The sequence below is a fragment of the Pongo pygmaeus genome, chromosome 5 (assembly GCF_028885625.2).
Source record: "Pongo pygmaeus isolate AG05252 chromosome 5, NHGRI_mPonPyg2-v2.0_pri, whole genome shotgun sequence".
Classification (NCBI taxonomy): domain Eukaryota; kingdom Metazoa; phylum Chordata; class Mammalia; order Primates; family Hominidae; genus Pongo; species Pongo pygmaeus.
In genome coordinates this window covers 31,644,558-31,786,139 of record NC_072378.2, presented here as the reverse complement: position 1 = coordinate 31,786,139, position 141,582 = coordinate 31,644,558, and the positions used below count along the sequence as shown (strand labels likewise).

Genomic DNA, 141,582 nt, shown 5'->3' with positions numbered 1-141,582 from the left:
TGCTCATGCATTTGCAGCTGCACTGCATGCTGGGCCTTCTACCACATGGATGGTTGTTGTGGGTTAACCTTCCGGCTCCCAGCCAGAGCCAGTCCCTCTACTGGTGTCCCAAACATCATCCCTTCTCATCTACTTAAAGGTATCAGTTCATCAGTTCATACCTTTTTTTCTCTTTTATCATTACCCTTTGTCCTTTCTCCCCACTGGATCGTTGTGGCAGTCTTGAGAATGCATATCCCAGCCCCTCAGCTAGAGGAAGCACAACTGATGATGCTCCAGCTGCTGCCGCCTGAAATCTATTGCTACGTTTGCTCTCAGACCATACTTGCCATTGGCTTCTTCGATTCAATAATTGAGAGAAGAGGAGAAACAAAGACAGGATTTTCCCTCCTTTAAAGGCCCACTGAGGCTCCAGGGCTCACCCTTACTGAACTTCTCTTAACCTGCACTGGGTCTAGGATACTTCCAGCCAAACTTCATTCCCTCTTTCCTTCACTGGGGTTTAAACTTGCATTGCAGTCTGATTGGGCACAGTGGCTCACGCCTGTAATCCCAGCACTTTGGGAGGCCGAGGTGGGCAGATCACGTGAGGTCAGGAGTTTGAGACCTGCCTAGCTAACATGGTGAAAACTCGCCTCTACTACAAAGACAAAAATTTTCCAGGTTTGGTTGTGCATGCGTGTAATCCCAGCTACTTGGGAGGCTGAGGCATGAGAATCACTTGCACCTGGGAGGTGGAGGTTGCAGTGAGCTGAGATTGCTCAAAAAATAAAAATAAAAAAGCCACTTGCATCACAGTCTTATGGCTTTCCCAGTCTTTTCTGTCTTGCTCCCCAATTTCTTTCATGGCTATTTCCCCTAATAAATCCTGGCACATTTAATTCTGTATTGCAGTCTGCTCCTCAGGGGATGCTAAGCAAAACAAGTGGCTTCAGGTGTGGTCCACAGACATAGACAAAAACGAGGATTGGGGCTGAGCTTGCCCACTGCCTGGCAGGCCGAGGATGCCATCCGCGTTGGTTGGGGACACAGAAAGTCCATGGCACAAGGTGCAGCTGAGCTGCTGTGGATCTCCCCAGCACTGACCTGAGAAGATGCCCTGGTTACCGGGTGCTATGGCAGGTGGGGTGATAGAAGCCTCTACACAATAATGACAGGGTGGGAGGGAAAACCTACAACAGGGAAGCTGGCTGGTTACTGCTCGGGTGTGTTGATGACCTATAAAAGATGAATGAGAATCTGAGGGATTCTAACAGCTGTCACTGGCTACATGTGTGGGCCTCTGCAGTGTCTCATGGAGAGGCCCTTATTTCCTGTAGAGAAAGGGTAGATAGTGTGGAATGGTAGCTGAAGACATCATTGTGAGGGTTACAGACCTCCAGAGATGTTTGACATTCAGCCAAGGCAGGCCTGTTGTGGAAAGTCAGGGCCCTGGTGGGGAAACGTGAGATTCTGCAAACTAGGACAGCATTATCAGATGGGTGCCCTGCAGTACCCTCTGGGCATGCAGAGAAGGCTCGCCTTTTCCAGTAATGGTTCCCACTTCCTATGCTGGAAGATGCTGCAGAAGCCTCACCCTTATAATGCAGCGGGAATTCCACTCAGGAGCTTTGCAGGAACTAGCTGGCATGTCCACATAGGATCTTGGGGAATGCTTCTGGGATTGGAATTTGAGGGCATTTGATCAAAGGGACAGAATTTCAAGTTAGATAAATAAAAATCCTTTGACTTGGGAACACTTTCTCAAGGCATGATGTATTAGTCCATTTTCATGTTGCTGATAAAGACGTACCCCAGAATGGGCAATTTACCAAAAGAGGTTTAATGGACTCACAGTTCCATGTGGCTAGGGAGGCCTCAGAATCATGGCAGAAGGTGAAAGCCATGTCTCACGTGACAGCAGATAAGAGAAGAATGAGAACCAAGCGAAAGGGATTTCTCCTTATAAAACCATCAGATCTCGTGAGATTTATTCACTATCATGAGAACAGCATGGGAAAGACCTGCCCCCATGATTTAATTGCCTCCCTCTGGGTCCCTCCCACAACACGTGGAGATTCAAGATGAGATTTGGGTGGGGACACAGCCAACCATATCATATGGGTTTTTCAAAGACCCCAGGGCATGGGGCAAACCCACTGCTGGGGTGATCCATGTAGACTGGGAAAAAATGACGCCGGACTCTCACAAGCTGGACGTGACTTGGTTGCCCCAGAACATGCAGAGGATGGAATAACGAGGCTGAGGGAATTTGGCATGTGGGATGGAGACATTATGTGAGGTCAGAAAGCCCACCGGAACCGTGCTTTATAAGAGGACCCAGACGGCCCACCTTCCACCAGAGCCTCAGGAATGTGCTGGCAACAGGGACCTACATCACTAAGAAGTTTCGTTGTGTTGTTCTCTGAAGGCTGGGGGTGATGGTAGGAAAAGTTGTCCCAGAGTTGGGCTCATTAATATCCACAGACAGGGTGTGGCCCTGAAGAGATAGAGAACAAGTGGTAGCAGTGACCTGCAAAAGCCAGAGGACACGGTTACCATGGCAATCCCAGAGGAGCAGCCGAGGGGGCTTGACCTGCCTGCAGTTGTGGGTAAGGTTAATAGAGCGTGGTGTTCCAGGGTCAGAACAGAAAGGCAGCCAGCAAGGGCGCTGCTTGATACCTATGATAAGAAAGCAAGAATTGAGGAGCAGGAGGCTGAGGGTGTTTGACCCAATACAAAATCATGATCCATTCTCAATGCCTAGATCTCAGCCAAGCTTCAGATTCAGAACCCAGTGACGGAGGAGGTGTCCGTATTCCTAGGAGGGAGGACCCTGCAACCCCGTGGCAAGTGTATGCTGGGTCAATTCCCTGAGCCATTGTGCAAAGGGACCTACAGCCACTTACTTTAGAGACTGTACCCTGGGAAAGGGAATAGGGAGAACTTGGGGGAGTACTGACTTTGGGTGTGAGATGACATTGATGCCCAGAGGCCCACAGCATCATCATGACCCCATCACATTGGGGATTACAGAGACCACGAAATAAACCTGGACACAACACGGCTCATCATGGGATCACTGAGTCCACAGACCCAGCCCTGGTTATCTCCCCATTCTCCTAGTGCATAATTGACACTGATGCCCTGGCAACTGGAGTCACCCCCACACTGCATCCCTAGTCTGTGGAGTAAGGGCTGTCATTGTGCTGAAGGCCAAAGGGAAACCTCTGAAACTGCCTCCATTCTGGCCAAATCAAAAATGATCGTATGTTCCAGGGTGAATCTTGTGGAAGGCACTGAAAGTGCTGTGTGGGTAGCACCACCATTAGAGAGCTGGAGGATGTGGGGTGGTGTTGGGGTTGCCTATTATCTCTGTGTAATCTAGCAAATAAGCCTGATGGGGCCTAAGGAATGAATGGGATTACTAAGGAATGAATGGGATTACTCCAGACGTGACCAAGTAGGAGTCGTGATTGCAGCTAGCGTGCTGGCTGGATATATCTGGTAGAGCAGATTAATAAGGCCTCAGGCACACAGTGCAGCTGTGGATGTGGTGAGTGCATTCCTTTCCATTCCAATCAGTAGTGGATATAGCCCGGGTGTGGTGGCTCATGCCTGTAATCCCAGCACTTTGGGAGGCAGAGGAGGGCGGATTACCTGAGGCTAGGAGTTCGAGACCAGCCTGACCAACATGTAGAAAACCCGTCTCTACTAAAAATACAAAATTAGCCGGGTGTGGTGGCGCATGCCTGTAATCTCAGCTACTCGGGAGACTGAGGCAGGAGAATCACTTGAACCTGGGAGGCGGACATTGCAGTGAGCTGAGATCATGCCATCGCACTCCAGCCTGGACAAAAAGAGCGAAACTCTGTCCAAAAACAAAACAAAACAAAACAAAACAAAAACCAAAAACAAAACATTAGCCGGGCATGGTGGTGTGCGCCTGTAATCCAGCCTGGGTGACAGAGTAAGACTCTGCCTCAAAAAAAAAAAAAAAAAAAGCGGGGGGGATATAAAGTGATTCATGTGGGATTCACAACACTTTAATTTATAGTTTGCCTCAGGGCTATTATAATTCCCCAGCCCTCTATAGTACAGTCTTAAGAGATCTGGAGAACCTGGATATCCTATAGAATATTAAATTCCTTTATTTCATTGACAACATCATGTTGACTGGGATGGATGAGCAAGAGGAGGAAAGTACACTGGAGGCTTTGGTAAAACATCTTCTCTAGAGAGGATGAAGATAAACCTTACAGAGATTCAGAAGTGGCCACTGCAGTGAAGTTTTACAGGTCCAGTGGTTAGGGGCATCCAGGGGTGTCCCTTCCAATGTGAAAGATAAACTGTTGCATCTTGCATTCTCATGCAAGGAAGGAAGCACACTGCCTGGTGAACCTGTTTGAGTTCTGACATCACACTCTACATGTAGGTATATTGCTTTGGCCCACACTCAAGGTGACATAGGAGGATGCCAGCTTTGAGTGGAGCCTCCACAGGAAAGGACACTGCAGCAGATCCAGGCCATGGCGCAGTCACCATCCTTCAGACCCCCTGGTGCTGAAAGTACCAGTGGTGGGGTAAGATTTGGGATGGAGCTGAACCAAGCACCAGTAGGAGAGTCACAATGGAGGGCCTGGGATTCTGGAGTAAGGCCATGTCATCCACAGCAGAGAAATATGCCCCATCCAAAGCAGAGAAATATGTTGGAAGCAACTTTTGGCATGTTACTGGCCCTGATAAGATAGAATGCTTGACCATGGGACACAAAACAACCATGTGATTCCAAGTGCCCCTACGAATTAGCATCTGTGTAACTCATGAAGTCATACATTGCACATGCCCAACAGCATCCATCAAGAGATGGAAATGTTTCATGTGAGTTGAGACTGAATCCCATGTTAACATCCCCAGAAAACACCCAAACCTGAAATGGCCCTGAAAAACGAAGCAGAAGCATTGAAATTAGCCAGCCTTCCCCATGGGTCAGCCCAGGTCAGGTAGGATGGGTACATAAATGGAGCAAACACAGTGTCAGGGATGAGGCTACTTATGGGTCCAACAGTACTGACTCCCTGCTACCAAGGTAGATCCAGATGCTGCCACCTCTAAATGTCCTACTCATCAGCATTTGAACCCAATGATGTTACCCGGTAGGGCTCTATTTCTTTAGGTGACCAACCAGACCCTAAGTGAGGAGTTGACTGCATTGCACTCCTTCCATCCTGGAAAGGCCAGAGGTTCATCTTCACAGGGATAGGCACCTATTCCATAGGTGGGTTTTCCGTCCTGCTCTCAGACCCTCAGCCAGCACCACTCTCTGGGGGCTGTTGATATTCCTGATCCACAGGCTTGGCAGTGCTCTCCATGTAGTATCTTCATGGGGGACCCACTTGACAGGGAAGGAGGTGCAGTGTGGCAATGGCTGTGGGACCCACTGGTCCTATCACCATCTGCACCAACCAAGGGCTGCTGGCCATAAAGAATGCTGAAAAGAGCTTCTATAGGCACAGCTCAACGCCAGCTTGCAGGAAGCACTCTGCGGGTGGGAGGGTGCCATCTTTCAGGACATGGTGCATTTTAAAAATCAAAGACATCTCTACAGTTCTGTAATCTCAGTAGGAAGAACACGCGGGTCCAGATACCAAGGGGTGGAAGTGGATGTGGCTCCATATCCCATTCCTTCAACTCACCTGTCGTGGGATTTTGCACTTCTTCTCTCCCAAAACCACGCTCTGCAGGGTAGAAGGTCCTGGATTCTAAAGGATGGTACCCTTAAAAGGGGACAAATGAGTGCCCACTGAACTACACGTTATAGCTGTCACAGGGGAACTTTGGACAGTATGTGCCCAGAGACCAGCAGGTGAGAAGAGGAGTCCCCTCCTCTCCAGGTACAGGTAATAGATCCTGATCCCCAGGAGGAGGCATGGCTGCTGTCAAACAATGAGGGTAAGAGGAGTTCGTGTGGAGCCCAGGGATCCCCTTGGGGGCCTCCTGATTCCCCTTATCCCATTGTAAGTGTGAGGAGAATCGTCCAGCAACCCAACCTGAGAGGTTTTGATTTCCAAGAGCCCAGACCCCTCAGGAAGGATGATTGCAGTCGCATTTCCAGTTAATTTCCCGAGGCCTCGTTCCTGTGCTCCGACATCCTCAGCAGCATTGGTGCAGAGGCCCTACTTCCCCCAGGCTGTTCCCAACGGGTGATGGGTCACACCAGGGACACCAAAGCAGGACCATTCCTGGGACACAGAGGACTCCTTTGATGGCCAATGGTGGCTGGAGGACTCTTCCACGGCCTTGATCAACTCTCCTTAGATTACCTGTGTTCTAGAATGCATCCAAAACACCTTCCCTCCTTCTGCCCATCACTTGGGGTCACACCTGCATCTCAGTCTACTGCCTTTTCCAGAGTTTTCTGGCTCCCTTCCCACATTGTCTAACAGGTGCCTCTCCTAATGAAATGCTGCAGCTTTCTTCCCATGGTGGCATCTGCTTCTTGGAGGACTTGGACCAACAAAATGCTTTCCATCTGCACACTGGTGACCTCTTACTTATTCCAAATTGTAAAATCCTTTTGTTTATATAACTTCTACCTGCAGTGGCTCCAGTTTTAAGTTGTTTTACATTTAAGTTGTTTTAAGTCACTAAACTTGGGGGAAGTCTGTTACATAGCAACAGATAACTAATATAGCTCTCTTATGTCTCGGTGATTCTAGAGTGACTATCTACGTGTTTTATTTCCTTCTATTTTGATAATACTAGCATACATGGTGTTTCCAGTTCCTCTACATCTATCCTTTTCTTGATTTGTTTGTCTTTTCCTCTTTGTTGCTTCTTTTCCTTCCCTTTCTTTTTTCTTCTGTCCTTCTCCCTCTCTCTTTCTTCTCTATTTTCATCCTCCCTCCCTCCTTCCTTCCCTTCCTTCCTTCCATCCTCCCTCACTCCCTCCATCTTTCCTTTTTATTATGAAACGTTCCTAAGATATAAAATAACCCTATGTGGTAATGCTATAAGGAAGCATTTTCTGAATCTATGTTACAAGTATAATGCCACTGTATAGGGGTGTATATGGGATACCAGTAAAGAGCAGGATGTTATTAACAGAGTCTGAATAAAAAATACCTGTTGTAATTCTGCAGTCAAGGCAGTGGCTTTTAACTCTTAATTCCTCACCTTTAACCCAGTGTTTTCAGAAGACATCATCAACATCAGCTCTTCCACTGATGTAAAAGTTTCATTGTAAAAGTTTAAGTTGGTACAATCACTTTAAAAATCAAATTTTTATTTTCTAGTATGGGTAAAGCCCATGCAACATATCATCCAACCATCCCACTCCTGATCATATATTCTGGGGACCTTCCTGCCTTTGTGCCCAGGAGACATGCACACTAATGTTTATGACAAAAACTGGAGTCAACCACATATACATGAATAGAAAAGCAGCAAAACTGTAGTATAACAATAAAATGTAAAGCTTCAGCAGTCTAAAAATGAATGGATGACAGCCTCCCACACCAAAGATGACGCCTGCACAGAACGTGCAACATGGAAACAAATGCAGTACCAGTTTACTGTACAGGAAGCTCAAAAACTGGCAAAACTCACTCATATTTGGTTTGGGGATATATATACTTATTGTAGAAATCTCTATAAAAATACAAAGAAATAATAATCACAAGACTTAGGACGGGGGCTCTTTCTGGGGGATGAAATTGGGCAGCAGCCCAGGGTGGTCTCGCAGGTTCTGTGTCTTATGCCAGTGCTGGGTGCCTAGTTAGTTACTTGATTATGACTTCTTAATTGGAACAAAGCCATAGCCAATAGTAAGGAGGCATGTGCCAGAGAGGACCAGGATTTCATGAAAATGGCCTTGGCTAGAAATAAGTCATTTGATTCTTGGCTCACTGGCATCTCTCTAGATTTTCTGGTATACAATGTTCAATCTGATGTGCAAGGCAATTTCATCTTGCAAAGGATTTGATGTGTTACATATTACCACATATACACCCAAATTAAACTTTTACAGAATTGGAAATGCACATGGTTGGTCAAAAAAATTAAAACAGAAAAAGGTTATATAGGAATAACCAGTGATGGAACAGCAAATATGACTGGAAAACACAATAGGGCTGCTTAAAAAAAAAATTAGAAGCACGTATTGAGGGAGTTGCACAAAAACTAGTAAATGTTAGAGATTCTCTCCCCAGAAATATTTCCAAACACAAGAAAATATAAATATTAATAGAAAACATCAGTGTGCACCCAGATCCTCTGAGATCTTATAAACCTGGGTGTTTTAATCCCAGTAAGAGACAATGCCAAGGGAAGATGTGTGAATAATCATTTCACCATCACACAATGCCACTCCAATAATCTAGAGTATGAACAGGGAGAGATAAAAGCTTCACGTAACATCATACTCTCAAGGGAATGGGTAGAAAGATGTTATTTATTAGTCCCTGGTACATTCAGCCACTCTGACTGTCTACCAGGTACCAGATAAAGTTCTCATCTTGGATCACTGCTCCAAGAACTAAAATTTGTCATTCTTTTCCCACCCCTCACACTCCAGCACTTGAACCCTCTTACTACATCAGACTTCCACACTGCTGATAAAAAGAGTCAAACTCGGTAACATATTTGAAGAGATTTATTCTGAGCCAAATATGAGTGACCACAGCCCATGACACAGCCCTCAGGAGACCCTGAGAACATGTGCCCAAGGTGGTTGGGGTGGAGGTTGGTTTTATACATTTTAGGAAAATATGAGACATCAATCAAATACATTTAAGGTATACATTGGCTTGGTTCAGAAAAACAGCACAACTTGAATCAGGGTTGGGGGTGGGGAGTGTCTAGGTTTTAGGCAGATTTTAAAATGTTCTGATTGGCAATTGGCTGTTATCAATAGAAAGGAATGTCTGGGTTATGATAAGAGGTTGTGGAGACCAAAGTTTATCATGCCGATGATGCCTCCAGGTGGCAAGCTTCAGAGAGAATTATTCTGAAAGGGAAGAGACCATAATGAGGAATATTCAATGCCCCCTTGCCATCACGGCCTGAATCTGTCTTTCTGGTTAAATTTTGAGTGCCCGGGTCAGGATGGTGTCCATTAAGATGTTTGGGGTTGGGTTGGGGCTCTTTGAAGTTTACTTTTGTTTTACGACACTTAGAGTCTTGAGAGGAGACAGAAACCACCTCCCTCCCTGGAACAGGACAATGCTCCAGTCACTCCGGCAGTTGGTCATGGACGTGGGTCTTAGGCTCCACCAGTCAGACGACCACCTGCGGGACCCTGACCCAGGATGAGGCCGTGACTGTGCAGAATGCATTTTGGTAAAGATGGCTGAGTGGCAGTGGTGATGTCCAGTTGCCAGGTGCAGCAATGACATCTGTCCTAGCCTCAGGGTCCAGTGTCCAGCACCAGGGTTTCAGAGGTGTGAGCAGCGGTATCTGTGCTTAGCAGCAGGGGCGGTTGTTTCTAAGAGGGACCTAGGGTGGACTGTGGATTCTGTCTCTGGGGCAAATAAAAAATGTAAAATTTTACAGGTAAAACTTTTAATTTTTATAATTTTTGGTGATGCAGTTAAATTTTAATACATTCATATTTCATTGATTCAATCAACAAAAATTAAATTAGTGCCTATGATGAACCAAGTGCGCCCTCATATGCTCATGTGCGTGACATTCTGGAAGCTTCACAAGACTGAGATGGAGCCACTGGACTGTTTTACATGAAGAAGTAACACACTCTGTGACAGAGCAGGAGCATCACCATCTCTGATAAGCCCCTCATTCCAAAGTTCACCTTAATAAAAAACCGCCTAAATCCAAAGGGCATCAGCCTAATAGCTAAGGTCAGCACGACCAAAAGCCACAAATAACATCTCCAAACAGAAACACTCCAAACTCCTCCCTGACCAGAGACATGCTAGCTTCATCGAGAAGCTGGCCCCTCCAGCCAGCCTGGAAGATGTCTGTCCCAAGATAAACTCACCTCCCCACAGAAACATTCTAACCCTGCCATAAAACTTATGGGGATCACCTGCCCCACAACACTTGCTACCTTCTAGCACTTTCCTTCCTTAATCTGCTTATAGTGTATCTATCGTCTGCCTCTTCCCACTGGAACACGTGCTCCACAAGGCCAAAGATTTTTCTGATTTTACTTCATTTATGTTCCCCAGATGCAGAACCACTCTGTCGTATGTCTGTCAGACAACAAAGGTCAGTTGAATGAATGGTCAGTGTAGAGTCCCTCCCTATTCTAAAGGCAATAGCTTTATTAACATAGCCTCAGGCCAAATGCTGTTTTGTGCCAACTACAGCACAAGGTCCCCTCTCTGCCTTGATCTCTTGTATCTCCATCTCTTGATGGAGAATCATTTGTGTAAAAATGAGATCATTTCTGCCTTGATTGTAATTGTAATCTGTAATTAAATATATGTGCAGATTTACCCCTCCGGGCAGGCCCCTCGCTCCTTCCCGCAGAGGCCGTTTCCCTCCAGACCCCGCACTCACCTGCCCAGGTCTGGATCAGGACCACGGCTCCCGAGAGCAGCAGGAGGAGGGTTCGGGACGCCATGACCCGCATCCTTGGCGTCTGGGGAGAATCTGAGTCCCGGTGGGCCGGCGAGGACTTTAGAACCAGGAACCGCGGCGACGCTGATTGGCTGATCTAGGAACCCGACACCCAGTGGAAGTGAGAACTGCGGCCGCATCATGAGTATCCAGGTAAAAGGACCTGACACAGGTTGGGAAAGGTGGAAGAAAGAGAGCGGAGCTCGGGAAACCCTAAAGCTGAGCCGCCCCGCCCCAGACGCCGCCCTCGGGGCCTGAAGCCCAGAGAGCCATGCCCCGGGCCCTGGGACTTGGCTCTTACCCCGCTTCTTTTATATCAAACGCTCTGTCTCAATGTCTCCCCGAATCTTGGCCCCGGAGCTGTCTGAGAAACCAGGGAAAAACCCTCGGCATGGGCTCAGTCCCTCTCCCTTCACTTTTCATCCCAGAATCCCCCTCCCTGAACTGGACTTCCTGCCTCCCACTCCTTGCCTGTCCCCCTGGACTCTTCTAGAAGAGAGCTCACCCAGGCAGCTTGATGCCACAGAGTGAGCTTGTCCTGGGTATGGAGGTGCAAAGACAGGGGTTGTTTTTTCTTTAAATCTGAAAAAGTTGTGCACCTGGGGATTTATGTGATCTTTTGTCTTTGCAGGTATTTGTTTAGAAACAAAAGAAAGGCAGTTTTTCCATGACTCAGATTAATCTGGAGCAAATCCCTGGAATACTGATCAGCAGTCCCCTTTGACCCCTGCAGCAGTCTTGGGCACTGTGACTTTTTCTCTCAGGCCTTGTTCTCTGACTCACACTCAGTGTGTGTGGGGGTCTGATTCCAGCTCTTCTGAGTCCCTCCGTCTCCACTCAGGTCAGGACCAGAAGTCACTGTTCCTCCCTCAGAGACTAGAACTTTTCAAGGAATAGGAGATTATCCCAGGTGCCTGTGTCCAGGCTGGTGTCTGGGTTCTGTGCTCCCTTCCCCACCTCAGGTGTCCTGTCCATTCTCAGGATGGTCACATGAGTGCTGCTGGAGTGTCCCATGAGGAGTGCAAAGTGCCTGAATTTTCTGATTCTACATTTTTATTTGCCCCAGAGAAAGAATCCACAGTCCACCCTAGGTCCCTCCTAGAAACAAGGGTTTCTGCCTTATAGAAAGAGATAAGCACAGAAGCCTCTGTCTTTATGGAGATGGGGTGCACCGTCCTCCCAGCACATGGACATGCGGAGGTGCTCACCAATTGGGAAGCTCTCCAAAACCCACTGTCTAGAGGTGTCTATGGAAGTTTCATTGTGTAGGCAAGATTGATTAAATCATTGGCCATTGATGACTGAGCTCAACTTCCAGCCCCCTTTTCTTCCCCAGAGGATGGGGATGGCAGTGAAAGTTCCAATCCTCTAATCACAGCTGGTGTTTCTGGGAAGCAGCCTCCATCGTGAAACTATCTAGGAGCCCCTCACCCCATAGTCATCTCATTGCCATATTAAAGTCATGCTTATCACTGAGAGACTGCAAGCGTTTTAGGACCTGCCTGTCAGGGACTAGGGGCAAAGACCAAATATATTTATTGGACCACAGATCACTTCCTGATCTTTAACCACATTATTTCTTCTTATAATTTCTATTTATTTATTTATTATTTTATTTTAGAGACAATGTCTTGCTCTGTTGCCCAGGGTAGAATGCAGTGGCACAATCATAACTCACTGTAACCTCAAATTCTTGGACTCAAGTGATTCTTCCGCCTCAGTCTCCTGAGTAGCTGGCACTACAGGTGCACACCACCATGCCTGACTAATTTTTAAATATTTTGTAGAAATGCAGTCTCATTATGTGCCCCAGACTGTTCTGCAACTCTTGGCCTCAAAAGCAATCTTCCTACCATAGCCTCTTTAAGTGGTGAAATTATAAATGTGAGCCCCTTTGCTTGGCCAACCACAGATCTCCTATAGCAGAAGAATCATAACAGTAAAAAGATACTGGCGCATTACCAGAGTCCTGTTTAGTCATTATTAATTCACCCATTGCAGTCCAAAAATAGCAATGGTCTCAGCAACATATGGCTGCAACCTTTCAGACAGCTGGTAAAAATGAGATAAAAGACAATATCATCATTCGTTTATACCTCTTTTGAGGAGTTCATGTTATATTGGATTTTCCTCATTACATACCCCATTTATTCATTCATTTCACCTCAGCTACTATTCTTCTTCTTCTGCATTTATGCCAAATATTTCTCATTTTGGAAGGGACATTAGGTTTTCCTGCTGTGCTGGCCTAGCCTGCGGGGAGCTATACCATGCTAGTAACAGCGAGTGTCTCCCATCAGTCCATTCCAGTTCATAGCGGTTAGGGTTACGCAGGCAGAGAACTGGTTGGCTATCTGGCTTCCAGGCAATACAGCTGCATTCAATGTTAGCTCCAACTTTGCCAGATGCAGTGAAGGCACATCTACTCCAGGCCCTTAGGAAGTCGTGCATAATGGTTTTTAAATATGTTAACGGTTTCTTGCTTAGGAATAATTCCTGTGTCTGGACTTTTATTTGCATCCCTAGTCCTGAGACCACTGCATCAGGTTTGAGAAAAGCAAGTTGAGGTAAAGTATAGTGTCTTCTAGTGTCTTCTGGCCTTGGGAAGGATTGTTTTTATTTATTTATTTATTTATTTATTTATTTATTTTTTATTTTTTGGTGAAGGATTGTATGCAGAATCACACCAGCACCTTTTCCTGATCCAGCAGGGAAAAAGAGGACACTCTCTAGTGGGGACACTCCTTTGTCCACACTCATGTCAAGTGCGAGCACACTCATGAAGGTGTATAAGCCCGCCGTTCATGTTTATGTCTCCCCATTCCTGATTTATACACTCAATGTTTCAAATGACTATTTTAATTCTCTCTGAAACTCTTCTTCTGAGGAAGAAATTTCTCTGGCCATTGTTGGACATTGTGGGCAAGTGTGTTTCTTGGTGTAACGTGGCTCAGTGGTCCACATGGTGACAATACCTCCCATTCACTTTTTTTTTTTTTTTTTTGGTCTCTGTTTGTCTCTGTCTCTTTTCTTGTTAAAGAGAATGCTTCTTTTTTTTTTTTCTTCTTTTGAGACAGAGTCTTGCTCTGTCACCCAGGGTGCAGTATAGTGGCGCCATCTCGGCTCACTGGAGCCTCTGCCTCCCAGGTTCAAGCCATTGTCCTGCCTCAGTTTCCTGAGTACCTGGGATTACAGGCGTGCACCACCATGCCTGGCTAATTGATGTAGTTTTAGTTGAGACAGGGTTTCACCGTGTTGGCCAGGCTGGTCTGAAACTCCTGACCTCAAGTGATCTACCCACCTTGGCCTCCCAAAGTGCTGGGATTACAGGCGTGAGCCACTGCACCCAGTCTTGTTAAAAAGAACAGTTCTAATGAGTATTTTATGCCCTTGAGGTGGGGGATGCAAGAGGAATATGTCTTGATTCAACCCATCTCTGCATTGCTACAGCCCCAGTGTCTACTTATTTCGTAGACCCCGGTGATATTCACAAGCAAATGTAAATTTTTTTGAGATGTGGTCTTGATATGTTTCCCAGGCTAGACTCAAATATTTCTCAGGCTAAACCCAAATGCCTGTACTCAAGATATCCTTCTGCCTCAGACACTCTCATAGCTGGAATTACAGGTGCACCTGGCAAGCACTTAGAGATAAATGCTTGTTGATTTCAATCACTTGCCAAACCTGGAAGGGAGTTATTCTGATGGGTATTGAACAGCACTGAGGGGATGGTACTAAACCATTCATGAGAAACCACCCCATGATCGAGTCACCTCCCACCAGACCCCAACTCCAATACTGGGAATTACATCTTAACATGAAATTTGGGTGGGGACAACATCCAATCTATATCAGGCATCAACGTGTCTTATGTTAATGCACCCCTCAAATTACCATAGTGATTTCCGTAGGACTATGTCTCATATGGGCATTCTTTTCACAGGCCAAATTTCCATTGCTTTCTTAATTAATTATATGGCCAGGCCATCAGTCACTGCCCATAAGTCAGTAAAAACTAAAACATAGGAGCTTTTATCATTGTTCATTTCTTCCGTCACTGCTAAGAAAACACCCTGCAATTCAGCCCATAAGAGCTGTTCTGTTTTTATCTTCTTTGATCAAAGGGTTAGACTTCCAAACAGGGTGTTGTCCATTCATCTTGCAAACGCTGTACACAAACCAACCAGCTCTTTATGGGTCAGGTGACTGATACTGCAGTTCAAATCCCAGGACAGAATTCCATCTTGCTTGGGGAAGGTCAGTGTTTTCTTCAGTTTACACCTTCAATGAATTGAATGAAGCCTGTCCACATTATAGAGGTCAATCTACTTTACTCAAAGTATAGCAATTTATATGTTAATCATATCCAAGAAACATCCTAAAAAAATCATCCAGAATAATGCTTGACCACCTATCTGGGCACCAGGTCCAGGTGACAAATAAAATTATTTATGACATTCTTCAATACAATAATATTCTAAGGAAATTAGCCTTTGTAAAACAAGAATAAACAACTGTTTCTGAAAATTTATAACCAACCATCAACAAACTCTCCCTATAGATTGTTTCCTAGGTTCACTTTATAGTTGTGAGTGAGAGTAACATGTATTTGTTCAAAACCAGAGAAGGACAGAAAATTGAAAAAGCAGAAAGCAAAAACAAAAAACGCAAAACACAACACATAAGAAGAATAATAAAAATGACAGCAGTTATTTTATTGGAAACAATGCACATGAGGAGACAGATGATAAACATCTCTAAAGTTCTGACAGGAAACTGCTGTCAAAGTAGATTCTATTTCCAGAAAAAAAACCTTTTAAAAACATATATATGTATAATTTTAATTGACATATAATAATATATTCATGAGGTACTGTGTGATGTACTGATATATGTATACCACATGTAATGATTACATCAAGCTACTTGACAGACTCTAAAGATATCTATCAAAAAAAAAAAAAGGGATTTCAGACTTATAGGGAGTGAAAAAATAAATAACCAACAGACATGAATTGTAATGTGTTTCAGTCCTTCAGGCAAAAAGAAAATGATACCAAATGCAAATATGTAATGAAGAGCACCAGAAATGGTAAGCATGTGGGTGGCTACATAAGATTTTTTCATAGTTTTTAAATCTTATTAAAAGACAATTGTAATGCCTTCACCAAAAATGGTAGAGAACTCCAACAACACACTCCCCAACTAAAGCAACTATTAACCTGGAACAAACTATCAAAATTAAGTTTTTCTGTACTCTGGAGTCTATGAATTTTTTTTTTTTACAACAACCAAAGTAGTGCTTAATGAAAAAGGAGTTCTAGATTTTGGTAAGAGAGCATGTGCCACTATTCCTTAGCCACCTACTGACTCCCACCCCCACACCCTCAGCTGTGAGGCAGCCATGCAGACGGTGGCCCACATTCCTGGTGTAGTTTCCTGATGCCAGAAAAGGCAAAATGAACTTTCTTTTCAAAGAATTGTGTTTGTGTCCTTTGACATGTATGATAGCCCCCCAAAAGATCAGCTTAGAGGCTGGTCTTTGCTTCACTCCTCTTGGAACTTTATTAAGATTAGAGTGGTCTCCATAGCAATGTTTGTCAAAAGCATTTAAAGGCAAATACTGGTCACAGATGCCTGGGGCATGGAATGACGGATGGGTTAACAGCAGACAGACTGAAAAGCCTAGGAAGGTAGAGGCTGGAGATGGAGATACATAAGGCAATATGGCTTTCAAAATATCCCATATATACTGAGGAAATCAGAATGCCACATGCATGGCCAGGGCTAAACACACTCTTTAAAAGACCTGAGATGACCTTAGGCTTTTACCTCTGGGTGATCTTTAGCCTCCAAGTAAGCAGCCAGTGAAGGTTAAGGTGGACGTCTAAACTGCCTGATTAAGTGTTGAAGAAGTGTCCCAATTCAGAGTCCATCTGCAAAGCCTGGGAGGGCATTATTTATTTATTTTTTGGCTCCAGCTGTTTAAGGAAACCTCTGTCAAATCACTAGCTGACCATGAAGCTAACAGAATAGATTTTAGCGACCACACATGACAAAGAACAAGCTTAAAAAATAGTTTAGAAAAGTTACTAAGAAACAACTCCATCCACAAGTGGCAACAAGAAACTCTGGGGAGTGGAAAGAATATGGTATCCAGAGTTACTAGATTGTTGTATTCAAAGTGTTCAGTTTTCAACAAAAATTCTTGAGGTATTTAGAAGTTTAAGAAAGTGGCCCATTCACAGAAAAAAATACATCAGCAGAACCTGTCCCTAAGGAAGCCAAGTCATTGCACTTACTAGACAAAGATTTTAAACCAATAGCTTAAATATGCTCAAATAGATAAAAAAGACCATGGACTATATATATATTTATGTATACACGCGCGTGTATATATATTTATGTATACACGCGCGTGTATATATATTTATGTATACACACGCGTGTATATATTTATGTATACACGCGCGTGTATATATATTTATATATACATATGTGTGTATATTTATATATACATATGTATATATATTTATATATACATATGTATATATATTTATATATACATATGTATATATATTTTTATATATATACACATATATAGGTGTGTGTGTGTGTATGTGTGTGTGTGTGTGTGTATATATATATATATATATATGTAAAGGAACCAGAAAAACAATATCTCACCAAATAAAGACTCATTAAAAATATAATAAGGAAACAGCAATTCTAGAAGGGAAAAGTATAATTACTGAAAAAAATTCATTAGAGATGTCCAATAGCAGACTTGAACACGTAGAAGAAAGAATCAGCAAACTCGAAGCCAAGTCATCTTAAATTGTAGACTGTGAGGAATACAAATGAAAAAAAGGAACGAAAAATAGTGAACAGAGCCTAAGGGACTTGTGGTACACCATCATGCTGACTAATATATGCAGAGTTTAGCAGGCAGAAGAACCAGCAAATTGAAGATAGGCCAATTAAGGTTATGCAATCTGAAGAGCAGGAAGAAAAAAAAATAAAGGGAAATGATCAGAGGCTATGACACCTCTGTACAGCGTCAAGTGGACTGACAGATGCATAATGGGAGTCCCCAAAGTAGAGGAGAGATAGAAAGAGACCATAAAAATATAGGGTAACATAACAGGTGAAACCTTGCCAAAGTTGATAAAAATCTGTGAATCTACACATTCAAAAACTTCAATGAACTCCAAGCAGAATAAACTCAAAGACATCCAAACCAAGAAACATTATAACCAAACTGTTGAAATAGAAGCAGAGAGAACTCGGACAGCAGCAAGTAACAAATAATGCATCATGTACAAGGGATCCTCATTGAGATTAACAGCCAATTTCATACCAGAAAACACTGAGGAAAGTCAGAGCGGTATGACATGTTTAAAGTGCTACAAAAATAAAGCTGTCAACCAAAAGTTCTATATCCAGAAAATTTATTCTTCAAAAATGAAAATATGCAGTTTTGCAAGATGAAAGGAGTTCTGGAGATTGGTTTGCAAAACGGTGTGAATGTTCTTAGCACTACTGAACACTACCACTACAAATGGTTAAGATGGTAAATTTTATGTTATGTGCATTTTATCACAACTAATAAGTTAAAATAAATGAAGGAGAAATTGAGATGTTTCCATTAATTAACAACTAACTGAGAGATTCCATTGCCAGTAGATTTTTCCTATAAGAAATACTAATGTGAGTCATTCAGATTAAAATGAAAGGGCACTAGACAACAGCTCAGAGACACATAAAGAGATATATGCAAAGAACCTCAGTAAAGGTGTTAAGACAACTCAATGTGTTAAGGTATACGCTCTTCATCTAATGGAGCTGGGACACCTGGATGTCCACATTCTAGAGGATGAAGTTGAGGGGCTGGAAGTGGTGACTCCACCTGCAGTCTCAGCATTTTGAGAGACTGAGACAGGAGAATTGCTTGGACCCAGGAATTCAAGGTTACCATGAGCTCTGATTGCACCACTGCACTCTCGCCTGGGTGACACAGACACTGTTTCTGCAAAAGAAAAAAAAGAAAGAAGTTGAAACTCTACCTCACAGCATATGTATAAATCAACACAAAATGGATTAGAGACCTACATGTAAGGGCTAAATTATAAAACTCCTAGAAGAAAATAGAGAGGGCTCTATTTTAATAATTTTTTTCTGTTTGTCTATCCCTGAACAAATACTTCACTCTTTTAATCACTGTGGCTTTCAAATACCTGTTGATATCTGATAGTTTAAGTCCTCCAATTGTGTTCTCTTCCAATATTGTTCTGGTTATTTTAAGCTCCTCACATTTTTGTATACATTTTAGAAGGAGCATGTCAATTCCTACACAAAAAAAAACTGTTGGGATTTTTATTACAATTGCATTGACTCCATGGATCACTTTGTGGATAAACGGTATCTTAGCAATATTGTCTTCCTCATATATATGAAATAACTGTCCACTTAATTTGTCTCAGCAATGTTTTGTAATTTTGAGTGATGAGATTTTGTATAACTTTTATATTTATTTCTACAATTTCTGTTTCTTCGTGGTATTGTACATAGTGCTATTTAAAGAATGTCAGTTCTTCTCACTGTTTATTGCTCACGTATAGAAAAGATAGTTTTTGCTTTATACTGGCCTTGCCAAATTCACTTATTTTTAATAGTCTGTTCATAGAGCTTCTTAAATTTTCTTCATACACAATAATGTTTTCCTTGAAGAAGACAGTCATATTTCTTATCTAATCTAATTTATTTTTGCTGTTGGACACAGTACAATGTTAAATAAAAGTGATGAAGTGGACATCCTTCTCTTGTCCCCAACTCAGAGGAGTGTCTAATATTTCTTCGTTAATTATGACTTTAGATATAGGTATTTCTTTGTTGTAAATAACTTTATTCTGTTAGGGAAGTTCTCTTTTATGTCTAGTTTGTTTAGTTTTTATTATGAATGCCTATTGAACTTTATCAAATGGTTTTCCTGCATCTATTGACATAACCACATGTTGTCCTACTTTTCTCTATTCTTGGGGTAGATTATTCTGACATTTTGAAGTCAAATCTACCATGTATTTTTCCTATAAATCCAATTTGGTCATTATGTGTTATCCATTTCATATATTGCTTGGTTTTATTTACTAATATTTTAACTGGAATTTTGGTGGCTATGTTCATCAGATCATTTCGATGGTGAGTTTATTTTTCTTGTAATATAATTGTCATGTTTAGGTCCTTGTCTGAGTTATGTTGCCTCATAAAATTAGTTGGAAGGTGTTTACTCTTTCTTTATTATCTAAAAAATATAAGGCAGTGTATTAATCCGTTCTCATACTGCTAATAAAGACATACTCAAGACTGGGTAATTTAAAAGGAAAGAGGTTTAATTGACTCAGAGTTCAGCATGACTGGGGAGGCCTCAGGAAACTTATAATCATGGCAGAAGGGGAAGCAAACACATCCTTCCCCACATGGCAGCAACAAGGAGAAGTGCCAAACAGAAGCAGAAAAAGCCCCTTATAAAACCATGAGATCTTGTGAGAACACACTCACTATCACGAGAACAGCATGAGGGGAACCACCCCATGATTAAATTATCTCCCATCGAGTCCCTCCAGCAACGCATGGGGATTATGATAACTACAATTCAAGATGAGATTTGGGTGGGCAAACAGCCAAACTATAGCACACAGTCTGCCTTTCATGTCTGTGAGTTCCACATCTGTGAATTCAACAACCTGAGGATTGAAAATGTTATGCTGCTGTTGATGTATACTCTGTAGTTAGGAGTACCTACAGTGGTTACGTCTATACTGGAGATGTACAGACATTTTTCTTGTCATTATTTCCTAAGCAATACAGTATAACAACTACTTACAAATCATTTACATTGTATTAGGAATTATAAGTAATCTAGAAATGATTTAAAGTATATGGGAGGATGTGCATAGGTAATAGGCAAATACTAGGCTATTTTATATATGGGACCTGAACATCCATGGATTTTGGTATCCATAGAGGCCCTAGAACCCATCCCAAAAGGTACCAGGGGAAGACTGTATAAGGCTGACATGCCTTTTAAAAAGTTTTTGAAAGAATTCACAGGTGAAGAAATCTGGGCACGGGGTTTTTCTGGTGGGAAGGAATGTATTTAGAATTCAATTTCTTAATGGATATAGGACTATTTATATTTTCTACTTAGTTTTCTGTTGGCTTTGTTCAACCATCTTTTTCAAGAACTCATATCATTATACCTAAATTTTAAAAGGTCTTTCCATGAAGTTATGTCTAATTTTCTCTTTTTGTTTTAATAAAATCTACAGTTTTATAATGTCCCTTCTCATAGTGTTCATTTGTGTTTTCTCTCTTCTTATAATTAATCTTTCTGAGAATTTTGAAATAGTTTGCCCATCTTTTCCTCTATTTTCCTTAACATATTAATCATAAATATTTTGAAAAATGTCCTTGATTGCTGACTTCAATATTCAGATCATCTTTGAGTTGGCTTTGGTTATTTCTTCTCTAGTTGCTGCATTCTCTCTGCTGCTTGGCATGGCACATATTCTACATGATGGATTTTAGAGGCTCTGGGTTTTGTTATCTTCCTCCAAAGACTGGTAATAATTTGACCATTAGGTAATTATCAAAGAATCACCTTTAGTAAAAATCAGACCCACTTTGATTCTGCTTACTCTTGATTTTAGCCTTTGCTAGGGTGAGTCTATTTCAGTGTGGTCCTTACTCCAAGGTCAGGGTCCTCACTTACACGGCTTCCCCATCCTGATGTCTCAACACAGGTTTTGCAGGGCTAAAATTCCAACATCTCCTCACACTATGGAGCCTGTGACATTTCTACTTAGCATTGAATCTCCAAGCAGCTGTTCTCTGGTGGGCTTCTTAGAGTGTCATCTGGAGCATATGCACCTTAGGAGTGCAGATTTTGGGGGTTTCTTGTCCATAACTCCCTCCCTCAGCACCCTACCCCTATATCCCAGTCAATGTGCCAAGCCTGAACTCTGATCTCTGTTTCCTTTGCCAGTGAGACTGATTTCCTCTGCTTGGGTTCCATTTCTCTTCATCGCATTTTTGCAAATGCTTCTGGAAAGAAAGCTGATGAGGATGTGGATCTCCCTTTCAGGAACTTTCATTCTCCGAAGGGTGATAGTCCTGTGCTGGTTGCTGTTTTGTGGCTGCACGACTGCATTGTATGTTTTTTCTGACTTTTATACTTGTTTACCGTGGGAGGATGAGTTTAAAATGAGCTATTCTCTGACGATTTGAACCAGAAGACCTCTAAGCCTCCAATGGTCATTTGCATTTCAAATTCTGCATAGGGTAATTTGATACCTCACAGGAAAAGTTAATATGTTTTTATCTTGGTGCCTAGTTGAAACCTCAATTTCAGTGTTAATCTTACACACAAAATACAAACACACACACACACACACCCCACTGTGTTATACAGTCACGCATTGTATAATGATGTTTGGGCCAATGATGAGACTGTCGTCCCATGAGAGTTTAATGGACCTGAAAAATTCCTATCACCTAGTGACATTGAAGCCATCATAACCTCCTAGTACGATGCATTAATCATGTGTTTGTGGTGATGCTGGTGTAAACAAACCTCCTGCACTGCCAGTCCTATAAAAGTCTAGCACATACAGCTATGTACAGTACGTAATACTTGATAATGATAATAAATGACTATGCTATGTTTTATGTATTTACTATACTTTTTATTGTTATTTTAGAGTGTGCTCCTCCTATATATATAAAAAAATTAAAACAGCCTCAGCCAGGTCCTTTAGGACGTATTCCAGAAGAAGGGATTGTTATCATAGGAGATGGCAGCTCCATGCGTGTTATTACACCTGAAAATCTTCCAGTGGGACAAGATGTGAAGGCTGAAGATGGTTGATATTGTTGGTCTTGACCCTGTGTCAGCCTAGGCTAATGTATGTCTTTATTTTTACCAAAAAAGATTAAAAGGTAAAGATAATTAAATAGGAATAAGCTTCTAGAATGGGAATATAAAGAAAAATATTTTTGTAGAGCTGTATAATGTGTTGATGTTTTAAGCTAAGTGCTATTACAAAAGAATAGAAAAGTTTAAAAAGTTTATAAAGTTCAAAAGGTTACAGAAAGCTATGGTAACTAATTATTAATTAGTTATTAATTGTTAATAAATAATAAAATTATTAGTTAATTATTAATTAATAAGTTAATTTATTATTAAAGAAAGAAAATGTTAAAATCAATTTAGTGTAGCCTAAGTTTATAAAGTCTAAGTAGTGTACAGTAATGCCCTAGCCTTCACATTCACTCACCACTCACTCACTCACCCAGGGCAACTTCTAGTCCTGCAAGCTCCATTCATGATAAGTGTCCTAGACAGATACGCCATTTTAAAGATCTTTTTATTAACCACATTTTTACTGTACCTTTTCTCTGTTTACACATGCTTAGATCCACAAACACTTACCATTGTGTTAGAATTGGCTGCAATGTTCCATACGGTAACATGCTATATAATTTGCAGCCTAGAAGCAATGGGCTTATCATGTAGCCTAGGTGTGAAGTAGGTTATACCATCTAGGTTCATGTAAGGACACTCTATGATGTCCACACATGACAAAATCACCTAAGGACTCATTTCTCAGAAGCTATCTCACCATTAAGCAAATAATGACTGTATATGTATATAAGTCCTTTGAAGTTTAAACATTTTCAATTTGATACATTTGTGTCTCATTTAAGAAACATTTTCCATTCCAGCAGATGTTAAAAAAAAAAAAAAGAGGCTGGCACAGTGGCTCATGCCTGTTATCCCAGCACTTTGGGAGGCTGAGGTGGGTGGATCGTTTGAGCCTAGAAGTTTGAGACCAGCCTGGGTAACATGGCAAAACCCCATCTCTACTAAAAATACAAAAATGAGCCGGTCGTTGTCGCACACGCCTGTTGTCTCAGCTACTCAGGGGGCTGAGGCAAGAGGATCACCCGAATCTTGGGAGGTCAAGGCTGCAGTGAGCCCTGATCAGCCCACTGTAATTTAGCCTGAGTGACAGAATGAGACCCTGACTGGAAAAGAAAAAACAAAATAATAAAGAAAGATTTTCCTACCCAAATAATTTAGGTTATCCTCCTAATAACTTTGGCAGTAATTTTACTTTTTCATATTTGTCTTTACTGCTCATATAATTTTTTGTTTATATCAAGGTATAGAGATATAATTTAATCATGGCATGTTTTGTAGACTATCGATGCTGGGAAAGGGCTTAGGAGATGATGATGAATCAAAACACGGGATAGAGGCTGGGTACGTGGCTCAGGCCTGTAATCCCAGCATTTTGGGGAGCCAAGGTGGGTGAATTGTTTGAACCCAGGAGTTTGAGACCAGCCTCGGCAACATAGTGATACCTCATCTCTACAAAAAAATTTTTTAAAAAATTAGTTGGGCATGGTGGCACATTCCTGTAGTTTCAGCTACTCAGGAGGCTGAGGCTGGAGGATTGCTTCAGACAGGGAGGTCGAGGCTGCAGTGAGCAATGATTGTGCCACTGCACTGCAGCCTGTAAGGTTTGTTTGTTTGTTTGAGACAGGGTCTCATTGTGTCTGAAAAAACCAAACAAACAAAAATTAAATAAAAAACCCACAGGATAGAAATCTCTATGGATAATAATACATGAATGAAAAGAAAGAATGACAGAGATCAAATTAATGAAGTCATTTCTGTGTGGAAGACTTCCTGATGATTTTGATGCTTTTTCCGCAAGGAATTTTTCTTTTTTTTTTCCAGGATATATGTATGATATGAATTATGATAAATGGCCCTTTCCTTTGACTTTTGACTCTCTGGTTTTCCTTCATCTCCGCTGACATCAGGACATTCCTGAGCATCATAAAGGTCCTGCAATCATAGCCATTTATAACTTTGAAAAACGCAGTCACTCTCTTCCAAACCAGTATTTGTTAAAGCTGCAGAGAGAGTATTTTTTGGTTCTTGGGAGACAGAGAGGATGAAGGGGGTACTCATGCACAGAACATCTATTCCAACACTCCTGTCCTCATCAGCCTTTAGTTCCTTCCTATACATTATACCAAAAAATTTCTCACATCTAATCCTGTTTAGTCAGGCCACCACTAAGTCAAATTTAAAAGCAACTCAACATTTAGATCCACTCTGAGTGTGGAAAATCTCACATTGTTTTCCACTGCTCTCACACCACAACAACTATCAACACAGAAGACTTCTCTGACCAAATGTAGGGAATTTCTCCAACAAACAAGCAATCAGTTCTGTGATGGACACCAGCTGGGTGTCCTCTAACTGAATTCTGGCATTCTTTCCCTGGAGATAGCATCGCATCCCATGGGTTGAGAGCTCAGTCCCCATGACTGTCCCCCTCCCACTCCTGATGCCAGTCTCAAGCCTCAGGTTATTTTGCCTGTGTTTCTAACTAACTTGCTTTAAATCAGGGTTCCCGTAACCCGTTTCTCAGGTTTGATTAATTTGCTAGAATGGCTCACAGAACTCAGGAAAACACTTACATACATTTACCAGTTTATTTAAAAAGATATTCTAAAAAATATAAATAAAGAGCCCCATGAACAGACACATAGGGGAAGGTCAGAAGGGTTTCCAGTTCAGGAGCTTCTGTCCCATGGGGTTGGGATGCGCCACCCTCTCTGGCACATGGCCGAGTTCTTGTTCACCTTCCTGTTAGCTTTCCTGTGTTCAGCTATCCAGAAGCTCTCCAAACCCTGCCCTTTTGGGTTTTGATGGAAGCCATATTTCTTAGGCATGATTCATTAAATCACTGGCCATCAGCTTAACCTTCAGCCTCTCTCTCCTCCCTGCCAATGAAATGATCCTATTTCTAGAAAAATCTGAAGACTCCATCATAGAACTATTAGATATGATAAGTAAATTCAGTAGAGTTGTGGGATGCAAAATCAACATACAAAAATCAGTATAATGTCTATACATTATTAATGAAGTAGCTGAGAAAGAAATCAAAAAAGCAATTCCATTTACAATAACTAGAAAAAAATGCCTAGGAATAAGTTTATGCAAGGAGGTCAAGGATCTCTTAAAAAGAAATCTACACAACACTGATGAAAGAGAGGACACAAACAAACGGAAAGATATTCCATGCTCATGAATCAGAAGAATTAATATTAGTAAAATGACCATAGTTCCCAAAGCAATCTAAAGATTCAAGGGAATTCCAATAAAAATACCAAGGTTATTTTTCCACAGAATTAGAAAAAATAATTCTAATATTTCTATGGACCCAAAACATTTTTAAAAAGTCCAAATAGCCAAAGCAATCCTGAGCAAAAAGAACAAAGCTAGGGCCATCACACTACTTGACTTTAAAATACATTACAAGGCTATAGTATCCAAAACAGAATGGTATTGATATAAAAACAGACATGCCAATCAATGGAACATAATAGAGAATGCAGAAATAAATCCATATATTTATAGCCAACTGACTTTTAACAAAGGTGCCAAGAACATACATTTGGGAAAAGGACACCCTCTTCAGTAAAAGGGCTGGGAAAATGGATATCCCACATGCAGAAGAATGAAATTAGATTCTTATCTCTCACCCTATTAAAAATCAACTCAAGTTGACTTAAATACTTAAATGAAAGACCTGAAACTATAAAACAACTGGAAGAAAACAGGGGAAACATTCTAGGCCAGTGGTCCGGGCAAAGGTTTTATGGCTAAGACTTCAAAAATATAGAAAACACAAACAAAACCAGACAAATAGGACTATAATAACTAAAAACCTTCTGCACAACAAAGAAAACAATCAACAGAGTGAAGAGACAATCTGCTGAACAGAAGAAAACATTTTCAAACAATTTATCTGACAAGGGACTAATATCCAGAATACTATAAGAAACTCAAACAACTCAAGAATTAAAAAGCCAAACAATCTTTAAAAAGTGGGCAAAGGGCATGAATAGATATTTTTCAGAAGAAGAATATAAATGGCCAATAGGTACATAAAAGAAGTTCAACATCACTAACCATTAGGGAAATGCAAATCAAAACTACAATGAGATGTCATCCTACCCCAGATAGAATAGCCACAACTGAAAAGACTAAAATAAAATAAAATAAAATAAAATAAAATAAAATAAAATAAAATAAAAACAGATGCTGGTGATGTGGAGAAAAGGGAACTCTTATACCCTGTTGATAGGAATTTAAATTAGTACAGACACTGTAGAAGACAGTATGGAGAGTTTAAAAAAATCTAAAAATAGAACCACTATATTATCCAGCAGTTTGGGGGTGGGTTTGGAAAGTGCTGGAGTTCAGGGATCAGGGTTGGCAGAGAGCAGGGCCTGGGAGTGCTTGGGTAGCTGGAGGAGAACGAAGGAGGCAGATGCCTCGGTCCCCGGGTATCAAAGTGAGGGAAGTGCGGGGCTGTCCCAAGAGGGCAGGAGACTAACAGAAGAATTCTTGAGACCTGTTGGGAATAGGGAAGGGTCAAACCCTCAGGATCCAGGGCAAGGGGTCAGAAGCTTGGGCCAGGCTCATCGCTGAGCTCTTTGTAACCCACCACCATCTTCAGACTCCCAGCTAAGTTGTGCAAGTGTCCTCCAAGAACATCTCCTTGGCTGCCAGCAGAGGGACCTGCTCTCTGCCTGTGACCCTGTGGCCACTGGGTCTGGCAAGGTAGCTCCTGCTGTCAAAGACAATGAAGAGGCAGCCATCCAGCAAGCCGAGTGCTGTGACCCCAGGCTTCCCGGGGCTGGACTCTGCTAGGACAGTAAGGCCCGAGCACAGAAAGTGGGGCCCTCAATCTACCAGGGCTGGGCCCCTTAGCCCCTGTCCTTCACTCTCTTTTCTTCAGGACCCTAGGAACTCCTTCCTGCTTTACACACACCTACACACACACACACACACCCCTTCTAAAGAAACACTTCCCACTTTTCTCTCCTCCCTGACTCCTTTCACCCTCCTCCTTTTTCCTCCTCTTTCTCCTCCTCCTCCCCCCTCCTCCTCCTCTTATAAAGAAAAAGGTTTAATTGACCTACAGTTCCAGTGTTGGGTATGATTCCTTCTTCTCTTATGATCCATTTCACCTCCCTTCTGCTCTCTGGAGCCTCCCTCCTTCCTGGACCGAGGCCCCAAGGTTGGAGCTCACAGACTGATTCCTGGGATGAGCAGCCCCCACCTGCAGAAGCAGTGGCAGGAACGAGGGAGGGGACAGGAGGCCAAGGTCCCATCCTGGAGGCTGGGGGACTGGGTCGTGCATAAGCAAGGGTTTGGGGTTGAGTCAGCTCCAGACCTGATCCTGCTGTTTTAGTCTGGAGGCCTCTCTCTGCCCTGAGACAAAAGTCCAGTCAATTAGTTGTGGGAGAAAACGTTCATATCAACATGGATTTTGGGAAGCTGGATGAACTCAGAGCCTGACACGAGACCGGGAGACTCCCTTGCGTGCAGAGCGCCGTCCAGGTGCTGGGAACAGGGGGACAGCCTGGGAGGTCCTGGCTGGGGAGAAAGGGGAGCGGGGTCCTCTGTCTTCAGCCCTGTGGCCACACGGGGGCGCCGCCACGCTGCTCTCGATCTGACAGAGCGCTCTCGGGGACCAGGCTGCGGGCTGAGTGGGGCAGACGGGGCTGATCCTGAGGTCATCCACGCCGGGATGGAGGCTTCTCCTGAGCAGCCCTGGAATCCACAGGACTCAGGCTAGATTTGCTTTTCCTGCAACGTGAGGCAATTGTGAAGTAACAAGGTCTGGCTCTAGAATTCTTATGGCGAATACAACTGTCATAAAATCCAACCAGAATGAGAGTCCAGCGCCTGGGTTGACTGTCCTGGGCACACCCGGCTTTGATGGGGTTGCCAAAAACTTAACTTTGGCACTTACAGAAATTTCAATGATAGTCGAAAACTCCGAATAAGTGTGTACGATTTCATTTCTGATGTCTCTGGCTGTGCTTTTGAAAGGCCAGAAAGAGCCATGGAAAGAGGCTGAAAAGCTCCTCTGGGAATTCTCAAATCCCTTTTCATAGCAGTAACTTGGACCTAGAGAGCCAAGACTGAGGGACATAGAGAGAAGGATCTGGAGACGGAGCCGTCTTTTCTGATCAGTAGGGGCGTGGCTGTCAGGGCGCTTTTCCCCTCTGTGTTCAGCAGGATAGACTCTGCAGTGAGGCGCAGCCCCTGTCTCCCGGGAGCTCAGGTCCACACATCCTCCCAGTGCCCCACGTCAGAAGCATCTTTTTCCTTATCTTGTTTTTCACAGACTCCTTTCCTTTTTCTGTCCTGTGGCTACTAATACAACAGACAGACAAAATCTTATAAGACCAGGTAAAAGATGTCACTGAGGATAGCTAAGACATGATTATGAAGGAACAGTGGAAGGTACAGACAGAGCAAGAGAAAGAGACAAAACACAGAGAAAGAACAGAAATAGAAAAACACAGAAACAGAATATCCATCTATCCATCCATGCTTCTGTCTACCTATCTACCTCCTTGCAAGGTAGGTACATCAACACTTTTATTTTTTGAGATGGAGTCTCACTCTGTCACCCAGGCTGGAGTGCAGTGGCACGATCTCGGCTCACTGCAATCTCCGCCTCCTGGGTTCAAGCAATTCTCTGCCTCAGCCTCCCGAGTATCTGGGATCACAGGCGTCCGCCATCACTCCCAGCTAATTTTTGTGTTTTTAGTAGAGACGGGGTTTCACCATGTTGATCAGGCTGGTCTCGCACTCCTGACCTCGTGATCCACCCACCTAGGCCTCCCAAAGTGCTGGGATTACAGGCGTGAGCCACCGCGCCCAGCCACATCAACACTTTTAAATTCATGCTCCAATAAAATCACAAGTTTTTTTTGCTGGTTCACATCTGCCCTCCTTCATCCAGCTGACTGATGCATTTGCTGAAGTCTTGCCATGTTCTGCACCGGGTACTGAGCATTGGCATCTAAATAGGAACAGATCCCTGTGATGCACTCACATGGGGCCCTTTACTGTCCCGTCCCTGGCTGTGAGACACCCTCATCTCCCTGAGGCTCTTCTTTCTGGTTATTGGGAGAAGTTCCCAGCCCGCCTCCCTACTGACACCTGACAGACTCCAACATCCTGGAAAATGACTATCTTTGAATCGAGCACTGATTTTCAGCATTTATCCTGTGTCCACCACTTGAGTACTAAATACCCTTTTGATGATTTTCTCATTTAGAAGCTGCTAGAGAAAGATGTGGTTGTAACTTCAGGCATGTTGTTTAAGAGAAATCTAAAAATTAGGAAAATTCATGGAAAGGGCCTTTTCTGCTTTCTTTGAGAACACTTCCTGTTCACCTTCTCATTGAGTTTAATTGCTGGAAAAGTGGCTTCCATATCCCCTGACTTATTGCAAGTAGTGGAAACACTTGCTCAGTGAACAAGTACATTGGAAAATGCCCTCAGAACTTCACATATCAGAAAGACATGTGTATCTCCCTGCTCAATCCTGGAGTTGCCAATATGCCACATGTTAATTCCTCACCGACCTTACTCAAGCCCTCTGGAAGAGAATGGTGCTCCTAAAAATGTCCCAGTGGCATGGGACAGCAAATTCCTCTGTGCTCACTGCAGGCAAGCACACAATTCAACTTTTCAATCCCATTGAGTATCTGAAAATGAACTGTGTTTTCAGTGTATTCCCCTACAGAGAGTACATTGCAGAGGAAACCTGTTCAAATCCACAAAATGATTTTGAGTCAAGAAGCCAAACGTGAGGTCCTTCAAGAAAAGTTAAAAGATTCCCTGACCTTAAATTTCATGTTACACTTGTAAGATGGAGCTGTTAGCATCTGTCCCCACCTCTGGGTACCAAGCAGAATGTGCTGTCTTCTGGGACTCAGGGACATAGTCACCCACACCAGGAGCACCAAATAAATCCCTAGGAGGGACTCCATGGTCCACCCGGGAGCCTCCTCAAGCAACTTCTTCCCCAAAAAAACCTTGAAGTCCTAGAAATCAACTAAGAAAAAAGATATTCATGTCTCTGATTAAAAAAAAAAATGAAATGCCAACAGTCCAGCACCCAATAGGGAAGCTATGAGACTACATTTTCTGCATGTGGAGAAGATACATCTAATGGAGAAATGGGAAATTGCTTCAAAAGTGTTGGGCCACAGTGAGAGAATGTGGTTGTCACCACCACCACCCACTGCCCACTCACTCAGTAAACCCTCTCCATTTTAACAAAGGCACCAATGATGAGAAATACTTTGCACCTTCCTCTACTGTAATAAGCCTATTATAATGTCATCTCCTGTGGTTGATTTTTTCACTTAAGGGTGGCCTCTGGGCTTGTGATGGGAGAAGTTGCTGTTAAGGTCTCTGACATTCCCTGGAGACATTTTCCCCATTGTCTTGGTGATTGACATTGAGCTCCCCCTTACTGATGCAAATTTCCACAGTGGGCTTGAAGTTCTCTCCAGAAAATGGGTTTTTATTTTCTATTGTATCATCAGGATGCAAATTTCTCAAACTTTTATTTTCTGCTTCCTCTTGAATACTTTGCTGCCTAGAAATTTCTTCTGGCAGATACACTAAATCATCTCTCTCAAGTTCAAACTTCCACATATCTCTAGGGCAGGGGCAAAATGCTGCCAGTCTCATTGCTAAAGCATAGCAAGAATCACCTTTAATCCAGCTCCCAACAAGTTTCTCATCTCCATCTGAGGCCACCTCAACCTGGACTTCATTGTCCATATTACTATCAGCATTTTGGTCAAAACCATTTAACAAGTCTCTAGGAAGTTTCAAGCTTTCCCATATCTTCCTGTCTTTGGAGCCCTCTGAGTCTCTAGGAAGTTCCAAACTTTCCCACATTTTCATGTCTTCTTCTGAGCCCTCTAATCTGTCCCAACCTCTGCTTGTTACCCAGTTCCAAAGTCACTTCCACATTGCTGGGTATCTTTATAGTAGCACCCCACTCCTGGTACTAATTTACTGTATTAGTCCATTCTCACACTGCTATGAAGAAATACCTGAGGCTGGGTAATTTATGAACAACAGAGGTTTAATTGACTTACAATTCCACATTGCTGGGGAGGCCTTAGGAAACTTATAATCATGGCAGAAGGCACCTTGTCACATGGCAGCAGAAGAGAGAATTAGTGTAATCAGGGGAAATGGCAGATGCTTATAAAAGCATCAGATCTCATGAGAGTCACTCTATCATGGGAACAGCATGGGAGATCTGCCCCCATGATTCAATTAACTCCCACTACATTTCTCCCATGACACATGGGAATTATGGAAACTACAATTCAAGATGATATTTGGGTGGGAACACAGCCAAACCATATCATTAATGCATTATGAAAGTCAAATTTATACATTCTAGATGCTTTGTGAGGCTGTCTAGAAAGCAGTTTGGAGACAATTCCTACAGGAAAAAATCAAATCATCTCTCCAAGATGATATTGCATTTAGAATTTCATGTTTGTCATTATTAAAATGGGTCCACCCAACTCAGTTATCTAGAAAACTAAGTGTAGGTGAATTATGCTGGATACATTTAGCCATCAGCCTTCAACAACACTAAGAAATGGAAAAAACAAGGTATTAAGGCAACAACCTGCATGATGAATAAAATAGTACCTCACATCTCAAAGCTAATATTGAATGGCAATAACCTAAATGCTCCACTTAAAAGATACAGATTGGCAGAATGGGTAAAAATCCACCAATCAAGTATCTGCTGTCTTCAAGAGAATGCCTAACACATAAGGACTCAGATAAACTGAAGGTAAAGGGGTGGAAATATTCCATGCAAATGGAAGCCAAAAGTGAGCAGGAGTATCTATTGTTACATCAGACGAAACAGCCTTTAAAGCAACAATAGTTTAAAAAAAAAAGACAAAGAGGAACACTATATAATGATAAAAGGATTAGTCTAACAGGAAAGTATCACAATCTTTAATATATATGCACCTAACACTAGGGGTTCCAAATTTATAAAACAATTATTACTAGATCTAATAAATGAGATAGGTGGCAACACAATAATAGTGGGGGACTTCAATACTTCACTGACAGCATTAGACAGGTCATCAAGAAAGTCAACAAAGACACAATGGACTTAAACTATACCCTAGAACAAATGGACTTAACAGATATTTACAGAACATTCTACCCAACAACTGCAGAATATACATTTTTGTCATTATCACATGGAACATTCTCCAAGGTAGACCATATGATAGGTCACAAAGTAAGTCTCAATACATTTAAGAAAATCAAAATTATATCAAGTACTCTCTCAGACCACAGTGGACTGAAACTGGAAATTAACTCCAAAGGAACCCTCAAAACTGTGTGAATACACGGAAATTAAATAATCTGCTCTTCAATGATCTTTCAGTCAACATTAAAATCAAGATAGAAATTTACAAATTCTTTGAACTGAATAATAATAGTGACACAACCTATTAAAACCCTGGAATACAGCAAAAGCAGTACTAAGATGAAAGTTCATAGCATTAAATGCCTACATGAAAATGTCTGAAAGAGCACAAAAAGACTATCTAAGGTCAAACCTCAAGGAACTAGAGAAACAAGAACAAACCAAACTCAAACCCAGCATAAGAAATGAAATAACAAAGATCTGAGCAGAACTAAATAAAATTGAAACACAAAAAATGATAAATGAAACAAAAAGCTGGTTCTTTGAAAAGATAAGCAATTGATAGACCATTAGTGAAATTAACCAAGAGAAGAAAAGACCCGAATAAGCTGAAGTAGAAATGAAACAGGATATATTACAACTGATACCACAGAAATTCAAGGCTACCATGAATACCTTTACACACACAAACTAGAAAATCTAGAATAGATTGATACTGATAAATTCCTGGAAGTATACAACCCTCCAGATTAAATCAGGAAAAAATAGAAACTGAACAGACCAATAACAAGTAGCAAGATTGAAAGAGCAATAAAAAAAATTGCCAACCAAAAAAAGTCCAGGACCAGATGAATTCACAGCTGAATTCTATCAGACATTCAAAGAAGAATTGGTCTCAATCTTACTGAAACTATTTCAAAAGATAAAGAGGGCATCCTCCCTAAATCATTCTATGAAGCCAAAAGCAGGAAAAGACATAACCAAAAAAGTAAACTACACACCAATATCCCTAATAAACATAGGTGCAAAAATTCTCAACAAAATACTGGTTAATTCATCCAACAGCATGTCAAAAAGATAATCCACCATGATCAAGTGGGTTTCATACCAGGGATGCAGGGATGGTTTAACATACGCAAGTCAATAAATGTGATACATCACACAAACAGAATGAAAAACAAAAATAATATTGTTATCTCAATGGATACATATATTAGTCAGGGTTCTCTAGAGGAACAGAACTAATAGCACATATACGTGTATGTGTGTGTATATATATATATAAGAGTTTATTAAGTATTAACTTACACAATCATAAGGTCACACAATAGGCTGTCTGCAAGCTGAGGAGAAAGGAGAGCCAGTTCGAGTCTCAAAACTGAAGAACTTGGAATCTGATATTCGAGGGCAGGAAGCATCCAGCATGGGAGAAAGATGTAGGCTGGGAGGCTAGGCCAGTGTCTCTCCTTTTCTTGTTTTTCTGTTTGCTTTATATTCACTGGCAGCTGATTAGACTGTGCCCACCAGATTAAGGGTGGATCTGCCTTCCCCAGCCCACTGTCTCAAATGTTAATCTCTTTTGGCAACACCCTCGCAGACACACCCAGGATCAATAGTTTTTTATCCTTCAATCCAAATCAAGTTGACACTTAGTATTAACCATGCACAAAAAACATTTGACAAACATTTGACAAAATCCAGCATTGCTTTATGATTAAAAACTTCAACAAAGTTGGCATACAAGGAACACACCTGAAGGTAGTAAAAGCCATTTATGACAAACCTACAGCCAACATTATATTGAATGAGGGAAATTAGAAATCATTCCCCTTGATAACTGAAACAAGATAAGGATGCCCACTTTCACCACTTCTCTTCAACATTGCACTGGAAGTTCTAGCCAGAGCAATCAGACAAGAGAAAGAAATAAAGGGCATCCGAATTGGCAAAGAGAAAGTCAAACTGTTGCTGTTTGCTGATGATATGATTGTATAGCTAGAAAACCCTAAAGACTTGCGTAGACCAATGAAACAGAATAGAGAACCCAGAAATAAAACCAAATACTTACAGTCAACTGATCTCTGACAAAGGAAATGAAAACACAAAGTGGGGAAATGACACCCTATTCAACAAATGTTGCTGGGATAATTGGCAACTCACATGTACAAGAATGAAACTGTATCCTATGTCTCACCGTGTACAAAAATTAACTCTAGATGGATCAAAGACTTAAATCTAAGACCTGAAACCATAAAAATTCTAGAAGATAACACTGAACAAAACCCTTCTAGACATTGGCTTAGGCAATGACTTCATGAGCAAGAACCCAAAAGCAAATGCAACAAAAACAAAAATAAATTCATGGGACCTAATTCAGTGAAAAAGCCTCTGCATAGCAAAAGAAATAATCAGCAGAGTTAACAGACGACCCACAGAGATGGAGAACATATTCACAAACTATGCATTTGACAAAGGACTGATGTCCAGAATCTACAAGGAACTCAAACAAACCAGCAAGAGGAAAATGAATAATCCCATCAAAAAGAAGGCTAAGTACAGGAATAGAAAATTCTCAAAAGAGGATATACAAATGGCCAGCAAACATATGAAAAAAATGCTCAGTATCCCTAATTATCAGGGAAATGCCAGTGAAAACCACAATGCAATGCCACCTTACTTCTGCAATAGTGGCCATAATTGAAAAACAAAAAAATAATAGGTGTTGGTGTGGATGTGGTAAAAAGGGAACACTTTTACATGGCTGGCGGGAATGTAAACTAGTACAATCACTATAGAAAACAGTACGGAGATTCCTTAGGGAACTAAAAGTAGATTTATAATTTTATCCAGCAATCCTACTACTGGGTATGTACCAGAGGAAAAGAAGTCATTATATGAAAAAGATACTTGCACACACATGTTTATAGCAGCACAATTCACAGTTGCAAAAATATGGAACCAGCCCAAATGTCCATCAATCAATGAGTGGAAAATGAAAATGTGGTGTATATCGTGGAATACTATGCAGCCATAAAAACGATGAGTTTATGTCCTTTGTAGGGACGTGAATGAAGCTGGAAACCATAATTCTGAGCAAACTATCACAAGGACAGAAAACTGAACACCGCATATTCTCACTCATAGGTGGGAATTGAACGATGAGAACACCTGGACACGGGGTGGAGAACATCACACACTGGGGCCTGTCGTGGGGTTGGGGGAGGGAAGAAGGGGGAGGGAAAGCATTAGGAGAAATACCTAATGTAAATGACGAGTTAATGGGTGCAGAACACCAACACGGCACATGTATACATATGTAACAAACCTGCACGTTGTGCACATGTACCCTAGAACCTAAAGTATAATAAAAAAAAAACAAAAAAAACAAAACGAAAAGCCAACAATCTATTGATAGATACATCCAAGAATGTAAATGAATCCTTGAATCTTTAGGGAGTCATGCTGAGTGAAAAAAAAAAAAAGCCAATATCAAAAGAACACATACTGCATGATTCCATTCATATCACTTTCTTGAAATGACAAGTTTAATAGAAGTAGAGAACATATTAGTGGTTGCCAGGGGTTAGGCATGGAAGTGGGGAAAGGTCAGTGTGATTACAAAAGGGTAACATGAGGGCTCCTTGTGGTGGTAGAACTGTTCTGTGTCTTGACAATATCAATGTCAGTGTCCCTTGTGATATTATGCTGTAGTTTGTAACATGTCATTGAAGAATACTGGGTAAAGAATGTGTGACATTTCTCTTTATTATTATTATTTTATTGGTAAGACACAGGGTCTTGCTGTGTTGCCTAGGTTGGTCTTGAGCTCCTGGTCTCAAGTGATCCTGCTGTCTTCACCTCCCAAAGTGCTGGGATTATAGGCGTGAGCCACCACGCTTGCTCTCTTTACTATTTCTTACAGTTACATGTGGATCTATGATTACCTCAAAATAAAAAGTGTAATTAAGAAAAAGTGGTGTCTATATATACGCCATAGAATGCTACTCAGCCACAAAAAGAAGTGAAATAATGGCAATTGCAGCAGCCTGAATGACGTTGGAGGCCATTATTCTAAGCGAAGTAATTCAGGAATTGAAATCTAAATGTCATGTGTTCTCACTTATATGGGGATGCAAAGGCAAAAGAATGATATAATGAACGTTGGGGACTCAGAGGGTAGGGTCACAGGATGGTGTGGGAGAAAAGACTACACATTGGGTACATGTACACTCCTCAGATGATGGATGCACCAAAATCTCAGAAACCACCACCAAAGAACTTACCCATGTAACTAAAAACCACCCCCTCCCCGCAAATCAAGTTTATCTTTAAACTAGCAAGGTACATTCCTTGCTTGTCATGACCCATGGTCCTAGGATGTTGATAGCTAAGGAAGCAGTTTGGTAATACCTGCAAAGATAAACTCCTATGACAACAAAATGTCCAGATATCCCAATATCACAGAACAGTATGTGCTTTAAAACTGATTATGTAACTGATAGAGGAGTTAAGAAATTATTTAGGCAGATAGTGAGAGTAAAGAAGTCCTTGGTAAGGTTTTCCTTTTAATGAAAAGCAGCCCCCAGATCATTTTGTTTTCTAACAAAGAGCAGCCTGTAAAATCTAGCTGCAGATATAAACAAGCAAGCTGGAAGCTAGCATGAGTGAATGCCAGCAGTTGTGCCAATAGGAAAAGGCTACCTGGGACTAGGCGGTTTCAAACGGCGGCTCCATCTTCACTTTTCCTTTCCAGCCACGTGTGCAGTAGGGAGCAGATAACATGGTGTCAGCCAAGTGGAAAGCCTATTTGCATAAGAAGATTAGGGTGGGGTGGCCAGCTTCCCCACGCACTATGTAAACATCACACCTGGTCCAACCAATCTGTGGGCCCTGTGTAAATCAGACACCTCTTTCAGCCTGTTTGTAAAATCCAGTGCACTCTGCCATGGGCTGGAATTCCCACTTGGGTGCCCCTTCTCTCACAGGAGAGAGAGCTATTCTCCTTTCTCTTTCTTTTCTTTTGCCTATTAAACCTCTACTCCTAAACTCACTCCTTGTGTGTGTCTGTGTCCTTAATGTTCTTGGCATGAGGCAATGCACCTCAGGTATCACCAGACAAATGTGCTGTTTTATTTTTGGTGCTCATTTGGGATCCCAAGGTACATTCATCAGAATGGTGAGTACAGGAGCGACCTCCACTCTGTTTTTTTGTTTTGAGGCTCTTGGCGTCCATTTTAGAATCAAATCAAACCAAATATTGGGTCCCCTTCCGACATTTAGAAATGATTAGTGTGACTCCCAGCATTACAAGACTTGGGAGACAGGCTTCCTGGGGAGAACATGGAGAATCCCCCATTACCCATGGGTTGCTGGGCATATTGGCCATGTTTGAACCAGTTTCCTTTCATGGAGGATCTAGCCATCACGTGGGGCTGGAAGAAGTCAGGGAGCAACTGAGGATTTCTGGTTGGAGCTACCATGTGGTGTTACCAAAGGCTTCTGGACTGACCCCAGCCTCCGAATGCCTGATTGTTGGTGTTGGCAACAGGATCTCTAACTTTCCTATCACGATTTCCTCCTTTCTTGTCCATGATTGCCATGTCTCCTATTTTCTCTCTGTATACAATGCTGCAGGAATTTTACAGTTCAGGGAAGTAATCCTGTTAGGCAAGATCAGGAAATGCTGTAGTAACCAGGGATATAGCTCAGGGGAATGTCATTGTGATTTTCTAGGAACACATCCCCCCTACCCGCCACAGTGAGCATCTCTCTCTGCCCTTGTTCTGGAGTGCACATGGCATTTCAAGGTCAACAGCACCAGTGAGTGGAATAGAAGTCCTATCCATGAGGCACATTGTCGGTCCTTTGCCAAAAAACTCTAACTTCCCAATTCTCCTCCCTTTTTGCATCCCTCTACTAGAAACTAGGTTTCATGCTGCTTCAGCTGTATGTGTTTGTATAGTGTGCATATGTGTGTGTGTGTGTGTGTATATGAAGAGAGACAGAATGAAGAGACTAAGATTTTTGACTGAACCATTCTAAAGTTGCTAGACCCATGATATTTCACCACTAAACACCTCACTGTGCATCTCCTAAGAGTAAAAACCTACATTATCACACCAAAGAAAATAAACAATAATTCCATATTATCTAAAGTCCTTTCATATTCAAGTATCTTCACTTCTTCAATCTATTCTTTGTACATTTTTTATAACTTGGTTTCATAAAATATCCACTCATTGCCTTTGATTACGTGTCCTTTAGTTACCTGTAATCTACAACAATCCACGAATCTTTTTTTCTTTTAGAACGGCATTGCTTATTGCAGGCCAAATAACTTTAGCATGCTCTCCACACCGAATTTATCATATTATTTCCCCTGATGCCTTTTACTTTGCTCTTCTCTCTGCTGTGTTTCCTAAAGACCGAGGCAGATCTGGGTTAAACATTTGGCAACAATGTTTCCAGGAGGGGCTGTCACCTGCACTTTCATTACATTGAGAGGCACACAAGGCTCTTCAGGGCTCTTTCTGACACCATAATAACCAAATTCATTCTGATTTCCCAGAGATGCATACACCTGGGCTGGGAATGCAGTGGGTACAAGTGCGATTTTCTGGCAATAGGAGATCCTGCCACTCTCCCCATTCCTCACGTGCCTCATCAGGCCAGGTCCCTCCAGGCCTGAACTCCCTTTGCCTGTTTCCCAGCCCCACTCTGTTTTGTGTCTGTTTACTCATCCCTTCCCCTGTCCAAGCCCAGCTCCTGAGTGTCTCCACCTCTCAAACCAGTGTTCTCATCCAGGGGAGATTTTCCCACCGGAGGACAGGAGCTATGTCTGGAGAAATTTTTTGTTGCCATAACTGGCGTGAGGAGGAGGTGCTACTAGTATCTTGTGGGGAATGGCCAGGGATGCTGCTGAACGTCCCTCAGTGTATAAGGGAGCCCAATCACCCATGCAACAGAAAATTATCCAGCCCAAATACCAAGAATGCCAAGGGTAAGGAGGCCTGCGAGGACCTTCTCTTCCTTGAGTACAAACTTCCTTGAACTCCAGCAAAGGACATAGACAAAGACCACTGAGAGATGCCCTGAAAGACACATGTGGCTCCACGCCAGTCATCCCTCCCTTTCCCGGAGCTCTATCTCTATAGCTGTAGTGCTTAGGCCCTTAGCTGGGATCCAGAAACCAATTCTCCTATGACACCGCATGGAAAAGTGATGTTACGTGCACATGTGGCTTCATTACCAGAGGTCAGACTTTGATATTTATCATATCAGCCAGGGGTCTCAGACACAACTGTTCCCCCAACAGTCCATGATCCTCTGCACTAGGGAGAGGGTAGAGAATGAGGGAGGCCCTCACTCCAAATCTTCTATCACTGCTAATGAAGTACTAAAAAGAGGTACAAAGCACTGTATCCCCTCTGGGGACCTGGCAGAAAAGCAGGGTCTCCACAATGCCAAATTCTATAGAAAAACATACCATTTTGGCAAAATACCCAAGTCACATTTCTAAGCCCCAGGCTGCAGCTCAAATAGAAACAATATCAAAACCCCAAAATCTTAGTTAAGCCAAAATCATTGAAGCTGGCTGCAAGGGTTTTTGAGACCTGTAGTTAGAGAGAAGGACAACTCAATTTAGAACTGCAGCAGAAGAACGGCATCATGTGGTACCCTGAATGAACCCTCTCCTTTCAGCAGGAAATTGTGAGGATACTTTTTTTGGGGAAAAAGTAGAATCTCGTTAAATTTCTGAGGTTTACACTTACTACTTATTTGTTGACTTTGTAGATGTCAACTTCACTTTGAACATCCTGCAATTCACTTTGAAAATCCTGCAATTCACTTTTTTTGCTGTAAGTGGAGAGAATCTGAACTTGTTTCTGAAGCAGGAAACCAGGGACTGGTTATGTGAGCTATCACCCCACCCTGTGGCTGGCTCCCTTATGCAGTAAGCATAACAGATTGTGGGCCAACAAAATTTGTAGCAAGGAAAACCGTAAACCCTCCATTTCAGTCTATGTTTCAGCTTGTCTAGTAATGATCTAGTCTTGCCTCACTCTTAAAATTTTAAAGTTTATAATTCTACTTGATATTGATTTTATAAGAATTCGTGTATTTTCATTTCTGTTGTGTTTGTCACTGGAAGCCTCCTCAAAACAACTGTGGGGAAAAGAAAAGTAAATAAATGCATGGCGTACTAGTGCTCAATGCATCTTGCAAATGTGTCAGCCCCACTTCCACAGATGGTGCTTCAACAAGTGGTGCTGAGAAACTGGATATCTGCATGCAAAAGAATGATGTCAGACACAATTCATAGCCTTCCCTACACCATACTCAACAATTAACTCAGAATGTATCAAACAACGAAGCTTAAGAGTCAAACCTGTAACACCCTTAGAAGAAAACATTGAGGAAAGTCTTGTGAACATTGGATTTGGTAGTAGTTTCTTGGCTGGATGACCCAAAGCATGAGCAATTAAAGAAAAATGACAAATTAGACTTCACCAGATTTAAAAACTTTTTTGCAACAAATGACATTATTAAAAGAGTGGAAAGAAAATGCATAGAATGGGAGGAGTTATTTGCCAATCACATATCTGATGAAGAATTAATATTCAAAATACATAAAAAAACTACAACTCATCAATTAAAAAACCAACACCATTCAAAAATGGGTAATGGACATGAAGAGACATTCATGCCGCTGTCCATCACCCACACAACAGGTAGAGTGAGCCTTTCAAACGGGAATTAGAGCACATCATCACCACCACATCCCAAAGTCACTCCAGCTTCTTCCCTTCTTAGCGCAATGAAACCCCAATGTCTCACCATTTCCTACAAGCCCCTCAACACAGGGCCCCTCTGTCAACTCTGGGCTCATCCCACCCCTCTCAGCCCAGCTCATTTGTCTCCACTCACACCAGCCTCTTGTCACTGCTCTGCCCTGTCTCTGCCACCTACCCATGCTGACTCCCACATGTACCTGCTCCCCAGGGATTCACATGACTCACTCCTCACACGATTCAGGTCTCTTCTCAGATAACCAGTGGTCAAGTTCTCAGAAACGTCTTGCTCAATGACCTTGTCTAAACTATGTCCCCTGCTATTCCCACCATCACCTATCTTCTGGCCTAGGCATATTTTTCTCAATGGCAATTAGTGGTAATACTAGGTTTTATTTGCTTACTGTCCATTGGTATATTAGGGTTCTCCAGAGAAACTCGACCAACTGGATAGATAGATAGATAGACCAGAGAGAGAAGGAAAGCACCACAGTCACTGAAGTAAGGGCCCTCATGGAAGAGGTGTGACAGGAAAGACCTGCTGTCCCAGGGCCACCATATATAGAAGTGACTCCCATTCTGGGCAGGACCTTTCTTTCTTTTGTATTCGCAGTAGTTCTGAAATTGCAGGATGCTGAAACCCAGCACTGGCCAGTTATACTGTTTCTTTCTTTACCATTAAATGCTGTGCCAAAGAGCACCTTAATACATTTCTTTCCTCTTCCTGGAGAGAGGCAAAATGACAGTAGATATGTTGAAACACACAAATGTACTTTAAGCACATGCTTTCAGAAAAAGCTACTAGAGGATTAATTGCACCAAAATGAGGGGGGATAAAAAAGTAAAAAGAAAGATTGCATATCCATGTTCATAGTGGTGTTATTCACAACAGGCAAGATATGGAAGCAACCTATATGTTTACCAACAGATGAATAGATCAAGAAAATATGATTATATACAGACAATGGAATATTATTCAACATTTAAAAGAAGAAAATCTTGCTATATGCTACAACGTATATGAACCTTGAAGTCACTGCTAAGTGAAATATGCCAATCAAAAAAAAAAAAACTCCAAAATACTGCATAATTCCATTTATATGAGGTGTCTAAAACAGTCAAACTTGATGAACGTGAAAGTAGAATGGTGGCTGCCAGGTAAAACTTCCAGGTAATGAGGCATTTTTGTGCAATGGGCACAGAGCTTCAGCTTTCAAGGTGAAATATTCTAAAGATCGCCTGCACTACACTGTGCTTACAATTAACACTATTATAGTACTGTATATTTTAATTTAATTTTTTTTTTTTTTTTTTGGCTGGAGACAGGGTCTCACTACTTTCCCCAAGCTGGACTTGAACTGTAGGCCTCCAGTGATCCTCCTGCCTTAGCCTCCCAAATTGCTGGGATTATAGGCATGAGCCACCACACCTGGCCAATGGTACTGTATTCTTAAAAATAGTTATGATAGTAAATTTTATGTGTATTTTTTGCCACAATGAAAAAATGCTCAGCCCTCTTACTAACTTAGAAAGAAACTGCATCAGCTAATTAAAAACATATTAGGATGTGGCCTGTGGTCCTGACTACCCAGGAGGATGAGGTGGGAGAGTCACTTGAGCCTATGAGGTCGAGCCTGCAGTAAGCCATGATGGCACCACTGCACTCCAGCCTGGCTGACAGAGCAAAATTCCCTCTTTTTTTTTCTCTCTCTCGCCCTCTTTCTCTCCACACATACACGCACGCACACACACACACATACACACATGAACCAGGAGAATCAGCATCTCATGAAACTAGACAGAAAGACTCATATGCCCCAGCCTTGACATCTTTAATCAGTCTGCATTTTGGCTGGACTCCAGGTGGCTCTACTGCATGTAAAGCACCACCCCAGATGGCGGTGGAGGGAGATCCTAGGACGGTGACTCTGCTCCACAGGGAGAAGCCTCCAGTCCAGATGGGAGCAGCCAGAAGGGCCCAGGAGGGACATTTCCAAGAAGGTAAAGTGGATTATCCAAAGTCTGTAACTTCTTAAAAGAGTAATATGGCTGGGCGCGGTGGCTCACCCTTGTAATCCCAACACTTTGGGAGGCCGAGGCGGGTGAATCGCCTGAGGTTGGGAGCTCGAGATCAGCCTGACCAATACGGAGAAACTCTCTACTAAAAATACAAAATTAGCCGGGTGCATGCCTGTAACCCCAGCTACTTGGGAGGCTGAGGCAGGAGAATCCCTTGAACCTGGGAGGTGGAGGTTGTGGTGAGCCAAGATTGCGCCATTGCATTCCAGCCTGGGCAATAAGAGCGACACTCCATCTCAAAAAAAAAAAAAAAAAAAAAAAAAGCCAGGCGCGATGTCTCACGCCTGTAATCCCAGCACTTTCAGAGGCCGAGGCGGGTGGATCACGAGATCAAGAGATCCACATAATTGTGGCCAACATGGTGAAACGCCGTCTCTACTAAAAATACAAAAATTAGCTGGGCATGGTGGTGCATGCCTGTAATCCCAGCTACTCGGGAAGCTGAGGCGGGAGAATCGCTTGAACTTGGGAGGCGGAGGTTGTGGTGAGCCAAGATCACACCACTGCACTCCAGCCTGGACATCCCAAAAAACTTCAATGAATATGAAAATTTATACCTAATGAGAACAGAATTCAACAAGTGACACTTGCTAACTAAAATAAACAAGACTATTAAATATACAACATAAATGCATGAATGTGTAAATGATATAAACCTGAATAAAAACATAAAAGAAAATGTCGATGAACACATCTCTGGATCAATAAGCAGCACATGAGTGAATTCCCTACTCCAGCTCCCTTACTGGTTGCTTTGTGAACCCAGGCAGTGGGAGGAAACAGGGCCCAGCTAGGGTCCCTCGTCCTTCTCTTGCTTCCAGGCAGGTCCTGCATCCACTCCTGCTGCAAGGAGGGCTTCCATCCCTGCCTTGAGTCTGTTTCACAGGTGTCACCCTTACGCTCTCTGCCATGACCGCCTTACCTGGGTGGGGCTGAGGTTGCCTTGACCAAGAAGTGCATCACCCTTCTGTGTGCCCCAACACCAGCAGTCAGGAGGCATCAAGAAACAGGGTGAGGAATAACCCACCTCTTACATGTCCACTTTCCTGGTTCATTTATTCTTCATTCATTCAGTCCACACCTCCCCAGCAGTCACTTTACGCCAGAACCTGACTGACTGGGATTCTTCAAAATCAGAAAACCTCGAAGCACTCTCTATCCCCTCCCGAATATCACACTTCAGCTCTGTGTCATCACATGAAGGCTCCAACTCTTCAGGGCAGATGTTCCCCCAGAGTCAGCCCCTGAAGGTCGGTGCCAGATGTCCCACCTCCATCCCTTCCCAGTCCTTTCTGTTCTGCTGTGAATCTGTCAGTCATCATGAGCTAGCAGGGAAAGGGGACAAGGAGGGGAGATTGTCTTCACGCTGCGCCAAGGCATTGAGACAGACCTCTCTTTCTCCCTGAACCTCACACTTTATCCGCTCCCAGACGCACGAAATAAAACAGACTAGAAATGTCTGTTTAAAGAGTAAACATCTATGGTATAAAATTACGCACCCGTAACAGTAGACACAGAGTAATGCGTAAGAGTGTGATGGGGCGAGGGGACCTCAAGGTGACAAGAAAGCTGGTCCTGGGCTGGTCAGGAGGAGTCATCACCAAGACACTCACTCACAAAGCTCGCCTATGATAATCCAATTACTACACATGTAATATATTAAAATATCTTAAAATATAATAAAATAGGCCAGACATAGTGGATGATATAATAAAATAAAATATATTAAAATGTAATAAAATAGGCTGGGCATGGTGGCTCATGCTTGTAATCCCAGCACTTTGGGAGGCTGAGGCAGGCAGATCACCTGAGGTCAGGAGTTTGAGACCAGCCTGGCCAACATGGCAAAATCCTGACTCTATGAAAAATGCAGAAATTAGCCGGGTGTGGTGGCGCACGTCTGTAACCCCAGCTACTCGGGAGGCTGAGGCACGAGAAGTGCTTGAACCCGGGAGGCGGAGGCTGCAATGAGCCGAGATCATGTCACTGAACTGCAGCCTGGGTGACAGAGTGAGACATTGTCTTTTTTTTTTTTTTTTTTTTGAGACAGAGTCTCGCTCTGTCGCCAGGCTGGAGTGCAGTGGTGCGATCTCAGCTCACTGCAACCTCCACCTCCCAGGTTCAAGCGATTTTCCTGCCTCAGCTCCTGAGTAGCTGGGACTACAGGCACGCGCCACCAGGCCCAGCTAATTTTTTGTATTTTCAGTAGAGACAGGGTTTCACCATGTTGGTCAGAATGGTCTCGATCTCTTGACCTTGTGATCCGCCCTCCTCGGCCTCCCAAAATGCTGGGATTACAGGCGTGAGCCACCGTGCCTGGCCTGAGACTCTGTCTTAAAAAAAAAAAATAATAATACAAAAACAACAGAAACAATGACACCAATTAATATGCTACAGCTGCAAACGCCTCATATCTACTAACATTTTGCAGCCTCCAACAACAATAAATAAGTGCTTTTATTTTCTCTGTTTCATAGGTCACGAAACTGAGGCACCAAGAGGGAAAGTGCTGGTGAGATCCAGGCAGGGAGTTGAATCCTGGCCGCCTGGCTGTAGAGTCTAGGCGCCTTCAGTGGAGCCAGTGGACCCAAGAACTGACATCAGAGGCTGAAATCCGAGCTGTGCGTCATCCCTGTGGTCACCCGTCCCAACTGGGTGTTGATCCAGGGCCTGCAGGCTCACGAGCTCTGGAGAAAAGAGGGAAACGGGTAAATGCTCCACTGGGTGCAGTGTTATGTTTATTCCCTGAGGACTTTTCTCTCTTCAGTTGCTCCAAAACCAGATTCGCCCTTTCTCTGAGGGAAGATGAGGCCCCCACTTTTTTCTTCCTCCCTCCTTGCTTTTCCCAGCCCCTGCCAGTTCCCTCCCATCACTCCATCAACATCAGCCCCTGCCCTGTGCCCACCACTCATCGTGCAGGGAGGGAAAGGGCCCCAAGACTAAAGGACAAGACCCAAGAGGGAACCCAGTGCCCTCCCCTCCTCTCAGGCCTGACCAGTCCTGTTACAGTGAGAGGCCTCCCCAAAGAGAGGCCCTGACCCTTGCTCTCAGTCCCCAGGCCCTCCTCTCCTGCAGAGGCACCTGCACACCAGGGCAGGCCCTGCCCACTGTGGGCTCTGCCCTCTATCTACAGCTCAGCGCTCCTCCCCTCCCAGCCCTGAGCAGGCAGCTCCTAACTGGGGACCCCATCAGGAAGCCTGGGGGGCCCAGCAGGCCCAGCATGGAAAGATGTGGCTGCCACAGGATCTGCACCTGACCTGACCCTGGGACCCCCACCTTGCTCGAGGAGGCCTGGCCTCTCCTGACCCTCAGCACCAACCCAAGCCTGTGGCCTGCTCTTGAGTAACCACTGCTCCTGCCTGGTCCACTTAACCCTGGAAACGCAGCTCCACCCCAGGGCTGCTGCTTGGTGAGGCTGCGAGGCCTTCCTGCTCTGTCCCTAGCAGGGATTCCACCCAGGCCACTGCCCTTGCAACCTACAAGGGATTTTCTCCATGTGGAGTAGGGGAGACCCCTTAGCCTGAGGCTGCCTCTGCCCACCCTCTGCACCTGGGAACTGCCACTGCCACAGCCGCCACCTCCACACAGACCCTCCTGGAGAGGGGGCTCCAAATGTGAGTTCCTGTTTCATTTAATATGCTTTACAGTATTAGGAAATCCTATTAAGATTGCAGAGCTGAAATTATGAACATCTTTACTGGACATCACAGGAATTTTGAGAAATTTGTGTTCCTGTTTCATATAATATGCTTTACAATATTAGAGGAAATCCTATTAAGATTATAGAGCTGAAATTATGAATATCTTTACTGGACATCAACATTGAAAGCAGGAATTTTGAGAAACTGGCACATGAACTTCATACTCTTTTCCTGGCCAAAACCCCAGTGACCTACGAGGAAAGCATTCCTGCCCACAGGGAAGAAGAACTGACAATCCCTCTACGGGAGACGCCACAGGTGAGAGCAGGAGCGACCACAGACCTGCACTGCCCCTACTGTGGGTGCCTCCTGGACAGGGCCCTCTTGCTGCAGGGCAGGGGACAAACCTTCCCATCTGCTCAGGCCTGAGGGGCCGACTGACAGTGCAATTAGGTTCAAGGATGAGAAACCAGCGCCCCTACCGCCAGACACACCCTCCTGGACACCCCAGCCTCTTACTGTCACCTGAACTGCTTCTGTCTTCGCAGAAACACAAAACTTCCTGCTGTCTCTTTTCATCCCCTGTGAAACAACCTGACTGTGGGGAAATGATTCTGACCGTCCCTTACTCCAAACTTAACAGGCAGTGACCAGCTTGAGAAAGGGAAATTGGCTCAGGGAGGGCAAGGTGAGGCCACAGAGCACAGATTAAAGCCCCAAAAACATGGGCCCTGAGGACTGTGTCCCTCAGGGACTGGAGAAGAAAACACTCGGAGGTAGGATGAAAACAGGGACCACAGCTGCCCTGATGAGGGGCTGGGTCCCGCTCCTCAAACGGCCCAGGAACATCTGCTTATCTACTCATCCATGTCATCTGCAAAGAAACTCAGGGAGGTCAGGCCGTGGGAACCTGGAAAGAGCAGGGACTCGAATGGTGCAGAGGACACGACAACCCCAAGAAAGCTCCTGGAGGAGGTGCATGGGGAGCTGCAAAGTGGACAGAGATGGCCATGTGTGCTCAGGACCCTCCCTGTTACAAGGGGTCTCCAAAGGGCTACACAGGCAGGGCCCCCAGGCTGGGCCTCATAGGTCTTTTTCTTGGTGTCCACCCCGATGGCTGGAGAAACAGGGGAGAGGGATGCAGAGAGGAAGGGAATAGGGGCACCGCCTCTCCTCAGATTCCTCTCCAGTTTCTGGCCCTCCCCAGATCACAGCCACCTTTACTATTTGCTCCCTCTGAGGCCATGATCATCCAGGCCTTCAGCAATCAGCACGTGATTCCCAGCTCACCCCACCTGGATGCGCCCTAGTGAGCCCGAGAGACACAGAGACCGGGATGGGGACAGAGCAGGGGCCGCAGCCCTCCCTGCTGCCCACTCCTCACCTGCAGCAGGAGGAGGCCACAGCTGGGCGTTTGACCCTCGCTTGGGCAGCACTTATGGGTGTAGATGGAGATGTTGCCCCCATTCCCTTCCCAAATTCCCCAATTTCCATCCCGCGTTACAGAAGCCTTGTCACCAACATGCCTATCTTTGCAGGAGCAATGAGGGGACCCTACTGCCCAGACAGGGGCCTTACCATCTCCAGGAACTGCCCCCTTTTCTCACCTGGACCCTCTGCCGCTGATGTTTTCTTCTTACACAAAAGGGCATAGAAAATAATAATAACAAAAATAGCAGCAGCAGCAGCAGCAGCAGCAGCAGCAGCAGCATCAACAGCAGAAACATGGAATGTCTGCCAATGACTCTGAAGCACCAGCACTTTCCCTGAAAAAAAGGGACTTGTTATACACTGGGCAGAGAGCCACAGCCATCCCTGCTGTCCCTACCCTGGCCTGACCCTCTCCAGGGTCACCCTAGGCTCACCAGAGGGCACAGGGTGAGTGCTCTGATTCCCGCTGTGTTCCATGTAGCAGGTGAACCTCTGCTCCTCTCCTTGGCGAATCCTGGTGGCCACCCAGGTCTGGTAGGTTCCATTCCTATCAGGCAGGACACCCTCCCACTGCTGGGTGTCGTGGCTCAAAGATACCCCATCCTGACGCCAGGTCAGTGTGATATTCCAGGGATAGAAGCCAGAAGCCCAGCACGTCACGGTGATGTTGCCCTCTGAGGCTTTGCCATGGGTGACATTCACCATGGGGGGCACTGGAGAAGAAAGGGCAGAGCCAGTGAAGCCCTGCTCCCCTCTAAGGAGGGGAGAGGAACAGGGCTGTTTCTCTCCACTGTTCTCACTCTGGCTGAAGCCCTCCGGGACCCCTGACCTGCAAGTCTGTCCTCACCCTGGGGCCCAGTTCCTCCAGGCTGGCAGGAGGATGGGCCTCGGGACTGTGGCCTCAGGCTCTGGGATCCCCACATTGATGCTGAGGAGGGGGATGTCAGCGGTGGACTCCTGGGTGGGGCCAGGAGGGAATTCTCCGGGATGGGCAGGCTGGGAGGCAGAGGGGGCAGCCCTGGCCCTGAAGGCTTCCTCTCCTGCCTGACACCCATCACAGGCTCAGGATTCTGTCGGAGGGTCCTCTACTTGCCCTGATTACAACACTGGACGGTTCAGTCCCTGACCCACTGTCTTTATCCAGTGGCTCTAACAATAGAGGAAAATCAGGACACAATATGCCAACAGGAAATGCCTTCATCCATAGCACAGGGAGGGTTTCCCTGGACACAGCTGGGAGGTGAGGCAACTCTAGCAGAATTGGAGGGAGAGGAGAGCCCCTCGCCAGGGTCGGTACCTGTTCTCCTCAGGACTACGCCGGATTCTAGATATTGCTGTAGTTTCTGCCGGCAGTTTGCCTGCAAAGCGCGATAGTGTGTCTTGGTCTTCATGGCAGCTTCCTTCCAGAAATTCGTGACGTTCATAGCCAAGGTGTGAGCTCTGGAGGACTGGGGCACTGTCAATTCCTGAGTCTCCAGGTTTTGGGAGAGGAAGAGCTCCCCATCGTAGTAGAAATGCCGGGAGCTCCTGGTGCTGCTGTCTTCATGGATCTCACAGACCTTAATCTCCTGGAGGGAATGCAAGCCTGCCCCCACCCAGCAGTGACTTCTCCATTCCCAAACCCGACACCTTTCCACCCAAGTGAGGAACTCAGCCCAGGGGGTACGCCTCCCTGGCCCTCCTCCATGCCTCCCTGTGTGGGCTGAGTGCCGGCTCACCACCCTGCTGAGTTCCACTGACCCCCATTCCTCACCCCCAGCCTGAGCCAGATCCAGTGGGAAGAGACAGGTCCCTGCTCACTGCCCCTAACTTTTCTGGAAAAGGCCTCTCCAGTCACTCTTGCCCCTGCTGACTCTCACCTCCTTTCTGGTCCTTGATATGAGCCAGGGTCATCCTGAGGTCCTTTCCGTTCTCTGTCAAGTGCCCGGTCTCTCTGTCCCAGGTCTTATTTCCCAGGACATCTTCTGCCCACTGTCCCTGGGGCTTTGCTCTGCATTTCTGCCTGTCCCAGCGCAGGAAGGGCTGACCATCCAGATGTACCTCAGCGAGAAACCCTGACTGCACAGATCCATCCTGGGACAGCACCGTGAGGTTATAACGAAGACTGTGGGGCTCTGGGGAAGAGGAAATCACAGGTGAAACTTCTTCCTGGAAGTAACTTCACATTGATGTTTAACACACAGGTCTGCTGTCCCAACCTTCCTGAGGAGACAGGAAATGCACATGGGCAAAGGGACAAGAACGAGGATTTCATATACAAGGAAAACTGTGAGGGTGGGAGGATAGAGGAGGGGGCTGATCAACAGAAGAAGGGGGAATGAAGATGGCAAACTTGTAGGCCAGGTGCCAGGACTGGATGGCCACAAGCCCCCTAAGGGAATAGGGGCCAAGGGGAGAGGCTGCCCTGCAGGGGCAAGGGAGGAGCATGAAGGCAGTGGTGGAAGGAAGGTCTTGCCAGAGGGGACAGTGGGAATGGGAAGGGTCTCAGGCTCAGAGGGACCCATGTCCAGTGTGGCTGTGGTGCACAGGTGAGGGTGAGATGGAGGCAAGGGCAGCTGCCTCAAGAAGAGACTCATCATGGGCGTGGTGGGGGCAAGGGAGGGGGTGGTCATGAGGCACAAGGGGTAGGAAGGTTGTAGCCCCAGTGAAGTTTATAGTGGAGTCAGTATCCCAGAGGGGAGCAATGATGTGGGCTTGGGGTCAAAGTGGAAGAGTGGCATGACAAGGCCCCAGGACAGCAAGTGGTTGGAACAGCTAGTGTCCACTGGGGTGAGCAGGTGACAAAGAGTCAGTTGATCTTTTCAGCAAATAGTTCTGGGGGCACGGGGTGTTCAAATAAAATAAAATTGGACCCTTAATTTGCACTATATACAAAAATTAACTCAAAATGAATCAAAGACCTAAACTCTACACTCAATAACTAAAACCTAAAAATTTCTTAGAAGCAAACATTGGGGATAATGTTCATGACATAGGATTTGACAGTGCTTTCATGGATATGACACCAAAGCACAGATAGAATAGAAGGAACTGACAAAGTAGACTGATGAAAATTCAAAACATCTATGCATCAAAGGGCACAATCAGAGTGAAAAAGCAATCAACCCCAAAATGAAATAAATATTGCAAGTCATATATCTGATAAGAGATTAGTTTCCAGAATATATAAAAAAGTCTGACAAAAACAACAAAACAGTCAATCCACTAAAAACTGGGCAAAGTAGCCATGAGAAGCTATGTGGGGGAAAAAATGGGCAAAAGACTTAAATGGCCAATTCTTCAAAGAAAATTACAAATGATCAACAAACACATGAAAAGATGCTTAATATTAGCACTCATTAGGAAAATGCAAATCCAAACCACAATGAGATGCCACCTGAAACCAATCAGGATGGCTGTTATCACACACCTACACACACACACACACACACACACACCCCCCACAAGTTTGGCAAACAGGCAGAGAAAATGAAGCCCCTGTGTACTGCTTCTATTTCTGGATATATACCCAAAAGAAATACCCAAAGGAAATAAATATATACCCAAAGGAAATGAAATATTTGCCAATATCAAAAAGGTAGAAGTAACCCAAGTGTCCGTTGTCTGAGGGATGGATAACCAAGATGTGGTACATACATATAATGAGTATTATCCATCCTTAAAAGGAATGAAATTCTGACCCATACTACAACTTGGATGAACCTCGAAAATATTATTATTATTATTGTTTTATTTTTTATTTTTTTGGAGATGGAATTTCACTCTTGTTGCCCAGGCTGGAGTGCAGTGGCCTGATCTCAGCTCACTGCAACCTCCACTTCCCGGATTCAAGCGATTCTCCTGCCTCAGCCTCCCCAGTAGCTGGGATTACAGGCACCCGCCATCATGCCCGGCTAACTTTTAGTATTTTTAGTAGAGATGGGGTTTCACCATGTTGCCCAGGCTGACCAGGCTGGTTTCGAACTCCGAAACTCAGGTGATCTACCTGCTTCAGCCTCCCAAAGTGCTGGAAATTCAGGCGTGAGCCAGTGTGCCCACCAAACCTCAAAAATATTATAAGTGAAATAAGCCAGAAACAAAAAGACAAACATTACATGATTCTACTTAAATGAGGTACCTAGAGTGGTCAAATTCATAGAAACAAAAAGTAGAATGGTGGTTACCAGGGGCCAGAGGTAGGGAGGAATGGGGAGTTACCGATTAATGGGTACAGAGTTTTGGGTTGCACAAAAATGTAAATGTATCTAATGCCACCGAGTATACACTTAAAAGTGGTTAAAACAGTAAAATTTATGTAATGTATACTTTACCACAATTAAACATTTAAAGAACAAGAAATATCAGTCCTATTCAAACTGTTCTGAAAAACAGAGGAGGAGGGAATACTTCCAAACTCATTTTACAAAGCCAGGAATATCCTGATACCAAAACCAGGCAAAGACACATCAAAAAAAGAAAACTACAGGCCTATATCCCTGATGAACACTGATGCAAAAATCGTCAAGGAAATACTAGCAAACCAAATTCAACAATACATTAAAAAAGATCATTCTTTATGACCAAGTGGAATGTATTCCAGGTATGCAAGGATGATTTAACATACACAAATCAATCAATGTAATACGTCATATCAACAGAATAAAGGACAAAAGCCAATATCATTCCATTGATACTGAAAAAGCATTTGATAAATTCAACATCCCTTCATGATAAAAACTCTCAAAAAGCTAAGTATACAAGGAACAGACCTCAATATAATAAAAGCCATATATGACAAACTCACAGCTAGTAACATACTGAATGGGGGAAAACTGAAAGCCTTTTCTCTAAGATCTGGAATAAGACAAGGATGACTAATTTTACCACAGTTATGCAACACAGTACTGCAGATCCTAACTAGAGCAATCAGACAGGAGAAAGAAAGAAGGCGCATTAAAACTGGAAAAGAAGAAGTCAAATTATCCTTGTTTGCACATCATGTGGTCTGATATTTGAAAAACCTAAAGACTCCACCAAAAAACTATTAGAACTGAAGAACAAATTCAGTAAATTTGCAGGATACAAAATCAACATGCAAAAATCAGCAGCATTTCTATGTGCTAACAGCAAATAATCTGAAAAAGAAATCAAGAAACGAATCCCATTTACAATAGCTACAAATAAAATAAAATACTGAGGAAAAAACTTAACTGAAGAAGTGAAAGATCTCTCCAATAAAAACTATAAAACAGTGATGTGGCTGGGCGTGGTGGCTCATGCCTGTAATCCCAGCACTTTGGGAGGCTGAGGCAAGTGGATCACCTGAGGTCGGGAGTTCAAGACCAGCCTGGCCAACATAGAGAAACCCCGTCTCTACTAAAAATACAAAATTAGCCAGACACAGTGGCACATGCCTGTAATCCCAGCTACTTGGGAGGCTGAGGCAGAAGAATCGCTTGAACCTGGGAGGCGGAGGTTGTGGTGAGCCAAGATCACGCCATTGCATTCTAGCCTGGGCAACAAGAGCGAAACTCCATCTCAAAAACCAAAAACAAAAACCACTGATGCAAAAAATTGAAGGACACAAAAAATGGAAAAGATAGTCCACGTTCATGGATTGGAAGAATCAATTTTGTTGAAATATCCATACTACCCAAAGCAATCTACAGGTTCAATGCAATCCCTATCAAAACACTAATGACATTCTTCACAGAAATAATAAAAATAATCCTAAAATGCATATGGAACCACAAAAAAACCCAGAATAGATAAAGCTATCCTGAGCAAAATGAACAAAACTAGAGGAATCACATTATCTGACTTCAAATTATACTACAGAGCTACAGTAACCAAAACAGCATGATACTGGCATAAAAACAGACACACAGACCAATGAAACAGAATAGAGAACCCAGAAACAAATCCATACATCTACAGTAAACTCATTTCTAACAAAGGTACCAAGAACACACATTGGCAAAGGAGAGTCTCTTCAATAAATGATGCTGGGGAAACTAGATATCCTTATGCAGAAGAATGAAACTAGACCCTATCTTTCACCATATACAAAAATCAAATCAAAATGGATTAAAGATGTAAATCTATGACCTCAAACTATGAAACTATACAAGAAAACAATGGGGAAACTCTCTAGGATGTTGGACTGGGCAAAGATTTTTAAAGTAATACCCCACAAGCACAGGCAACCAAAGTAAAAATGCATAAATGGGATCATATCAAGTTAAAAAGCTTCTGCACAGCAAAGGAAACAATAAACAAAATGAAGAGACCATCCAAGAATGGGAGAAAATATTTTCAAACTATTCATCTGACAAAGGATCGGTAACTGAAACATATAAGGAGCTCAAACAACTCTATAGGAAAAAAAAATCTAATAATCCAATTTAAAAATGAGAAAAGATCTGAATAATCATTTCTCAAAGGAAGACATACAAATGGCAGACAGGTACATGAAAAGGTGCTCAACATCATTCGTCAACAGATGAAGGCAAATCGAAACTCCTACAAGATAACATCCCACCCCAGATAAACTGGCTTTTATCTAGAAGACAGGCAATAAGGAATGCTGGCGAGGATGTAGCAAAAGGGAACCCTTGTACACTGTTGGTGGGAATGTAAACTAGTACAACCATTATGGGAAACAATGTGGAGGTTCTTCCAAAAACTAAAAATATAAGAGAGCTGTCATATGCTGCAGCACTCCCACTGTTAGGCATATACTCAAAAGAAAGGAAATCGGTATATTAAAGAGCTATCTACTTTTCCATGTTTATTGCAGCACTATTCAAAATAGCCAAGATCTGCAAGCGACCTAAGTGTCCATCAACAGATGCATGGATAAAGAAAATGTGGTGCACATGTGTGTGTGGAGTACTATTCAGCCATCGTGTCATTTGCAAAGAACTGGAGGTCATCCTGTGAAGTGAAATAAGCCCCAGGCCCAGACAGACAAACTTTGCATGTTCTCACTTATTTGTGGCAGCCCAAAATTAAAACAATTGATCTCATAGGGAGAGACAATAGAATGATAATTACCAGAGGCTGAGAAGGGTAGTGGGGAGTGGGGGAGCGGGGATGGTTAATGGGTACAAAAATATAATTAGAATGAATAAGATCTAGTAGATAGCACAGCAGGGTGAGTACAGTCAACAATAATTTATTGTACATTTAAAAATAACTGAAAGAACATAATGGGATTGTTTGCAGCACAAAGAAAGGATAAATGCTTGTTGTGATATAACCCATTTACCCTGATGTGATTATTACATATTGTAGGCCTGTGTCAAAATATCCCATGTACTCAATAAATATATACATATATATCTACTACATACCCAAACAAAAGTTAAAAATTAAAAACAAAGCAAGGGGTGGGGGTGCTGGCCAGAGAGAGAAAACCAAGGTAGAGGGGGAGATTCTCAGCCTGAGGAAGGACCTGCCAAAAGGAGTACTGCTGGAGGGGGAGCAGTGGCACCCCAAGAGCAGGCAAAACAGATTTTAGATATGCGGTGTGGGGAGTGAGAGCCCACTGGGGTCGAGGAACCAAAAGAAAAGAACGAAGGTCAAGGAACAGTTGGCCCAACAGCCTGTTTTCGGTCTGGGTTGGGGAGGGGAGATGGGCAGAGCAAGAACTGGAGGGCGGCATGAGCATGGGGCAGGAGTGACTGTGGGAGAACTTGGGGTAGGGTGAGGACAGGAAGGGAGGGTGCTCTGGGGGAGGGTGGGGCTTGGGAAAGATGCTCAGCATTGTCATATGCTCCAGCACTCCCACTTTCCCACTGGAAGATGAGAACTTGCTGAGGGCCCCAGGCAGCTGGGCAAGAGATAGGAGCAGCACAAGGTCCCAAGGTGGAGAGAGGTGGAGGGACCAGGGAGGGATGGTCCAGCACCTGTGGGCTGGAGGGTGGGGTCCTCAAGAGGGTGAGGCTGAGGATGAAGGAGTGGGGAAGGGGCCACAATGAGGCAGGGCCCAGAGCAGGCACCTGCACTGGAGGGGAGGGGGCATCTGCGCTGCCCTGCGCCCTGCCTAAGGCCCAACTGCCATTAGCATCAGGGCTCCCCTTGGGGGTCTGGAGGGGAGTGGGATGGAGGGAAGACCCCCCAGACAAAAGGCAGCACCAGAAAGATAGAGTCAGGGACATTTGGGAAGGGGGAGGCATAGGGGCAGCACTGGGTGGAGGCTGCTTGTAGGAAAGACCCATAAGGGGTGCAGGAGCGACCTTCGGTGGCGGGGGCAGGGGATGAGGGCAGAGGACACCCTAGAAATGGATCAGAGAACAGCACACAGGAAGGGGTAGCAGGGAGCTGGGAGGGCAAAAGGACTCAGAGGGTCCTGAGATGGGTAGAGAGAAGGTGAGAGGGAATCTGGTGTCCTTAGATCATTGGTCATCAGTAGGCGCGGGATGCGAGAGAGGAGAGGACCCCCGGAAGCCGGAGGAGAGGGAGAATGAGCTGGGGATGAGAGAAGTCGCAGGAAGAATCCTCTGCCCGGAGCCTGAAGACTCCAACCCCTCAGCTTGAGAGTCAGGAACCCCCACAGTCCCCACAGCAGCAGGAAGCACCAGCTCCGGGTCCCGAGAAAGGAGGGCCCCTACTCCAGGAGCTGCGGCCCAGGAGCTGAGAACACGTCGGCTCCGGGAGAGGACAGGACTTCAGGGACCTGAGAGCCGCCCCGAGCACCGGGGGTTGTGGCTGCCTCAGTGGCCGCGCTGGAAGGGCACTCGAATGCCATTCACAGGAGCAGCCCCGGAGGCAGCCCGGGAACCCATGGGCCTCAGAAGGACTGGTTTGTCCGAAAAGTGAGAGGAAGCGGAGGAGAGGCGAGGAGAGCAAGTGCAGGAGGAGACCAGAAAATGCAGGTGATGCGCGATCCCGAGGAGGACTGAAAAGTGACGGGGAAGCAGGGCTGAAGTGTGGCGGTAACGGGCCGCGTCCAGCTCCCTGCGCCACCGACAGCGCACAGGAGCCCCGCCCTGACCGCACAGCGCTCGCCGCGACCCACCCGACCCCCGGAAACTTCCCGCTGCTCCCGCTCCGCCGAGGACCGCCAGGAACGCCACTCACCAGCAGCGGCTCCCGGAGGTGCAAAAGGGAAGATGCCAGCCAGAAACAGCAAGACCGGGCCCAGCCCCATGGCCCCAACGTCACCACCCTCTCAGCGGCTCAATTAGTGGCTAACTGAGCGAAGCCGGGTGGAAGGCGCAGCAGAAACTTAGTCACCTGGCCGGGTCCGACCGCTCATCCAATGAAACTGGGGCCTGGAACTTAGGGCCAATCACGAGCGGAGAGGGCGGGGCCACTCTTGGAAGAGAAAATTCCAGTGGGCTGGAGACCTGGGGAGATTTAGAAGGCGGGACCTGACGCCCAGAAAATGGGGAGCACGCGGGAGCGCAGCCTAAGCAGGGACCAGCTTCGAGTAGCTGAGAATACAGCTCCAACTTCATGAGCACGACCAGGGCCCTGCCTGCCCTCCCCGCATCGCGACCACCCATCCCCGCACCCCCACCCCGAGGAGCGCGGGCCTTACCATGCCCCTTTCGCCCGCCGCCCTATCAGGCCTGCTCTCACTGACTTGTTCCTTCCAGGACAGACAACGCGTGGCTATTCTCCCAACACACTCCCTCAACCGCGCACAGCGTTACTGGCAATGAGACCAGTGACCAGATTTGCAGACCTGTTTCCAGATCTCAGCCACCTCTGCCTCTCAGAAGCACCTGCCGCAGTAGAACCGCTCAGACCACAAACTCTCTTAGACGTTTCAGCTTTATAATCTCCTTCTCCTCCCTTTGACTCAAAGCCAGGCCCCCCTTTCACCCCCTTATATCCTCGAAGTGTCTGAGGTCTCCCAGGGCCCCCTCTCTATTCAGTCCCTGGGTGATCACAGGGCCAAGGAGGCGGCTCCCCATGGTTCCCTACAACACCAAGCTCTCTCCAGACTCCCTTTTCCAGCCTGCCTTAGGACATCTGTACCTCGGACCATAGTCCCCTCCAATGTGACAGATCTACAAAGACTCTCTACACGTCTCCCACCATATCATCCTCTCTTCCTCCTCAGTTTCTCTTAAGAACATCACCATCCTTGGTCCCTTCTGATTTCCTCTTTCCCCCTCATCTCCGGGAGTCAAAGTCAGCTCCTCCAACCCTATTTCAATCCCACAGCCACAATCTTAGTCTAGGCTTTCCCCTCCTTTCAGCCTAGATTACTGCACAGGCTTCCTAAACACTGTGCCTGCCTCAGTTACAACCAGAGTGCTCCAAGCCACCCACAGCGCCCCATCTGCTGAATGTCACACATGATGGGTGCTTCTACTCTACCATGGAAACCATAGCTCCCACAATCTGCTGTCTGGCACCACCCCCATTTCTCTGGTGACATTTCCCCAGGGTTGCAGTAAACGTGGGCTCTGGGATCTCCTCACCCTATCCCACCAGGATGCCACTGCCTAAGCAGTCTCCCTCTTCCAGGTTACTGTCACCTCTGCCTTGGAACCCATCAGACCACACCATATCCTTAAAATCTTCCCAATTAGGCTGGTCTGAGTGCAGTGTTTACAACTATCACAACCAGTTATAGGTGTCTTCATTTCTTCTTCACTCCCACTGTTTCACTTGACTAGCCTTTAAAATAAAAAGAAAAGAAAAAAGAAAAAAAGGAAAAAAAATCTTCCAGGGTAGATAGTGGTGACGGTGGCACAACCTTGTGATTATGCTAGAAGCCACTGAGCTGTACACTTTAAAAGGATAAATTGTGTGGCATATGAATTCTCAATTCTCAATAATAAGAATGCTGTCCGGAAAGCCTCTTTCTACTAAGAGAATTGCCTTGTCCCCAACGCACATCTCTTAGTCGTTGGGACATCCAGGCAGAGGTCATCAAACCTAGCCACTGCGTAGAACCACCTGGAGAGTTTTTAATATCCATGTTCCCAGGCCACAGCCACAACCTAGGTTGTTAAATCAGTAAACCTAGGTTGGACCTAAATCTTAGTATCTTTTAAAGTTCCCTAGGTGATTCTGATGTGTAGTCAAGTTTTAGAACTACTGATTTAGCCCGTGGTTTGAACCTTCCTGATAGTACTCACTGTGCCCTGCCATGAATTTTTTTTTTTTTTTTTTTTTTTAAGAGAGGAGTCTTGCTGTGTCACTCAGTTGGAATGCAGTGGCATGATTATAGCTCACTGCAGTCTCTTGAGTAGCTGGGACTACAGGCGAGTGCCAGCACACCCAGCTGTCATCTACCATCTTCTACCCTATGAACCCTCCAAGATCAGGAAATGTGTCCATTTCTTCTTTGTCAGCCTCACAAACTTTTTTTTAAGTTAAACTATACCTGTCATTACTAACTATTCCCCCATGATCCCTAGCCTACACTTTTCTGTGGATGAAAATGTAACGTATTTGAGAATTTTAACAATTTCTTAGTTTTCCCATTCACATTCACTGATAATTTATTTTGATCCTCATAATTTATTGAGCACAGCAGGGACTGGGGTCCTGTCCCCACCTTAGAGAGATTATTTTCACTGCTAAAGATCATGAGCCTAGTGAGGGGCAGAAAGGGAGATGGACCCAGCTCTCCTGACACAGGTCCCAAGCCCTTCCCTCCACGGTGTCTACCCTCCCTCCAGGACTTGCTCCGTGTGCCAGCTCCAGCAAAGGGTCTCATTCAGCTCGCCCCCAGAAAAGACTTTTAATAGTTCAATAATAATAATGAATATGCAAGGTTTGTTCTAAGGCATTTAGAAATGGTTTCAGGGAGACATGAAGCCAGTCCTCTCCTGGGCTAGGGGAGGCCGAGATGGTCTTGAGCTCCAGGGGAGTTGCTTCTCAGTGCCCAGGCCTGGGCGCCCCTCCCCCACCAAGCGTCCCAGGTCTTCTGTCCAAAGCCCTCCCCCTCCACCTCACCTCCAACCCCGTCTGCCCTGCCCCATCAGCTACGTTTTCTCCCTCAGCACTTGCCTTATACCACGTGCACTCACGAGCACAGAGGCGATTTCCTTCTCGCAGACTTTAGGCGCCACTGCAGGGTCCGGAAAAGAAAGAGAAACGGCCCAGCGCGGTCGCTTACATAACCCAGGGCGGGGCTCTGCTCCGCCCCCGAAAGTTTTTGCGACGGAGTTTTCCCTCTTGTTGCCCAGGCTGAAGTGCAATGGCGCGATCTCGGCTCACCGCAACCTCCGCCTCCTAGGTTTAAGCGATTTTTCTGCCTCAGCCTCGCGACTAGCTGGGATTACAGGCATTCACCACCAAGCCCGTCTAATTTTGTATTTTTAGTAGAAACGGGGTTTCCCCATGTTGGTCAGGTTGGTCTCGAGCTCCCGACCTCAGGTGATCGCCCGCCTCGACCTCCCAAAGTGCTGGGATTACAGGCGTGAGCCACCGTGCCCGGCCTTGCCCGCATGTGTTTTGAATTTTGCTGCCCGGAATTCACTGCGAGGACTGGGATCACCCGTCACCCCGCCCTGGTCTACGGAAACTGAAATGTGTTCACTGATATAGAAAAGGAATAACGGCGCTGTGGGCTGGGGAGGGCGGAGCTGCCTTCAGGCTTCTGGTCTCCAGTAGCGAGGCACTCACACCTGCCCGCTATGAAAATGCAGACCCGCGGGGCAGGAATTCCGAGTCCGGGCTGGAGCGCGATCTGGAATCCGGCTCTCTTGAAACAGCACCGCGGTGGATTCGGAGCCGGGTAAGTAGGAAACTGCGCCTCAGCCCCTCCCACGGGCCGCCCACGGATTCCAGGATCCGAAAACGCTTCCTGCTGCTCGGTCACCCCAGGAAGGCAGCGTCCGCCTCTGGGCGGTTCTGATGGAAACCGGCTCCGCCGCCCGCAGGAAAACCCACAACTAAGGGGCCAGGAAAAAGCCTCTTAGGGTCCCGCCACTTCAGTGAGGATCCTAACTTACACCCTTAGTGTGGCCTCCATCAAAGACTGGAGTGACCTTCACTGAAATGATACAAGGGGCCCAGGGCGCTGTGGCGCTCAGAATGCGGTGACAGCGCCGCCTCGCGTCCCTTCCCTGACCTGCCCCCGGCGGACGCGGACAAATTTGTTGGCCTGGAGGCTGGAATATACCGGGGATCAAATGCAGAGAATGGAGAAAAGAGGGAAGGATGGCGGTACGTGTTGAAGAAATGAGGGAAGAGATAGGAAGAAAAGGGGAGAGAAAAAGTAAAGGACAGATTTTTTTTTTTTTTTTTTTTTTGAGACGGAGTCTTGCTCTGTCGCCCAGGCTGGAGTGCAGTGGCGCGATCTTGGCTCACTGCAAGCTCCGCCTCCCGGGTTCAGGGCATTCTGCTGCCTCAGCCTCTCGAGTAGCTGGGACTACAGGCTCCCGCCACCACGCCCGACTAATTTTTTGTATTTTTAGTAGAGACGGGGTTTCACTGTGTTAGCCAGGATGGTCTCGATCTCCTGACCTCGTGATCTGCCTGCCTCGGCCTCTCAAAGTGCTGGGATTACAGGCGTGAGCCACCGCACCCGGCCGGAGACATAAAATTTAAAAGACTTAGTTTCATTATTTCTTTTATTTTTGCCCTTTATCTAGTTTTACTTATGAACATTTTTACCACAGTTTTCTCTCTCTCTGAATCTGTAAATATACTGCTATTATTGTTATTTCAGAGCCTGTGAAGGTAAGTTGCAGACAGCATGACCCTCTACCTCCAGATGTGTCAGAGTGTGTCTCCTGGGCACAAGAACAAGGTTTTTGTTTTGTTTTGTTTCATATAAGCAAAGTACAAGTCTCAAAGAGGATAAATATTTTTAAATCATCTTATTGGGACATACTTTGCATACAATAAACTTCATCTATTTAAAATGTTCAACTTGTTGAATTTTAGCTGTTGTACACACCCACATCTCCACTACCACAGTGAAGATAAAGAAGATTTCAATCGTCTCCCAAAGAACAGCTACATGATAAAATTCTATGCTGTCATTAAAAAGAGTAAGAGCAATTTTAAGTATTGCTATGAAAAGATGTGCCCAGCATACTTTTAACCTTTTTTAAAAGGTTAGGGAGGCTGGGCACAGTGGCTCATGCCTGTAATCCCAGCACTTTGGGAGGCTATGGCGGGCAGATAACCTGAGGTTGGAAGTTCAAGATCAGCCTGGCCAACATGGTGAAACCCTGTCTCTACTGAAAATACAAAAATTAGCTGGGCGTGGTGGTGGGTGCCTGTAGTTCCAGCTGTTTGGGAGGCTGAGGCAGGAGAATCACTTGAATCTGGGAGGTAGAGGTTAGAGTGAGCTGAGATCATGCCACTGCATTCCAGCCTGGGTGAAAATGCCACTAATATTAATATATATTTTAAGTAGGGGAAAACCTGGAATATTCCTCACCAAAGTTTTGACAGTGACTCCAGAGACTGGGATAACTTTGTGACTTTCATTTCCTCTTAAATGTTGTGCTGGGGTCTGACCGGCAGACCCAGGCTGCACGATGGATGAATAACGTACTCAGACACCAATATTCAGTGAAAGAGCGTGCCAGAGGGCTGGGCCACTCACAGAAAGGGTTGTGGCAGCTGCGTGCCCTGACTAGCTGGCCCTGTGGGGCTTTATTCAGCACAAATTTAGTGACAAAAGCTTTGAGTCAACACACCTGTGGGTAATTAATCTGGTCGCAGTCCCCTGGAGAGAGCAGTCCTACAAATGATCAAAGGTAAACATGCTCTTTAGATAAACTCTCTTACATGTCTTTGTACTTACTCGAAGCTATTAACTCAAGGTAAGAGGATTAGGCTGCTTTCAGCCATAACCCTATCCTGAGGCTTTTGCAAAACTTTCCACCTTCCAAGGTTTGTGTCTATTTCCTATAACTTTATCTTTATAATTATTCCCACCACCTGACCAATCCCCTACAATGTTGGAATTTTATCTTTTAGTATAAACTTGGATTTCGGTGGATTGCAGTGGTTCATGACTATAATCCCAGCCCTTTGGGAATTGAAGGCAGGAGGATTGCTTAAGCCCAGGAGTTCCAGGCTGCAGTGAGCTATGATTGTGCCATTGCACTCCAGCCTGGGTGACAGGAACCCTGTCCCCAAAACAGAAAAATAAATACAATTGTAAAATAATAAAAATTATAAACTTGGGTTTATGTGGAGGTTAAGGAAGAGAATATTTCAGTTTGAAAATGTGAAGCTAAACCCCACAATGAAATAGTTACAGAGTTTTAAAAACCAAAATGTTCATTAAAACCCACCACCAGAAACTCTCTTTCAAGAGGATCCTTCATATTTTCATGGCATTGAATCTTTCCTAAAGTGCCTTTGAAAGAGATGTTTTCAGTGGAATAGAGAGATGTGTAACAATATTTACAAAAGGGGTTGGCTGTAATAAAAAGGAAAACGCAAATGAGTGGGGACACAGGGGACCCTGTTCCATTTATTCTCAAAGCACATTTGAAAACTGCATTGCCATAGCGTCCTTGGGTGGAGGCAAAGTCGAGGCAGATCTTGTTCCTGGAGTATTGATTTGATTTTGGAAACGGTCCAAGGCTTTCAGAAATCAGGCTGACTTTCAGATCTAAAGTCTCAAGAATATTCGTTCTAGCAGTGAGTCTGTGAGAATCTAGCCCACCTGGGCGATGCACGCTCTGCTTCCACCTAGTGGCAGTGATTGGAAGGACAGGGCACAGTGATACTGCATGGGTGGGTCTGAAGCCAAGGTGAAACCGCCTTTGCAAAATTATAACTAAGGAAATGATGACAGCGAAAGATATCAAACCTAACTGACCCCATCTTGCTTCCAACCGCTAAACTGCCCTTCTTCATTTCTAGGCGTAGGCTGAACTAGCCTTGGGAAGGAATTTAGTTTATAGTTTAAAGGGAAACTGTTCTTGTAAAACGAAGAAAGGCCACCGGCCATTAAGTTAGGATGAGAGGGGCTGGAATTCTGAATATTACCAGCCATTATTCCGGAGGTGATAAGATTTGCAACTTCTCCAGTTACTCTTGAAGGTAACATCACTATTGTGATCCTCAGAATGGCCTTTTGAGATGTCTTTTCAGGTTTTTGTATTTTTAACAACTGGAGGGCCCCATCTGGACCTGCCAACCAGTCCTGTGGCCCCCACTCAGGAACTGACTCAGCCTAAGAGAACAGCCTCCACTCACTATGATTTCATACTGGAGCCAACCAGTCAGCACTCCCGATTCACTGGCCCCCCTGTCCACCAAATTATCCTTAAAAACTGATCAGAGTTTTCAGGGAGACTGATTTGAGTAATAAAACTCTGGTCTCCCACACAGCTGGCTCTGCATGAATTACTCTTTCTCTATTGCAATTCTCCTGTCTTGATAAATTGGCTTTGTCTAGGTAGCCGGCAAGATGAACCCACTTGGTGGTTACAAAGGGAGTCCAGGCCAGTGTGCATTACTGTAGTGGGGTCCAGATAGTGGAGGAAAGGCGAGGACACTCAGGGAATAAATGGCAGAGGAAGAAGGAGCACAAAGGAGGACCCAAACCCTCCAGACCTCTCCTTCCTTCTCTCCCTGTTAGGGTTGGAGGGAACAAGCGTGGTCCCAGGAGGGGTGGCCGGTGGGGTGCAGAAAACGCCCTGGTTGCAAAGGGGCCTCATGTGCCTGACACAAGGGTCCTGGCTGTTAGCTGCTACTGATGAGTTCAAACTAGGAGGATACTCAGATGTGTCCTTTGCAAAGTAGACTCCTTATCTCCCATGCCGGCTCGTTCCCCAAATCCATCCTGATATAGCAGAAAAACCAAGAGCCAAATTCTGCGTGTGACCTTTCTGACAGCTGGAAGGTCCTCCCCCTCCCCATTCCTTGCGTGCTCTCCCCTTGTCCCGCCCCCTCTTCTTTGTCTCCACTTCCTCATCCTTTTCCCTCTCTGGACCCTGCTCCTGAGTATCTCCCGCCTTCTTCAGAGGACTTCTCCTCATGAAGTACAGACTCCTCCACCTCCAGGAAAAAGAGACAAAGATCACTGAGAAGGACCTGAGAAACACCTGTGACCCCGCCCCTGAGGCCAGCCTCTCCCGCAGCGCTGGCTCTGGCTGTGTGTGTGTATGTATTTTTGTTTTGTTTGTTTGTTTTTGAGACAGGGTCTCACTCTGACAGTCTGTAGTGTCCCGATCACAGCTTACTGCAGGCTCCAACTCCTGGATTCAGGCAATCCTCCCACCTCAGCTTCTCGAGTAGCTGGGACTACAGACTGGAGCCACCACACCCAGTATGTGTGTGTGTGTGTGTGTGTGTGTGTGTGTGTGTCTGTATTTTTTTTTTTTTTTGTAGAGACTGGGTCTTGCTTTGTTACCCATGCTGGTCTTGGACTTCTGGCTTCAAGTAGTTTTCATGCCTCAGTCTCCCAAAGTGCTGAGATTACAGGCATAAACCACAATGCCTGGCCCCTGTGTGTGTACATACAAAGTCAAAGTGCTAAACCTGGCGCCTAGGAAACATCCTCACCTAGGCATTGCTTGCAACAGTCGGTATTTTGTGCACCTGTGCTTTTATTTCAGGAGCTGGGACAATTATATTCATCAGAACAGCATGATGTCAAGGCCCTCATCCCCAGAAAGCTTAAGAGACACTGTTTTATGGAGGAGAGTGAGATTGGAGGAGCCCCTGACTCCAAGTCTCCTGATCCTTCCTACACAAAGCGATGCTGAAAAAAAGTGCAGGACACTCCATTTCCTCCTGGGACAAGACAGGGAAGCCAGAGCCACCATGGATGTCAAATTCCAGCAAGGAAACACCAGTATAGCAAAATCTCCACATCACATTTTAAAGCTCACACAATGGCTCAAAGAGAACCAACATCAAAAAACTGAATTCCTAGCTCAGGTGAGATCACAAAAGTTGCCTGTGAGGCTTCGTGGAAATTGCAGGTAGAAAGGACATCTTTATTTAGAGCTGCAGTCCAGTTGCTCCTGCATCTTGGAGCCCCTTGAAAGGACCCTCTCCCTTCAACAGTACATAGGGAGGCCATTTCTGGGGAGAAATGTAGACTGTCCTTGGACCCCTGAGGTTTTTACACTTAGACTTGCTGACTCTGTGGACTTTAACTTCATCATTAAACATCTTGATGTAATTTGCTTTGACTGTAAGTGCAGAACAGGATGCTGTTCCTGAATTAGGAAACAAGGGACTGGTGACCTGCACTGTCACCCCCTCTGTGGTGCTCAGATGCAATGAAATTGTGAGGCAACAAATCTATGGCTAGGTAAAGAGTCAACTCCATTTCAGCAAATGTTTCAGATGTTCCTTCTTGCCTAGTAATGTTCTAGCTTTACCCCAGCCTTAATCTTTTAAAATGTATATTTTTCTTGGTGTTGATTTTAAAATAATTCATATGTATTTATTACACTGGGTTTGTTGCAGTAAGCCACCTCGAATGTTGCTGTAGAATTAAAGTAAGCAAATAAATTTGTGGTTCTCCATGGAGTTATTGCTAACACCATCTTAAAAATGTATTAACCCCAAATCCAATCACTTCTCACTCCTCTACTGCCTCCTCCCCAGAGCCATCCTCTCCAAGATAGTAAACCAGAAGGCTTTCCAGCTGGGCTGCCTGCTGACTCTCATGCCCGCTGTCCATCACCCACACAATAGGCAGAGTGAACCTTTCAAATGGGAATTAGAGCTCATCCTCACCACCACGTCCCACAGACATGCCAGCCTCTTCCCTTCTTAGCACAGTGAAACCCCAGTCTCTCACTATTTTTTACAGCCCCCCATCACAGGATCCCTCTGGCCACTCTGGCCTCATCCCACCCCTCTCGGCCCAGCTCACTCATCTCCACTAACACTGCTCAATTCTGTCTCAGGCACCTCCCACTGGAACTCCCCAAGTGCACCTGCTCCCTAGGGATCCAAAGGGATTCAAAGGCCCCTCACACCATTCAGGTCTCTGCTCAGATGTCCAGTGTTCAAATTCCCAGGAACATCTTGATCAACAGACTATATCTCCTACCATCCTCACCACCATCAACCTTCTAGCTCAAGCATATTTTCTCCATAACAATTATCACCGGTATTAGAATTGTTTTCATTTGTTTCATTGGTTGTCATGTTCTTTGAGGCAGGGACCTTGTCTAGTCACCACTTGGATTTCCAGCATCTAGAAATCCAAGTACAGAGAAGGAGTTCAATAAATATGGGTTGAGTAAATGGGTGAATATAATTGGTACACTGCCTTTTTTTTTTTTTCTTTTGAGACAGAGTCTCGCTCTGTCACCCAGGCTGGAGTGCAGTGGCGCAATCTCGGCTCACTGCAAGCTCCACCTTCTGGGTTCACGCCATTCTCCTGCCTCAGCCTGCCAAGTAGCTGGGATTACAGGCGCCTGCCACCACACCTGGCTAATTTTTTGTATTTTTAGTAGAGACGGGGTTTCACCGTGTTAGCCAGAATGGTCTGGATCTCCTGACCTCGTGATCTGCCCGCCTGGGCCTCCCAAAGTGCTGGGATTACAGGTGTGAGCCTCTGTACCCGGCCGGTACACTGCTTTTGAGAAGTAATTTGATAATATGTATGAGAAGGCTTAAAAATGTTCATGCGGCTGGGCATGGTGGCTAACGCCTGTAATCCCAGCACTTTGGGAGGCTGAGGTGGGTGGATCATGAGGTCAGGAGTTCGAGACCAGCCTGGCCAATATGGTGAAACTCCGTCTCTAATAAAAATACAAAAAGTAGCCGGGTGTGGTGACGTGTGCCAGTAATCCCAGCTACTTAGGAGGTTGAGGCAGGAGAATCTCTTGAACCCAGGAGGTGGAGGTTGCAGTGAGCTGAGATCTCGCCACTGCACTCCAGCCTGTGTGACAGAGCGAGACTCTGTCTCAAAAAAAAAAAAAAAAAAGTTCATGCCTTTTGACCTAATAACTTTTATTGAGAAATCTGTGATTTTAAAACAAAATCCAATATACAGAAAGATCTTTAGGTATAAGGATACTAATTACAATAATGAAAAAAACATGCAAAAGAAGAGTGGCTAGGTCCTCTGTTTGGAAATAGCCTACAGCCGGTGAAAGCTGTGTGTAAGAAGATTTTGTAATATGATAGAAAGTTGCGTATTGATAATAAAGTTTTGAAAAGCAAGATTCAAAATAACTCATAAGCATGACGACACTAAGTCATCCTGCACAGTCACCCGTATGCACAGAAACCAGGAGTGGAAACTCAGGGGCAGCTGCAAAGCACAGCTCCAGGCCCCTTCCCTCTGAAGTCTGAGGCTCTGCCAGGCAAAGGTTCATCCCGATCCTCCCAGTGGAGACACTGGCAGTTTCCATCCTTCTGCTTCTTTATACCTTTTTATATTTTCTGTACTTGAGATTTTACTTCCTAAGAAGATAAAATACCTACTAGAAAGTTTTAAAAAATTGAAATAAAATTTTAAAGAAGTCCAAATGTCTGGCCAGGCGCGTTGGCTCATGCCTGTAATCCCTGCACTTTGGGAGGCCGAGGCGGGCAGATCACGAGGTCAGGAGTTCGAGACCAGCCTGGCCAACATAGCGAAACCCTGTCTCTACTAAAAATACAAAAAATTAGCTGGGCGTGGTGGCGGGTGCCTGTAATTCCAGCTACTCGGGAGACTGAGGCAGGAGAATCACTGGAACTCGAGACGCGGAGCTTGCAATGAGCCAAAATCGTGCCACTACACTCCAGCCTGGGTGATAAGAGCAAAACTCCATCTCAAAAAAAAAAAAGTCCAAATGTCCATTCCCAACTCAGCTTCAAGGAAAGTCTCCTCTAGACTCCACAGGGTAGAAATTCCTGTTGATGGCACCTTCAGAAGGTAAGAAAGGAACTCTTCCTCCACCATGCCTGACCCATCTTTGGGTTTTAGTCATTGCCCGACTGATAAAGGCAACACTGAGAGTACGATCAATGTATAGACGACCGATTGTCATATAATACGCATCTCACCACACCTGAGAGAGTGGGATAGATTCTTTCATTTTCATAGTTTGGGCATCTGAGTCCCTGAGAGCCTGAATGCCCGACATGGATTCTCCAAGAATGTTGGCCTTGAGACTCTAAATGGCCCCGGGTCTCCTGTGAAGCCCCCTGTGCATGCACCACACCCACAGAGGCTCCACAACAGCGGGAAGAGCACCCAGGGTCAGAGCCCAGGAGAGTTCACACTCAGGGACCATCCACATCCAGGGCGTGCAGAGGAGGGGCCGAGGTGAGAGCCCAACCCCTGCCTAGGCTGTGGTGACAGGTGGGCTTCACGGGGGTCCCAGTGCTCCTGGAGCTATCATTCTTTATCTCCTGAAGACCCCGGACCTGTACATACCAAAACTCTGCATTTCTGGTGGAGCGGTCTTCTCTTTTGAGATGTAAATGCTACTTCTCGAATCTGAAAGCCAGCCATTGCCACTCCTAAGGGATAAGCCTCTAACTCCACTGAAATTAGCCTCAGAATTTCAGCTGAGCATCTGAGCCACAGGCAGGAAGTCTGTGGGGTTCGTACCTGGCTGATCTGAAAGGTGGTCCTGAAAGGTAGTGTGTGACTAGGTGGGCTTTGAGGGGCATGGATATCCCTGATGAGAGGAGAACAAGACAGATGGGAAGGTTCCAAAAGTGAACTTTAGTGGGCCCTGTGCCCAGCACTAGGATTTGGAAAATCTCTTCCCAGCCACTTTTGGCCTGCGGGTTTTCATTCTGCTTTCCTGTCTGCCAAGCCATTGCAGGCAATCCCTTCATTTGGTAAACATTTATCAAATACCTACTGTGTGCGGGACATTGTTTTAAGAGGAGCTGGGACTGAGGTAAGAGGAAATAAACCCTCCTTGCCCTCAAGGCGTGCCCAGTCTTGCTCAGGCAGAGATCAGTAAGGAAATTATAACACAAATTGAGAGAGGAAAAAGGAAGAAACTGGTCAGGTGGGCAGTTATGGTGGGTCCTCAGTTGAATTATTTCAAACAAAAGAACAGCCTGCAGGCACAGAGAAGGGAACTTGCACAGGGGAGCTTGCCTAAGACATGCCCACAGCTGCACAAATAAGAAAGGCTACACAGGAGACTTGCCCAGACATGTCCGCAATGGAAAATTCTGTCCCCTGATACATGGGCAGTAAGGGAAACAAAGCAATATGGAGTAACTCAAGCTAAGGGCCTGCATGGGCACTAGGAGGATGGGGTGGAGCTACCGGAAATTCGTGCCTTATGCAAATGAGACATCTAGCCCTCATCAGTTTCTTGTAAAAGCCTTTGCATTCAGCTGTAAAAATGGCAACCGTCTTCCAAACCCCCTCTCCGCAGGGGAGAGCTTTCTTCTTTTGCTTATTAAACTTTTGCTCCAACCTCACCCTTTGTATCCACGCTCCTTAATCCTCTTGGTGGTGAGACAAAGAACTCCAGGTAACATCCCACAAGGAGAGACTGAGAGGCTGCTATGTTGTGGTGCATTGGCAAGACTAACAAACTGGCTAGTGGGACATGCACGCTTGCTTGGTACACATATATGTAGATCTTTAGCTCTGACTAATGAAGGAATACCAAAAATCTCATAAAAGAAAAGAATATTATTTGAGATTTGTTTTGTGGTGTAAGTGGGAGCCCCACAGGCACCCAGGATAGGAGAGCTTTGCTCAGAATCCAGGAAGCGAACATCTTTCCCTGGGCCAGGCCAAGAATGAGACTAAGCTGATTGAGGAGCCTGGTGCTTCCTGGCAAGAAAGGGTGTCTGACACCTGACTATCCAGAAGTCACCGCTACTCAATATTGAGACTTGAAACAGAGAGAAAGACAGAGAGAGAGAGAGAGAGAGAGAGAGAGAGACAGAGATCTGATTTGAAAAGCAGAATTCTGCTGGGGGCTTGTTAAATGCAGAGTTTCTGATACAGTAGGTCCAGACCAGGCCCTGAAGATTGAGTATCTAAGTTCCCAGGTGATGCCAGTGCTGCTTCCCCCAGGACCACACTTTGAGAACCACCACCCTAAGGCAATCTGTGTTGATTTCTAATATCAGAAGAGGGCTGGGAGTGGGCTGGGAGGCAGAGGTGCAGGATCAACAAGACCACATCTGACCCATCCTGGACAGCTCCCCACCCCAATCTTGCAGCATTTGATTTCCTGGGAGTCCTGGGAATGGAAGACACCCAGGAAGGGACCAAATGTGGGGTCACAGGGTGATCCAGAGGCTCAGCTTCATACAGCACCTGGGGCTCCCGCCACTCCACAACTGGCCCCCACACCCTCAGTCTTTCCCACCCCTCACGACACTGACCTCCAGATGTTCCTCGACTGCTCTCAGCTAGTTGGGCCTGGGATGTGACCCTAGAAGCTCTGAGTGTACCTTCTGATTCAAAGATAGGGTGATCTCGTATGACAAGTACTCAGATGGGCCATTAATAGGACCTTGAACATTTGGCAAATGGCTTCAGTCATGTGTGCTTGAGAATTCCAGTGTTTTCTAGATATCGCATCCATGAGCCCACACAAACACTAGAGGACGTCGTGAGCATACTGAAACCCATAACTGCTGCACTGGATCCCCTAGGATCCCTTTCCCACTCAGACCAAGATTTGAACAAAATTTCCTTCACCAAACAAATTGCATTTAATTAATCATGCTGTTATTTTAGCTTGTAATGGAAAAAAGACAGATGTAAAGAAAGATAATGCAATTAAAAAGAAAACAATGTACTGAATTAAAATGACAGTAAACCTCCTTGTTAAAGGAATAACATAATATTTAGAAAATTTTAAAATTTTATTTCAATAAAGGTTAAAAAATTCTATTAGTTTTTAAAAAGTTTTTCATTTTGAATTTTTTGGGGTTTGTTTGGTCTCCCTAGGAATTATCTTTTATTTCTTGATATAGTTCAGAATTCAAAATTCAAAATGTTCAAAAGGTAAAATGTCTCTCTCTTACCCTGTCTCATCCCCAACAGGCAACTAGGGAGATCAACTTCTTGCTTATTCTTCCACATATATTTTATGCATATGCAAGCAAATATAAATGTGTACATATGTGTCCTTTGTCCCTTTCCACACAAATTTTAGCAGACTCTATATGTTATTCTACACCTTACTTTATTTCTTCTTAACAATGTATCATGGAGACCATCCCATGAGGGAATATCAAGAGTTTCCTATGTCTTTTTTTCTTTTGTGTTAAATGTTTGTAGACTCCACCGTGTAGATATACAGTACTTGTTTAGGTTTTCTTAGGAAGGTAGGGAGGCCTCCTTGTGTTACCCAGAGTGGAGTAGAGTGGCTATTCACAGGTGAATGCTACTGTGCCCAGCTTGCAATGCTATTTTATCCAGTCCCCTAGTGACAGACATTTGGATTATTTTTTCTTTTATCTTTCATTTTCTTTCTTTCTTCTTTTCTTCTTGCTTTTACAAACAGGGTTGCAACATATAATTCTGAATACAGTCATTTTTCAGGAATGCAGGTGTATTTTTGGACACATTGTTAGAAGTGGAACTGCTGGGTATATGCATTTTTAATTTGGACAGAAATAGCCATACTGCCTTTCCTGAAAACATTTCCAGTTTGCAGGCCAATGTGCAATATATCAGAGTACCTGTTTTGGTACCACTATTTTTTTTTTATTATAAAAATATGTAGAGATATATATTTGGGAGCCATCTGTGTCTAGACAATATTTAAAATCCTGGGAGTGGAGGACACCGGAGTGATTAGGAAGGTAGTAACGCCCCAGAGTGCTCCAGCATCTACAGCAAAAGGAGCCAAAGAAGGGGGACTGAGGAGGAGCAGCCAGTTGGGGAGGAAGATAACTTGACCTGTAAAATGTCAAAGAAGATTTTAAAGGGGGGAGTTGATACAATCTCTTCAGAGAACAATTTGACATCCTATAACATCACGTGGTAAAAGCACAGTAATCCCATTCCTACATCCATATCTTGGGGAACTCACACAGGGAACCAGAGAGAGATGACCCAGGATGTTCATTGTGGCAGTGTCTGTAACAGAAACAAGCTAAAGGTCGCGGACAGAAGAGATAAATTGTGGGATATTCCTCCCGTGAATACTATCCAGCACTGAAAACAAATGAATTGTTTCTATGGGTGTGGGTTCACCTCATAGACCATATTAAATGATAAAGCAAGCCACAGAATGACACATTCAACAAAAAACAATTTATACAAAGTCTAAAATCATGTCAAACAAAGGGATTTAAAAAACCTTGTAACAATATAAAGGCATTCACCAAATTCAAGACATCCGCCACTCCCCACTGGCAGTCCTTGCTTTACTCAGTACAGTATCGACTGAAACACATACATAACAGAACTGTGGAAAATCAGGGCTATCTGCATATATTTCTATTATTTTCTATGTACACTACATATAGCCAATAATATTAAAATGTTACAAATTGACAAACTTGGGTAGGCGCTTCACAAAGATTTCTTTTAATTCTCTATTCTTCCAGCCAGAACTACTTCAGCTAGATCAAGTGGTGGCAGTGATCTGCAAAAGTCAGAGGGCACAGTTACCATGACAACCCCACCGAGCAGCCAAGGTGGTGCTTGACCTGCAGGTAGTGTGGGGAAGGTTAACAGAGGGCAGTGTCCCAGGGTCAGAGCAGAAGGACAGCCAGCAAGGGCGCTGCTTGATATCTATGAAAAGAAAGCAAGAATTGAGGAGCAGGAGGCTGGGGGTGTTTGATTCAAGACAAAGTCATAATCCATTCTCAATGCCTAGACCTCACCTAACTTTCAGATTCAGATCCCAGTGACAGAGGAGGAGTCCATATCCCTAGGAGGAAGAACCCTGGAACACCCTGGAAGTATATGCTGGGTCAATTCCCTGAGCTCTTCTGTAAAGGAACCTACAGCCATTTACACAGGAGACTGTACACTGGGAAAGGGAAATAGGCAGAATTTGGGTGAGTATTGACTTTGTGTGTGAGCTAACACTGATGCCCAGATTCCTACAGCACCATCATGTCCCATCACAGAGGGGCTTCCAGAGGCCAGGACACATTATAGCTCATAATCCCGTAGTCCCAGCCCTGTTTAGTTCCCTATTCCATGAGTGCCTAATGGCATTGATGCACTGGCAGCTGGAGTGACCCCCACACTGCGTCTCTAGCCTGTGGATTAATGGCTTTTATTGCGCTGAAGGCTAAAGGGAAACCTCTGAAACTGCCCCCATCCCAACTGAAGCGATATTACATCCCAGGGCAGGTCTTGGAGGTTATTGCAGGTAATGTGGGGGTAGCACCACCATTAGAGAGCTGTAGGAAGTGGGGTGGTATTGGAGTTGCCTATTATCTCCGTGTATTCTGTCCTTGCAGAAGCCCAATAGGACCTAAAGAATGAACAGGATTACTTCAGACTTGACCAAGTAGCAGTCTTGATTGCAGCTGCCATGCTGGCTGGATATCACTGCTAGCAGAGGTTAATAAGGCTGCAGGCAAATGGTGTGCAACCGTGGATTTGCTGAGTGCATTCCTTGCCAATTAGAAAGTGGATATGGAGTTATTCACATTCATACCACATTTATTTACAGTTTCCCTGAGAGCTATTATAACTCTCCTCTCATCTGTAACATAGTCTTAAGAGATGCCGGACATTCTACAGAATATTAAATCTGTTCATTTCATTGGCAACATCATAGATTGGGATGGATGAGAAAGAAAGTGGAAAGTATGCTGGAGGTCTTGGTAAAACACATGCACCCCAGTAAGAGGAGGATAAATCTTACAGAACTTTAGGAGTGGCAACTGCAGTGAAATTTTATGGGTCCGGTGGCTAGGGGCATGCAGAGATATTTCTTCCAAGTAAAAACAAAAGAAAACAGAAAAAAAAAAAACAAAACCCGTTGCATCTTTCACCTTCAGTGAAAAAAAAAAAAAAAAAAAAAAGAGAGAAGCAGGCTGCCTGGTGAATCTCTTTGGGTTCTGAGAGCACCACATTCCATATCTAGGTATATCATTTTGGCCACATTTTGGGTGACATAGGACGATACCAGCTTCAAGTGGGGCCTACACAGGAAAGGACTCTGCAATAGATCCAGGCTGTGGTGCAGGCAGCCACCATCCCTCAGACCACCTGGTGCTGGAGGTGGCAGGGCTGGGGAAAGATGCAGGATGGAGTGAACTGAGCATCAGTGGGAAAGTCACAATGGAGGGCCTGGGATTCTGGAGTAAGATCATGTCATCCACAGCAGAAATACATGCCCCCTTCTCAAAGCAACTGTTAGTGTTGCTGGCCCTGATCAGATAGAATTCTTGACCACAGGACACTGAGAACCATGTGATTCCAAGTGCTTGTATGAATTGGCTTCTGTGTGACCTATGGAGTTATAGATTGGACAGGCCCAACAGCGTCCATCATGAGATGGAAATGGTCCATGTGGAATGAGCCTGAACCCAAAGTTAACACCCCATCTGCCCAGAAAATACCTGCCCCTGAGGTGGCACTGAACAATCAAGCAGACAAATGGAAGTTAGCCAACCTTCACTGGGGGCCAACTCAGGCCTTGCAGGGTGGGAACATGCATGCAGGAACCACAATAGCTCCCTTCACGTGCCCATCCTGCCAGGTCACTCAATGGCCTTGGTCGGTGGGAGTCAGTGCTGCTGGACCCATAGGTGCCTCCAAAAGGTGAGAGTCCCACCTACCAAGGCTGAACTAGCTGCTGCCACTTCTGAATATCCAACTTGTCAGGATTAGAGACCCGTGATAGGCCCTGATGAGCCCTGCTAGGGCGCTATTTCTTTAGGTGATCAAAGCGCCACTAAATGACACATTGACCACATTGAGCCTCATCATGCAAGGGCCAGAGGTTCATCCTCACAGGGATAGGCTTGTTTTTCCCTATTCTCAGACTCTCAGCCAGCACCACTATCCAGGAGCTGCTGACATTCTTGATCCACAGGTTTGGAATTACTCTCAGCACCGCATCTTCCTGGGGAACCCACCTCACAGGAAAATGGAAGTGGGTGTGGCATGGGCCATGACCAGGGGATCCACTGATCCTATCACCATCTGCACCATGCGGGGCTACCGGCCACACAGAACACTGGACAGGCCTTCAACAGGCACAACTCAGAACCAGCTTGGAGGAAACACTGAGGAATGGGTGCCATCTTTCAGGGCACAGTGCATTTATTGAATCAGAGACATCACTATGGTGCTGTATTCTCAGTAGGAAGAAACTTGGGTCCAGAAACCAAGGTATGGAAGAGGGTGTGGCTGCATGTCCCATCCCTTATATTCTCCCACTGTGGAACTCGCACTTCTCATCTCCCAAATCTGGGCTTTGTATTATAGGAGGTCCTGGTTTTCCACAGGGAGGCACTCAGACAAGGGGACAAACAAGAGCCCATTGACTACACATTACAGTTGCCCCCAGCACAGTATGGGCCTAGAGACAAGCAGGGAAGAAGAGCACTCCCCTCCTCTCCAGGCAGGGGTGACGGACCCAGATCCCCAGGACAAGACAGGGCTGCTGATACACAGTAAGGGCAGGAGGAGTTTGTGTGGAACCCAGAGATTCACTTGAGGGGCTCCTTGTTTCCCTTGTCCCATTGTAAATGTGAATAGAATCATCCAGCAACCAGTCTGAGAGAGTTTGATTTCCAAAGACCCAGTCCCCTCAAGAGGAAGATTTGAACCTCATTTCCAGGAACAGGCCTCGCTCCTGTGCTCTGTCATTCTCAGCAGCATTGGTGCAGAGGCCCTGCTTCCCATGGGCTGTTCCCAGCCACTGACACGTAACAGCAGGGACACTAAGACAGACCATTCCTGGGCAACAGGGGACTCCTCTGTTGGCCATCTGTGGCTGGAGGACTCCTGCATGGCCTTGCTCAGCTCTCCTTAGATTGCCTGTGGTCTAGGATGCATCCAACAAACCTTCTTTCCTTTTGTCCAGCACTGGAGTCACCCTTGCCTCTGGGCCTGCCACTTTTCCCAGGGTTCTCTGGCTCCCTCCCCATATTCTTTGACAGGTGTGTCCCCCAATAAACCTTGTGAGAGGCCCTGAGCCAGAAGCACTCAAGGAAATGTCTCCCAGATTCCTGACCACTGGAAACTGTGGGAGATGATAAGTATTTGTTGTTTTGGGCTGTCAAACTTTATGTTATTTATTATACAACAATAGACAATAGCGCTTCAAAAGAGAGAATGAATTACTACACTTTAATTTTTATTTACTCTAAATTAACTAAAAGATATTCAATGTTATTTGGTTTTAAGATTTCAGTATTTCCATGTATCAATAGGATGTATTTTATTAACATTCACAACAATCTATTTATTTGAACTTCAGTTTCCTACTACAACCCAATTAAACAGAAAAGGAAGATCCTGACTATGTGAGGATGATTCAGTGATGGCCTCCACATAACCACCCCTGGTTATTCACCTTCCCCCAGTTACTCAATCAACACTACTGTAGGTGCCGCTGTGAAGGGATTCTGCAGATATAAGCAAGGTCCCAAATCAGTTGACTTTAATGCCATGATTATTCTGGCTTGGACTGTTCTAATCAGGTGAGCTCTTAAAACAACTTATTTCTTCTTCAGCAAAGAGATTCACAGTGTGAGCGAGATTCAATGTGAGGGGCTTCCTCTGCTGTGAGCTTTGAAAAATGGAGGGGCCATGTGGCAAAGGATATGGTGGGTTCCAGGAATTGAGAGCAGCTCCACCCCACCTCCACCTGACAGCTGCCAAGGAACAAAGACTACAATCCCACAACTGCCTGAAACTGAATTCTGCTACCAAGCTCTGTATAAGCTTGAAGGAGGACCCCAGCCTCAAGATGAGGACACAGCTTCGTGAAATCCTGAACTGAGAATCATCCACACCAGGCCTGGATTTCTCATTAAGGAAATGTAGAGAAATAAATGGGTGCTGTGTAAAGCCAGTGAGTTAGTGGTGATATGCTATGCAGTAACAGAAAATTCATACATAGGCTCAACAGATAAGCATATAACATTTTCTCTACTGGAATAAATTAATGAATTGAAATGTATACTCCTTGTATAAGATAAAATCTTTCCTAATTTTTTGGTATTCTTCATTTTATAATTTTTATGCAATGCAATTACATTTTAATACAATCATATTCATTAATTCACCAAAGACCAAAGCTAACTTTGTATCTACTATGTACCAAATATGTCTTTACATACTGTGCAGTTGGTTCAGTCCCCACACCTGCTTTCCTCATGTTTCCTGCCCTGGGTCTGCAGTCACAGTTTTGGAAACTTCTCTGGGGTCCAAGACTAGGGGGTTTCTCTAGGTCCTCATGGCCCTGTCTCTTCCCTAGCTCCTCACAGGATGATTTCTTCGCGGAGGTAGAGAAGGAGGTGCTCAGGCTGTGTGTAACTATGGGAGACAGATGTGGAGGAGCTCACCTATGCCATAATTCCTCCTCTCCCACATCTCCTGCAGGCTCTGACAAGGTCTTGTTTTTGTTCTACCCCAGGCAGTGACAGTGACCAGGGCTGTGATGTGTCTCCCACAGCTTGTAAAGGTGACGTCCTGGAGGGCCTTATGTGGAAGGGGGATGGGGTAGAGGGGACAAGACTGGATTATGGTGATTCTTTGGGACACTTTGAGTGTGTAGTGGGGAGTTCAGAACGTTACACTTTATGGCCACTGACCTGAATTTGTTCATGACTATTGTTTTCTGTAGCCTGAGACAGCTGTCTTGTGAGGGAATGAGATGCAGGATTTCTTCATGCTTCCCCTTTGTGACTTCAAGAGCCTCTGGCGTCTCTTTCTGCAAAGGCATCTGAATGTGTCTGCCTCCCTGTTAGCCTAATGTGAGGAGGTGGGGAGACCAGCCCTCCCCCATGTCCTCTATGACCCCCTTCCCCATGCTGAATTAGCTGACTTTACAAGAAGAAAATTACCATCAATAATGGGGATGGGCCTCATCCGATCAGTAGAAGACTCTGAGAGCAGAAACTGAGGTTTCCCAGAGAAGAAGAAATCCTGCCTCAGAATTAGAACATCTTCTTTCTGTGTTTTCAGCCTGCTGGCTTATCCTGCAGATTTTCATACTTTACCGCCCTAATAATCACACGAGTAAATATCATAATATGAATACAAATACACACACACACACACCCTATTGGTTCTGCTTCTCTGAAGAATCTAGACTGATAGAGACTGTGGTATGAAGAGTGGTTCTAGGGGAACAGAATCTTTTTAAAAATTTTATATCTAACCATAAAAAATACTTTACTAAAATGTTGAAATGTATATAAGCATAATTATAAATTAGCATATTAAGAATTGACTTGGCAAATAAGAAAGAATTGTTTTCTTTTCCTAATACAGTACAAGCAACAGTAATTTGGATCTTCCTCACTTTCAGCCACCATTTGCCCTAGGTATCCTTCACTTAAGTTTCTGGCTTGTGTTTTGGAGTGAAAATTCACATGGATACTAAGAAGCAACTCTAATAATGTGAATCAGGTATCAAAAACTCCTTATGGCATATTAACATGTGATGATGGTTCATATATATTCCAACATCTCACAACGGGCAAGCATTATTTCCAGAAGAAAATTAAGTCACTTTTGTAGCTGCTAGTGAATGTTCTACAAATGAACACTGAAGATTTAAGGCATAGTTCTGCCCTGAAGCAGTGCTTCTGTGGCTCCAGCAAACTGTACAAAGGCTTTCTTTAATAATATACATATTATTTTGCATACACAAATATTATATGTATACACACCCCCTGAAACTAAAAGTTGAAAAAAGAAAGAATACAAATATACCTTCTGTGATAGTTCAATTACTTCACTCCATCGATGATTTTCTTGGGCATAGAACTGAAACTATCAGTCAATGATGTGTGTTTACACACCTGGCTGTGATTCAAATGGTTATGAATAAATGGTCTTCCATTTCCTATTGCCACTATAACATGGTTATTTGTCCCTGATCTAACAACACCTTCTCCAGCTCCATTCTCTGGCCACTGAGATTAATAGTCCAAGTGGTATTTTGGGGTCACTAAGTGGTTTGACAGGACAAGGTTGATTTGAGCTAATACTTCTGGCATGTCCATTTTGATTTGTAACAGAAGCTTTTTCTGGATTCATCCCCTACAAGGTGAGCTGGAAAACTGCAACCATCATCCACGCTTGAAAATACGGGAGGCAGCCAGTATTTCTCTTTATGGCCAAACACTTGTCTCCAATTTTTACTATTGTCCTGGTTTTTAAACCAACCAGCAGCAGTAGCTGAAAAGAGAGAGACACTGAAGAAGAACTTTGCAGGCATAAAGAAAAGAATTATGTGGAGCTTTGCTGTGTATCTGTCAGTTCATTCTACTCCGCTAGAACGTGGCGTTCTCAGGACTTGATGTCCTGCAGGCCCCCAGCTGAGGGCAGCGAGCACCCTGAGAGCCAGCTGGACTCCCCTCTTGGAGTGTAATCACACAGCAAGAGCATCTGCATGTGGAGTGGTCTTTCACTTCTGGAACCATCTCTCTTGGTCATGGTGACTACTTCCTTCCTTTTTCCTTCCTTCCTCTGTCTTGTTGCTAGGGATAACTTTGCCCCTGCTGGCATCATGTCCTGAAGAGCTGAGGATGACACATCCTGGCTGGCATCCTCCCTGGTTGGCCTTGGGTCACTGTCTAAGTGCAGCCCATAGCAGGAGGTTGTGGGAATGAGCTGCACTGCCTCGTGGAGCTGTCCCTGTGGGAGTGGCCTGCAGGTGTTTGTACCTGTGGCACTTTCACAACTCTTTTCAAGACTCAAGAATGTGCTGTGGGAGGAGAGCAGGTCTGGGTCCTCACCTGTGTCCCCCATCTGCTCATCTGGGTGGCTGTGGGGCTGACGTTTTCAGAAATGAGAAACGCTGCCCCTTCACAAGGCACTACCTAGTTTTTCTCTTCTGGAAGGTGGCAGCACAATGCCCAGGTTGAGATGGACACAGGAGTCAGCATCCTAAAGTAAAACATGTGATTCTAATAGAAATACCTGAGCTTTTCAACGTGAATGAACAGGACCTTCCACCCTCTGGCAACTGTGTATTTCTCCTTGAGATCTGACCAAAAAAAAAAAAAAAAAAGAAAGAAAGAAAAGGAAAGAAAGAAAGAAAGAAAGAAAGAAAAAAGCAGGAGAAAGTGTGGTGGCTGGGGTATGGGGAGCTGGGACCCTGGCCCTGTGCAGGTGAGTTGCCATTTCTTCTGGGGAGCCCACCACCATCCTGGGCTCTGGCAGGTTGAGGCACCGCAGAGCCAGGCTTCCTGACGATGCCGTCTGTCCCAGTGGCTCACCGGAAGCCACAGCACCCAGATTAGTTTTGTGTTGATAGAAATTTTTAAAGTATTATGTTACATAATTTTACGCTTTTTGAGGAGGCAAATAAGTTTCTCTAGCTAAGTTGCTCCTCATGGCAATCTCTCTGATGTGCTTGAAGACGGCCAGATCTGTGGGGTTCCCAACCTCATTGAATACTTGTGCTTCCCTGCGGGGTCTATTTTCAGGAGTCTTTGCCTGTTGGTTGCCCCTGACTGCTGACCTCATGCCCTCTGGTGGAAGCCATGCTCTTCCTTGCTCACTGAGGGTCGGAAAACTGGAAAATTATGGTCGATGAGGATAGGCAGTAACATTTGTTCTGTGTGGCACTGTCATTACCCGCACTTGACGGTGAAGCCATGTTTCAGAAACTACAAAACGTGGCCCCATCCCTTGGCTGCCAAGTAGCCTAGTGGCAATGTGAGCCCGAGTGGACGACACTGTGACACAGGACAGGGTGGATTCAAGGACCCTTTCCCAGCTCAGGGATTGACTGCATGGCCGAAGGTAACCAGGGTTGAGAGGAACCTGGAGACATGCTGGTGTGGGGCCGGGTGAGAGCCTGGAGAGAGCCTCCACCTGTCCTCACAGCACCTGGGGGAGACACACTGAGGAGGGGGCACCTGCCCCTCCACTCTGCCTCACCACTGTCCCCCATCTCACTGGCATCCCTGGTGTCCACAAGGCTCTTTTCACGTGTCTCTTCCTTAACCTTCAGAACCTCTCTGTGAGGTCAGTATTGGGTTTGCATTTCCGGAGTTGAGGGAAGACTTTGAGCCTCGGACACTCCCAAGGGAGGGGTCCACACTCTATGACTGATGCCACAGTTGAGCCCCAGAAGCTTGGACTTCGGACCCCAGAGTGTTCTGAGCTCTGAGTTGCTCTGGGCTGGCAGTGCCCTGTGCCAGCTGCACTGAGGCAGCTGTGTGCCTGCTGGTCCTACAGGATTTCCCACCTGAAACCAGAAGCAGATCAGGATTTCCCAAATTGTCTCTAGCCCTAATGGGTGACATATCCACTGTTTTAACGAGGCAATAATTGCAGCTACCACTTCTGTGGTGGGTGTTGCCATGTGCCAGGCATCTTTCTGGGTACTTGGCATATGTAAACACAAGCATTTACAATGGAAGCTCGTGAAGCACAGAGAGGTTAAGTGACTTGGTCGAGGTCACACAGCAGTAAGTAGTGGAGCTGGAATTTGAGCTGAGACAATCTGCTGGCATCATGTCAGATACAGTGAGATGACTGGAGGTGGGAAGAAGCTGGGGTGTGTCGGTTACACAGAGTACACATGGCCTCTGTAGTAAGCTGGAGCCTGTGGCCACCCAAAGGTGGATTTGTCCATGAGCTGAGGACAGGTTTCTAATGTGCCAGATGAGGTGAGTAGGAGATTATGCACTTGTGTCTTCAGTCTTGTCCTCCCCGTCTTTGTCATCTCCCAAGGATGGAGCATCTGTCATGTACACACTGAGTGACACCGCTCATGCTGGGTGAGCATAAGCGTTCGCTGCAGCTGCAGGCCCCCAGGGTCCTGGTGAGAGGCAGTCAGCACCTACAGCTGCTGGGGCTCCACCAGATTGCATTTTGAGGACACCAGCTCTGCACCATCCTTGACCCAGACAGTGGGCTGCATGGGACCACCTCCAGGCAGGGAGCAACTCAGTCCTGTGGTGTCCCTGAGGCCAAAGAACAACTGCTCCTGATGGTTTCAAGACCTCAGTGGGAGGCTGCAGCAGGCCTTGAGTGAGGGAGGATCAGCTCCCAGAACCTGGGTCCTGCCAGACAACACTCAAACCTGGGGCTGGTAAATAATTCCCAAAAGGGCCTGGGGCAACATTTTCAACTTTGCCAACCAGTCTCTATACCAAAGACTTAACTCTGCCCTTGTAGCATGAAGCAGCCTTCCATAGACATCCTGCTGGTCTCCCCCAGCAGGGCTGCTCCCAGTCCTAGGGGATCAGAAGTAGCGGCTGAATAGCCACAGCCATACAAAGCACTAGGGTGCAGGCCAGGGTGTCTGTGGCAGGGGCTGGGGCTGCAGTTTCTCAGGCAGCATGCACAGGCATGCTGCTCCCCACAGCTTAGCTTGGCACTAGCAGGAGGAGAGTGCCCCTTAGAAGCCTGGGGGCCACTGGAGCCCGACTGAGTGTGTGCAACTCCCAAATGGGCTTGGTGCCCATAAATCCAGCACCATTCTGGGCTGCTGACCCACCATTGCATAGTGCACCCCAGCTGAGCCAGCTGTCCTTGGCCCACCAAGCCTCAGACCATGCCCAGCCTAGCTTACTGGGGCACAGGGACACTGGAACAGAATTTTAAGAATGAATGTACTGAATTTGGTAGGGGGGTTTCTTGAATTGTTTCTCTAATCTATTTGGATTTAAAGGCACAAATGACTCTACTTCCATTAGTACAGAGAGTGTGAATACTCAGAATATCACCATTGGATAGACCTAATCAAATACTTATAAGGGTGACTGTGTATTTGAGACCTTAGAAGACTTTGTTAAACTAGCTATTATAAGGTGATTAGCTAATTTTTGCCAATTGTGCTGGACAAAATGGGGAAAGAAAAAGATGAACTCAGGGCTGCAAACTTCCAGCTCATGAGTCACATAAATCACCTAAAAGTTTCTATGTTTCCTTTGAATGAAATCCTAATCTCTTGTAGCTTCAGGGCTGAAATTTCTGAAAAATAAACACAGCATCTTATTCTGTGGGTGGCTAAATTACAACACAAAACAAATCCCAAACTTAAAGACTATCTGTTATTTAAGTGAAGGCATTGATTCGGAATGAATGGGATCCTGAAAATCAGAATGGGGACATCTGGGCAGATCCTAATGAAGCTAAAGACACTGAACTCCTGAATTCCTCTGAGAATTACTTGCCAGTTTCATTCAACCACATTTGGCGAAGTTAATCCAGCTTTCCCTAATGAAAAGGTAATGGTCTTCTCTGAGGTAGTTGCCCTTAAGACCCTGTGATTCCACTCAACATTTACCCCCAACACCCCTCTATGATTCCAGATCCGTAAATAGCCTTGAGTCCTAGCATGCCCTGAAAGGTGAGGTGGAATATGTCTGTATGACGATTTAGAGAAGCAATGTGACAATGTGATGAAAATAATTAAAAATGTTTAAAAGTCTGTGTCCTAATGTTTATCACTTGAGTATCCTATGAATTTTCTAAAATTCCAAACATAGAAGAATCTGTCTATATAAAGATGCTTGTTAAAACATTATTTACAACAAGACGAAATGAAAGCAGATGGATCCAAAAGAAGTTGGGTTACGTCTTCTTATCTGAAGTGGGATGTGGCTTGTAAAAGTATGTAAACTTTATTCAGAGCTTATAACATGGGAAACTACTTGTATAATAATACATTCCAAAAGCAACATCCAAGATAACCCTTAACATATTAATGCAACTTTGCAAAATGACAGCATATATAAAAATACATATATAGAAAATAACAAAATGAAAATCAGCACCACTGCACAAGACAGGTCCAGGGACCAACATTTGCACTGCAGTCTACAAAGGTTCAACAATATAATAGCAGTGATTTTTTTAAAGAAAGGCCTAGGTGATGTTTCTATCTGTGCATTTTAAAGTCTTCTGTGATCAAATACGGTTTCACTTTTCCAATATAAAAACATATATTTTAACATTTAAAATAAAGCATTTGAAGTAAAATAGCAATGAAATGAGGCCAGACAAGGTGGCATGCACCTGTAGTCCAGCAACCCAGGAGGCTGACGCAGGAACATTGCTGGAGCCCAGAAGTTCAAGGATGTAGGACACTATGATCACAGCTGTGAATAGTCACTGCATTCCAGCCTGGGCAACATAGCAAGACCTTATCTCTATAATAATAATAATAATAATAGTCACAATCTTCTTTCTGCCTCAGGCTAAATCTGCTTTCTCATTTGAACCCAAAGGGCAGAAATGCCTACTGAGTGCTCCACCAGAGAAAAGAAATGAGTTCTTCCTTCACAATCCATGATCCAATTTTTGGTTATAGAGTTCAGCTGAGCAATAAAGGCAACACTAAGAACACCATCAATATATAGATTACGGATTGTCATGTATGTGTTCGTGTATAAATGTGTGTGTCTATATATATATTACATATGTATAATGTATATATACAATTAACACTACACCTGAAGGAGGGAGATGGATTCCTCCACTTCATAGATGAAAATCTGAGCCCCTGTGTACTTTGAGGCTTGGTCTGGGTTCACTGAATATCAGCCTTGAGAATTTGGAGACACTCAGCCTCCTGCAGGGCCCATCTAGGCATGAGCCACACCACTGGAGACTCCTCAACAGCAGAAGAGCAGCTGAGACCCAGGAACGCCTACACTTGTAGAGGGTCCATGTCCAGTGGAATACAACTGAAGGGTGGATGAAGGGTAGAGTCTAGCTGCTTCCTTCAGCTAGGGGTGGCAGATGGGTGGGTCAGTCAGCTACCCATGAGGTGTATCAAGTTCTTAGGGTTGTCTTTCATTCCTCTGCTGAGAACTCCATCCTGCACAGACAAAAACCATATATTCACTGGTGAACAGGATCCTTTTTAGAAATGCAAACTTCCCTAACATTAAAGCCAAACATCGTCCCTCCCAGTGCATCATCTTATTTGGATAATCTCCTAACTTCCCCTGAAGTTAGTCCCAGAGTTGCATCTGACCATTTGGATCCAAGACAGAAAGTTATTTTGGAGTTTGGACCTGGCTGATCTTGGACCGTGTTCTGAAAGGAGGCTTTCTACTTGCAGAAGAGCAAGGGTGAGCTCTGAATAAGAAATGAAATCCTGAGGGGACAAGACAGACGGGCAGATTCCCAAGCAAACCTGGAATATATTTGCCAGCCTCTTTTTTGTTGTGATAAAATACACATAAACACAAAATTTGCCATTGTAACCATTTAAGTGTACAATGCAGTAACATTTAGTAGGTACACAACATTATGTAGCCATAATCACTAGTAAGTTCCAGAGCATTTTCACCACCCTAGAAGGAAACTCTGTACCCGTTAAGCAGTCACCTTCCACTCTCCCCTGCTAGCAGCCCCTGGCACCATTAACCCAGTTTCTGTCTCTCTAGATTTTCTTCTTCTGAATATTTTATTAAAACGGAATCATACAATATATGGCCTTTTGTGACTGGCTTCTTTCATTTGACATGTTTTCAAGGTTCATCCAAGTTGTAGCATGTATCAGTACATTATTCTTTTTATGGTCAAGTAATATTCCATTGTAGAATAGACTACATGTTGTTTATCCATTCATCAGTTGATGGGCATTTTCTTTTAAATTAAATAGAGAAAACAAAAGAGGAGTTACAAATTACCACCCCCCAAAAGATACTTGCTTTTCTATTTACCCATGAAGTTACTTTTAACTGTGTACTTTTTTGCTTCAGATGACTTCAAGTTGCCATCTAATGTCCATTTATTTCAGTGTGAAGCACTCCTTTTAGCATTAATTGTGGAATAGATTTACTAGAGACAAATCCCATCAGCTTTTATTTACCTGTGCATGTCTGAATTTCTCCATTATTTCTGATGGGGAGTTTTGCCAAATATACAACTGTCAGTTGACAGGATTTATTTTTCTTTCTGAACTTTAAGTTTGTCATGCCAGTGTCTTCTGAACTCCATGGTTTCTGAAGAACACTTGGCTGTTAATCTCATGGAGGATCCTTGTACTGGACGAGTCCCTTGTCTTGTTGTTTTCAAGACACTCTGTTTGTCTTTAACTTTTGACAGTTTCATTATAATGTCTCTCAGTGTGGACATCTTTGAATTACTGCTACTTTAAATGTTTCAGTGTGTTGGATACCCAGATTCCTGTTTTTAATAAAATTTCAGAAGTTTGGGGTCATTATTTCTTCAAATACTCTTTCCCTCCCCTTCTTTCTTCTCTATTCTGGAGACTCCCAAATTGCATATGCTTGGTGTTGTCTCTCATATCTCTTCTGTTCATTTTTCTTCATATTTTTTTCCCTTCTGCTCCTCAAATGGGCAATTTCAATTGGTGTTTGTTTGTGTTTACTGATTCTTCATTCTGCATACTAAAATCTGCTCTTGAAGCCCTCCAGTGAATTTTCCACTTTGCTTCCTGTATATTTCAGCTCCAGAATTTCCATTTGCTTCCTTTTCACAATTATTTATTGATTTCTGCTATTTAGTGAAACATAGTTCTCCTGATTTTCTTTAGTTATTTGTCCATGATTTCCTTTAGCTCTTTAGCTATGTTTAAGACAGCTGATTTAAAGTCTTCGTCTAATAAGTCAGTCCAGTGCTTGGCCTTCTTCAGGAACAATTTCTTTCCATTGCTTTTCCTGTGAATGAGTCATACTTTCATACATGCATAACTCAAGTTTTTTGAAGTTGAAAACTAGACATTTTTAATATTATAATGTGGCAACTCTGAAAATTACATTTTCTAAACTATTTTTGTATAGACTGTATTCTTTGTTGTGTGTGGTCACTGAAGTCTCCTAGTTGTACATGTGTGGTCTTATTTCTGAGTTCTCTATTCTGTTCCATTGGTCTATGTGTCTGTTTTTGTACCAGTACCATGCTGTTTTGGTTACTGTAGCCTTGTTGTATAGTTTGAAGTGGAGTAGCATGATGCTTCCAGCTTTTTTCTTTTTGCTTAGGATTGTCTTGGCTATACAAGCTCTTTTTGGTTCCATATGAATTTTAAAATAGTTTCTTCTAATTCTGTGAAAAATGCCAATGGTATTTTAATGAGATTAGCATTGAATCTATAAATTACCTTGGGCAGTATGGCCATTGTCACGATATTGATTCTTTCTAACCGTGAGCATGGAGTGTTTTTCCATTTGTTTGTGTTCTCTCTGACTTACTTGAGCAGAGATTTGTAGTTCTCCTTGAAAAGGTCCTTCAATTCCCTTGTGAGCTGTATTCCTAGGCATCTTATTCTGTTTGTAGCAATTGTGAATAGGAGTTTATTCACAATTTGACTCTCTGCTTGTCTATTGTTGGTGTATAGGAATTCTTGTGACTTCTGCACATTGATTTTGTATCCTGAGGCTTTACTGAAGTTGCTTATCAGCTTAAGAAGCTTTTCAGCTGAAACAATGGGGTTTTCTAGATATAGGATCATGTCATTTGCAAACAAAGACAATTTGACTTCCTCTCTTATTATTTGAATATCCTTTCTTTCTCTTACCTGATTGCCCTGGCCAGAACTTCCAATACTATGTTGAACAGGAGTGGTGAGAGAGGGCATCATTGCCTTGTGCTGGTGTTAAGGAGGGATGCTTCCAGCTTTTGCCCATTCAGTATGATACTGGTTGTGAGTTTGTCATGGATGACTTTTATTATTTTGAGGTATGTTCCTTCAATACCTAGTTTATTGAGAGTTTAAAAATATGGAATCCTTCATGAATTTGCATGCCACCCTTGTGCAGGGGCCATGCTGATCTTCTCTGTATCATTCCTATTTTAATATACGTGCTGCCAAAGTGAGTACTGATCACAAGTTCTTAGAAGTGGAGATAACTGAAGAAATGTGGGTGAGATGGAGTGTTGAATTTCATCTGCAGTAATTTCTGCATCTAATAAAATGGGATTATCTCTGTCTTTCATTCTTTAATCAAGTGGTAAAATGCATTACAGATTTAAAGTGTAAATATTCTTGTATTCTGGGGATGAATAACCTGGGCAGGATATTTAGTTTGTTTATAGCTCATTGGTGGACACAATCTAGTACTATTTTTCTCAGTATTTGTACCTCTAATTGCTTAGAAGTGATTATCTTATCATGCTTTTCTCTTATGTATTCCCTAGATGGCTTTAGAATCAATGTTATTTATGCATAAATGATAATGAGTTTACTGGCTTTCTCTATGTTTCCTCATTCTCTTGAATATTACGTGTAAGTTCAGTAACCTTCTTCGAAGTTTTGGTGGAACTTATCTGTAAAACAGTCTGGATACGCCTGAAGGGAAATAAAGTTTTACAACTGTTTTAACTTCTTTACTTGTAGTACGTCCTTCCCATTGACATAATCTTGTTCATAGTTTCAAAATTATTTAAACCTCTACTATATCTTTAGTGGCATATTTATCTACCATAATGTTATTTTATTCTTAATTACCATTGTCTGTTTTATTTCTCTGTCCAAAGAAACAGCTACTTTTAGTGAGCTGGGCCCTTAGCAGTGGTAACTGCCAGGTCAGCCTTGGTGAGTGGCGACTCAATTGCTGTGCCCATGCAGTGTCCATCCCAGCCACTGTGGCCACTTTGTGCAGGGACTCCATGAGCAAGGCCTGTGTGGCTGAGTGGCATCGTCCATCAAGCCATCTTGCCCACCTGGTTACAGGGAGCCCCATCCCCTTAAAGACCCTCTGGTGGGCATCCACACAAAACCACTATCTTCACACACTCAGCCTATGGCAACAGGTCTATGCGTACCTCTCTCCTGTACCTCCCAATTTTCCAACTCTATTTTCCTCAAGTTCGTGACTGGCCAGCCAAGCCATGAGCCACTGCCCATGACTCATTCATTCATGCACTACTGGGCATCATTTCACAACCCCCAACTCCCATGGGCTTGTTTGGGTTTGCTTCCTAGTTCCTGGCTCGAGAGCCATTTCCAAAGCTGTTCTGGTGTCAACTCCCAAGCCTACTGCTCTTGTTGTAGATTTTCCTCTTTATATGTATTTATTTCCTGGAATTAAAAACAATTGCACTAATTTTTTCAATCCAGCATTTCCAAGGATGTGCTGTAGGAGCAATTCTTCTTAGCGTAGATAGAATTGCTTCAAAACATCAGCAAAGTATATTTGAGTGAAGGGCAACACGCATGGAGAAAGGAGGACAATCCACAAATGGGCAGTGGAGTTTCACAAAGTGAACACTCGGGCAAACAACACCCACATCAAAGTACACCAGTCACAGCCTCCCGGAAACACCTTTGGGTCCTAATCAGTCATAAACCACCCTGCCCACCCTGGAGTAGCCACTCTTGATTTCTAACACAGATGAGTTCTGCCAGTTCCAGTTGAATGGCATTATACAGTCACCATCATGCCCCTGGGTCTCATCATCTCACTGTGTGTGGTTGTCGTAGCCTATTCACTCCCATGGCTGTCCAATGCTCCACTTTATAAATAGCTCACGTTTCTTGTCCCTTCACTGTTGATAGACAACTGTGTTGTATCCAGATTTTACACATCATGCTGCTATGAATAATATTTTCATATATTTTGGCACACACATACATGCATTTTTATTGGTTGATAACTAAGAGTGCTATTGCTGGGTCATAGGTGAGTAGATGCTTGGCTTAGTCTCTCGTAAACAAGTTTCTAGTAGTAAACAAACAGTAGAGGAGGGTGAATCTCTTACTTATAAATTATTCAGATAATAAATGAGGAAGGAAAGAGAGACTGAGACTATAATAACTCTTTTGCAACCCATCATGAATTAACAGATTTAACCATTGAACAGCAATGGCGATTAACAACACAATAAAACAAAAAACTAATGTGAGGTTCTTCCTCTTGATGGAAGAACACAATACAGCACCATCAAACAAGTACAAGTGAGAAAGAAACCAAGCCTGAATAGAAGCTGATCTCCATAGCCAATTACCAATTTAGAGGCAATACAGATAATAAAAACACATATTAAACAATGTCTTGGGGAGCAATCAGCAAAATGCACACTATGGGAAGCTCTACCACACAATATAAATTTCAAGAAATAATCTATAGAATAAAAGGGAATAAAAGCATATTTCTAAAGGTAAAACTAAATTATAATTTTGGATGATAAAAGTATAAAATAGAACAAAGAAATGATGATCGTAAAAGTCAGGATGTATTTTTATTTGGGGGAGGAAAGAGTTTATTGCTGAGCTGGGGCAAATGATGGGGCTTCTGGTTTTCTCCGCAAACGTCTATCCCTAGTGGTTAATGGGTGTTCACTTTTTATTCAAGGACACAAATTTTAGACCGTTTCTTTTTCCTTTTGGAGTCCTACATTTTATTTTATGACACAAAAGCTAATGAAAAAATAATTTATAGAGTACGGTTACTGTTTTGCACAAAGCCCTCTCCCCATCTTCCCTCTGAACACCCAGAACAACCAGCAGCCCCAGGACCCCCAGCAGGGGTGACCTCACTTCTAGGTGTGCATGCAGCTCACATCACCAGAGGCAATATGCAGGTCTACTCCTTGACTCCTGGAAGAACCTGATAGGACACAGCTGAGGGGAAGCCTTCCCCGCCGTCTGCAGGCTCTTGGCCATCAGTGTAGAGGGAGCGGGTCCTCACCTCTCCACAGGCGCCTTCACGGCCAGAGCCTCCTCTCTGCATGGGGAGTAAGGCCTGGCCCTTCCCCTGAACACGGTGACAGGGATCTCGCCAAAGGTGGAGATGACACCATTCCTGCCCCACCAACCTCACGCTTCTTTTACTTTACAGGAAAGTTGACTCAGGCTGGTGTTCAGTGAAGAAATCCCAAGTGCATGGAAAAGAGAGGTGGGTCTCAGGGCTGTGCGCGATCTGCAAAAGGAAGCGCATGGACCACCAGGTGACGATGCTGCTGCGCTGCTTCTGCTCCCAGGAGGTGGATGCCCAGGACGAGCTTTGAGGTGGAGAGAGGGATGTCATTGCTCATCCTCCAGGTTCAAAGTAAAAACCTTCCCGCCAATCTTGGTCGCGCGTTCTGGTGTAGCGGGCGGGCTCAGAAGTGCTCATCGCTGCTGTCATGGTTCGTTTGCCAAACTGCATCGTCGCTGTGTCCCAGAACATGGGTAATGGCAAGAACGGGGACCTGCCCGGGCCGCCGCTCAGGAATGAATTTAGGTATTTCCAGAGAATGACACAAACTCTTCAGTAGAAGGTAAACAGAATCTGGTGTTATGTGTAGGAAGACCTCGTTCTCCAAGCCTGAGAAGAATCAACCTTTAATGGATAGAATGAATTTAGTTCTCAGCAGAGAACTCAAGGAACCTCCACAAGGAGCTCATTTTCTTGCCAAAAGTCTGGATGAGATCTTAAAACTTACTAAACAATCAGAATTAGCAAATAGAGTAGACATGATTTGGATAGTTGGTGGCAGTTCTGTTTATAAGGAAGCCATGAATCACCCAAGCCATCTTAAACTATTTGTGACAAGGATTATGCAGGACTTTGAAAGTGACACGTTTTTTCCAGAAATTGATTTGGAGAAATATGACTTCTGCCAGAATACCCAGGTGTTCTCTCTGATGTCCAGGAGGAGAAAGTCATTAAGTACAAATTTGAAGTACATGAGAAGAATGATTAACAGGAAGGTGTTTTCTGGTTTAAGTTGTTCCCCCTCCCTCTGGAAAAAAAAGTATATATTTTTACATTAGAAAAAAAAGACTTTTGTTGACTTTAGATCTATGGATAATTATTTCTAAGCAATGTGTTTTTACTCCCCACTAATCTTGAATATATCACATACCATTTATGAAACATTCTTGCTATAACTAAATGCCTCTCCAAGACCCTGACTGAGTCCCCAACACCTGCTACAGTGAGCTGCCATTCCACACCCATCACATATGGGACTCTTGCCAGTCCTTGACATTGTCAGCCTTTTCAAATGTTGGTAGTATTTCTTAAAGATGAAGATGCACATACTCTTCAACTGAGCAGTTTCACTAGTGGGAAATAGCGAAAGCTTCTTACGTGTATACCCAGAGGTTTGCACACAAATGTTGCAGCCTTGTTTGTAACAGTGAAAAATTGAAAACAACCTGGAAGTCCAGTGATGGGAAAATGAATATATTTCTGTCTTTTGGGGAACCCAAAGCAGGTTCCAAGACTGCAATTTCAGTGAAAGCAGTTTATTTGGTAGGTCTTACCAGAAATCATCAAATGAGGTATGGAGAAATGGTACTGAGAAGTTAAGAAAACCAGTTTAAAGTCAGTGAGCAGGTTCTCATTGGTAACAAGCTCCATACTGCTGAGATACAGGGAAACAGAGGGGAGAAAGCTGGAGTATTGATCCCCCACTCCTTGGTTGTCAGCTCCCTGTCCTGTGTGTGGGTGGAACGTACTCCAGCTGCTCTATAGCAAGTCCCAGGTGTTTGCAGCAAGAAGCTGCTGGCATGCGTGGGAACAGTGAATGGCAAACACTTAAAGCAATTCCATGTTTATGTATATAAGCTTTTCATATCTTTTTTTTGACAGAGTTTCACTCTTGTTACCCTGACAGAGTGCAATGGCGTGACCTCAGCTCACTGCAACCTCTGACTTCCCAAGTTCCAGCAATTCTCCTGCCTCAGGCTCCCAAGTAGCTGGGACTACAGGCGCGCGCCACGATACCCGGCTAATTTTGTGTTTTTGGTGAAGACGGGGTTTCACCATGTTGGTCAGGATGGTCTCGAACTCCTGACCTCAAGTGATCTGCCCGCCTCGGCCTCCCAAAGTGCTAGGATTACAGGCGTGAGCCACCGCACCTGGCAGATCTTTATTCTTTTTATGTAGATAAAAAGTATAAAGCCACACATGGTTTATTTGAAATATTTTATGTTTTAAAAAAATACAGAAGCAGGAAAACCAATTCCATGTTCAAGTGAGGGATGATGGTAGTTTGAACCAAAGGGTTGCATGTAGTAAGAAACTGTGATTTAAGATATATATATTTTAAAGTTGGAAGTAGCAGGATATTCTGATGGAGTTTGACCTGGGTTTTGGGCCCACTGAGTTTGAGATGCCTTTGAGAAATGAAGGAAGTAGAGAGAGAATAAAAGAAAAACTGGCCAGGCACAGTGGCTCACGCCTGTAACACAGTGGCTGAGCATTTTGGGAGGCAGAGACAGGCAGATACCTTGGGATCACCTTGGGCAACATGGTGAAGCCCCATCTCTACAAAAAATACAAAAGTTAGCTGGGCATTTTGGTGCACACCTGTAGTCCCATCTACTCAGGGGGCTGAGATGGAAGGATCAATTGAGGCTGCAAGTTTGAGGCTGCAGTGAGTTGTGATTGTGCCACTGCACTCCAGCCTGGGTGACAGAAGAGACCCTGTCTCAAAAAAGAAGCTGCAAACAATGGAACCATGCCTTCAGAATTCTAGAAAGAAAGTTATTTTCAACTTATAAATCTATATTCAGCCAAATAATCAAGGGTGAAGGTAAAATAATACATTTTTAGGCATGCAAAGACTCAGGGGTTACCTCCATGTACCCTTTGTTGGGAAGCTATTGGAGAAAATACTCCAGCAAAATGAAGGAGTAGACAACGCAGAGAATGACATGGATCCAGCAAATAGGATCCAACACAGGAAATATTCCAGCTATGGAGCTGGCTTTAAAAAGAAACAGTAAAAATATTAATAGGTTAGCTGGGTGGAAAGGCCCATGCCTGTAGTCCAGCTACTCAGGAGGCTAAGCAAGAGGTAGGCTTGAGCCCAAGATTTCCAGACCAGCCTGGCCACCATAGTGAGAGTCCCTTCTCTTAAAAATAATAATAGGTTATTGCCAGATTTGGGGCATTTGGAAAGAAGTTCATTGAAGATAAAGCAAAAGTTAGAAAAAAAAAAAAAAAGGGAAGGGTGGTTAGGCAATCATTAATTCTAGGGCAGAAGGAAGTACAGGACAGGAAGTAAGAGCATAATACTCTGTTTTTCTCAACAATGAGCAATATGTACATACTCATAATGATGTGGTGACTACTTAGTCCCTAAATCTGGTAACTACTTTGGGATAATATGGGGGGAAAAGTGAAGGTAGTGATGGTGTAAGAGCTAAATCCTCATCTGTCATATCAAGAAATCACTATAGAATGGATAAAATAATCAAGAAATGACTAAGCAGTTATGTGAGGAAAAAAATAGAAGACATTGCTAAAAGAGTTAAAAGTCATTGCTCTGGAGAATTAGGAGGGATGGGGCAGGGGACTGTTAGGATGCATTATAAACTGAAGAGGTTTTTTAAAAATTACATGTATTAATATATGCACCCACTTGAAAAACTAAAAAAATAATAATTTGGAAAAACCCATGAAGGCAACTACCAGGAGGAAAAACTAAGAGAATGAAAAGTGCTTGCCTCTGGAAAGGACAACTGGCAGGACCGTTGTTTTCATTGTAAGACTTTTGGAGCCATTTGATTTTACTTAACTATTTTCATGTATTTCTTTAATAAAAACAACTCTATTATAATGAAAAGTTACACTTGTTCATAGAAAACAAACAAACAAACAAAAAAACCTTCCTGCCCAGCCCATCTCATTCTCCCTGAATCCTCAGTGCTAATGGGGACTGTCTCCTTCTCACCTGCCTGGACTAGGCTTTTTAACACTGGAAAGTGGATGTGATATCTAGTTTCAGCATGTCCTGGTTTATTGTGCTGCCAGTAAAATAAAATCAAAATACACATTGAATAAATAATAAATAAAATAACCCATGGTGAGCAAAGGTTTACAACGTTTGTTGTTGTTGTTGTTTTTTGAGTCAAGATCCCACTCTGTGGTCTGGGCTGGAGTCCAGTGATGCGATCACAGCTCACTACAGACTTGAATCCATGAGCCCAAGGGATCTTCCCATCTCAGCCTCCCCAATACCTGGGAATACAAGGGCCCACCACCGTGCCCAGCTAAGCTTACTTATTTTTATATCTTTTAGAGATGAGGGTCTCACAATGTTGTTCAAGCTGGTCTCCAACTCCTGATCTCAAGCAATCCTCTTGCCTTAGTGTCCTGAATTGCTGGGATTACAGGGGTGAGCTGTCATGCCCAGCTTGTAATGTACTGACACCATCAAGGTTTCCTTCTCCACATGTGGACACAGCAGCAGACGCCCCTTGTCTCTTGGGTCAGGACACTGGGTAGAGTGGAAGAGCAAGGCAACAAAGTCACTGCAGAAAGCGTCCATGTGGAAGAGGTCCAGCAGGGAGGGCCAGCTGTCCCAGGACCACCATATTTAGGGATAACTCCTCTTTCTGGGCAGGACTGTTCTTTGATCACTTTTATATTCACGATAGTTCTGAAATCGTAGGATGATGAGACTCAAGACTGGCTAGGATTTGTTTTCAAAAAACCATCTCCGAGATTTGTTGATCTTTTGAATGGTTTTTGTGTCTCAATTTCCTTCAGAACTTAACTCATTCTTAACATTTCACAGTCTACTTTCAGTTAATAATGTACTAGTGCCCATAAATATAGAAATATTGCAACCATTTATCCTTTACAAAATGTCCATCTTTTATGGTATAGATATTATGTGTAATATATCTATATAGGTTGTAAGTCCCACGATAAAAAACTTTTTCTTATCTTTAAACAGTTCTATGTATATAAAGTAAGAATAAATGAGGGGAGCAAGATAGCCTTTTGCGCTTAGCTCAATATTTACCATTTTTGATCATCTTCATCTTTTTTGATAATCTCATTTTCCACCTGATATCATTTGCCTCTAGTCTGAAGAATTTTCTTTACCAATTGTAATTGTACAGATCTGCTGGTGACAAATTCTCTTAATTTTCTTTTACCTGAAATAGCTCATTTGCCTATCCTTGAATGACATCTATGCTGGATATAGAATTCTTAGTTGATCTTTTTGTCTTCCAGCACTTTAAAGATGTTATTCTACTTTCTTTTGTTTCTATGGTTTCTAATAAAAAGTCATTGATCAGGACAAGAGGAACAGAGAAACAAAAACCGGGAAAATAACATGGTAGACGTAAAACTTATCATATCAATAATGACAAAAACCTATATGAATCAACACTCCAATGAAGGGCAGAGATTGTGTGACTTGGTTTAAAAAAAACATGGAACCCAACCATATGCTCTTTCCAGACATGAACTTTCTTTTTTTTTTTTTAATTTAACTTTTATTTTTAGTTAAGGGGTACATGTGCAGGTTTGTTATATAGGTAAAGTTGTGTCATGGGGTTTTGTTGTACAAATTATTTCTCTACCCATCAGTACCCACCCAAGTATTAAGATTTAGTACCCATTAGCTATTTTTCCTGATCCTCTCCCTCCTCCCACCCTCTGCCCTCAAGTGGACCCCAGTGTGTGTTGTTCCCCTCTGCATGCCCATGTATTCTCATCATTTAGCTCCCACTTATAAGTGAGAACATGTGGTATATAGTTTTCTGTTCCTGCGTTAGTTTGCTAAGAATAATGGCCTCCAGCTCCATCTATGTTCCTGCAAAGGACATAATCTCATTCTTTTTTTATGGCTGTATAGTATTCTATGGTGTATATGTGCCACATTTTCTTTATCCAGTCTACCATTGATGGGCATTTAGGTTGATTCCAAGTCTTTGCTATTGTGAATAGTGCTTCAATGAACATATGTGTACATGTAAGTCATGCACTTTCTTTTTTTATTTAATTTATTTTATTTTGCTTTAAGTTCCAGATACATGTGCAGAACGTGCAGGTTTGTTACATATGTATAGTCTGCCATAGTGGTTTGCTGCACCTATTCACCCATCCTCTAAGTTCCCTCCTCTCGCCCCCGACTCCCCAACAGGCCCTGGTGTGTGTTGTTCCCCTCCCTGTGTCCATGTGTTCTCATTGTTCACCTCCCACTTAAGAGTGAGAACATGTGGTGTTAGGTTTTCTGTTCCCATGTTAGTTTGCTGAGGATGACTTTGAGCTTCATCCATGTCCCTGCAAAGGACATGAACTCATTCCTTTTTATGGCTGTGTAGTATTCCATGGTGTATATCTACCACATTTTCTTTACCCAGACTATCATTGATGGGCATGTGGGTTGATTCCATGTTTTTGCTATTGAAAATAGTGCTGCAATAAACATACGTGTGCATGTGTTTTTATAGTAGAATGATTCATATTCCTTTGGGTATATACCCAGTAATGGGATTGCTGGGTCAAATAGTATTTCTGGTTCTAGATCTTTGAGGAATGGTCACACCATCTTCCATAATGGTTGAACTATTTTACATTCCCACCAACAGTGGAAAAGCATTCCTATTTCTCCACAGCCTCACCAGCATCTATTGTTTCCTCACTTTTTAATAATTGCCATTCTGGCTGGCAGGAGATAGTACATCATTGTGGTTTTGATTTGCTTTTCTCTAATGATCATTGATATTGAGCTTTTTTTCATATGTTTCTTCTTCTGAGAAGTGTCTGTTCATATCTTTGCCAATTTTTGATAGGTCTTTTTTTTTTCTTGTAAATTTGTTTAATTTCCTTGTAAACATACATGTGAGCTCTCATCATTCTTGTTTAAACTCCTAAGAGGCATCCAAACCAGTGCAACATGGCAAGAAAATGAAATAAGAAACCAATAGAAGGACCAGGTATGGTGGCTCATGCCTGTAATCCCTGCATTTTGGGAGGCTGAAGTGGGAGGATCACTTGAGTTCAGGAGTTTGAGTCCAGCCTGATAGTGAGACCTCATCTCTACCAAATACAAATAATTTTAAAAGAAAAAAGATCAATAGATAGGAAAGGAAGAAACAAAAGTCTTTGTCACCAACTTAATTGCACATGTAGAAAACACTAGGGAATTCTGAAAAGGTCTCTGGAATTAATCATTGAATTTGCAAAATAGTTCATAAAATATATTTAATAAGTCACTTACATGAACATGAAAAGATAGCAAACTAGTCATCAAAGAAGTGCAAGTTAAAACAACAATGAGAAACCATCACACATCACCTAGAATAGGTAAAGTTAAAAAGATATTTGATAAGTCTAAATACTGTCAAGAATATGGAAAAAATAGGAATGTCTGATATTGCTGGTAGGAATGCGAAAAATGTGGCAATTTGTAAAGCGGTATGGCAATTTCTTATACAGTTACCCATCTATTACCACATGGCCCAGCAATTCCACAAATATGTATTTATCCAAAAGAAATAAAAATGTAAGGCCACACTTGTAAGCAGTTATTTATAGTGGCTTCATTAATAACAAACCCTAGCTGGAGTAATCCACATGTCTATCAACTAGAGAACAGAGAAACCAGTGAATAAACTGGGATTCCAGCAATACTCAGCAGCTGCTCAGCAACAAAAATGAATGAATGGCATCATCTCAAACATCGCTATGCTAAGGGAGAGACCAAACGAAGGACTACATAACATACGATTGCATGTCCATGAAATTCTGGAAATTTCACTATTGCAGTGACAGAAAACAGAGCGGTGGTTGAATGAAGGGAAGGGGTGAGGGTGGGAGGCAAGGATTAAATAGAAAGGGGCAGAAAGAAAAGTTTTTAGGGAAAAGAAACGGTTCTCTACAGCACCACAATTCAGGAGTAACTGGGTGGTGGGAACTAAGGGGAGAGGAGGGCGTGAGGGAAGAGGGCAGAGAGAAGGGCTGGGGAAGCAGGAGGTGAGGAAAAGGAGCAGAGGAAAGGACTCTAAAGCAGTGGAAGAGCCTAGCAGGGGATTCTTTGCATTCGGTGTTTCTGTACTGGGCAGTGTGGTAGTTACACGACTATAAATAATTACCAATATTCACCAAAAAGCGCAGCTAAAACTGGTGAATTTTATTACACATAAATGCCCTAATAAGCAAAAAGAAAAAAAAAAAAAAAAAAAAAAAAAAGGTGGGCGGAGGGGAGGCAAAAATAAAGACACTTTTAGATCATCAAAGCCATAAAATTAATTTCCTAGGGATCCTGTACTACATTTAATTTTAAAGTAAGTGCTTCAGGGTGAAGGAAAATGATACTAGATGGTGACTCAGATATACAGAAAGGAACAATTAACAACAGAAATGATGCACATACACATGTCACATTTAAAAGAAAAAAGATCAATGATAGGAAAGGAAGAAACAAAAGTCTTTCTTTGTCACCAACTTCATTGCATATGTAGAAAACACTAGGGAATTCTGAAAAAGTCTCTGGAATTAATCATTGAATTTGCAAAATAGTTCATAAAATATATTTAATAAGTCACTAGATGAACATGAAAAGATAGCACTCATTTTCTTAATTTCCTGAAGACATATGGCTATTGTCTAAAACAAAAAGTATTACACTGTATCATTGAGTCTATATAATATAGATTGATGTAATATATAAAACAATAATAGTATAATGGTAGGTTAAATGAAACTACACTGTTACAAGTGTCCTTTATTTTGCTGGATGTAGTTTAATATTACCTGAACTTCACCATGAAAAGTCAAGGAATTGGGTTTCAATTCTTACAACAATAAAAAATTAGTGTAAAGAAATATAGCCAAAAGCCACTAGGAGAATTAAAACCATAAACTAAAAAATGTTTATTTGACAAATAAGAAAGTAGTAAAGGAGGAACAGAAACAAAAAGATATGAGACAAATTGAAAACATATAGCAACATGGTAGACCAAAATCCAGCCATAGTAAGTGAAGAAATGACACGAACTTGCTCACATTAGCAGGACTGCTGAGCACTGTGGGGAGAACAGACATGGGCAGGTGGCGAGGGGACAGTGTTAGTGCCACAATTCAGGAGTGACAGAGTAGCGGGGACTAAGGGCAGGGGGGTGTGAGGGATGAGAGGGGCAGACAGAAGGGCTGGAGAGGCAGGAGGTGAGGAAAAGGAGCAGCGGAAAGAATTGCAAAGCAGTGGAAGAGCCTAGCAGGGGTTCTTTGCATTCGGTATTTAATACATTTTGTTGGACTTCCTAAAAACTAATTGGCTCCTTATGATTAAAAAAAAAAAAACAGTTACAAAAATACCAAGTGTCCAGATAAAATATGCACACCGCTTGGATGTGCAGAGTTCAGGAAAACAGGCAGTGCTTGAGCGCTGGTGAAGAGCATTGGGTCTGCATGGAGCACTCGCAACTCTGAGGTGATGACTACAGGCTCCCAGTTGTAATAGACAGTAACAAACCCTGCTTCTTTATATTCAGGAGATGTTCTGGACTCACACAGGGAAACTCGGGGTAGGGAATGAAGATAATTTTAAATGCAACAACCCAGAGTCACAGATCCATAGTCTGGGAAAGTAAAACTTCTGAGCTTTGAGAGTTTAATTGTAATGCTGTTTTGACACAGGTCTTTTACAAATTGGAATTCTAATCATTCAGAGATTGCCAATATTGCGCTACCTACTGTGTTAATAAACAGAAAGGAAACTGGTCTCCATGAGAATCTCTATGTGGTGCCTTCAGACAAAACTTCACCAGGTTTAGAGAGAAACCCCCTGTTTCTACACCTCCATTCCCAAGGCGAGCTCACTCTCTGGCATCAAGTTCCCCGTGCTCAGTTTCCCTATACAAGAGTCCAAGGGGAGAGGTAAGGAGTGGGAGGCAGGGAGTCCAGTTCAGGGACGGGGATTCCAGGAGGAGAAGTGAAGGGGAAGGGGGTGGGCGCAGCCTGGGGGTCTCTCCCTGGTTTCCACAGACAGATCCTTGTCCAGGACTCAGGCAGTGTGACAAAGAGGCTTGGTGTAGGAGAAGAGGGATCAGGACGAAGTCCCAGGTCCGGGGCGGGGCTATCAGGGTCTCAGGCTCCGAGGGCCGTGTCTGCATTGGGGAGGCTCAGCGTTGGGGATTCCCCACTCCCCTGAGTTTCACTTCTTCTCCCAACCTGTGTCGGGTCCTTCTTCCAGGATACTCGTGACGCGTCCCCACTTCCCACTCCCATTGGGTGTCGCGTGTCTAGAGAAGCCAATCAGTGTCCGAGTTCTAAAGTCCCCACGCACCCACCCGGACTCAGAGTCTCCTCAGACGCCGAGATGCGGGCCATGGCGCCCCGAACCCTCCTCCTGCTGCTCTCGGGGGCCCTGGCCCCGACCGAGACCTGGGCCGGTGAGTGCGGGGTCGGGAGGGAAAGGGCCTCTGCGGAGAGGAGCGAGCGGACCGCAGGCGGGGGCGCAGGACCCGGGGAGCCGCGCCGGGAGGAGGGTCGGGCGGGTCTCAGCCCCTCCTCGCCCCCAGGCTCCCACTCCATGAGGTATTTCAGCACCGCCGTGTCCCGGCCCGGCCGCGGGGAGCCCCGCTTCATCGCAGTGGGCTACGTGGACGACACCCAGTTCGTGCGGTTCGACAGCGACGCCGCGAGTCCGAGGGTGGAGCCGCTGGTGCCATTGATAGAGCAGGAGGGGCCGGAGTATTGGGACCAGGAGACACAGAAAGCCAAGACCCAGGCACAGAATGACCGAGTGAGCCTGCGGAACCTGCGCGGCTACTACAACCAGAGCGAGGACGGTGAGTGACCCCGGACCGGGGCGCAGGTCACGACCCCTCACCCCCACGGACGGCCCGGGTCGCCCCGAGTCTCCGGGTCGCAGATCCGCCCCGAGGCCGCGGGACCCGCCCAGACCTTCGACCGGAGAGAGCCCCAGGCGCCTTTACCCGGTTTCATTTTCAGTTGAGGCCAAAATCCCCGCGGGTTGGTCGGGGCGGGGCGGGGCTCGGGGGACTGGGCTGACCGCGGGGATGGGGCCAGGGTCTCACACCTGGCAGAGGATGTATGGCTGCGACGTGGGGCCCGACGGGCGCCTTCTCCGTGGGTATTGCCAGTTCGCCTACGACGGCAAGGATTACATCGCCCTGAACGAGGACCTGAGCTCCTGGACCGCCGCGGACACCGCGGCTCAGATCACCCAGCGCAAGTGGGAGGCGGCCCGTGAGGTGGAGCAGTGGAGAGCCTACCTGGAGGGCCTGTGCGTGGAGTCGCTCCGCAGATACCTGGAGAACGGGAAGGAGACATTGCAGCGCGCGGGTACCAGGGGCAGTGGGGAGCCTTCCCCATCTCCTATAGGTCTCCCGGGATGGCCTCCCACGAGGAGGGGAGGAAAAGGGGATCAGCCCTAGAATGTCGCCCTCCCTTGAATGGAGAATGGCATGAGTTTTCCTGAGTTTCCTCTGAGGGCCCCCTCTGCTCTCTAGGACAATTAAAGGATGACGTCTCTGAGGAAACGGAGGGGAAGACAGTCCCTAGAATACTGATCAGGGGTCCCCTTTGACCCCTGCAGCAGCCTTGGGCACCGTGAATTTTTCTCTCAGGCCTTGTTCTCTGCCTCACACTAAATGCGTTTGAAGGTCTGATTCCAGCTTTTCTGAGTCCCTCGGCCTCCACTCAGGGCAGGACCAGAAGTCGCTATTCCCCGCTCAGAGACTAGAACTCTCCAAGGAATAGGAGATTATCCCAGGTGCCTGTGTCCAGGCTGGTGTCTGGGTTCTGTGCCCCCTTCCCCACCCCAGGTGTCCTGTCCATTCTCAGGGTGGTCACATGGGTGCTGCTGGAGTGTCTCATGAGAGACGCAAAGCGCCTGAATTTTCTGACTCTTCCCATCAGACTGCCCAAAGACACACGTGACCCACCACCCCGTCTCTGAACATGAGACTATCCTGAGATGCTGGGCCCTGGGCTTCTACCCTGCGGAGATCACACTGACCTGGCAGCGGGATGGGGAGGACCAAACTCAGGACACCGAGCTTGTGGAGACCAGGCCAGCAGGAGATGGAACCTTCCAGAAGTGGGCAGCGGTGGTGGTGCCTTCTGGAGAAGAGCAGAGATACACATGCCATGTGCAGCACGAGGGGCTGCCGGAGCCCCTCACCCTGAGATGGGGTAAGGAGGGGGATGAGGGGTCGTGTGTCTTCTCAGGCAAAGCAGGAGCCCTTCTGGAGCCCTTCAGCAGGGTCAGGGCCCCTCATCTTCCCCTCCTTTCCCAGAGCCATCTTCCCAGTCTACCATCCCCATCGTGGGCATTGTTGCTGGCCTGGCTGTCCTAGCAGTTGTGGTCATCGGAATTGTGGTCGCTGCTGTGATGTGTAGGAGGAAGAGCTCAGGTAGGGAAGGGGTGAGGGGTGGGGTCTGGGTTTTCTTGTCCCACTGGGGGTTTCAAGCCCCAGGTAGAAGTGTTCCCTGCCTCATTACTGGGAAGCAGCATCCACACAGCGGCTAATCCAGCCTGGGACCCTGTGTGCCAGCACTTACTCTTTTGTGCAGCACATGTGACAATGAAGGACGGATGTATCACCTTGATGATTACGGTGTTGGGGTCCTGATTCCAGCATTCAAGAGTCAGGGGAAGGTCCCTGCTAAGGACAGACCTTAGGAGGGCAGTTGGTCCAGGACACACACCTGCTTTCCTCATGTTTCCTGATCCTGTCCTGGGTCTGTAGTCATAGTTCTGGAAATTTCTCTTGGGTCCCAGACTAGGGGGTTCCTCTAAGATCTCATGGCCCTGCTTCCTCCCAGTCCCCTCACAGGACATTTTCTTCCCACAGGTGAGAAAGGAGGGAGCTACTCTCAGGCTGCCTGTAAGTGGTGGGGGTGGGAGTGTGGAGGAGCTCACCGACCCCATAATTCCTCCTGTCCCACGTCTCCTGTGGGCTCTGACCGGGTCCTGTTTTTGTTCTACCCCAGGCAGCGACAGTCCCCAGGGCTCTGATGTGTCTCTCACGGCTTGAAAAGGTGAGATTCTTGGGGTCTAGAGTGGGCGGGGGATGGGGCAGAGGGGAAAGGCCTGGGTAATGGAGATTCTTTGATTAGGACGTTTCGAGTGTGTGGTGGGCTGTTCAGAGTGTCATCACTTACCATGACTGACTTGAATTTGTTCATGACTGTTGTTTTCTGTAGCCGGAGACAGCTGCCTGTGTGGGACTGAGATGCAGGATTTCTTCATGCCTCCCTTTTGTGGCTTCAAGAGACTCTGGCATCTCTTTCTGCGAAGGCATCTGAATGTGTCTGCATCCCTGTTAGCATAATGTGAGGAGGTGAAGAGACAGCCCACTCCCGGGTCCACTGTGACCCCTGTTCCCATGCTGACCTGTGTTTCCTCCCCAGTCATCCTTCCTGTTCCAGAGAGATGGGGCTGGATGTCTCCATCTCTGTCTCAACTTCATGTGCACTGAGCTGCAACTTCTTACTTCCCTACTGTAAATATGAATCTGAATATAAATTTGTTTTCTCAAATATTTGCTATGAGAGGTTGATGGGTTAATTAAATAAGTCAATTCCTAGAATTTCAGAGAGCAATTAAAGACCTGAGAACCTTCCAGAATCCGCATGTTCGGTGTGCTGAGTCTGTTGCAGGTGGGGATGGAGAAGGCTGTGAGGAGGCGAGTGTAGACGGGGCCTGTGCCTAGTTGCTGTTCAGTGCTTCATGAGCTTTATGTGGTCAGTCCTCAGCTGGGTCACCTTCACTGCTCCATTGTCCTTGTCCCTTCAGTGGAAACTTGTCCAGCGGAAGCTGTGACCACAGAGGCTCAGACATCGCCCAGGGCGGCCCCTGCACATGGGGGTCTCTGTGAGTTCTGAGACAAATTTTCAGAGCCATTCACCTCCTGCCCTGCTTCTAGAGCTCCTCTTCTGCTCTGCTCGCCTGCCCTCTCTCCCTGCCCTGGTTCTAGTGATCTTGGTGCTGAATCCAATCCCAACTCATGAATCTATAAAGCAGAGTCTAATTTAGACTTACATTTGTCTGTGAAATTGGACCCATCATCAAGGACTGTTATTTCCTGAAGAGAGAACCTGATTGTGTGCTGCAGTGTGCTGGGGCAGGGGGTATGGGGAGGGGGGTTGCTGTAGAAAAAGGGATGGGGGAGGGAGGGCACACAAGCAGAACTGCTGAGAAAAACATAGGCAGCCCCTATCTCAGTGTGAGGGGACCTTGTGCTGTAGCTGCCACAAAACAGAATTTGGCCTAAGGCTATGTTAATAAAGATACTGCCTCATTTTATGAGGCCAGCATCATCCTGATACCAAAGCCTGGCAGAGACACAACAAAAAAAGAGAATTTTAGACCAATATCCTTGATGAACATTGATGCAAAAATCCTCAATAAAATACTGGCAAACAGAATCCAGCAGCACATCAAAAAGCTTATCCACCATGATCAAGTGGGCTTCATCCCTGGGATGCAAGGCTGGTTCAATATACGCAAATCAATAAATGTAATCCAGCATATAAACAGAACCAAAGACAAAAACCACATGATTATCTCAATAGATGCAGAAAAGGCCTTTGACAAAATTCAACAACCCTTCATGCTAAAAACTCTCAATAAATTAGGAATTGATGGGACGTATCTCAAAATAATAAGAGCTATTTATGACAAACCCACAGCCAATATCATACTGAATGGGCAAAAACTGAAAGCATTCCCTTTGAAAACTGGCACAAGACAGGGATGCCCTCTCTCGCCACTTCTATTCAACATAGTGTTGGAAGTTCTGGCCAGGGCAATTAGGCAGGAGAAGGAAATCAAGGGTATTCAATTAGGAAAAGAGGAAGTCAAATTGTCCCTGTTTGCAGATGACATGATAGTATATCTAGAAAACCCCATTGTCTCAGCCCAAAATCTCCTTAAGCTGATAAGCAACTTCAGCAAAGTCTCAGGATACAAAATCAATGTGCAAAAATCACAAGCATTCTTATACATCAATAACAGACAAACAGAGAGCCAAATCATGAGTGAACTCCCATTCACAATTGCTTCAAAGAGAATAAAATACCTAGGAATCCAACTTACAAGGGATGTCAAAGACCTCTTCAAGGAGAACTACAAACCACTGCTCAAGGAAATAAAAGAGGATACAAACAAATGGAAGAACATTCCATGCTCATGGGTAGGAAGAATCAATATCATGAAAATGGCCATCCTTCCCAAGGTAATTTACAGATTCAATGCCATCCCCATCAAGCTACCAATGACTTTCTTCACAGAATTGGAAAAAACTACTTTAAAGTTCATATGGAACCAAAAAAGAGCCCGCATCGCCAAGTCAATCCTAAGCCAAAAGAACAAAGCTGGAGGCATCACGCTACCTGACTTCAAACTATACTACAAGGCTACAGTAACCAAAACAGCATGGTACTGGTACCAAAACAGAGATATAGATCAATGGAACAGAACAGAGCCGTCAGAAATAATGCCACATATCTACAACCATCTGATCTTTGACAAACCTGAGAAAAACAAGAAATGGGGAAAGGATTCCCTATTTAATAAATGGTGCTGGGAAAACTGGCTAGCCATATGTAGAAAGCTGAAACTGGATCCCTTCCTTACACCTTATACAAAAATCAATTCAAGATGGATTAAAGACTTAAATGTTAGAACTAAAACCATAAAAACCCTAGAAGAAAACCTAGGCAATACCATTCAGGACATAGGCATGGGCAAGGACTTCATGTCTAAAACACCAAAAGCAATGGCAACAAAAGCCAAAATTGACAAATGGGATCTAATTAAACTAAAGAGCTTCTGCACAGCAAAGGAAACTACCATCAGAGTGAACAGGCAACCTACAAAATGGGAGAAAATTTTCGCAACCTACTCATCTGACAAAGGGCTAATATCCAGAATCTACAATGAACTCCAACAAATTTACAAGAAAAAAACAAACAACCCCATCAAAAAGTGGGCGAAGGACATGAACAGACACTTCTCAAAAGAAGACATTTATGCAGCCAAAAGACACATGAAAAAATGCTCACCATCACTGGCCATCAGAGAAATGCAAATCAAAACCACAATGAGATACCATCTCACACCAGTTAGAATGGCGATCATTAAAAAGTCAGGAAACAACAGGTGCTGGAGAGGATGTGGAGAAATAGGAACACTTTTACACTGTTGGTGGGACTGTAAACTAGTTCAACCCTTGTGGAAGTCAGTGTGGCGATTCCTCAGGGATCTAGAACTAGAAATTCCATTCGACCCAGCCATCCCATTACTGGGTATATACCCAAAGGACTATAAATCATGCTGCTATAAAGACACATGCACACGTATGTTTATTGCGGCATTATTCACAATAGCAAAGACTTGGAACCAACCCAAATGTCCAACAATGATAGACTGGATTAAGAAAATGTGGCACATATACACCATGGAATACTATGCAGCCATAAGAAATGATGAGTTCATGTCCTTTGTAGGGACATGGATGAAATTGGAAATCATCATTCTCAGCAAACTATCGCAAGAACAAAAAACCAAACACCGCATATTCTCACTCATAGGTGGGAATTGAACAATGAGAACACATGGACACAGGAAGGGGAACATCACACTTCAGGGACTGTTGTGGGTTGGGGGGAGGGGGGAGGGATAGCATTGGGAGATATACCTAATGCTAGATGACGAGTTGGTGGGTGCAGTGCACCAGCATGGCACATGTATACATATGTAACTTACTGCACATTGGGCACATGTACCATAAAACCTAAAGTATAATAATAATAATAATAATAATAATTACAATAAAAGAAAAAAAAAATAAAAAATAAAAAAAAAAAAGTAAAAAAAAAAAAAAAAAAAGAAATAAAAGTAAAATCTGTTACCTCATTAAAAAAAAAAAAAAAAAAAAAAAAAAAAAAAAGATACTGCCTTTAGAATAGGAGGTGCTCTACAGTGATTATTCATTCAACTCACCTTTGTCATTGGCCAGACATAGGACAGAATGGTTGTGCATCTGGGGAACACCACTGAAGTTATAATCAGAAAAATCTCTGACCTTTTGTAGCGTATGTTCCAGTGGGAAGAGGCAGATGATAGATTCACTATAACCAGAGTAAGGAAGGAAAGTGCTAGAAGGTGGTAAGTGCTGTGAGGCAGGTGATCCAGGATGTGGGCAGTGGGGACAGGGAAGGTGGCTGTTGTGCTGGGTAGTCAGTGTGTGCCTTGTTGCAAAGGTGACCTCTGAGGAAAGACTGAGGGACATGAGGATGTCTGGGGAAATTCTTTCCAGGCAGAGAACCTCTAGTCCAAATGCACTATGGCAGGAAGGTGTCTGTGTTCCCAGGAGAGCAAGGAGGCCAGGAGGGCTCGACAGAGAGAAACTGAGGTGAGGTCAGAGGTGTGACCAGAGCAGGTGGGCTTGAGAGGAGTGGGGTTGGATCTGACCTTTGCTCTGAGTGGGATGAAGAGTTAGAGGACAGTTTTGAGCAGAAGAGGGCCATGATTTAACTTCTCTTTTAAAAGGTTCTCTCTGACTGCTGTGCTGAGAACAGAATTGAGAGGTGAGGGATGAGGGAGGCAGAAGGGAAAATAGTAGGAAGCGAGTGCAGTATTCCAGCCTGGAGATGTCGGTTACCTTGACTGGGGTGTGAGCAGGGGAAATAGTGGGACGTGAGGGGATTCTGGATGCATTTGAAGATGGACTCACAGCATTTGCCAATGGATTGTATCTGTGGTGTAAGAAAGACAAATCAAGGACACCCATAGTTGTAAAATGAGTGAGTATAAGGATGGAGCTGCTGTCAGTGGAGATGGGGAGACTCTGGCAGGAGCATACTGAGGAGGGGACATCACAGGCACTCAGTGGGGGAGATGTCTACTAGGAATGCAGGTGAGGGAGCTGGAGTGGAATTTGGACAGACAACTCCAGAGTTTAGAGGAAAGGAGAAATAGACTGGGCAGGAGAAATAGATTTAGGAGGTCACACCATATAAACGATACTTAAAACCTCAAGCATGGATGAGGGCACCAAGAGAGTGATTGATTGTGGAAAAGAATGAGCGCAAGGACTGAACCCTGGACCTCCAGTTCTAAGGGATGTGATCAGACCACACCCAGAGCAGACTGCACAGTTCTGACCCCAAGTCTAGAGGACACTCAGACAAGGAACTCTCGTGTGCACAGGGATCACCCGGACATGGTGCTGAGATCCAGGAAGTCTGGAGTTGAGCAAGAGATTCTGGATTCATGACAAGGCTGGAGCTCATGTTGCTGGTCTCCAGATCACACTTGGAGAAGCAAGAACACCAGGATCCCACATGTCTGAGCATCAGCCTCGCCTCTAGGGCTTGTTATAGAAACGATTCCTTGGTCTTGTGCATAATACTCTGAGACACGGGTTCTGGGGAGTGGCCTGAGTATTTTCTAAGCCCCGCCAGCAATCCTGTTGCTCAGACAGATTGGGAACCACAGAGATCAGTGATCAGAGAGTTCCCAAGGTGGGTGGGTGGGTGGGGTGGCTTTTCAAACCCTGTTTAAAAGAGGATTTTTCTCACAGAAAGGAAAGGGAGGATGTATATCATCAGTATGAGATGTGATATTCCCTGTTGTTCTCTCCACCATGGGGAAGAGGCCAGGTAGACAATTCAGGATGTGGCTCTCGCACAAAGAACACCTCTGAATGCCGCTCTCTGACACTCGCCCACAGACTCATTTCTCACTCACTTCTTGGAGCAAACTATGGAAACCAAATTTCTGTAATGTACACATAAAGTCGTATCTGGTATTGGGGGTTAGTTTTATTGTGGGGAAGGCCACAGAAGCAGGCTGGAAATTACACATCCAGGAACAGAATCCACAGCCCACCCTGGATCAAGTCCCTCCTAGGAACAACTGCCCCTACTGCTGAGCACAGACAGCACCGCTCACACCTCTGACAGCCTGGTCCTGGACACTGGACCCTGGACCCTGATGTCACTGCTGCACCTGGAAATTGGACATTACTACTGTCACTCAGCCATCTTTACTAAAATGCATTCTGCACAGTCCCAGCCTCTCTGTCACCTCATTCTGGCTCAGAGTCTGGCAGTGATACAGGAGTTAAGAAGAAATTATTTAGACAGGTAGTGAGGGTACGGCAGGCTTTTAATGAAAAGCAGGCTCCAAATTATTTTCTTTTCTAACGAGGAGCAGCCTGTAATATCAAGCTCCAGACATAGACAAGTAAGCTGGAAGCTTGCACGGGTGAATGCCGGCAGCTGTGCCAATAGGAATAGGACGCCTGGGACTGGGCATTTCACAATGGCGGCTCCATCTTCCCTTCTCTTTGCCAGGCACGTTTACAGTAAGGAGCAGACAACATGGTGCCGGCCAAGTGGAAAGCCCATTTGCATAATAGGATGAGGGTGGGGTGAACAGCCTTCCACACGCACTATGTAAATATCACACCTGGTCCAACCAACCTGTGGGCCCTACATAAATCAGACACCATCTCCTCAAGCCTGCCTGTAAAATCCGATGCACTCCCATTCCAGGCCGGAATTTCCTTTTGGGTGTCCCTCTCTCTCACAAGAAGGAGCTGTTCCCCTTTGTCTTTCTTTTGCCTATTAAACCCTTTGATCCTAACTCACTCCTCGTGTGTCAGTGTCCTTCATCTTCTTGGCGTGAGATGATGAACCCTTAGTATTTACCTGAGACAACGACACCTCTTGAGCAGGTGGCCATCGGACTGGTGGAGCTTAAGACTCATGTCCATGATCAACTGCAGGGGTGACTGGAGTGTTGTCCTCTTCCAGGGAGGGAGGCGGTGTCTGTCTCCTCTCAACATTTTACATGTTGTAAACCAAAAATAAACATCAAAGCCACCCCCTCCTAAACATTTTAATCGACACCCTCAGCCAGGGCGCTCAAAAGTTAACCTTAAAGACTGGCTCAGGCCACCATGGGAAGCAGGCGTTGAGCATGCCTTATTATGCCCTCTTCCCTTTTGGAATTCAGGAAAAGCTGACCAGCATTTACCATCAACACAGACCTTAAGTCTGATCAGAAACGTTTACAATCTATTCTCTCTGAAGCCTGCCACCTGGAGGCGTCATCTGCATGAGAAAATTTTGGACTCCACAACCTCTTATCATAACTCAGGCATTCCTTTCTATTGATAATAACTCAACCAATTGCCAAGCAGAAAAATTAAAAATCTACTTATAACCCAGAAGCACTATCCCCCACCCTTGCTTGCTTCAAATTGTTCCAACTTTCCGGACCGAACCAATGTATAGCTTAAATGTATTTGATTGATGTCTCATATCTTCCTAAAATGTGTAAAAACAACCTGTGCCCCAATCACCTTGAGCACATGTTCTCAGGGTCTGCTGAGGGCTGTGTCATGGGTATGGTCACTCATTTTTGGCTCAGAATAAATCTCTTCAAATATGTTTCCGAGTTTGACTCTTTTCATCGACAGTGTGGAATTCTGATGTAGTAAGAGGGTTCAAGTGCTGAAGTGTGAGGGGTGGGGAAAGGTGACAAATTTTAATTCTTGGAGCAGTGATCCAGGACAAGAACTTTATCTGGTACCTGGTAGGCACGCAGAGTGGCTGAATGAACCAGTGACTAATAAATAACATATTTCCACCCATTCGCTTGAGGATAGGTTATTACATGAAGTTTTTGTCTATCCCAGTTTATAGTCTAGATTATTGGAGTGGCATTCTGTGATGATGAAATGACTATGCAAACATCTTCCCTCGGCATTGTCTCTTAGTAGGATTAAAACACCCGGGTTTGTAAGATAGAGGTTCTGGGTCCACACCGATGGTTTTTGTTTGTTTGTTTGTTTTGGGTTTTTTTGTTTTTTTGAGACGGAGTCTTGCTCTGTCACCCAGGCTGGAGTGCAGTGGCGCCATCTCGGCTCACTGCAAGCTCCGCCTCCCGGGTTCACGCCATTCTCCTGCCTCAGCCTCCCGCGTAGCTGGGACTACAGGCGCCCGCCACCACGCCAGGCTAATTTTTTGTATTTTTAGTAGAGACAGGGTTTCACCGTGGTCTCGATCTCCTGACCTTGTGATCCGCCCGCCTCACCCTCCCAAACTGCTGGCATTACAAGTGTGAGCGACCGCGCCCGGCCTCCCGGTGTTTTATATTAATATTTATATTTTCTTGTGTGTGGAAATATTTCTGGGAAGAGAATCTCTAACATTTATTAGTTTTTATGTGACACCCTCAAAGGCCTAAAAAATCCTAACTTCTAGGTTAGAGGTAGGACCACTCCACGTCTAGACAATGAACAGCTGGTAGCAACTTGTGTTTAGGGACATGAAATAAATGCTTTTACTTGTTTATCTTTTCCTCTGGGACCGAAGAAGGTAGAGGTTTACTTGCTTACTCTTACTGTAAGTTTCTCTCTGTGGGATGGTGATGTGGTTTTCCTCCACCCAAATAACTTTCTGATTCTCCAACAGCAGCTGGGAGTCCCACAATTCGACTCAATTCTGACACTAACTACCTGGAGTACGCCTCAGACTCCACAGGTTTACCGGCTCAGTCCTACAAGTCTGTCCTCACTTCAGATGCAAGTCACAAGTATCGGGTCCCAGGTTACCTGCACTTCTGTCTATCATGGCTGCAAAGTCAGGGATTTCTCACCTCCCAAGGTTTGAGAATTCTTAAACTAACTCAAAGAACTCAGGAAGTTGCTATAGCCGTGTAAACCAAAAAAGTCTGAGACAGGTCTCAGTCAGTTTAGAAGTTTATTTTGCCAAGCTGAAGATGTCCCTGGAAACAGAGACACAAATCATTGTAGCATCTGTGGCCCATGCTTTTTCCCACAGGGTTTTGAGGGCTTCAATATTTACATGGGAAAGAGCAGCCAGGAGAGGAAAAAAACAGTCAACTATGCATTCATCTCATGCTCAGTAAATCTGCGTTTTACATAAGATAAAGTAAACGCTGGGTAGAAAAGTCAAATATGCGTTTGTCTCTGGGTGAGTGGAAGGATAATTTCTAGTCTTGTCTTTGTCCTGTACCTGTGAAGATAAGCTGTTAATTTACATTGTCAGGGGAAAATTCAACAAAACTCTGTTTTAGAGTAAACATGTTGGGGCCCACAAGGAATTATCTTGTGAGCAGTTTGTGAGGGAGGCCACCTGGGGAGATATGGGGTCTTCTATCTTTGCAGTTATTTGTTTAGGAACAAAAGAAAGGCAGTTTTTCCACCACTCAGTCTCCAGACTTAACTTTTCCCTTTGGTATAGTGAATTTGGAGTCCTGAAATTTTATTTTCCTTTCGCACTCAGTACTGCAGTTCTTTATTGTTATAGCTTAAATCCCCACCTTTTTGGCACCTGGGACCGGTTTCATGGAAGGCAGTTTTTCCATGGACCACTGGAGGTGGCGGAGGGCAGAGGGAAATGGTTTCGGATGAAACTGTTGTACCTCAGATGATCAGGCATTAGTGCTTCATAAGGAGCATGCAATCTAGATCTCTCGCATGCAGAGTTCACAATAGGGTTCGTGCTTCTATGAGAATCTAATTCCGCCACTGATCTGACAGGAGGTGGAACTCTGGTGGCCATGCTCAGGCTCTCTCACCCACCCATCACCTCCTGCTGTGCGGTCTGGTTCCTACCAGGCCAGGAACCTGTATCAGTCCGCAGCCCGGGGGTTAGGGACCCCTGGTTTAAATTATGCCACTAGAGCAGAACTCCTGAGACTGGATAACTTATAACAAACAGAAATTTGTTTCGTTTATGGTGTCGAGGATGGGAATTCCCAGATCAAGGGACTGTATCTGGTAGAAAACAAAAGGACAAGAGAGGGTGAGAGGTAGGGGGAAAAGGAAGTCAAACTCACAGCCTCAGGTCCTTTTATGACCAGCCTTAATCCATTAATGAAGGCAGAGCTCTGATGGTCCAATCACCTCTCAAAAGTCCCATTTCTTAAAAATGTTGCATTTGGGATGAAATATCCAACAGATGCTTTTTTGGGGAAACATTCAAATCATAGCAGTCATAAAGGACACAAATAAGCAGCCAGATGAAGAGGTGCACAGGGTGAGGCCTGGAAGGGCTCTGAGCATAGGAGCCTCTGTCCCCATGGAGATGGGGTTCACCATCCTCCCAGCACGTGGACACACGGATGTGCTCAGCAATTGGGAAGCTCTCTGAAATCCAATCTGCAGAGGTTTCTATGGAAATTTCATTGTGGAGGCATGATTAATTAAATCACTGGCCATTGTGTGACTGAACTCAACCTTGAGCCTCTCTTTCCTTCCCAGACTTTAGGGATGGGGCTAACAGTTCCAGTCCTCTAATCACAGCTTCGTGTTTCTGGCAATCAGCCCCCATCCTGAAGCTATCTAGGAGCCCCTCACCCCATAGTCATCTCATTGCCATATTGAAGTCACGTTTATCACTGAGGAGACTGCAAATGTTTTAGAACCTGGTTGTCAGGAAACAGGGAAAAGACCAAATATTTTTATTGGACCACAGATCACACCCTGGTTTTGACCACATTATCTCTTTTTATAATATTTATTATTTTATTTTAGAGATAATCTCTTGCTCTGTTGCCCAGGGTAGAATGCAGTGGCACAATCATAGCTCACTCTAACCTCGAATTCCTGGACTCAAGTGATCCTTCTGCCTCAGCCTCCTGAGTAGATAGCATTACAGGTGCACACCACCATGCCCAACTAATTTTTAAATATTTTGTAGGAATGGGTCTCACTATTCTGCCCAGTCTGGTCTCAAACTCCTGGCCTTAAACAATATTCCTACCATTGCCTCCCAAACTGATGGAATTACAAGTGTGAGCCACTGTGCCTGGCCAATCACAGATCTCCTACACCAGAAGAATCATAACAGTGAAAAGATCCTGGCACATTACCACGATCCTCTTTGGTCATTAACAATGATCCCAGTGCAATCCATAAACAGGAATAGTTTCAGCAACATATGGCTGTACCCTTTCAGGCATCTGGTAAAATTGAGCTAAGAGACGATATCATCTCTTGCTTATACCTCTTTCAAGTAGTTCATGTAACATTGGATTTTCCTCATTACATAACCCATTTATTCATTCATTCACCCTCAGCTACTATTTCTCCTTCTCTTCATTTATACTAAACATTTATAATTTTGGAAGGAACACTAGGTTCTGCTGCTGTGCTGGCTTAGACTGCAGGGACCAATACTGTTCTAGCAAGTGTCTCCCGTCATCCATTCCAGTTCATAGAGGGTAGGGTTATGCAGGTAGAGAACTGGTTGGCTATCTGACCCCAGGCAATACAGCTGCATTCAGTGTTAGCCCCAACTTTGCCAGATGCAGTGAAGGCACAACCTACTTCTACAGGCCCTTAGGAATTATGACATAATGGACATAAAATATATTTACAGTTTCTTGCTTAGGAATAATTCCTGTTTCTGGACTCTATTTGCATCCCTAGTCCTGGGACCACTGCATCAGGTATGAGAAAAGCAAGTTGAGGTGAATTACAGTCATTATTCCAGTGTCCTCCCACCTTGGGAAGGAATAGATGTAGATCACACCAGCACCTTCCCCTGATCCACCAGGAAAAGAGAGGATACTCTCATGTCAAGTGTGAGCACACTCATGGAGGTGTATAAACCCACCCTCTGTGCTTGTTTCCCCACTCTTACCTTTATACACCCAATTGACTATTTTAATTCTCTATGGAACTCTTCCTCTGAGGAGGATATCTCTCTGACCATTGTTGGAGATTTTGAGCAGGTGCATTTTCTGGTATAAAGAAATATGACTCGGTGGTCCACATGGTTGTAGTACCTCCCATTCAAGTTCTTTTGTAACGCTCGAGCATTTGCATCTGAGATAAAGTAGGGACCTCTCTTAGAAGCTTGCCAGGGCCTCCCAACCTGGAAATAAAGAAAAACCTTCAGTTCCTTCAAGAGAAATTCCAGGCACTTTGCCAGCCCTAAAAAGTAAGTGAGTGACCTTATAAGCAAGAAGGTAATGACAGCTTAAAACAATAGCCAAGGAAGTTAGAGTCACAAGATGTTGAATTCTCTATAGAAACTAAAAATAACATCTTAAGATATGTCCCTGAGTTGTTTTTCAGAAACATGGATTCCCACCTAATAGATCCACTGATAGGGAGACCTTATAAAGGGGAAACTGAGGACTGAACTCTGACCGCCGTTCTTTGTTCTAAATTTCTTCCTGAGGGGCCTGGAGAAAGTCAAGCCCACAGGCCAGGCCTGAACAGTCCTGTCTACTGCCCCCAGCTGTGTAAGGAAACTGTGTAAAGAGGCTTTGCTTTCTTATCTATCACAAATCAGAGAATCTTTACATCTATCTAAGACATGTAAGCTCCCTCATCAGGATATTCTACCTTTTAAGGCCAAAGCAGTGTATAACTTCTATGCATTGATTTATGATGTTGCCTGTAACTCTGCTTTCCCGAAATTTGCCCCTGCCTTTAAAAATTCTTGCTTGTGAGCCATCAAAAAGGTTGGGTCTTAAGCATGAGCTGCCCGATTCTCCTTGTTTGGCGCCCTACACGTAAATGCCCTCCTTTCTCCCACTACAATCTCAGTGTGGATGTTTGCTTTTACTGCCCCAGGTGAGTGACCCAAGTTCAGTTTGGTAACACACCTACCACCAGCTGAACAAAGGCCACTCCAGGGTGAGGATCTATTCCTGCCAAGACTCATTTGCTGCTTCCTGGGGCTACTGGTATCAGTCTAACTTGCCAGCTATGTATTTTCAAGGCCCTCCCATAAAAGAATCTGCCACATAGCCATATGCTATCTCTCTTTGTTTTGTTAAAGAAAGCACTTCTTATGTGTATTTTGTGCCTGTGATGTGTGGAATGCAAGAGGAATATGTCTTGATTCCACTGATCTCTGCATTGCTACAGCCCTAATGTCTACTTATTTCACGGACTCAGGTGATCACCACAAGCAAACGTGGATTTTTTGTTGTTGTTTTTGAGATGTGGTCTTGATATGTTTCGCTGGCTGGCCTCAAGTGTTGCTCAGGCTAAATTCTAACTCCTGGACTCAAGATATCCGTCTGCCTCAGCCGCTGTCATAGCTGGAATTACAGGTGCACCTGGCAAACACTTGGAGATAAATTCTTATTGATTTCAATCACCTTCCAAACCTGGAAGGGAGTTATTCTGAGGGGCACTGAACAGCACTGAGGGGACGGTGCTAAATGATTCATGAGAAACTGACCTCATGATCCAACCACCTCCCTCCCTCCAGGCCCCACCTGTAATGCTGGGGATCACATCTCGACATGAGATCTGCACAAGAACAACATCCAATCTATATCAGGCATCAACAGATCTTACATTAATGAACCCCTCAAATTACCATAGTGATTTCCATAGGGCTTGGCTCATATGGGAATTCTTTTCATAGGCAAGTTTTTCATTGCTCTCCTGATTAATTATACGGCCAGGCCACTAGTCACTCCCTGTAAGTCAGTAAAAACTAAAACGTAGGAGCTTTATCATTGTTCAATTCTTCCACCACTGCTAAGAAAACACCATGCAATTAAGTCCACAAGAGCCCTTAAGTTTTTACCTTCTTTGATCAAAGACGCGGACTTCCAAACAGGATGTTGTCCATTCATCTTGCAAATGCTATACACAAACCAACCAGCTGTTTGTGGGTCAGTTGACTGATACTGGAGTTCAAATCCCAGCGCTGTCTGCTACAGAGTTCCATCTTGCTCGAGGAAGGCCAGTGTTTTGCTTAATTTACACCTTCAATTAATTGAATGAAGCCCACCCACATTATAGACATCAATCTACTTTATTCAAAGTCTAGCTATTTATATGTTAATCTCATCCAACAAACATTCTCACAAATCATCCAGAATAATGCTTGACCACCTATCTAGGCACCATGCTTTAGCCAAGATGACCAATAATTTTTTTTATTATTATACTTTAAGTTCTAGGGTACATGTGCACAACGTGCAGGTTTGTTACATATGTACACATGTGCCATGTTGGTGTGTTGCACCCATTAACTCATCATTTACATTAGGTATATCTCCTAATGTTATCCCTTCCCACTACTCCCACCCCACGACAGGCCCCAGTGTGTGATGTTCCCCACCCTGTGTCCAGGTGTTCTCATTGTTCAATTCCCACCTATGAGTGAGAACATGCAGTGTTTGGTTTTCTGTCCTTGTGATAGTTTGCTGAGAATGATGGTTTCCAGCTTCATCCACGTCCCTACAAAGGACATGAACTCGTCCTTTTTTATGGCTGCATAGTATTCCATGGTGTATATGTACCATATTTTCTCAATTCCGTCTAGCATTGATGGACATTTGGGTTGGTTCCAAGTCTTTGCTATTGTGAATACTGCTGCAATAAACATACGTGTGCATGTGTCTTTATAGCAGCATGATTTATAATCCTTTGGGTATATACCCAGTAATGGGATCACTGGGTCAAATGGTATTTCTAGTTCTAGATCCTTGAGGAGTTGCCACACTGTCTTCCACAATGGTTGAACTAGTTTACAGTCCCACCAACAGTGTAAAAGTGTTCCTATTTCTCCACATCCTCTCCAGCACCTGTTGTTTCCTGACTTTTTAATGATTGTCATTCTAACTGGTGTGAGATGGTATCTCATTGTGGTTTTGATTTGCATTTCTCTGATGGCCAGTGATGATGAGCATTTTTTCATGTGTCTGTTGGCTACATAAATGTTTTCTTTTGAGAGGTGTAGTTCATATCCTTTGCCCACTTTTTGATGGGGTTGTTTGATTTTTTCTTGTAAATTTGTTTAAGTTCTTTGTAGATTCTGGATATTAGCCCTTTGTCAGATGGGTGGTTGTAAAAATTTTCTCCTATTCTGTAGGTTGCCTCTTCACTCTGATGGTAGTTGTTTTGCGGTGCAGAAGCTCTTTAGTTTAATTAGATCCCATTTGTCAATTTTGGCTTTTGTTGCCATTGCTTTTGGTGTTTTAGTCATGAAGTACTTGCCCATGCCTATGGCCTGAATGGTATTGCCTAGGTTTTCTTCTAGGGTTTTTATGGTTTTAGGGATGACCAATAAAATTAATTATGACATTCTTCAATATAAGAATACTCTGAGGAAAGTAGCCTGTGACCCTAATAAAACAAGGAGCAAACAACTGTTTCTAAAAATTTACAACCAAGAGTCAAAAAGCCCTCCCTATAGATTGTTTCTCAAGTTCGCTCTGTAATTCTGGGTAAAAAAATACATGTATTTGTTGAAAACCACAGAAGAAGAGAAAATTGAAAAAGCAGAAAGTGAAAAAAATAAGAATAATAAAGATGACAGCAGTTATTTCATTGGAAACAATGCAAATGAGGAGACAGATGAGCAACATCTTTAGAGTCCTAAAAGGAAAATGCTGTGAAACTAGATTCTATTCCCAGAAAATAATACCTTTTTCAAATATATATGTATAATTTTAATTGACAAATTATAATACATTTGTGAGATATTGTTTGATGTATTGATATATGTATGCCGTGTGTAATGATTAAATTAAGCTAACACACCTTGAATATATCTATCAAAAAATAAAGGGATTTTAGGCCAGGCACAGTGGCTCACGCCTGTCATCCCAACACTTTGGGAGGCCGAGGTAGGTAGATCACAAAGTCAGGAGTTCGAGATCAGCCTGACCAACATGGTGAAACCTTGTCTCTACTGAAAATACAAAAATTAGCTAGGCATGGTGGCATGCTCCTGTAATTCCCAGCTACTCAGAAGGCGGAGGCAGGAGAATCACTTGAACATGGGAGGCGGAAGTTGCAGTGAGCCAAGATCACATCATTGCACTCCAGCCTGGGCAATAGAGTGAGACTCTGTCTCAAAAATAAACAAACAAACAAACAAATGGGTTTTAGACATATAGGGAGTGAAAAAATAACCAGCAGACCTAAACTATAATAAATGTTTCAGTCCTCTAGGCAAAAAGAAAATTAAGGGACTAGTTGGCACAGCATTTAATGATGAAGAGACAGCTTCATTTCCCCCTCCCACTGAGACAGAGAACACAGCCCCAGGGCCTGGGAATTCCTCAACTGAATCCACCACCTTGGGCACCTGTGCACTCCTCTTGGGTACCTGAGGTTGGGTGCAATCACCTTAGCTGTCACCTACCTGCAAACACCACCTATAGGCATCCCACCCAGCCTCTCACAGCTGCCGCTAACAATGCACACTGCTTGGGACCCAGAGAAGCAGCCCACCACTGCCACTGCCAAGTTAGCTGCCCAGGAGCCAAAGACCCCACCCACCCACCCAGTCAACCACTGCCACTACTGGCATCCAAGCAAGCCACCTAGAGGCCCAGGAATCAGCCCACCAGTAACCACCAACACAAGTGCCAGTATACACCACCTTGGGGAACAAAGATAAGAACACTTGGCACACCACTGCCACCACTGGAGCCTGAAGACTGTCTCATGTGGCATCCCAGTCCCCAGCACATCTTCACCACAGCCTCACTAATAACCACACCCTAATGCACAGAAGAAATCACAGATACCATTAACACTGTCTACAGCCAAAGAAATTATACAGAGACCATAGTACTCTACTATGTACTACACCCAGAATCAAATTCAAAGTACCCCACACAACCAACACCATAGACTCGTCTTTAGGAAAAAGTTCTCCACTATGAAACAAAATTCAAAAATAGGAAGAAGTGACTGTTATATCAGATGCAAAAATGTTAATGTTAGGACACAGAAACATGAAAAAGCAAAAAAGAAAAAAAAAGTCCCAAAGGAAGATAATAGATCTTAATCAAAAAGAAATTTTCAAGATTCCAGATAAAGCATTCAAAACATTTATTTTACAGAAGTTCAGTGAGATACAAAAGAATTCTGAAAAAAAAATACAAAGAAAACATAAAAATAATTCAGGATATGAATAAGAAGTTTACAAAAGATATAGATTTTAAAAAAACAAACAGAAATTCTGGAATTAAAGTATTCGTGACATGAAATTCCAAATACATTTGAAAGCTTCAACAATATACTAGGTCAGGCAGAAGGAAGAATTCCAAAACTTGAAGATACACATTGTGAAATAATTCAATAAGACAAAGACACACACAAAAAAAGAATGAGAAAAGCCTTTTTGACACTTGGTACAATATAAACAACCAAATATTCAAATTACTGGTATCCTCAAGACCAAAGAGACAAAGAACAGATAAGAAAACCTATTTAATGAAAGAATAGATGAAAAATTCCCAAGTCCAGCAAGTGATTTAGACATTCAGATACAAAATGTTCAACAATTCTGAGAAAAATACAATGCAAAAAGTTCTTCTCCATGGCATATAATCAGACTTTCTATAGTCTAAGGTAAAACGCAAATCCTAAAAATAGCAAGAGAAAAGCGTTTAGTCACCTACAAAGGAAACCCCATCAGACTATCAGCAGATTTCTTTTTCTTTTTTTTCTGTCTTTCTTTTTTTTTTTTTTTGAGACAGAATCTTGCTATGTTGCCAGGCTGGAGTGCAGTGGCGCGATCTCGGTTCTCTGCAACCTCGGCTTCCTGGGTTCAGGTGATTCTCCTGCCTCAGCCTCCCAAGTAGCTGGGATGACAGGCACATGCCACCATACCCAGCTAATTTTTCTTTTTTTTGTATTTTTAGTAGAGACGGGATTTCACAATGTTGGCCAGGATGGTCTCGATCTCTTGACCTCATAATCCGCCCACCTCAGCCTCCCAAAGTGCTGGGATTACAAGTGTGAGCCACTGTGCCCAGCTCTAACAGCAGATTTCTTAGCAGAAATCTTACAGGCCAGAAGAGAATAGGATAGTATAATCAAAGTCCTGAAAGAAAAGAACAGCCAAGCCAAGAGTAATAAACCAAACATAATTATTCTTCATAATTGAAAAAGAAATTATCTTTCCAAGACAAGCAAATGCTTAAAGGCTTCATTACCACTAGACAGGGCCTACAGGAAATGCTCAAGAAAGTCCTAAACCTGGAATTGAAAGGACATTTTCAACATTTCCGCATTATCACCATGAAAACATACACAAGCATAAAACTCACTGGTAAAGCAATCACACAAAAGAGGAAGAGAAAGGTCTCAAATGGTCCTACTACAGAAATTCACCAAACCATAATGACAAGCAATAAGAGAAAAAGACAGTAATAAAGGACATATAAAACAACCAGAAAACAACGTGACAGGAACAAAGCTGTTGGGAACAGGCCCCCCAAAATCTGGCCATAAATGGGCCCCAAAACTGGCCATAAACAAAATCTCTGCAGCACTGTCACATGTTCATGATGGCCATGACGCCCATACTGGGAGGTTGTGGGTTTACCAGAATGAAGGCAAGGAACACCTGGCCCACCCAGGGCAGAAAACTGCTTAAAGTCATTCTTAAACCACAAACAATAGCTTGAGCGATCTGTGCCTTAAGGACATGCTCCTGCTGCAGATAACTAGCCAAACCCATCCCTTTATTTTGGCCCATCCCTTTGTTTCCCATAAAGAATACTTTTAGTTAATCTATAATCTATAGAAACAATGCTTATCACTGGCTTGAGTTAATAAATACAGGGGTAAATCTCTGTTCGAGGCTGTCAGCTCTGAAGGCTGTGAGACCCCTGATTTCCCACTTCACACCTCTATATTTCTGTGTGTTTGTCTTTAATTCCTCTAGTGCCACTGGGTTAGGGTCTCCCTGACCGAGCTGGTCTCAGCACAAAGCCTCATATATTAATAAAAATCTGGAATGTAAACAGATTAAATTCTCCACTAATAAGATTTAGAATGGCTGAATAGGTAGAAAACATGATCTAACTACATTCTGCTTACAAAAAAACTCACTGGTTATACCACTTCACCACGATCCATAGATACAGAAGGTAAAAGAATGGCAAGAGGTTATCTATGGAAACTGAAAGTGAGCAGGAGTAGCTATACTTATAGCAGATAAAATAAACTGTAAGTCAAGACAATTTTTTAAAAAGATATGGAAGGCCATCACATAATCATAAAGAGATCCTTCCAAGAAGAGAATAGAACAATTCTAAATATATATGCACTAAACACTGGAGCACCTAGACTCATAAAACAAGTATTACTACATCTAACAAGAGAGATAGACTCCAATACAATAATAGTGGAGGACTTCAACATCCAAACCTCAGCATGAGACAGATCATCTACACAGAAAATCAAGAAAGAAACATTGGATTTAAACTGAATTTTACACCAAATAAAGCTAACAGATATTTACAGAGCATTCTATCTAACACTACAGAATATACACTCTTTTCATGAACACATGGAACATTTTATGGGAGATAGTCTATGTTAAGCCACAAAACAAGTCTCAACAAATTTTCAAAAATTGAAATCATATTAAATATCTTCTCTGGCCACAGTGGAATAAAACTAGAAATATACACCAAGAGAAATGTTGGCAACTAGACCAATACATGGAAACTAAACAACATGCTCCTGAATAACCATTGAGTCAACAGAGAAATTAAGATGTAAATCAAAAAGTTTCTTGAAACAAATGAAAATGGAAACAGAACATACCAAAACCTGTGGGATACAGCTAAACAGGGCTAAAAGGGAGGTTTATAGCAATAAATACCTACCTAAGAAAAGTAGAAACATTACAAATTAACAATGTAACAATGAACCTCAAGAAACTGGAAAAGCAAGAAAAAAACACATCGAAAATTAGCAGAAAAATAATAAAGATCATAGTAGAACTAAATAAAGACTTTTAAAAACCATGTAAATGATTAACAAAATGAAAAGTTTGTTCTTCAAAAACATATACAAAATTGATAAACCACTAGCTAAACAAACCTAGAAAAAAAGAGAGAAAATTTGTTAAGAATAAAAGTTCCTCTTCAAAGTTTTCCTTTTTGGTTTAGAATGATAAGTGTTAAGAAGATAGTTCCTCTTAGAATCTTCCTTTAAGTTTCCCTCACTCTTCGTATTAACAAATCTTCTATTTTACTAATGACTTTTATTGTGCCCCCAAGGAGTTGTTACATACAGTAAAGAAATAAACACATTCTATGTTCTTGTACTTGAACCAAGGCCTAACTCCTTTGCCCCTAGCCTGCCTGGATCTGCCTGGACATGCCCAGACATGACCCAGCTTGCAGCCTATGCTCTTTCCTTATTTGGAAATATTATTGTCTTCCTGGTTTCCCATAAGTGACCCCCTCCTTTCCCTTGTTCCCCATTGCACCTTTACCTTATTTGGGAAAGTTTAAGTTTTTGGCCAACTGGGATCAGTCAAGATTATGTGGTCCAGTTCCAGCCAATGGAGACAGGACACAATAGTAGAAACAATTTGCGTTAGGAGTAAAAACCCCTGCTTTCCTTTGTTCTGGGTGCTCTCATGGCAATCAGGCTTATGGGAAGCACCCTTCTGTGGAAGTAAAAATTGCCTTGCTGAGAAATCCTTTGTTCAAGTGTTTGTTTTCTTTGTGACTCCGAGCTTTATTTCTAACAATTTTCCGGGGGCTTGTCCGGGATTCCCATTCTCCTTTGGGAAGGGGTCTTTGGTCACCCCATCTAGGGGAGGCACACCCCACTGCCCCACTGTGGTGGCCCCAGGGATGGGAGATTGAGACTACCCATTGTGACGAATAAACCCAGGCTCTCAGCAATGTGGAAGGAGAAGGCCTGCAAGTACCGTGATGACCAGGTAACTCTGTGCACAGATCAAGGTAAAAAAAGTCTCAAAGGCAACAGTATTTCCTTGGTGGTCGCAATGTTCTGAAGGTTAAATGGTGTGTAAGGTAACAAGCACTACTGCTGTGCAGAGTGAGTGAGTCCAATCTGTGATTCTGTGGTCACCTCATACAGCTTATGGTGGCCCTCTTGTAGGGATCCTGACATTGGGGTTTATACAGTACTGCTGATGCTAAGGGGAACCTAATTTCCTCTGGGAAAGAAGTCAGAGTGGATGAAGCAAAAGGAGAAGATTGCAAGGAACCTCCAGGGTAGGGGTTAAGCCTCCAGGGAAGGATAGGTGAGAAATCTCTAGTTCGAGGGACTGAACCTAACCAGTATTCAACATGGGAAATACCCTGAGTAAGACAGAAGGTAAAAAGGAAAAGGCAGACAGTGAAATCACCTCTGATAGTCCTTTAGGACTCATGTTAAAATATTGCAAGGATACGAGAGGACTAAACAGAAGAAAAAGCAACAGATGATAAAGTATTATTGTTTCATTTGGACCAAGGAACCTATTCTAAAGCCTTCAGTTTTCTGGCCAAAATTCAGATCAAATGAGGATTGGACTTGCCAGCTTTTAATAGAATATGTAAATGATAAGAGTCCTGTTTCCCAGGAGGAAATACATTATGCTGTGTGTTGGTGGCAAGGGCCCATCCTCCTTTGTCATCTAAAAACTAAAGGAGACAAGCCAGAAACTACTTCTCATGAAATTAATACACCTTACTCCAAGAACCCCACCAACACATGGGATCCCTTAGACCATCTTCCCCCACCAAACCTTCTTCCCCCAACCAGTAGACCAACATCCCCCACCTCCCCCTCCAGTAGATATAACAGTCCCAGACCTTTCCCCTACTCAGATTTTTTTCCCTCCTTATAACCCTGATTCTTGGGGTCATCACCAGCTTGAATGCCCTCCCTCAGGAAGACTTCAACGTGAGTTAGAACAATGTAAAAAAGATATCCAATACTTCCCTTTTCTCCCTTCTTCTAGGGGTTCGGCTACAAACCTCTTCCCATTGAGGGAAGTGCCTCTAGGAGGAGGGGACATTGGCTTTGTAAATGCTCCCCTGACCAGTTCAGAAGTCCAGAGCTTGAAGAGGGAACTCAAACCACTCTTACACAATCTCTATGGAGTGGCAGGTCAGACTGATCAATTTTTAGGACTCCAGTTGTATACTGGGCTGAGTTAATGTCCATCATAGGCATCCTTTTTTCAGGGGAAGAAAGGAGCTTGATGCATAGGGCCGCTATGACCATTTGGGAGTGTGAGCATCCTCCTGGTCAAAACGTCCCTGCAGCCAAACAGAAATTTCCTACTCAAGATCCCCAGTGGGATACTAACAACATAGCTCATAGGAGGAATACGAGAGACCTGCAAGAAATGATAATAAAAGGAATTACAGAATCGGTACCCCGCACCCAGAATATGACCAAAGCTTTTAATATACAGCAAGGAAAAGATGAGGGGCTTAGGGAATTTTTTAATAGGCTTAAGGAACAAATGAGGAAATATGCTGGTTTAGATGGAGGAGACCCACTTGGACAAGGAATGTTAAAGCTTCACTTTGTCACAAATAGCTGGCCAGACATTACCAAGAAATTACAAAAGATAGAAAATTGGAAGGACTGTCCCATAGAGGAACTCTTAAGGGAGGCCCAAATGGTGTATGTATGAAGGGATGAAGAAAAGCAAAAGGACAAGGCAAAGATTATGCTGTTCTTACAGCAGGGAACTCCCCAATAGACAGCTCAAAGAAATGTCACTGGTAAATCTGTTAGGTACCCGACTGCCAGACCCTATAATGGAGGTAAAGGAATCAAACCAGGCAACAAGGGTATAAAAAGAGGAATAGGGCAAAATAAATGCTTCAAGTGTGGGAAGGAAGGTCACTTTAAAAGAGAATGCCCTGAATGGAAAAAATAAAAAGAAATCACCCCACTTATGATCTTTGAGGAGGAATGGGGGGCCAGGGGGTCTACTCTTTTTACCTCAAGTCCCACCAAGAGCCCTTGATAAATTTAGAGGTGGGACCCAGACGTTTTTAAGTGACTCAGGAGCTGCTGATTTCTCAGTTTGTTATCTTCCCCCTGGTGTAACTTGGTCACAAGAAGAACTTTTTATTTCGGGAGCAAAAGGGGATGGGTTTAAAGCAAAAGTCTTAGAGGAAACAAAAATTAAATATCAGAACCACTCAGTAACTATTAAACTTCTGTTAATCCTGGAGGCAGTAAAAAACCTATTAGGAAGAGATTTAATGCTAAAATTAAACCTAGGCCTTTATGTTAATCAAGGAAATCTCCTCTCCTTAAATTTGCTTGCTACTCTAAATGAGGGATACATCCATCCAGATGTATGGTCAAAGGAAGGAAACCGAGGAAAATTACGAATTTCCTCAATCCAAGTAAAATTGAAAAACCTGGGGGAAGTGGTAAAAAGAAAACAATATCCAAGTCCCTTAGAAGCTAAGATCAATTTAAAGCCCATAATAGAAAGCCTTCTCCATGGTGGACTCATTGAACCCTGTATGTCTCCTTATAACACTCCCACACTACCTGTGAAAAAGCCAGATGGGTCATATCGGCTAGTGCAAGATCTTCGATCTATTAACCAAATAGTTCAAACAACTCACCCTGTTGTTCCTAATCCTTATACTATTATTAGTAAAATTCCATACAACCATGAGTGGTTCACAGTAATAGATCTAAAGGATGCCTTCTGGGCTCACCCACTAGCAAAGATAGCCTGTGAATGGGAGGACCCTCACTCTGGTTGAAAATAACAGTAACGATGGACAGTTTTGCCCCAGGGATTTACAGAATCTCCAAATTTGTTTGGTCAAATACTAGAACAGATCATAGAAAAGTTTTACAAACCACCATATATATGCCTGCTCCAATACATGTATAATATCCTTATTTCAGGGGAGGATAGACAAAAAGTAGAAGGATTTTCAATAGTTTTTTTTAAAATAATTTACAACTAGAGGGGTTATGAGTGTCAAAAAAGCAAACTTCGGTTTGTAGAACCTGAAGTCAAGTATTTAGGGCACTTAACCAGTAAGGGCAAATGGAGAATTGGATTTGAATGGATTGAAGGCATCATATCCTTACCTCTGCCTGAGACAAAGAAGGAACTTAGAAAGTTTTTAGGGTTAGTAGGGTATTGTTGCTTATGGATAGACTCTTATGCTTTAGTAACCAAACCTCTATATAAAAAAAACTTACACAGGATGAATCGGACCCTCTTATATGGTTTTTACCAGAAATACAGCAGATAAAAAAATTAAAAGAGTTACTAGTGACAGCCCATGTTCTAGCCTTACCCTCTTTAGAGTTGCCCTTTCATCTTTTCGTTAATGTAGGTGATGAAGTAGCCTTAGGGGTACTTACTTGAACACATGGAGGCCATTGGCAACCCATAGCCTTCTTGTCAAAAATTCTTGACCCAGTAGTCCATGGATGGCCCGAGTGTGTCCAATCAGTGGCAGCAACAGCCTTACTCATAGAGGAGAGCAGAAAATTAACCCTTGCGGAAATCTTATCATTAGTACTCCTCACCAAGTGAGAACAATTCTCAATCAGAAGGCGGGAAGGTGGCTTACTGATTCAAGAATTTTAAAGTATGAAGCCATCTTGTTAGAAAGAGATGATCTAACCTTAACCACTGATGACTCAATTAATCCAGCTGCTTTCTTAACAGGAAACCCCAACCCACAGACCCCTGATCTTTGCCCAGAGCACAGATGTTTAGATTTAATTAGTTATCAAACAGAAGTTAGACCTGATCTAAATGAAACACCCTTTCAGACTGGGAAACACCTGTTTGTAGATGGTTCCTCCTGAGTAATCAAAAGAAAAAGGCATAACGGGTATTCAATGATAGATGGAGATACCCTCATAGAAATAGATTCTGAAAGGTTACCAAATGACTGGTCTGCACAAACATGTGAGTTGTTCACATTAAATCAGGCCTTAAAATTTCTGCAAATCAAGAAGGAACAATCTATACAGACTCCAGGTATGCCTTTGGAGTAGTCCATACTTTTGGAAAAATTTGAACTGAGCAGGGCCTCATTAACAGCAAAGGTCAAATTTTAGACCATAGGGACCTAATAATACAAGTACTAGAAAATTTACAATTGCCAAAAGAAATAGCTGTTGTGCATGTCCCAGGGCATCAAAGGAATCCTTCATCTGAAGGCCAGGAAAAAAATCTCACTGACCAAATAGCTAAGCAAGCTGCCTCTTCTCCAGCAGAACCCATTTTTCGACTAACCCCTTGTCTTCCATCTTCAGCTGCACTCCCTATCTTTTCTCAAGCAGATCAGGAAAAACTAAAAAAAATAGGAGCTGAGGAAAACTCAAAGGAAAGTGGGTATTATCAGATGGAAGGGAAATGTTATCCAAACCTCTTATGAGGGAAATATTGTCACAGCTTCATCAAGGATCTCACTGGGGTCCTCAAACCATGTGTGATGCAGTCCTTAGGGTTTATGGGTGCATAGGAATATACACCCTCACCAAGCAAATGGTGGAAAGTTGTATAGTGTGCAGAAAATCTAATAAGCAGACCCTAAAAAGACAACCTCCCAGAGGGAGAAATCCTGGGTTAAGGCCATTTCAAAGTGTCCAAGTTGACTCTACTGAAATGCCCCCAGTAGGCCGCCTTATGTATTTACCAGTAATAGTAGATCATCTTACCCACTGGGTAGAAGCCATCCCTTTTCCAAGTGCAACAGCCAGTAATGTGGTGAAAGCTCTGTTAGAACATATCATACCCACGTTTGGAATAACAGAGAACATTGATTCAGATAATGGGACCCAATTTACCGTGCACATTATTAAAGGACTAATCCAAGTATTGGGGATTAAATGGGAATATCATCCTTCCTGGCCTCCACTTCATCAGGGAGAGTAGAAAGAATGAGTCAAACTTTAAAGAGTCATCTAACCAAATTAATTTTAGAAACTCGCCTGCCATGGACAAAGTCTCTTCCCATTGCTTTACTAAGAATCCAAACTTCCCCTCAGAGGGATCTTGGCCTGTCTCCTTATGAAATGCTTTATGAGTTACCTTATCTAAACACTGCTACTGACCTTCCTATGATCGAAACAAAAGATCAGTTCCTTAGAAATTATGTATTTGGTCTGTCTTCCACTCTTTCTTTCCTCTGGACTCAAGGTCTCCTAGCACAGACTCCACTCCTTGAATTCCTGGCCCACCAACATCAACCCAGAGATCACGTCCTTATCAAAGGCTGAAAACAGGGAAAGCTTGAGCCTACCTGGGAAGGACCCTATCTGGTGCTCACAAAAACTGAAACAGCAGTTCGGACCACTGAAAAAAGGTGGACCCATTATATTCGAGTCAAGAAGGTGTCACCTTCTCCGGAGACATGGACCATTATTCCGTCAACTCCCACCAGAGTAACAATAAAAAGAAAAACTTTATCTATATATTTTTCTTCTTTTCTTTCCCTTAACTGCCCCCATCTCATCATTAATGTAACTAGATCAAGTTTGCCCCAAATTATTACCTTTGATGCTTGTCTAGTCATGCCTTGTGGAAATTTACAGGACTGCCTCAGATAAATATCTTTGTCCCTCTTGGACTTCTTCAGATTGGAAAGATATAGCAAATTCTTGTAAAGATCATGATAACCCCAAAAATAGTAGTTGTATTAACTGGTGGGAATGGGACTCTCGTCCCCTTAAAACAGAGTCCGTATGCTATACTTGGTCTAATGTCCTATGGAACACCAAAGGTCCAGGCTGGACTGCTCCCACCAATCTTTGCCAGTCCTTAAAGCCATATATCCGTTTTACAAAAGGGATTGCCTCTTCTAATTGTCCATATAACCAATGTAATCCTATTCAGCTTACTATTACTATTGCAACATCCCAAAACTCTTCCCCTTCATTAAGTCGTATTTATGGCATAGGGGCCAACATCTCAGGAAAGGATCCTAGGGGAATTTTTGAAATCTGCTTTATTGCCCCTTCCACCTCTCTATCACATCTTCCTCAAACCATCACCCCACCTATATCCAGTGACAAAACCAAAGTAGCTATAGTAGAGGTAAAAGACCTGAGGCAAACTCTAGCCATTGAAACTGGGTCTCAGGATGCAACTGCCTGGCTGGAATGGATTAAATATTCCATCCACAGTCAAAATCAGAGCGATTGTTCTGCTTGGGCACACGGCAAACCAGAGGCCCAAATTGTCCCCTTTCCACTGAGATGGTCTTGTAATAGACCAGATATGGACTGCATGGTAGCTCTGCTCCAAGACCCCACAGCCTGGGGTAATAAATCACGTCACTTTCTCTGCTATTCCCTGAGGTCCAGCACCCTGCGGGTCAGCCCCTGAAGGCCATTCAGCCTCCATCTTCTGGGACCAAATTTGCTTCGTGTCTCTCACAACAGGGATAAAACTTGGCTTTCCTTGGAAACCTGACAGGATGCAGTGAGGTCAAGCACTTCCAAGAGCTAACCCATCAGTCCGCCCTTATCTATCCCCGAGCAGCTGTATGGTGGTATTTTGGTGGACCTTTGTGGGACACTCTGCCAAATAATTGGAGTGGTACTTGCGCTCTAATTCAATTGGCTATCTCTTTCACCCTGGCATTTCATTCACCAAAAAATTTAACAACCAGGCATCGTAGTACAAGAACTGTTCCTGTAAGTCTTTTGATCCCAACATTTATATAGATGCTATTGGAGTGCCAGATGAATTTAAAGCTTGAAACCAAATAGCTGCAGGATTTAAGTCATTATTCAGGTGGGTGACTATAATAAAAATGTAGATTGGATAGCCAGGCGCAGTGGCTCACGTCTGTAATCTCAGCACTTTGGGAGGCCAAGGCAGGCAGATCACGAGGTCAAGAGTTTGAGACCAGCCTGACCAACATAGTGAAACGCTGTCTGTACTAAAAATACAAAAATTAGCTGGGTGTGGTGGCACACACCTGTAATCCCAGCTACTCAGGAGAGTCACTTGAACATGGAAGTCGGAGGTTGCAGTGAGCCGAGATCGCACCACTGCACTGCAGCCTGGGCAACAGACTGAGACTCCATCTCGAAAAAAAAAACTGTAGGTTGGATAAATTATATTTACTACAATCAGCAATGATTCATTAATTGCACAAGGGATGCTATGAGGGAATAGCTGAGCAACTAGGACCCACCAGTCAGATGACTTGGGGAAATAGAACCGCACTTGACATGATACTAGCAGAAAAAGGCAGGGTTTGTGTTATGATTGGAACTCAATGTTGTACTTTTATCCCTAATAATACTGCCCCTGATGGAACTATAACATAAGCACTTCAAGGTCTTACTGCTTTATCAAATGAACTAGCTAAAAATTCTGGAATAAATGATCCTTTCACTAGCTTAATGGAAAGGTGGTTTGGTAAGTGGAAAGGACTCATGTCCTCAATTCTCACCTCACTGGCTCTCATAATCAGTGTACTTATCCTTGTAGAATGTTGTATTATACCTTGCATTCGTGAATTAGTGCAAAGGCTTATAGAAAAGGCTCTTACCAAAACCCCTTTCAATTCTCCTCCCCCATACTCAGAGGAGTTGTTCCTTCTAACTGATTAAGAAGAGCAACAAAGTCAAGATATGTTAAGCAGATTTGAAGAGGAAGAACTGTAAAATCAAGAGGGGGAAACTGTAAAGAATAAAAGTTCCTCTCCAAAGTTTTCCTTTTTGGTTAAGAATGATAAGTGTTAAGAAGATAGTTCCTCTTAAAATCTTTCTTTAAGTTTCCCTTGCTCTTCATACTAACAAATCTTCTAATTTACGAATGACTCTTTATTGTGCTCCAAGTAGTTGTTACATACAGTAAGAAATAAACACATGCTATGTTCTTGTACTTGAACCAAGACCTAACTCCTTGTCTGCCTGGATCTGACCAGACATGCCCAGACATGACCCAGCTTGCAGCCTATGCTCTTTCCTTATTTGGAAATCTTATTGTCTTCCTGGTTTCCCATAAGTGACCCCCTCCTTCCCTTTGTTCCCCATTGCACCTTTGCCTTATTTAGGAAAGTTAAAGTTTTTAGCCAACCAGGATCAGTTTAGAGTGTGTGGTCCAGCTCCAGCCAATGGAGACAGGATATAATAGTATAAACAACTTGTGTTAGGAATAAAAACCCCTGCTTTCCCTTGTTCTGGGTGCTCTCGTGGCAATCAGGCTTATGGGTAGCACCCTTCTGCAGAAGTAAAAATTGCCTTGCTGAGAAATCCTTTGTTCAAGTGCTCATTTTCTTTGTGACTTCGAGCTTTATTTCTAACAGACTCAAACAAAATCAGAAAAGAAAATAGAAACATTACAACTGATATTGCAAAAATACAAAAGACCATCAGAGACTATTATGAACAATTATGTACTGACAAACTGGAAAACCTGGAGGAAATGGATAAATTCCTGGAAACAAACAACCTAACAAGATTAAATTAGAAAGAATAGAAAACCTGAAGCCCTAACATCCATGAACCATTCTCACAGTGGTTCCAGTGGGCCCCTGACCACCCTGTGATTATTTCCTCAGTGCTGGTTTGCATAATTGAAATAGACCTACTCAGCAACAGGGAAGATCCACAGATCAGTTCCTTTTTTTAACTTTTATTTTCAGTTCAGGGGTACAAGTGCAGGCTGTTTTACAGGTAATCTTGTGTTGTGGGAGTTTGGTACACAGATTATTTAATCACCCAGGTTTTAAGCCTATTACCCATTAGTTATTTTCCCTGATCCTCTTCTTCCTCCCACCCTCCACCGTCTGAAAGTCCCCAGTGCCCTGTGTGTGCTATTCCCCTCTATGTCTCTATGCATTCTCATCATTTAGTCCCACTTGTAAGTGAGAACATGCAGTATTTGGTTTTCTGTTTCTGCATTAGTTTGCTAAGGATAATGGCTTCCAGCTTCATCCATGTCCCTGCAAAGGACATGATCACATTCCTTTTTCTGGTTGCACAGTATTCCATGGTATACATGTATCACATTTTCTTTATCCAGTCTATAATTGATGGACATTTAAGTTGATTCCATGTCTGTGCTATTGTGAACAGTGCTGCAATGAACATATGTGTGCCTATGTCTTTATAATAGAATGATTTATATTCCTTTGGGTATAATGGTATTTCTGTCTTTAGGTCTTCGAGAAATCACCACACTGTCTTCCACAATGGCTGACCTAATTTGCACTCCCACCAACAGTGTATAAGTATTCCTTTTTCTCCACAACTTTGCCAGCATCTGTTATTTTTTGACTTTTTAATAATAGCCATTCTGACTGGTGTGAAATGGCATCTCACTGTGGTTTTGATTTGCATTTCTCTAATCATCAATGATGTTGAGCATTTTTCATGTTTGTTGGCTGCATGTATGCCTTCTTTTGAGAAATGTCTGTTTATATGCTTTGCCCACTTTTTAATGGGGTTGTTTTGTTTTTTCTTGTAAATTTGTTTAAGTTCCTTATAGATATTAGACTTTTGTCAGATGCATAGTTTGCAAAAAATTTTCCCCCATTCTGTAGGTTGTTTACCCTGTTGATAGTTTCTTTTGCTGTGCAGAGCTCTTTGGTTGAATTAGATCCCATTTGACAATTTTTGCTTTTGTTGCACTTGCTTTTGGCGTCTTTGTCATGAAATCATTGCCCATGCCTATGTCCTAAATGAGGTATTGCCTAGGTTGTGTTAGGGTTTTTACAGTTTTGGATCTTACATTTAAGTCTTTAATCCATTTTGAGGTGATTTTGGTATATGGTATAAGAAAGGGGTTCGGTTTTAATCTTCTGCATATGGCTAGCCAGTTATCCCAGCACAATTTATGAATAGGGAATCCTTTCCCCATTGCTTGTTTTTGTCAGGTTTGTCAAAGATCATAGTTGTAGGTGTGTGGTCTTATTTCTGGGTTCTCTATTCTGTTCCATTGGTCTATATGTCTATTTTTGTACCAGTACCATGCTGTTTTGGTTACTGTCGCCTTGAAGTATAGTTGAAATCAGGTAGCATACACTGGACATGGTGGCTCATGCCTGTAATCCAAGCACTTTGGGAGGCTGAGGCAGTGGATCAGGAGGTCAGGAGATGGAGACCATCCTGGCTAACAGGGTGAAACCCCATCTCTACTAAAAGTACAAAAAATTAGCCCAGCGTGGTGGCAGGTGCCTGTAGTGGCAGGTGCCTGTAGTCCCAGCTACTCGGGAGGCTGAGGCAGGAGAATGGCATGAACTCAGGAGGCGGAGCTTGCAGTGAGCCGAGATCATGCCACTGCACTCTAGCCTGGGCAGCAGAGCAATACTCTGTCTCAAAAAAAAAAAAAAGAAAAAAAGAAAAAGAAAAAAGAATGTCAGTGGCAGTTTGATAGGAATAGCATTGAATCTATACATTGCTTTGGGCGGTATGGCCATTTTCACAATATAGATTCTTCCTATCCATGAGCATAGAAAGTTTTTCCATTTGTTTGCATCATCTCTGATTTCTTTGAACAGTGGTTTATAGTTCTCCTTGTAGAGACCTTTTACCTCCCAACTTAGCTGTGTTCCTAGGTATTGTATTATTTTTGTGGCATTTGTGAATGGGAGTTCATTCCTGATTTGGCTCTCAGCTTGCCTGTTGTTGGTGTGTAGAAATGCTAGTAATTTTCTCACATTGATTTTGTATCCTGAAACTTTGCTGCAGTTGTTTATCAGTTTTTAAGCTTTTGGGCTGAGACTATGGGTTTTTCTAGTTACAGAATCATGTAATCTGCAAACAGGAATAGTTTAATTTTCTCTCTTCCTATTTGAATACGCTTTATTTATTTCTCTTGCCTGATTGTCCTGACCAGAACTTCCAATACTATGTTGAATAGGAGTAGTGAGAGAAGACATCCTTGTCTTCTGTTGGTTTTCAAGGGGAATGCTTCCAGCTTTTGCCCATCGGTATGATGCTCGCTGTGCGTTTCTCATAATTGGCTTTTATTATTTTGAAGTGTATTCCTTCACTATCTAGTTTATTGAGAGTTTTTTAAAAACATGAATAAATGTTGAATTTTATCAAAAGCCCTTCCTGCATCTACTGAGATAATCATGTGGTTTTTGTCTTTAGTTCTGTTTACATAATGAGGAACATTTATTAATTTACATATGTTGAACAAACTTTGCATATTGGGGATGAAGTCTACTTGATTGTGGTGGATAAGCTTTTTGATGTGCTGCTGGATTTGGCTCACCAGCATTTTGTCAAAGATTTTTGTATCAGTGTTCATCAAGAATATTGGCTTGAAGTTTTCTTTTTTGTTGTATCTCTGCCACATTTTGGTATCAGGATGATACTGGTCTAATAGAATGAGTTAGGGAGAAGTCTCTCCTCCTAATTTTTTTTTTTTTTTGGAATAGTTTCAGTAGTAATAGTACCAGCTCTTCTTTGTACATCTAACAGAATTTGCCGGTCAATCATCTGGTCCTGGGCTTTTTTTGGTTGGTAGGCTGTTTATTACTGCCTTAATTTCAGAACTCATTATTAGTCTGTTCAGTGATTCAATTTCTTCCTGGTTCAGTCTTGGAGGGGGCAGGTGTATGTGTCCAGGAATTGATCCTTGCCTTCTAAATTTTCTAGTTTATTTGCATAGAGGTGTTCATAATATTTTCTGGTGGTTGCTTGAATTTCTGTGGGGTCAATGGTAATGTCCCTCTTACTGTTTCTAATTGTGTTTATTGGAATCTTCTTTACTAGCCTGGCTAGGGGTCTATTGATTTTATTAATTAAAAAAAAAAAACTAGGCCAGGAGCAGTGGCCTCACACCTGTAATCCCAGCACTTTGGGAGGCTGAAGCAGGCAGATCACCTGAGGTCAGGAGTTCAAGACCAGCCTGACCAACACGGAGAAACCCCATCTCTATTAAAAATACAAAAAAATTAACCGGGTATGGTGACACATGCCTATAATCCCAGCTACTCGAGAGGCTGAGGCAGGAGAATCGCTTGAACCCAGGAGACAGAGGTTGCAGTGAGCAGAGATTGCGCCACTGCACTCCAGCCTGGGTAACAAGAGTGAAACTCCATCTCAAAAAAAAAAAAAAAAAACTTCTGAATTCGTTGGTCTTTTGAGTGGTTTTTCATGTCTCTGCCTCCTTCAGGAGACAATGTCTTTGTTAATTTTTTTTTTTTTACTAAGTCTTGTCTTCTGCTAGCTTTGGGATATGTTTGCTCTTTGTTCTCAAATTCTTTTGGTTGTGATTTTAGGTTATTAACTTGAAATCTTTCTAAGTTTTTGATGTGGGCATTTAATGCTGTACATTTCTCTCTTGACACTGCCTTAGCTGTTTTCCAGAGATTCTGGTACATTGTATCTTTGTTCTTATTATCTTCAAAGAACTTCTTGATTTGTGCCTTCATTTCATTATTTACCCAAAAGTCATTGAATAACAGGTTATTCAATTTCTATGTAATTGTATGGTTTGAGTGAATTTCTTAGCCTTTATTTTGAATTTGATTGCACTGTGGTCCAAGAGACTATCTGTTATGATTTCAGTTCTTTTGCATTTGCTGAGGAGTGTTTTACTTCCAATTGTGTGATCGATTTTAAAGTGCCATGTGGCAATGCAAAAAATGTATATTCTGTTGCTTTGAAGACTTCTGTAGATATTTATCAGGTCCATTTGATCCAGGGCTGAGTTCAGGTCCTGAATATCTTTGTTAGTTTTCTGTCTTGATGATCTGTCTAATATTGTCAGTGGAGTATTAAAATCTCTTACTATTATTGTGTGAGATTCTAAGTCTCTTTGAAGGTCTCTAGGAACCTACTTTATGAATCTAGGTGTTCCTGTATTGGATGCATATATATTTCAGATAGTTAGATCTCCTTGTTGAATTGAACCCTTTACCATTATGTAATGCCCTTCTTTGTCTTTTTTTATTTTTGTTGGTTTAACACCTGTTTTTTCAGAAACAAGGGTTGCAACCCTGGCTTTTTTTCTGCTTTCCGTTTGGTTGGTAGATTTTCTTCCTTCTTTTTATTTTGCGCCTATATGTGTCATTGCATGTGAAATGGGTGTATTGAAGACAGCATACTGATAGGTCTTGGTTCTTTATCCAGCTTGCCACTCTATGTCTTTTAAATGGGGCATTTGGCCCATTTACATTTAAGGTTAGTATTGATATGTACGGATTTGATCCTATCATCATGATGTTAGCTAGTTACTTTGCAGAATTGCTTATGTGGTTGCTTTATTGTCTCACTAGTCTGTGTACTTCATTGTGTTTTTGTAATGGGTGGTAACCATCTTTCCATGTTTACTGCTTCCTTCGGAGTTCTTGTAATGCACGTCTAGTAGTAATGAATTGCCTTGGCATTTGTTTGCCTGAAAACGATCTGATTTCTCCTTTGCTTATGAAGCTTAGTTTGGTTGGATATGAAATTCTGGGTTGGAAACTCTTTTCTTTAAGAATGTTGAATATTGGCCCTCAATCTCTTCTGGCTTGTAGGATTTCCACTGAGAGATCCACTGTTAGTCTGATGGGCTTCCCTTTGTAGGTGATCTGGCCTTTCTCTCTGGATACCCTTCATATTTTTTCTTTCATTTTAACCTTGGAGCATCTGATGATTATTTGTCTTGGGGATGATCTTCTCATGGAGTAACTTACTGGGGTCCTCTGCATTTCTGAATTTGAATGTTGGCCTGTCTAGCTAGGTTGGAGAAGTTTTCATTGATGATATCCTGAAATATTTTCCAAGTTGATTCCATTCTCCCCATCTCTTTCAGGTACACCAATCATTCATACATTCAGTTTCTTTACATAATCCCATGTTTTTCAGATATTTTGTTCATTCCTTTTCATTCTTTTTTCTCTAGTCTTGTCTTCTTGTCTTATTTCAGAAAGCCAGTCTTCAAGCACTGAGATTCTTTTTTTTTTTTTGCCATTTTTGCCTGTTTATTGGAATATTTCTCATTCTGCTCATATTTTCAGCGGGAAAAAATAAATATGAATTTTTTTCCACTCATAATTTTCTATAATAACTCAGGCTTTTGAATCTTACCTATCATTCATCTCTGACTCTCCCATCCTGCCTAGCACAGAAGCACTGAGATTCTTTTCTCCACTTGCTGTATTCTGCTATTAATACTTGTGAGTGCACTATGAAATTCTTATAGTGTGTTTTTCAGCTCTATCAGGTTGGTTATCAGATTCTTTTGCTGATTTCTTCTCATCTTTGTGGGCTTATCTACCCTCAGTCTTTGAGGTTGTTGACCTTTGAGTGGATTTTTTTTCTCTTCTTTTGTTTTCTCTTTTAACTGTCTGGCCACTTTTCTGTAGGGCTGTACAGTTTGCTAGGTGCCTGCTACCATCCCTAGTTGCCTCAGATTTTCCAGTACCTGAAGGTATCACCAGTGAAGGCTATGTAACAGCAAAGATGGCAGTCTGCCCCTTCCTCTGGGAGGTGTGTTCCAGGAAAGTACAGACCTGTTGCCAGCCTGAACACACCTGTAGGAGGTGCTGGAGACCCAGGTTGGGAGGTCTTGCCCAGTCAGGAGGAATAGGATCAGGACCTAGAGGTTTACAAAAGGAGGAATGCTCCCTCAGGAGACACAGAAATGTACCATTGAGGTGGAAGCTAAGACAGTCACTCAGGCCCTTCAGCTCCTCATGATTCTGAATCAACAAGGAAGGAGTTACTGCACTGTCTGGGGTGATTGGTCCTGGTCATCAGGGGGAATTGGTCTGCTACTACACAATGGCAGTAAATAGGACCACGTCTGGAACACAGGAGGTCTTTTAGAGCATCTCTTAGTCATACTCTGCCCTATAATTAAAGTCAATAAAACCTACAACAACCCAAGTCAGGTAGGACTACTAATGACCCATACCCTTCAGGAATGAAGGTTTGAGTCACCCAAGCAGGAAAAGAAACCTGATTAGCTGACGGACTTGCTGAAAGCAATGGGAATATGGGATGGTTAGTGAAAAACAACAAAAAAAGTATTTATAAATACTAGTTGTGGCCGGCACAGTGGCTCATGCCTGCAATCCCAGCACTATGGGAAGGCTAGGCAGGTGGATCGCTTAAGTCTAGGAATGTGAGACCAACCTGAGCAAAATGCTGAAACTCCATCTCTACTGAAAATAAACACAAAAAATTAGTCAGACTTGATGGTGTGCTTGTAGTCCTAGCTACTTAGGAGGTTGAGGTAGGAGGATCACTTGTGCCCAGGAGGTGGCAGTTTCAGTGAGCTGAGGTAATGCCACTGCACTCCAGCCTGGGCAACAGAACAAGACCCTGTCTCAAATAAATAAGTAAATAAATAAATAAATAAATAAATAAATAACCAGCTGTAACCATGTGAGCACTTACAGAAATAAAGACAGTAAATGTTATCGGCATTACTTCTTTATGTTTTTATAATTATGTTTTTTGTCTGTGTATATGTACCCATACATGTATTGAACAAATACCTTTCTTTTCATCTTTTCCTGATCATCTGTAATAAAACATAAGATGTGCTAACAGTAATTCCCTTTTATTAATGAAAGTTTAACTTTTATTACACATGGTATTTAGGTTACAATATACCAAAGAGAAGAGTGCATATCAT

General features: G+C 43.7%; 2 protein-coding genes, 1 long non-coding RNA gene, 1 other non-coding gene and 1 pseudogene across 8 annotated transcripts; 3 read left to right on the top strand and 2 right to left on the bottom strand.

The window, feature by feature from the left end:
• Window positions 1-45,301: 45,301 nt before the first annotated feature.
• On the bottom strand, window positions 45,302-57,915 carry LOC129038844 (MHC class I polypeptide-related sequence A). Its single transcript, XM_054492300.2, has 6 exons — window positions 57,736-57,915; window positions 50,532-50,786; window positions 49,970-50,257; window positions 49,107-49,385; window positions 48,849-49,007; window positions 45,302-46,287 (listed from the first exon to the last, which is right to left on the bottom strand). The coding sequence occupies exons 1-6, from the start codon at window positions 57,803-57,805 to the stop codon at window positions 46,160-46,162; spliced, it is 1,179 nt and encodes a 392-aa protein (XP_054348275.2). The 5' UTR covers window positions 57,806-57,915; the 3' UTR covers window positions 45,302-46,159.
• Window positions 57,916-60,636: 2,721 nt separating this feature from the next.
• On the top strand, window positions 60,637-67,083 carry LOC129038845 (uncharacterized). The gene is made up of 2 exons (XR_010126678.1): window positions 60,637-61,791; window positions 66,159-67,083. It is a non-coding gene; the product is annotated as an uncharacterized LOC129038845 (long non-coding RNA).
• Window positions 67,084-89,298: 22,215 nt separating this feature from the next.
• LOC129039663 (U6 spliceosomal RNA) lies at window positions 89,299-89,405 on the bottom strand. The gene has a single exon (XR_008503386.2). It is a non-coding gene; the product is annotated as a U6 spliceosomal RNA (small nuclear RNA).
• Window positions 89,406-92,650: 3,245 nt separating this feature from the next.
• On the top strand, window positions 92,651-93,211 carry LOC129038851 (dihydrofolate reductase-like; annotated as a pseudogene).
• A 9,300-nt stretch (window positions 93,212-102,511) lies between these two features.
• Window positions 102,512-105,859, top strand: LOC129038113 (class I histocompatibility antigen, Gogo-B*0103 alpha chain). 5 transcript variants are annotated; one of them, XM_054490696.2, is made up of 8 exons: window positions 102,512-102,653; window positions 102,783-103,052; window positions 103,294-103,569; window positions 104,146-104,421; window positions 104,526-104,642; window positions 105,084-105,116; window positions 105,223-105,270; window positions 105,436-105,859. In XM_054490696.2, exons 1-7 carry the CDS (start codon window positions 102,581-102,583, stop codon window positions 105,264-105,266), a joined length of 1,089 nt encoding a protein of 362 aa, XP_054346671.2. In that variant the 5' UTR covers window positions 102,512-102,580; the 3' UTR covers window positions 105,267-105,270; window positions 105,436-105,859. The 5 variants fall into 5 exon arrangements, with proteins under 5 accessions (XP_054346671.2, XP_054346673.2, XP_054346672.2 ...); XM_054490699.2 differs by having other exon boundaries at window positions 102,542-102,653; window positions 102,895-103,052; XM_054490698.2 differs by having other exon boundaries at window positions 105,084-105,270.
• The last annotated feature ends 35,723 nt before the right edge of the window (window positions 105,860-141,582 follow it).

Bases quoted from the DNA above. Each gene is read 5' to 3' on its own strand.
- LOC129038844 (XM_054492300.2), bottom strand. From the start codon at position 57,805: ATGGGGCTGGGCCCGGTCTTGCTGTTTCTGGCTGGCATCTTCCCTTTT. The intron at 50,787-57,735 runs GTGAGTGGCGTT...CCTCTTCCCCAG, and splicing joins ACCTCCGGGAGCCGCTGCTG to AGCCCCACAGTCTTCGTTAT. The intron at 49,008-49,106 runs GTGAGCCTAGGG...CCTTTTTTTCAG, and splicing joins CACTCACCCTGTGCCCTCTG to GGAAAGTGCTGGTGCTTCAG.
- LOC129038113 (XM_063666948.1), top strand. From the start codon at position 102,581: ATGCGGGCCATGGCGCCCCGAACCCTCCTCCTGCTGCTCTCGGGGGCC. The intron at 104,643-105,083 runs GTAGGGAAGGGG...TTCTTCCCACAG, and splicing joins GTGTAGGAGGAAGAGCTCAG to GTGAGAAAGGAGGGAGCTAC. The intron at 105,117-105,222 runs GTAAGTGGTGGG...GTTCTACCCCAG, and splicing joins GAGCTACTCTCAGGCTGCCT to GCAGCGACAGTCCCCAGGGC.